This window comes from Liolophura sinensis, chromosome 1 (genome assembly GCF_032854445.1).
Source record: "Liolophura sinensis isolate JHLJ2023 chromosome 1, CUHK_Ljap_v2, whole genome shotgun sequence".
NCBI lineage: Eukaryota > Metazoa > Mollusca > Polyplacophora > Chitonida > Chitonidae > Liolophura > Liolophura sinensis.
Window position 1 is genome coordinate 26,284,286 of NC_088295.1, and position 121,896 is coordinate 26,406,181.

At 39.1% G+C, this 121,896-nt stretch overlaps 4 protein-coding genes and 1 long non-coding RNA gene across 8 annotated transcripts; 4 read left to right on the forward strand and 1 right to left on the reverse strand.

Moving 5' to 3' along the window:
• The first annotated feature begins 50,965 nt into the window (after positions 1 to 50,965).
• Positions 50,966 to 52,894, forward strand: LOC135466616 (uncharacterized). Its single transcript, XR_010444142.1, has 4 exons — positions 50,966 to 51,012; positions 51,218 to 51,347; positions 51,835 to 51,975; positions 52,805 to 52,894. It is a non-coding gene; the product is annotated as an uncharacterized LOC135466616 (long non-coding RNA).
• Positions 52,895 to 52,906: 12 nt separating this feature from the next.
• LOC135473799 (uncharacterized) lies at positions 52,907 to 56,388 on the forward strand. Its single transcript, XM_064753734.1, has 4 exons — positions 52,907 to 52,981; positions 53,919 to 54,156; positions 54,999 to 55,094; positions 56,072 to 56,388. Exons 1-4 carry the CDS (start codon positions 52,913 to 52,915, stop codon positions 56,386 to 56,388), a joined length of 720 nt encoding a protein of 239 aa, XP_064609804.1. The 5' UTR covers positions 52,907 to 52,912.
• Positions 56,389 to 58,230: 1,842 nt separating this feature from the next.
• LOC135467800 (lysosomal alpha-glucosidase-like) lies at positions 58,231 to 78,347 on the forward strand. Of its 2 annotated transcripts, none has more exons than XM_064745660.1 (19): positions 58,231 to 59,380; positions 59,727 to 59,878; positions 60,271 to 60,439; positions 60,911 to 61,007; positions 61,653 to 61,891; positions 62,564 to 62,695; positions 65,580 to 65,693; positions 66,402 to 66,515; positions 67,331 to 67,418; positions 67,828 to 67,945; positions 69,018 to 69,151; positions 70,090 to 70,241; positions 71,444 to 71,592; positions 72,387 to 72,468; positions 73,097 to 73,278; positions 74,118 to 74,206; positions 76,026 to 76,075; positions 76,621 to 76,773; positions 77,211 to 78,347. In XM_064745660.1, the coding sequence occupies exons 1-19, from the start codon at positions 58,646 to 58,648 to the stop codon at positions 77,268 to 77,270; spliced, it is 3,009 nt and encodes a 1,002-aa protein (XP_064601730.1). In that variant the 5' UTR covers positions 58,231 to 58,645; the 3' UTR covers positions 77,271 to 78,347. The 2 variants fall into 2 exon arrangements, with proteins under 2 accessions (XP_064601730.1, XP_064601739.1); XM_064745669.1 differs by lacking the exon at positions 70,090 to 70,241 and adding an exon at positions 70,293 to 70,441.
• Positions 78,348 to 86,330: 7,983 nt separating this feature from the next.
• Positions 86,331 to 97,710, reverse strand: LOC135470591 (endonuclease III-like protein 1). The gene is made up of 5 exons (XM_064749628.1): positions 97,688 to 97,710; positions 93,376 to 93,973; positions 92,291 to 92,461; positions 88,210 to 88,475; positions 86,331 to 86,970 (listed from the first exon to the last, which is right to left on the reverse strand). The coding sequence occupies exons 2-5, from the start codon at positions 93,823 to 93,825 to the stop codon at positions 86,820 to 86,822; spliced, it is 1,038 nt and encodes a 345-aa protein (XP_064605698.1). The 5' UTR covers positions 93,826 to 93,973; positions 97,688 to 97,710; the 3' UTR covers positions 86,331 to 86,819.
• Positions 94,342 to 119,333, forward strand: LOC135470574 (uncharacterized). Of its 3 annotated transcripts, none has more exons than XM_064749598.1 (8): positions 94,342 to 94,734; positions 100,958 to 100,991; positions 108,549 to 108,827; positions 109,577 to 109,801; positions 112,549 to 113,200; positions 114,267 to 114,327; positions 116,856 to 117,012; positions 117,631 to 119,333. In XM_064749598.1, exons 1-8 carry the CDS (start codon positions 94,630 to 94,632, stop codon positions 117,867 to 117,869), a joined length of 1,752 nt encoding a protein of 583 aa, XP_064605668.1. In that variant the 5' UTR covers positions 94,342 to 94,629; the 3' UTR covers positions 117,870 to 119,333. The 3 variants fall into 3 exon arrangements, with proteins under 3 accessions (XP_064605668.1, XP_064605685.1, XP_064605677.1); XM_064749607.1 differs by lacking the exon at positions 94,342 to 94,734 and adding an exon at positions 104,494 to 104,598 and having other exon boundaries at positions 100,975 to 100,991; XM_064749615.1 differs by lacking the exon at positions 100,958 to 100,991 and having other exon boundaries at positions 94,667 to 94,734.
• Positions 119,334 to 121,896: the final 2,563 nt, after the last annotated feature.

Here is a 121,896-nt window from a genome sequence, read left to right on the forward strand (position 1 = left end):
GGTGCTGCCGTTTACAGTGTTCTTTCAGAACATCCTTGCACGAAGTTTAGTTGTTCTCTTGGCTAGTGGGTGAGCGGGGTTGTAAATAGAGTTAGTCCTTGGCTGGCCGTGGAACTAGCCTTTGTGCTCTCAGCTTTTGTTTAGTGGTCACCCAGTCTGAGGGTGGTGCGACATTACGTTCTGTCGCTCTTAGCGGCAGGACGTATTCACTAGCCTCTCTGTAAATAGCCTGTACATAGTTTAGTGCATTTCCACTTTGTAATATCGTATCTAGCATCTACACTGTTCCAAACGCATAGTTGTGGTCCTCTCTTTAGGGTGGCAGTTCTCGCCCTGGCCCACAATGTTGTGGGCAGGGCGAGTAAATAGACCCTTAAGCCTTAAGCTTGTAATACAGGGAGGCGTACAACCGGTTGAAGTATACAATCGGCTAAAGGAGTTAGTGGGGAGTGGGCCTAATGTCTTAAAGGGACTAATCAATGTCTCTAGAGATGTCTCTAGAGTGGCTACGCAAACTGTGAAGGAACAGCTGTTGGCTAGCGGTTTCACATTCAAAGGGGTAGATTGTCCAATATATGATGTTGAGGAGCAAAGGCTCCTGGTTAGATCTCGATGTCCGATCGAGGTGCCCGATGACACTATTCGAGGTTTGATGTCCCGGTCCATCACGTCAGCCGGGAACATTACCTTTTTGATAGGTCACTTGAGAATGGTATGCGCCGTATTTACATGAGTGGTGTGACCGAGATCATTTAACAATCAATTTCGGTTGGAAATTTTAGAATTCCTTTGTGGTACACAAGTCAGGTCCGTGCCTGTCACATCTGTGATAGCAAAGAACATTTCAAGGCCGACTGTCCTTTAAAGGATAAATGCCTCAAGTGTAAACAGGCAGGCCACTTTCAAAAGGACTGCCCGTTGAGCGATGAAAATGACAATGGCGATAATGACGATAACGATTGCAATGATAATGATGATGATGATAAAGATAGTAATGTTTATGAAGTTGAAGGTGACAATAAAGAAGAGAATGAAGGTCGAGGAGATGATGATGGTAATTATAGTGAGGGACATGGGGATGATATGGAAATTGGGGTTTCTGGCGAGTCTGTTCCTTCCAGTCAACAAAATAAGGGGACTTTGGATAACTCTGCTGCTGACAACGAGGAAGCTGGAGAGTGGCAAGTTGTCACTAACTCCATGTCCTCCAGCAAAAAGATTCGAAATAAGCGCATTGATGCTACAAATAAGGTCAGGAAGTTAAGCGAATCGCCAGTAGTAGGTGGGCCCCAGACGTAAAATGGCGCTGAGTGGGCTGTCCGTATCAGTCAAATCTCGAATACCTCCTCACCACCTAGATCGTCAGAAATTTCGAATACTACGCCATCCTGCATTAAGGAGACGCAATCCAGTGGCGTGACGCTCTCCAAAGGTGCACTTGGTAAGATCCCGTCCTTATGGGGTAGCACGTTCAGCCCTGACACATCTACAATGTCACAGTTAGGCACTAGAGATATAGCAGATTGTCTTGATCCTCAGGGAAGCTCTCAGCAATCTGATATGTCTAGGGTTGGTGGAGAATCCAATATGGAGGAATCTCTTTGCACCCGAAGACTTGCCTGCATATACTAATGGCAAGGGTGAGGTCTTGGTACCTATCTCAACATCCCTGGGGTCGTATTATCGCACATTGTGACGTGATTCTAAAGTTGACAAGGTTAAAAAGCAGAGGAAATTGATAACGTTGTCACAGGAGGATTTTGCTGAGCGTAGGGCAGCGATGTATAAAAAGTCCAGAAAAAAGAAAAAGAACAAATAAATATTAATAATGGCTACTACAAAGATCTTACAGTGGAACTGTAGAGGATTGAGGTGTAACCTCGCAGAGCTCCAGATGTTAGCTCAAGACCTCAATCCTATAGCTTTTAGTTTGCAGAAGCCCTGATGACTGATACTAGTTATCAATGTCGACGTTATGTATCTCATCACGCTGTTGCCACGTCTATGAATGGAAAGGCATCAGGGGGTTCTTCTCTTTTGATTAGGCAGGGTGTAATACACAATAGACTGGCACTGAACACCGATTTGCAGGCGGTGGCGGTGTGTATCACCCTGGGTATAGTATTAACAATCTGTTCTATTTATATACCACCTTCTTCTACTCTTCACCAACAAGAGCTGCAAAATTTACAAGATCAATTGCCTAAACCGTGTCTTCTTTTGGGTGACTTTAATGCCCACAGTGTTCTCTGGGGTGATTCTAAACGTAACCAGAAGGGCTCTGTATTGGAGGATTTTATATCTAATAACTCTCTATGCGTCTTAAATGATGGCACACATACTTACCTTCATCTTGCAAAGGGCACTTATTTGGTCCTTGATTTAGCTCTGGCTGATGCAGGGCTAAGGTTGGAATTCAGCTGGAGCGTCCATGATGATCTGTGCGGAAGCGATCACTTCCCTACCATTCTTACCTTTGAGGAGCTGGTATCTTCCTCCCTTCCACGCTTTAATTATGATAAGGCTGACTGGCCCCGCTTTGCTGTTCTGTGTGGTGAAACACTTACTAACGACCTTTTTCTCGATGCAGTTGATCCTATCCAGTTATTCTCGGATCAGCTAATCGATGTAGCGGTTCCCCGTATTAAGAAACCCTGGTTCACGGAGGACTGTAAACGAGCTAGGCGTTTCAGGAAAAGTGCTGAGCGCGTGTACCGATGTAGACCATCTCCCGGTAATTTAGACGATGTTAGGCGTACTCGAGCTAAAGCCCGTAGGACTATTAAACAGTCCAAACGTGACTCTTGGAAACGTTATTTTTCTAAGATTAATCATCGTACCCCTATGTCAAAAGTCTGGAATATGATCCAACGCATCAAAGGCAAGGAATCCAATGTCAATGTCAATCATCTTAAAGACGGGAATAATTCTTTGACAGAAAAACTTGACATAGCCAATAGGTTGGGCGCTTCTTTTGCGCATCATTCGTCTTCAGATAATTACTTGCCTCAGTTCCAGCGTAGCAAGGAACGGACCGAGGCAAGTCCTCTTGATTTTACATCCTCAAATGAAGAATCTACATTTTCTCTACATGAACTATCCGCATCCCTGAGCAAGGCCCATGACTCAACTCCAGGGCCAGATGATATCCACTATCAGCTTTTACAACACCTTCCTAGAATCTTCCTTGAGGGTGCTTCTTGGAATTTTTAATACCATTTGGATTTCCGGGAATTTTCCTGCCTCATGGCAAAACGCTATTATTGTCCCCATCCCAAAGCCCGGAAAGGATTCTACAGATCCAAATAACTACCGTCCTATTTCCTTAACCAGTTGTGTATGCAAGACTATGGAGAGGATGATTAACGATCGCTTAGTCTGGTTTTTGGAGACTAATAAGTTGATAAGCGACATTCAATGTGGATTTCTAAAGAATCGCAGTATTGTTGATCACCTTGTTCGTCTAGAATCCTTTATTAAGAACGGTATCGTTAATCCTGACCATGTCGTATCTGTCTTTTTTGATCTGGAAAAGGCATATGACACTACTTCGAAATATGGCATTATGAAAGATATGCATGGATTTGGACATAGAGGTCGGCTTCCTGACTTTATTCGTAAATTCTTAGACCATCGTTACTTCCAAGTTCGGGTTGGGGCTACCCTACCTGACTACTTTGAACAAGATCAGGTTGTTCCTCAAGGCAGCATTTTATCAGTTACTCTCTTTAGCATTAAGATTAATAGCCTTGCCAGAGTTTTATCTCCTAGTATGAATATGACCCTTTTTGTGGACGATCTTGGTATCTCTTGTCGAGGGAAAGGTATGCACACTATTGAGAGACAGTTGCAGATTTGCCTTAACAAAATCCATGCCTGGGCACTGGAGAACGGATTTAAGTTTTCCAAGTCGAAGACTAACTGTGTACACTTTTGTCGGAAGTACTTCCCCCATGAAGACCCCAAGGTATTTTTACATGGGTCCCCCATCAAGGTTGTGCCGGAGGCAAAATTTCTCGGGGTGATCTTCGATAAGCACCTTACATTTAAATCTCACATTAATTATCTTAGAGCCAGATGCCTAAAGGCGCTTGATATTTTGAAGGTTGTCTCTAGTGCTCGATGGGGAGGGGATCATGAAACCCTACTTCAGCTCTATCGATTCGTTCTAAGCTAGACTATGCCTGCAGTGTTTATGGAGGTGCGTCACGCTCCCAGTTGAAGAAACTCAATACTGTACATCACCAAGCCCTACGGTTGTGCTTAGGTGCTTTCCGTACCTCTCCTGTGGAGAGTCTGTATGTTGAGGCAAACGAGCCTCCCCTGGAGCTTCGAAGAACTACTGTAACTATCCTTACAGTATATCACCAAGCTTAGAGCCAATCCATCCAACCCAGCCTTTGACTGTGTCTTCCATCCGGAATTTGAAGACTTATATGCTCAGAAGCCATCCATTGTTCCTCCACTAGGTGTCCGCATCCAGGAACATGTGCAAGCAGCTGGACTTGGGCTGGATACTATCACCCCCATCCAGGAAGATCCACCGTGGTTATGTACTGAGCCTCAGGTTCCTCCCTGAAGAAATCTTCCACCAACCCTTTGGTATACCAACAGGAGTTTAGTAATATGTGTTCAAAGTATCCATTTTATCACCGTATATTCACTGACGGTTCCAAGAATGATGATGGGGTGGCTTCTGCCGCTGTCCTTGAGCCCAGAACCATTTCAACTCGGTTCCAAATTCCTGTTCTGTATTTACTGCGGAAGCCAAGGCAATTTTGTGCGCACTTCGGTCCATTAGAGAGCTAGGAGGTAGCAGATTTCTCATCTGCTCTGACTCCCTTTCCTGCCTCCAGGCAATTCGGGCTAGTTTGCCTGTACATCCAGACATTCTGTCTATCAGGGAGATGTTTAAACGACTTAATGAAGATTTTATCATTGTCTTTTGTTAGGTGCCCGGGCATATGGGTGTCCCAAGGGGCATATGGGTGTACTGCTGCAGATGAAGCCGCGAAGGCGGCTCTGCATTCCGTTATTACCCAAACTGACGTTCCATATTCGGACTTGCGTTCACTTATTTGCTCCTATATCAAGCGCTTGTTTCAGGCTCAGTGGGATGACCAGACAACCAACAAGCTGCACGATATAGACAGTTTGTTGGTCCAGCACCTTCCCTTTCACGGCATCGTCTCCGCTCTTCCATTTTGAGGAGGTGTCGTATCGGTCACACACGTGCTACGCATGGGTATTTGTTGAAAGGAGAAAATGCTCCTCATTGCTTTGCTTGTGATCAACGGTTCACAGTCAAACACATATTGCTTGACTGTGGCGACTTTGCTCCTGTACGAGATTCCTTTTATTACGTGAGCTCTCTTTCAGAACTTTTCAATTCTGTAAAAAGTGATACTATTTTTGATTTTCTCTCTACCATTGGTATGGCAGGAAAGCTGTGATTTTAAACTACCGTCTGTGTTTGTTATGTGACTTCTGGTGTTCTTTTTTGACTGAATAGTAAATGAATTATCCGTAGAAGATCGAGTACTTGACGTTTTATTGTCGCGATAAAACTGAAATACTGTTGAAAGCGACGTTAAAACTTTCACTCACTTACTCACTCTGTTCTTTCAGAGATTGGTGGCGCTGGTTGCTTACAGTGTTCCTACAAAGTATCCCTGCACTATGTACTGTGCAATGCTGTATATTCAGTGTTCTTACAAACCAAGGTGATTCCCATCCTCTGCTGTGGGAGAACAACGGTACTCAGAAATATTTTGCATATATGACGGTGGTCAGCTTTATTTTTATATTTTATATTTATATAGGCCTATGCTTGGGGTTTTACTTCGTACTTAGCAATATTTCAGTAATATGACGACGATGAGACATAAGGTGTGTGTACATATAATGTTTCTTTTGGCAGGGCGAGTCCATGCCGAAACTGAAGTATCATGCCCAAGACACCAGCAATGACACCCCACCCAGTCACACTATACGGACACTTGGCCGACCAGTCCTATTCCTTTGCTCTGAAGCACTCAGTACTGAGCACATCTCGATTGTTTAGAACTAACAGAACGACTCATTCAAAACTTACAGGTCGACTGCGATCAGTTTATAATGTAAACTGAGCAAGGAAAAAGTAAATTTCCCAAGTTTACAGTGATGGCATCAAACAGGACTCGTTACAGGTGACCCGCTTTCTTGTAATTATTAGGTGGGGGCGTTTTGATTTACAATTGCGATCAGAGATTCGTGACTTCAGGCAGACTACTTGGATAATTAGAGTAATAAATAAGCAATACCAGGTAAACAGGTATAGTACAATGACGTAGTGATATTAATCCCCAGCCGTGGGCCTTCTCGTCCAGAACAAAAATCCTAACTCAGAAATCACACCAAATCAGACATTCAGTCTCAAGAGTAGATCTAAATTACAACAGAAACGTCGTGCTTACCGTATTATATGCGTGTAACCAAGATAATCACTAGTAGACAGGACTAATAATCATGAACTCGACTCTGTAATGGCTACCGGTTGAACATTTGAAGGGAGTCTTAACCATTATCAAGATATAAATATATAGACAGACATACGCTAGGGGAAGAGGATGGGTTTGTCAGTCTGAGCTGTGACGAGAGTTTAGGGGTTAGTGTGGTGAGTTACTGAAACCTTGAGAACCCATGACAGCATTTACAGACTAATCCGATTATGCTATCACGGTTACCTTGACCCTTATCACACATGCCGCGATTGGCTAAAGTCAGACTACACACGCCTTCTGACGGCCAACTTAGAGACAGGGTAAGAGGTAAATCCACTCAAATAACACCGTACTTACTTAGTTTACAGAGAAGACAATATGTCATCGCCAGGCCATGTTAATATCAAAGAACCCCTCCAGGTGCATGAGCTCTAGCTCTGTGACGTCAGACACCAACCAACTAACCAAATCATCGAATTTCTATCTACTGCCGGAACTAAAATACCTTGAACTAAGTTAACCGACGGAATAATTGACACGATGTCTGACTCATTAACTGGACTTATTTATCTATTGATTCGAGTTGAAAGAAATCGCTCAGTCGTAATAACACTGTGTAACTCGTTCGGGTTTCGAAAAGAATATTCGTTTATTTTATCAGGGTGACATTCTATTTCATCAGAAGTACTTGAATACAGAGAAGTAAACCATGCCTTACTCCGCTGTGTGTTACTTCTATTTCTTTAAATTCAGCTGTTTGTAAAATCAGTCATACACGCTACAAAAATTGCCTTTAGTCAGTGTCACCTAACAACGCAAGCTCCACACATTTAGACGTTGGGCGTCTATGTTATTACAAAGCAAATTCACTTAGAATACTTTTTCTAATTCATAATATTAAAGCTCATAGGCTTAGTTTCGACACCAAGAGCTCAACGCCTCGGATGACGCCATAATTATAAAAAATAAGTTGCTTACTGGACAATGGACATGAAGAGTAATTTGTTTTACCATAGCAGTACCAACCAGCGGTTTGAACAAACTCCATGCAAAAACATAGCCTACACCTCTGTCTCTGGGGATAACTACATCGCTTTAATTTCCTAATATCCATATCTGAAACTATACTACCGTGAGATCATATGCTACAAGAGATAAAGTAAAATTCATTCATTGAGGTTATTGTATTTAAACGTGCGAACGATTTCAAATATGACAGTGTCAGAAACAGGATTTACAGTAAAGTCGACAGCAGTTCAGGTAACTGTTGTCACCCTCTTTCAAAACATGTTGAACTATGCCTAATACAAGCGAGCTTATAGCCTTTAACATTATGAATTAGTTAATGTGTTCTAACCTCATTTTCCTAGCAAGAATATGAACTTCAAACATATCAATGTGTAGAGCTTGTTACGTGTCACTGACTAAAGACAAGATTAGTAGCTAGTATGAGTGGTTTCACAGACAGCTGAATATAGGCGACCTCTAAAACAAATAGGCTACAATGTATGTGCTCAATCCAGTGTGACTAACCACTATTGTGTTGTTACTGAAATTACACAACGCTACGCAATTATGGGAAATCATTTTACTTGTTGTGGAACCTGATCCTCGAGCACCTGCACAAAGGGATGTCTTGGGCATCCGATGAGATTCAGATTATAATTAAAATGTATCTTTTGAAATAAACAGGTAGAATAAAAAGCTAGCTGAGGTAAACTGACCAGAGGACGTATTTTACGGATTAACATCACGTGGTCGCTGCTGCTCTAGTTTTAATCTCCACGCTGTTGTATTTTTATTGAGGCGCAAAGACCCAGGATCTTCTCACCAATCCAACCGCTGAGAGTTCAAGTCCAGAGCATGCTGATTTCCTCTCCAACCGTACGTGAAGTCTTCAAGCAGCCTGCGGAAAGTCGGTAGTTTCCCCGGGGCTGTGCCCGGTTTCCTCCCATAATAATCCTGGTCGCCGTTGTGTAAGTGAAATATTCTTGAGTATGGTGTATAACACCAATGAAATAAATAAATCCTAGTTCACGAAGCGTGCTCTCTTTGCACTGTTTTCTTGTAAATGTTTATTATTATGTGATATAAAGCGACATAGCATTTTGAGTAATTCTAAACCAGTAGCATCTAACAAATGGTAATAACATTTCCGCAGATTTTTAACTCAGTTCTTCTAAAACCATGGCGCAACGAGAGTATAAGTCGCTTCTTGTAAGGAATTTACATGAAGCGTTACAGTAAATTCTAACTAAGGTAAACTGGCAAGAAGCTTGATTTCAGCGGTCACGTGCGACCATTTGCCAACTATAACTTATCTGGCCCTGCTTTGGTCAGGCTTCATGCACTTTTGAAATTATCCTTAAATAAATTATCCTTATCTGGATAGTAATATACCAATGCGCACTACATATGGCGTATCTTGCCTTGTTGCACATGTGGATTTTGTGTTAAATGTGAAGATTTCAATCTGCTTCACAAGTCTTTAATTAAAAAACTAATGTATCAAGGTTACTCCATCAAACGCATTCACACAAGTTTCTCATATTCCATTAAAACAGTCTGCCTAGCAAATGTATGAACACCTTTATGGTCCACGAGTGGTAAGCGAATGTCGAACTCAACATTTGGACTGTTTATATTCACCTTTCAGTACTTTACATAGGTTTTCAGAATATCCTTCGTGGTCGCCTTTTTATATTTATCTTTCTTTAAGCAATTCTTGATCATATTCTTCAATACGGTGTAAAGCATGAATCAAATAAATAAAAAGCAATTCTTGATGCTTAATTCGATATCTGCATTGTGTTCCCTGTCGTCGTTTAGTGGTACCCAAAAGTGAATATGTGATATCATGGCAGCTGTTACAAATGCGTCACTGTAATATGAGTAATAGATAGGGTTGTTCCGTCTGAAATATAACATCCTGTTTCGTGAATATACAAAGTACCACTGGTAGAATGCTAAAGGATTCCAATGTAACAACAACAACATGAGCCTTGTTTAGTTTTCACCTTTCTTATAAATAGTTTGCTTTCTAAGTATAATAATTTTCATTTCCAAGACGTCAGTAAGATGCCGGCTGTTATACCTTAAAGTGAGAACAAATAAAAGTCTTATTTTACAAAGGAGCATGCGCTGAACATTCTTGGATGACGTAGGGTCTTCAAAGTCTATGCCTTGGAGAGGACATCACAAGTTTAAAGTAATCAACTTAAATTGCTGTGGAAACGTGAACAACTTTTTGTCGTCTTCCTAAAAGTATGTTTTGCTTTCAACTGAGTCTGATAAATTCTGGCAAGCATGTCATACGGGAGCAAGAAGACTGCCAAAGGTTACACACATTTGGCAGGTGATGATTGCTACGTGTAACGAACCTTATTTTTGCCGGTCGTAAATCTGGCGTAGACAAACAGCCAGTGACTTTGAAGAGTATCTCATCTCAAAGGATTTCCGTTCCTTTGCTGTGAAGGTGTTTTATTTTCGGAGTTGACATGTCATGCAAGATCCACTGTTTTAGCGTTCGTTTAATTGATCCCCAAATTTCTGACGTGTCCGTTTCATAGCGGTGATAAATTCACCCGTATTGTCCGCCGTGTTAAATCAGTTTTCTGTAAACAGCACGTAACCATGTGTATGATTTGTCTGATTATTCAGTTTTCTTTCACCGTCCAAGCATAACACTATAGAAAACGTCCTTTATTACTTCGATTTACTTGAAAGCTGATAGGGGTAATTGTTGTTACTCAAGATGGAGCTGGCCGCTAAGAAAAACAGCAATATTTCAATGATAAAGTCAATTAAGTGGCACAAATTGGTAAGTTCCGGAATGCCTCAGTGTTCCACACTTACTTCCTGACACCCAGAGCAAAGAACCTGGTATGGTAAGGCGGGAAATCGGCCCCAGTGTAAGAAACTGTGCACGTCAACAAGAGAAACTGACTAAAGCCGTGAGTGACAGCTATTGACACACTCGTAAGGCCACTTCTTTTCCTGTTATATGACAAGCATGCGATTTATAAAGCTCCAGTCTGCTTCGGGAGAAGTAGATCCAGGGTCAGTCTTGAGTCGTGTCACACCTAAAACCTGAAAAGAGGAAGTTGTAACTTCCTTGCTTGGCGTTAAGCGTTAAGGGCATAGTACAACGACTGGTTAACCTGTATCGGTATGATGTCTCGGGGTGGGGTGGGGGCTGCTTACTTGCCTTAGGTAAGTCGTCTCAGTGAAGCAGCACTAGGTACAAGAGCGATCGAAATCCGTCCTTCAACAAGGAGGCACATTACACAAACATGCACTCTAAGGACTCCTTCGTCGTCATTTGACTGAAAAATGGTTAAGTACGGCGTTAAATCCCAAGCACTCACTCACTCACTATAAAGCTCCAAACAATCACAGAAGCTGTGCTTTGGTCGAAAAATCGAAAAATGGTATCCTACTCCAGTGACACTGAAAAGATCTTTTTTGCGTTAGACTATGAAAGCCGGATGAGAGCATCGTGAGCGATTTGCTCCGTCCTCGTGCAGTGGGCCACAACAACGTGATGGAGACCAGTAGTAGTCTGGAGCTCAGCCCGCTTAAAGAAATTTAAACGTTTGTGTTTGGGACATTCTTAAACCTTGCACTACACTCATGAGACAAACTTCCTCTCCCATAGTATATACGTGGGCAGACATGGCAGCAGCCTGAGGATGGTGGTGGGTTTCCCCAGGGCTCTGGTCAGTTTTCTCCCAGCGTAATGATGACCATGCACAGTCGATTAAGTAAAATATTCTTAAGTACGATGTAAAACACCAACAAAATAAACAAATAAATAATAAATCGACGAGGATGGCCACTGAGCTACAGCTATGATGTATCTGTGTGTGTACATGCGTGCATTGTTCACATGAGATTCGTGGTCAGTATTTTTCATCTAAGGTCTGACAGTTCCGAAGTAAATATATTGATCACGTGATGTTTGTCGTCTGGCGACGTTCATTCAGTTTCATTGACGAGGAACATTAGTTCAGGGTTTACTGAAACTGCGTATACTTTGCAGTTCTAATGGTGGCATCTAATGACCATCCTTCTCAGCACTGATTCCCCTCTTGATATAGTGTTTTTCCTGCATCTTTCAATATCCTCCTATATCTATGTAATATCTACTCATCCATGTTTATGTGATATCTTTCCATCAGCACCTACAATGTATGTTAATAATAAGACAAACCTAGAATCATAATGTTTACAAACAAGTTGTAAATTTTTTTTGTCTCTCTCTGTTTCCTAACATGAAATTAAATATGACCAATATTGTGTTCATTTCATTGTCCTAAGGATGTACATTGCACATCACAGGCCCCACTTCCAAGCTCTACGGGAGATGAGCAAATCTAATTTTAGACTGGTTCGCAGACACTCCGCACATCGTGTGTAACTTACAGCTAACATGATGGAGACACAGGAAACGCCTGGCTGCACGACTTACTGGCTTGAGGCGGCTCGAAGTCTTGCTTCCAACTGGTTCAACACTAAGGGATTTGAAAAGAAACACTTCCCCCCACCTTCCCCCCACCTTGCGCGCACACAACCTGCATGGAATTAAAGTCAGTATAATAAAACACTTATTAAGTTAGTTGGGTTAATAAAATGAATCCTGAGGACCTAACACACACATACAGTGTGCACTCGTGCACCAATTTAAATGCGCACATGCAAAGTATTCTTGTTTGCGTGTATATTTTTCTTTCTTTATTTTGATTGCGTGGCTTTTTTTACGCCATACTGAAAAATATTTCAACGTTACACGACGGCATCCAGCATTATGGTGGGAGGAAACCCATGGCCATTCGTATGTTTAAGGCAGATCTTCCCACGTATACGACCGGAGGGGATGCCAGCATGGGCTGGATTTTAACTCGTAATATCCGCATAAGTCTGAGGGCGTATCAGTCATATCCTTCATGTTATTTCAAATTACACTTTAGAGCGCGATATTGAGGTAATCGGTTCACGTGTTCAGGTGTTCACGTGTCAGTCCTATCATTTTGAATTAAATTCACGCTGAGAAGCGGGATTTCGTATTACATGAACTATATCCCCGCCCTGCATGGGTCATTGTGCCGCTAATTATTCTGCTTGTCTCATCGAGAACTGTAGTAATATATCATGAAGATAAAATCTGAGAGAATAACTGGATACAGATGAAAAATTCAGAGAAAAAGACAGGAAATAGAATCTTTGATACAACTAATATAAATGCAGTTCTCTAGAAATATAGGTTTTAGCCTAGCCAAAACATGACAAAACTTATCACATTATAAAGTTTACGTTTACATATGAAGACAAAGATTAACCAAAACGAAACTTTTACAGCAACTACTATGACCTACTATGACTATGACTACTATAAGTTTCATGGGTGCTTCGACCAAATTTTATACTTCTGATTCGCAAATTTACAAAATTGTACTAGAGCTCTTGAAATTTGCTCTTTCTTACCGTATCTCTCTAGGGCCGATTCTTCGCCTTATTGTACCTCTCTGGGGCAGATTCTCCACCTTATCGTACCTCTTTGGCGCCGATTGTCCGCCTTATCGTACCTCTCTGGGGCCGATTCTCCGCCTCATTATACTTCTATAGGACCGATTCTGCCTTACCGTATCAGGTTCTTTGTTTTCCCAGCGGATAAAGCTCGTGACAATCGATGCGACAAAACAAGCATCAACCTTCAAACAAAATGGACGTTCCAGGTCAAAAGTCACAAGGCCAGTTTCCAAAAACGACGTTTACACAGACCTCCAAAGCGCAGAAAAAGTATTCGAAGTACGAAATAAGAAACTGTGCCATTTAATTAATTCTTTGAACAGTTGAACTCTAACGATTTCTTTAAATTGGCTGATTGAACAGGTGAACATCAATGTTAGTATAATTGTAAGGTTCGTTACTGAAATGCCAGACAACTTCAGTGGCCTAATGGTTAGAGCGTCCGCCTCGAAGTTGGGAGACCTGGCAGTTTAAATGTTTGCATGGATAACAATACATAGAATAATACACATGTCATTCAAAAGGCGTTATAGATCTCGCAATGTACAATTTGTTAAATTTCGTAGATTGTCTGCCGATTTCAATTTATTTATACTAAAATTTATGATACTAAAATTATAAAATGGACGATTATCACCGGGAACTGCCTTCTCTTGTACGTGTCTGGCACAGTTACGAGTACACACTAAAACAAAGACAGCAAATGACAAAAAACTTCTGTACATATCTAATTTGTAAAGGTTATTTTTCTTTCAAGCTATAACAAATAAGATCATAAAATAATACACGTGTCACATAATATCGTTCATGTTCCAGTTATGAAATTAACTTAACAAAGACGAATGTCTTTATTACCAGAATGCAGACGCCATCAAACAAGATTACAGTTTCCTTTTGTGGCTGCCTTTGTCCATTTTAGTGCCACCAGACTTTCGCCCAGTCTAGTACACATTTCATTTAATCTAAAAGTGCACATTGGCTAATGTGGTTCTTTACACGTAGCACATAATTTATGGCTCATACAAACCCAATTACATCACTGAGTGTGGATGCTTCAGAATGCCAGTGCCCGTTGCGTCAAACGGTTTGCGGCAGCCTTACAAATTTGGAGAGTCACCTTTTCAACCCTATCAGGTCTAATCGGTCCTTAAGATTTTATAATGTTTCTCACGAACCCTGCAGTGATCGGTTAAGCGGTTCTGTCTCTCTTTAGGGACCAAAATACCGCCCAAAACACCGACTCTCTACAGGATCAATGCCTGTGGTTAAAGGTTTTCTTCTTCTCTTTGATTTGATTTAAATGTAATGCGAAACCCTAAGTCCATGTTTTTGATGAAAATCAAATTGATTGAAAATCGAGATTCTCTATCATCTAGCTGTATTGAAGGCTATCCAGAGGCCAGTGGTTTATTCAGAAAACACCTCAGGTCCATTGGGAACATTGGTGATTTGGTGATGAGAACTGGAACAAACAGCCCACAGCAGGCTCTTTCGTAACAAACCTCGCTACTGAACAGGACGGAAAAACGACTACAGTCTGATGACATGTTTACCGTTATAGTAGTATCAAGCTTTCCAAACAGGTGGCTACTTTTTGTGGTGAAGACTGTTGCCAAAATTAATTAATTTATTTGTTTGGTGCAGGTTTATGGGAGAAGGCGGGTGATGGGAGTAAACCACCAAATTTCGCTGGGTAGACGACAAACCTTCTGACTTACAGGCGACTGTCGAAACAGCGGGAGCTAGATATGAACACGCGACCACACTGGTCGATTGCTTGAATCCTTATATTGTACACTTCATTTTTTATTTTCACTGAGGATGGCAATTTGTCATATATTCGTTGGCATGTCAAACGAAAAACACTGGCTGTCTTAACCTAAATGGCAACTATAACGAACATTGTCGACATCTTGAACCTTTGCACTGAAATCGTGCCACGCTATACCACAGTTTATTGGCTATTATCACCTCGTGCAACCACCTGGTGCAGATGTCTTGGACTCCCCCACACTAACACACGATTGACAGTAGCTTAACCTATTATTAAAACTGAGGTAATCATTTTCGCCCACAAACCTCCACCTGTTATGTGGATTGGTTTTAATGTACACATACATGTAAATATCAGGTTTAAGCGTGGCTGTTCGTCATTGTGCATAATTGTTATCATTTAGTTTAATAACGGTAAAACTCGCATTGGATTATAACTAAATGAAATTGGGACGTTTTCCACGAAGATGGTGGTTGTTATCATGGAAATATTCCTTTCGGTATTCAAATATATGGTATTTAAGTGAATATTGTATTTTCATTGTCCGTATTCTCTTAGTTGCTCTCGCCGATTTGCGAGAAGGAATTTCCTGTAGACACTGCAATCAGCTGCCATTCCTTACTGCATGAAACGGCGGCTGGCGGTTTCTTTTTTCGACGGTCCAGAAGTTTATTGACAACTTCTTTATAGCCTGTTCACACTGATTGAATTGAGATTTCACCAACAATTTGTCGAAAAGTAATTGAATACGAACTTTAGTTCTGCGTCAACAGCTCTTCTGCCTTCTATTCTTGGCGTAAAGAACGTAGAGCTGTTCCACATCCTTCTGTCGTCGCTGAACAGGTCAGTGAACTTAGTGAGATGCGTTGGGATCCTTTTATGCCGGAACATGTTTTTGAATTTGTGTACCTTAATCAAGTTTGCCCCTTTGCTCCGGTTTCAACATCAGTCTTCAGTGAGCACAAAAAACTACATTGATTACTGTCGACAAAAGGGTTGATGAAAAATCCAGTTGCAAACATAAAAGGGTAACATGAAGTTAAATGAGAATGAAAAGGTTAACATTGCAGTCACATGCATATCTTTTGTACCTTAATGATATTTGTAAGCCGCTATTGATGAACTCCTCATGACAGCAAATTTTTATGTATAAAGGATTACAGAGAAGTAATTTCGAAATTCACAACATTCGAAATATTTTATGAATTGTCAAATAATCAACCGTGAAGTGTGAGAACACAATCACAAAGCTTCCAAACGCCGATGGAAACGTGCGGTGAAAAGAAAAGTGCTGATATGATAATTCAAATGGCACTGATCACACCACGCTCTCGCTGGACATAGGTCACACGATTTCACCAGCTATATCGTACGTTATCGTAGCTGAAAACGCTGAAGCCCTTCTGACCAAGATAATTATCGCTACACTGACGTGTCGAAGATAAAGAAATATATTTATTGCTAAATTTATTTACCCGTTTATTTGACTAACATATTATTGTGTAATAATATTGTTTGTGCGTGGTTTATATTGAAATAGTATTGCATGTATTTGGTTTAGAGTTTGAGAAAACCGGATAACCCTGAAGGAAACCTCCGCTCTCACCAAGTACGTGACAAATCCCCGGAGTTAAAGCGGCAGTCTAACAACCAGGACCTGTATATTCGAGTATATGACCTCACTGGTCAGGGTGTATAGTCGTATTTCAAGAAAATTAATTTGACACCTTGGCGCTTTAATGTTTATGTAAGAACGTCTGTTAATTTGTATCCGAGGATTTCCTGCTGAAAATAGGACATCATGAAAAACAAGAATATTTTAGCCTACAGGGATTGGAACCTCATGGGCTGTATGGATTCAAAGGTTCGCTGGGGATGCCATGTACTCTTATACAAGGTGCTGATAGAATAATGACAGGAATAAGCTCAGTTTTTACTTTTATTTGATTAGTGTATTAAACTGTAGTCAATGGCTGGAGGTTTGTGGGCATGTACACTACATGGTTTACGATTTGGGGTCTTACATGCACTATACATTAGTCTCGTCCTCGTCAGGTACTGGACAAACCTCTTCACTTAAAGCTGCAGCTGCAGCTGGGCTCGAACACGTGAACTTATGGGTGAAAGGCTAGTCGTATTTCAAAGCAACAATTTTTAAAAGTTACACTAGAAATGACCCTTAGTTTAACGTCTTTTACGTATAAAGAGCTCGGTAAATTCGATTTAATGTTCCATGACTGTGAACTCCTATTCCAGAGCAGTTCTCAAACAGACTTCAGCAGAAATGGAAGACGAGCTTGCCCGTGCTTACCAAATTAAATTTTAAGCTTCAAAGAAGTACATAGTGCTCTATATCGAGTGTTAATATTATGGCGTTGCGGCCCATGGAGGGTGAAATATAGGTTGTCTTGAGTTCACGCTTGCGTCCTTTATTCCATTTTAGATATGGTAAATACCATACTATAGCCAGATGTTTCTGACAACGTACAGGCCATGGCATTATCAGCAGAGCCAGACGGGTATCGACAAAACTGCAGTAGTGGGTAAATTCCGGCAAGACAGTAACTTCCACGACTAAAGACTAATCAATGAAGACCCGTTAATAGTAAGATTGTGTATGAATGTATAGGCGCCAAAATTACATACTACGTTTGGGTAAGAGCAATAAACCATGTGCATCTGAAGCATAATCTATATTAAATGATTTATGGACCGGTGTATATACGCTTTTCCTCTACTCTGACCACTCTATAAATGACGGTAATTGCTGTTTCTGACATGGAAATCTGCTTTACAGTTTCTACCTTGCATGGTGTGAGAGGAATTTTGCGATTCATTATCGTTTTACAGCTCGCTGCAGACTTTCTGTACCCGTTCGGTGGATCCAGGATGGCTATTAAGATATATCTTTGGTCAGTGATGACTGTAAATGAGACACTCAAAACTAAAAAGTAAGATTCTTTCTTTCTGTGGACTGTATTCGGCCATTAGTTTTTGTTGTTGGTGGTGGTTTAGGTTGTTATTATAATCTTACTTGAAGTTGGTTTTTGTTGTTATTATACATCTTACTTGTCAATGTATAATTTGGGCCATTCATAAGTAAGACTCTTTCCGTTTTGCGTTGTGTTATAGTACATGCATGTTAATGATGTTAACGATAATGCTCTGTTTTTAATATAGGATTTAATCAACAAGTTTTCATAGGAAATAATAAACCGATTTGGACTACATGGTGGCGTCTGTCAAATACATACGGATATCACATCTCGCCAATCTCACACACAACTACGAGATGTTTTTTCTTCAAGTGACTCCTTCGGGGTTTTGATTTGTGAATATACATACATCTTGTCTTCTTAAGAAGGGGTGATCCGGTGTAAGTGACTGCGAGCTGTGTCTGTGAAAAGTACATAAGAGGCGGGTGACTATCTCTTGTCCCTACCGCTCGAGGGAAGGACTTAACGCGTCTGGAGATATGTCACGTTTACTTCCGCTAATTCCCGCGGATCTTCCAATCATATTAATTTCTCCGGGACTGACAAGTTTCTAATCGACCGAGGATCATATGAGAATTACTGTGCATTATCCTTAAATGCATGACTCCGTACGAAACACGGACTTTTCTGGGCAATCCAATTACGTCAACTAATAGAGTAGAAATATTTCAAAACTAGTAATTTTCCCCACTTTTTTCACTAATGGCTCTCATCGAAAAGGAGAAAATGTTGTTAATAACCTATCTACTTTCTCTCCTAGCGACTATGATTTGGAGAATGAAGAATGGTCTTCTTGTAAGGAAACTCAGTTTAATACCCATTATGAATCCAGTCGAGATTAAACTCCTAATCCTTAAAGGAAACGACGCCTGAAAATAAAACAACGTGCGCCTATAATTTTTTTTTTTAAATAGAGAAAAGAGAGACTTTTGTTATTACTTTTTCACGAATTTCCATGTTTCAATGCAGAGTATAAACGAAAAAAAAACAAGTACACTGTAAAACTTTCAATATCGACTGTGTATTGAATTGGGAATTAGTAAAAGTATGTGTTACAGAAGTAGCCCGAGGAAGTTCAAAATGTTGAGGAATTATTGCTATCAAACTTAAAAGGAGTGAAGGATTCTGGTTAAAGCCGTATTTCAGCTCCATTGTGGGGACATCCAAACTTAATAAAACTATTCAACAAATCGTTTTCATCTTTTAGGCTATAATCAAATGTTCATTTTTTCAATGAAGTTTGCAGCATCAAGTTAAAACAATAAATGTTATAAAACAAAAGGCAACTTAATCATTTCTGCATGTATGCGGTCACATTTGATGTCTATGAAATTCCTGCCCTAGCTGAACCTAAATTCCATATATGGTATACTTCACTTGTTGTTTGATCGGTTTTTCACTAAAACAGCATTCAACACAAATATTCTTAAATTGAAGGATCTTTAGTTATTCTCATCAAATTATTAGCGCGGGAAGTCCATGCGCGAAAGCGACGATGTTAGCAACCATTTGTTTCAAAACATAGTGTGACAAATTATGACAAATATTCAAATCTTTTTTTTGCCACGCCACATATTCTGAGGGTTTTTGATTTTCACATCTGACAGATAACTTATGTATTGATACTAAAACTGGCCTGTGTACGCAGTTATTCAAACTTCCGCTTTTGCCCATGTTGTTCAGTATTGCTTTAATTCGTATAGTTTTACATTGCCATTTTATATACACTATGGTTTTAAAATTTTTAATTACAACCTCGACCTTACTGGCAGGAAATTATCATCACATTATAATTTAAGGCGTACAGTAAACACAGTAAAGTCAGAACAGCGAAGACAATCACACGTAAATTGTGAAATAAGGCCTCTTGTCAATTTACTCCAGTTAGGGTTTTATTCTAGCTGTTCATGTAAATGCTGAAAAAGTAGCTCTTAGCACCATGACTTAAGTAGAATTAGGTAAAAAAATATACAATGATGTTAACTGCAACATATTAGACGTCACTGGTTTAGAATTACTCAAAATGCTGTGTTCTCATCACATTTAACATACAATCACATTAAAACAGTGCAAAGGAAATGGTAGTTATGAGCCACCAGCTAAGACTTAGAGACATTAGTAGCTAAAGGACCTGCCATGTCAAGCCGCTACTCCTGGAAATTCGACTGGAACGGTACTGGTGATATTGTTTTCGCTCTGCACCAAATCGATTCGTGTTGGATGGAATTAAGGAAACACGGTCAATGGCCGATTCGATGGTAGTTTATGTAGTATAAAGTAAGTGAAGCCTGTGAGCGTATGATCAGGCCTTGGTCAGAGTCTGTCAGCGATAAGAGTTATGGATTTCGAGGTTAATATCAGCTGACATATCTTGGCAGCTTTATTATACCAGCTCAACGATGGACTCATTCAAACGTCTACCAGTATATGTGAAGTAAGACAATTCATTAAGACAGAACACTCTCTTAAACGTAATACCTGAAGTCAGATTGAATTTAACTTTCACATCGTTTCACAAAACGAGAAGAAACATTTCACTTCAGGTTTATAACAATAATGTAACAACTCTTTTTCCAGTATTTCAAAAAAGTCCCCTTTTCCGAGGCAACAATCATGAAAGAAACACTACCTGATCCGGAAAACTTCGGATATAGCAGATTATCAAAATTCAGCATTCATCTAAGCGTTGCAAACAACTATGATATCGAAATTTTTCCTCAACAACTTTTGTCACTTATGCAGAGGCAATATTTGAAATTTATTTATTTTAAATCAATAAATGGAAGAGGCAGACATGCAGACGACGTGGTAATGTACAATTACAGGCAGTAGATACAATGATGGTATGATACAGTAAGACAACAAAATAATGAAGGACATTTGCATTTTGGACTGTTTTTTTATGTATATAGCTTACATTAATTTTAGCTTTCCTATTCTAATTCAAAGGTCATAAAGAGAAATTATGGGATTACCATAGTTGGTTATCTGCAGTTGTGAGCAAGCCGTCAGTATAACGCTGTACATGGTACCAGTTGTGAGCAAGTCGTCAGTATAACGCTGTACGTGGTACCAGTTGTGAGCAAGTCGTCAGCATAACGCTGTACGTGGTACCTGTTGTGAGCAAGTCATCAATATAACGCTGTACATGGCACCAGTTGTGAGCAAATCATCAATATAACGCTGTACATGGTACCAGTTGTGAGCAAGTCATCAATATAACGCTGTACATGGTGCCAGTTGTGAGCAAGTCGTCAGTATAACGCTGTACGTGGTACCAGCTGTGAGCAAATCGTCAGTATAACGCTGTACATGGTACCAGTTGTGAGCAAGTCGTCAGCATAACGCTGTACGTGGTACCAGTTGTGAGCAAGTCATCAATATAACGCTGTACATGGCACCAGTTGTGAGCAAATCATCAATATAACGCTGTACATGGTACCAGTTGTGAGCAAGTCATCAATATAACGCTGTACATGGTGCCAGTTGTGAGCAAGTCGTCAGTATAACGCTGTACGTGGTACCAGCTGTGAGCAAATCGTCAGTATAACGCTGTACATGGTACCAGTTGTGAGCAAATCGTTAGTATAACGCTGTACATGGTACCAGTTGTGAGCAAGTCGTCAGTATAACGCTGTACTTGGTACCAGTTGTGAGCAAGTCGTCAGTATAACGCTGTACGTGGTACCAGTTGTGAGCAAGTCATCAATATAACGCTGTACATGGCACCAGTTGTGAGCAAGTCGTCAGTAAAACGCTCTACGAGGTACCAGTTGTAAGCAAGTCGTCAGTAAAAAACTGTACGTGGTACCAGTTGTGAGCAAGTTGGTGTGATCTGGTGTAAGGTATAAGTAACAACTGATGGGTTCCTTTCCTCCATGATCTAACCCTTGTCACATGTGAACCATTTTTATTACCATATATATATAGGTCTAAGGACTCTGGTGTGGATCAGCTGTCAAGACCAACAGGCTTTATAGGTGTTAGGAATTGTCGACCAGATACAGTGCAGCCTGTATGTATATCCCTGAGACTGACAGCCACTCTAACAATGATCCACATATGTCTCTGTTCATTATTCCTCATGTTCATGCCGGATAACTATATTTGCATGAATCAAAATCAAATGCACTTTTATAGGTGACATTTCGGGTAAATACGTTCCGGGCGTTAATGAGGCATTCAGCGTGCATGTCTCTGAATTCATCTATACTTAGTTATACATCAATATTGTTTGCAAGAATAGCTCGGCTACTTCAGTGCACAATAAAAGCTACAGGGCAGTTACTGTCTGAGCGGTCGAGAAATCTTCACTTGAGATCATAAGTGACATGGACTAATGAGGCCGCCTGATGTATGTGTCACGTGACTGTGTCAACCGGTATGGATCCATACTCCTAAACAGCACATGTTTTTCCTGGTGAGACGTGCTTTTGGTGGTATACGTGTTTACCAACATGTGTTTTGGTTGTGTACTTGTTCACAAACACATGTTTTATTGAAATAGATGTTTACCAAAAACTTGTTTTTGTGCGAGTCTTTATCTGTCTCTCAGATCTTTTGCAATCTTCTCATCTTTACTTCCACATTAACTGCTCTGAATCCTTATCATTATATAAGTGTTTAATGAAATATTTCTTCTTCTTTCTTCTTTCTTATAAATGTTTCTTGGTCTTTCTTATTCACGAATATCTATGTATATTTAGTCTTACTTCATCATTAAAGAAAACCTTGTGTTTGCAGCATAAAGATTTGACACGTACAGAACACACCACACGACCGAATTCGAGTTTAAAGAATGGAAAAGTAGGTTTACGGTTCTGTTTTTATGAAAGATAAGCCGAGAAGAAAAAATAAAGACCTAAGATATACCCTGAAACATGGAGACTACTCCTCGTAGCTAGGGGTCTGCCAGGTTAAGTATAAGTGAATTATTCTCCAACATGGCGTAAAAGTCAATTAATTAAGTAAATATAAACGAATCAGTATGTCCGCAAACCCAAAACAGTTTGATTTAGATAATATGAATCAGTTTTGTAGCTGTATTCTCGTGTTGAGTGGTTCTACACATGAGAAATTCGGCCATGCAACGTGGGATGAAATATTTTCAAGATAATGCGCAAAACGGACAACAGGACGCGCCGTTGCGCGCTTTGATGTATGTCATCAACTTGTTCACCGGCAGTATCAACCGTTTGTGGGGCAAAATCGATGGAACTGACCTACATTAAATAATTATATGTATTTGGACAATATAATCTTGTTAGACGCATTAAGCCGCTCTTCTACGTTCGGATAATGATTACCAAAGCAAATCAGATATCCACTGCAAGTTCACATTACTGAAGAGTGTCCTTCAGTGAATAGAAAACATTGCTATATACACCGGATGAATTGGATTTGATAATATGCACGTTCGAAAGATCGTTCATAAAATAATGACGTCATCTGCTCCACTTGTCTACATTACGTCCTCACTGTTTCGACCTAGTGGTTAGAGCTCTAAGTCCATAGACCTGGGATCAAACCCAGGTTGAGTCATACCAAAAACTTTTAAACTGGAACTCGCTAGTGCTCAGCTCCGAAAGGTTAGGGGCTGGTAACATGACTGGTTGGTCCGGTGTCAGTATGATTCGTCACTGGGTGTCACTTCTGGTGTCTTCGTCGTGATAATTCAGCAGGGGTAGCACTTTGCATTGGCCTCATGGACTCGTCCTGTCACAGCGTATTCATACAGGTTGAAACGAGCTTGTACGAGCCCGGAAAAAGAGTGTGGGCCATTTTACCTCATTAATAGTACGGAAAGTTCCGGTCACAACAAACATATCGACCGAGGTGCGCGTGGGAGACAGAAATAGTGACAATGTGATCTTGCTATCCCTCCTACTCAATTGATCTAGGTATTATTTCAAAGATATACATATTGTACCATAACTGACATGAAATAAAAAGAGGAAGCTTGGCTAAAATGCTACGTATAATGAAGTTTTAAGGCCGAACTCGGTTGTCCAAGAAGTAAGCTGCAGGTAAGCAGCAAGTTCAACAAGCACTAACTAAGCGACATCTTTGTGCTCCCTGAGACCCCTTTCTTTCTTCATTGCACTCCACCGTTCAAAGTGACCACCAATTACAACTCTAAACTTGCTTGTCAACCTGTCGAGCTCTTTTTATGCCTCTTTTCGGCCGATCTTGTCACGAGCGAGCTGTAAGTTTGTTTACATATGAAGTCTATCGAGCGCTGTGCGCATGTTCCCCACTGAATTAAACGCGCCTCATTTAAGTAATATGGCAGACTCTTCAGTTTTCAGTTGTTTTTGTTTTTTGATTTTGTTATTTTTAAACATTCTCTAAGTGTATAATGCTGGGGTGGGATTAATGGGATTATTCATTCTGTAATAACGCAAAAATACCTAATATCTTCGGGTGTTTTTTTATAGAAATAGCGTTTGCATATATCATATGAGTTGAACACAGGTTATCTTCTTTGTCGTTTTGTATCTCCTGTGTCATAAATCTGTTATTTGGAGTCATTTTATGTTCATAAATCTAATTTGGTAATCCACCCTAACACAGCAACGGATTATCAAGACATGATGTGTGAGGAGTGCGTATGAAGCAAGGACTGTATTGAACTATTCATATAGGCCTATAACTAGGCCTATAGTGTAAAGAAGTGAAAATAAAAGCTTTAATTCGTTCAGAGTGCTATCTGAATTACGGTGCTCAGGAAAATTTGGACGGTGGTTATGTCTGTGGTGTTACCAATCACACTATAACAGTCGAGTGGTTCGGAAGAGCTTTAACCTAGACTTCATTTAAGTCCTGAGTCGGGTCAGGCCTAAAATCAGTAATCGTATTAATAATTTTAAAGCCTGAGTGCCTTCGGCCGGGCTTTCGAGTGAAGCGCACAACAAGAAATATGCTGGTACAGGAACTTCGCTGCTACATGCAGCTAATATAATTGAAACAATGTTGAAAGTGACGTAAAATCGCCCAACAAACACACAGGCGCATGTGACTCTCTGCCGTGAGAGTCACACCGTCGTTTCAAGTGCCCGAAATACGATATGCAATGTAAAGTTGCGCTAGCTTTAACTTCAAATATAACATACGACATAGATTACTAACAGGGATTTGCGTGCGTAGGGATGGAGGGCATGGAGTAGGGCGTATCATAGCACCATGTTTTCAATGATTGGCTGAGGTCAAGTGCATGAGGAAGAACTATGCTATTGACACCATACCTGTATTTATTTGACTGCGGCTTTACGCCGTACTCAAGAATATTTCAGTTCTACGACGGCGGCCAGTCTTATGGTGGGAGGAAACCAGGCAGAACCTGGGGGAAAACCACAGCCATCCGGAGGTTGTGCCAGACCTTCTTACTTACGACCGGACATGAATTCACAGCGACCGAATTGGTGAGAGGCCCATGGGTCATTGCGCCGTGCTGCGTGCTAACCCCCTTGGCCACAGAGGCCCACCTTGATACCATATACATCAGCTATGCAAAAAAGCATATCATAAAGAAGACCAGTGACTGACCTATATGCGTTGAGGAAGGCCTTACATTTATGTTGATGACAACAAATGTCAGTCTTTCATTAACAGTGTACTACAAAGAGGACCATTGATAAGACCTATACGCTGTGTCACACATGTATGCTGATGACAGCATACCATTGAAGACAAATGATTGACCCATGCGCTGTGTCACACATGTATGCTGATGACAGCATACCATAGAGGACAATTGATTGACCTATGCGCTGTGTCACACATGTATGCAGATGACAGCATACCATAGAGGACAATTGATTGACCTATGCGCTGTGTCACACATGTATGCTGATGACAGCATACCATAGAGGACAATTGATTGACCTATGCGCTGTGTCACACATGTATGCTGATGAGATCATATCATAGAAAGGGCTATGGATTGACCTATATGTTAATGGTGAAGTGAGTAATGTCATACTGATGACACCAGATATCACACAATAACAGCATTTAACAGTATTGGTCTATATGTTGAGGCCAGGTTTGGAACAACCATTTTAAGGTATTTTGATTGGAATTAAACCCTAGTCTGCCACTTTAAACGCAGACGCTGTAATCACTAGTCCACCATATCGCTGAGACAGTGTCAAAGTTGGTTATAGTGTGGATTTCCATGTATTCTCATCTGTCTTAAAACTTACTTCATTTATTCTTTTGATTTCCGTTTGCGTAGTTGTCAGGAGTGTTTCGCTGTTTAAACAAGATGGCGTGTCGGTTGATGGGTAAAGAATAATGAGCCCACATCTCTACCATGTGTCTGACAAATTTCACCTATACAAACTGCAGAGCGTCACTTCAAATCAGAAATATTGGCAATGTAGCCACGATGCGGCATTTCTGCACAGTTCAAGGAAAAATCCCAAATAGTGGTCGGCTTGCATTATACCGTACCTGGTGGTGACATCTAGCTGTCTTCGCCATGGCCTTACATTACGGATGAACCATAAATTACACAAACGCGCTGTTTTTCTTCACTTTTTATGTAGCAAATTTGTCGTCCTCCACCTGTAAAACAGATATCCATTAACTTTCGCGAGTTATTTTGCCATATTACCACACGCAACCTGTTTTATTCTCTTCAACAAATCAAAAAATCAACCTAGCATGACCTTCATTTTCTTGAACTGTGGCTGCTAGAAGTGAAGTGATAGCATTTTGCTACCCTCCAGGAGGGTGAATAGTAACAATGGGAAAAAACATTTCAGTTCTTCTATACTGACATCTAAGAACTTTTGATTTATTTTAATTAGGTGTAGCAGTGCACAAATTTATGGTGTATCAACTGGCTGTATTATCCAATCAGCTGGCCGTCGATGTATAAGTGAAATATTCTTGAGTGCAGCGTAAAACACCTATCAAATAAGGCAAATAACTATACACACAGTATGTCGATATCTAGACAGGCCTTCTCCTCAGCCTAGAACGTTCCATTAAGGAAGAGCAATATATGAGTGGGCATCGCGTTCCACTAAGGAAGAACTATGCATGTATTGGCGTCGTGCACAGCGTTCGTTGGAAATGGCGTTCCACTGGGGAAAAGCTATGCATATTTCGGTATCTTGACCGGCGTTCCCTTGAGATGGCGTTCCACTGAGGAAGAACTATAACCGATCTGCTACAAGATCATTGTGACATGTTATGAAAGTGACTTTTAACCGCAAGCTAGCAAACAAACTTGCTAACGTAAAGTTTTTTTCGATCCACTGGGAATTCCTTGCAATCACGAGACGTCATTTGCAAAGGGGCCAGCGATCTCTTGCCTCATTTAGGCATATGGGCTATTTATTTAGTTTGTGGAAGGCTTGCCAAGTCCCTGTAGTCGTATGAGATCATTTTTATTTTCGTCTTGCATATTCAAGAAAGCTACCAACGGTATAGCTCAAAACATTTACCAAAAACAGCAAGACCATCATACCAGAACATCAGGCCAAGTTACAACTGAAGAGAACTCCCAAGCTGACGACCCGATTGGCCTTTTGGGGGTCATTTTCTTAGAACAATGAAGCATGCTCTGCCCCCGACCGCACTTGACAAATCTGGCATATAACAGACACCGACAAGGAAATTCACTTCGCTATATACTCAACCTAAGCGATTAGGTCGATAAGTAGGCTTGTGGCCAACACTAGCCTTTTCACCATCTTAAGAGGAAATAAATGCGTAATTTGCCGAGGTTCTTCCTGTGGTACAGTGTTTTGTTGTATCGGACTGGGTCCTTCTGTGTACATTGAACAGTCTGGTGCTCATGCCTAGTACACGTACATATATCCCCAGACTAAAGACGCAGTATTTGGACCGATACATATGGGCATATTTTTGGTCAAAAATTTTATAGCATTATTTTAAATCTATCATTATCAAAGACATAAAACCAGTCTTTGTTTATTATTAAATTGCTGTGATTATGTGATGTGTTAGACAGATTAAGGTTAAAACAGATACCAGAGTGGGTTTATCGTGCAGAAAAAATAGGGAGAGATATTACATGTAGCAGAACATTGATGAACATAGTTTATTTGATTATCCAAAATTAGGCCACAATTCTGTCTTTCTAAACCACCATTTTCTGGTAAGTGGAAACGACACATTTAATCCGGGAGCAAGCAGAGGTCTATCCGTCCGGTGGAGTACGGAGCCTTTGACACATTGAATGTACAAAACCATGTATGAAAACTCCGAAAAGGTGATTCTTGAGTACGACATGCGCGCACAGGTCTCTAGTGATGCGGTTGAAAGAGCCCAAAACAAATTTTATCGGTCAAGATTGAGTGCCAGGATGAATCTCGTTCTCAGTCGTGACCGATACCTTTGCTTTTAAGTAATTGAGCCCAAATATTTACCTTTGATCCCTTCTTAAATTGTTTTGAGAATGGAGGTAGAACTGGTACGCGGCATGATAAATAGGCAGTTCTTTTTTGGCTTTAGTGCTTGGGTTGGAAACTTAACAATTGAATTTTAGTGATCATGTTGTCAAGAGCAAAGATCAAAATGAGTTTCATCCTCCTATTCAAACGTGACAGATAAAACTGGTCTTAGTCAAGGTCAAATCAGCACTGGGAAACGAGACATCGGTGTTGTGTAGCCTACTGCCTACACTGAGAAAACAAGACATTGTTCTCATATATGTGTAGTCTATGCTACGAAGAGAATATCAGCGCTGAGAAAAGAGATATTGTTGCCATATTATCTATTTCACATTTTGTTGGCCAAGAAATAAGTGTATTACATAACCAAGAAAATGTAACAATACGCGTGTGGACCTTGCTGTCCCTGACAAAACTGATAAGAAGAGATAAAAATGGTAGTATAAGCGTCATATCCGACATTCGTATACCATTCGTAGACCGTAAAGGGTTTTCCAAGTCGATCATCGCAAGATCCATTTCCAAAACAACGTTAAACACTACCTCCCGGAGACAAAGGTATGTAAGAAATTATATAAATAGGCAATAAAGCCAAGGGAGAACCTGATATCAGTTTTCAGTGATGCCGTGCAGATAGTGGATATTCCGGGCATGAATTCCATATCAAAGTTCAAATTCGTAGTTCATGAATGAGTTCCAGGTCAAATAACAATTAAACAAGGTATCTCAGTCGCGCTTTGATTGCAACTGTTCATAATGCAGATGTAATGAGCATGGCTGCCTTTACGGCCCCTAGCCCCAGGTTAAGCGGTATTACATACAGTTCGAACAAACACAAACCTCTTCTGTAAGAAAAAAAATCACGTCTTTGCTATCCTCCACCAGGCCAAAATGTATAAGATCTACAGTTTTAAGCGCAGACGTTCAATTATTAACCAGAGAAAGGTTTGGGTCCGCGAGACTTGTAGTTATGATGGTGTATTTTAATGTTGGGTATAAAAACAGACATTGCAAAGGCTTTTGTTAAAACCTTTTAGCTGAAGGTATTTGTCTGACCATTTTCCAGGTAACGTGGAAACGTTTGTTCCTTGAAAGAATGGTCGGCCTACCAGGCTTATCGCAACGTTTAATTTGTATTGAAGTAAGGCGTTGTCCCTTGGTGCTCTGTCTGTGTACAATTGTGTGAATGAACCGACCATTTTCCAGGTAAAGTGGCCAACAACAAAGCTAGTTCATGTACCTTTGGTCGACCTAACAGTTTTATCACAGCGTATAATTTTTACTGAATTAAGGCCTTGTCTTGGCGTTATGTCTGAGTGTGTACGACTGTGTGAAAGAACTGATACATGAGTGAACGGAGTTTAACCAAACATGGTGGCTCTCTTGACACAAGTTATTTTCTAAAGATTTCAGGGTAAAGGTAAGCAATGACTGTGACAACCTCGCACACGACAGAAAGTGGCCGTCCTGAGAGGGGCGCAGCAAACGCGACTGTAACAATCTCACACACGGCAGAAAGTGACCATCCTGACATGTACGCAGCAAGTATAACCGTGAAAACCTCGCACACGACGGAAAGTGACCATTCTGACATGTACGCAGCAAACATGACCGTGACAACTTCGCACGCAACGGAAAGTGACCATCCTGACATGTACGCAGCAAGAAAGACGTTGACAACCTTGCACACGACAAAAAGTGGCCGTCCTGAGAGGGATGCAGCAAACACGACTGTGAAGACAAAAAGTGGCCGTCTTGAGAGGGACGCAGGAAAGCATGAAAATGACAGCGGAAACCTCGCACACGACAGATAGTGCATGCTCAATTTAACATTGCTATCAGTTCATCCACTGACTTAAACTTTGAACCCTGATTTTGAAAACTCTTCACTCTCAATTCCTCTTCAAGTACCAATGTACGCATGTACTGTGACCGACTTCTCTTAAAACTGTTGTTCGAGGCTGCAATGACTTAAAGACCTTGGCAGCTTAGAATTTTATATCAGCCGGCCACATGAAACGAGTTTCGTACTACAGTGTGATGAACTAAAAGTCGTACTTATGTATCTGACGACGTCGTAGCCAATGTATCTAAATGTATATGCGTCATTTTTGAAGCACAAAGTTCATGTTGTGTTATGTCTTGTTAAATGTTTCTACTGGTTCCGCGTCTGTCCTCAGGTTACAAGATAATGTTAGTTAGTGGTCTGTTTTTGATGGACCGGTGCGAAATCCATTGGAACGTACGCTTAAAGATGGGTCTATTATCTTGTCTTTGGAGAAACATCCGGCATGGCGCTGCTTTGTCCTTCAGCCTGGGATCTTCTGTCAGTCCTGTGAAAACCAGTACAGATGTGTTTACACTGAACTCTACAGGATGGGAGATAATTTGAGGAAGCCGATTTAACTCGGAAGTTTCACTGCTCGGGGCTTAGGGCCCGAATTTTATCGCATACTTCAAAAGGGTGACTATCACATTTTCAAAAGACTAAAACAGGACTGTTTATTTCATAAAACACATGCACCAAAGCATCTTCTGAAATACCGTGGAAAACATATTTTTTGTCAACCTACATTTACATGCTACTGAGGTCACCTGCTGCGACTCACAGGAAAGCCTTTCTCCACAGTAATACCACTTTCTGATTTGCATGAACATTTTTCAGATCGATTCAAGTTTTATTGCATAATTAGACATTGAAATGCACTTAACTTGATTGGTGTTCGATACCTCAGATATTCAACTGCTATTCCTGGGATAGGCCAGCAATTACGGCAATGCACTCCACATTTGCAGAGAGGGCTGTGGACAATGCATAACTGATGATTAATTGCTTGATTCGTTGACTGTCACATGGACTGGTTTATTCTTCGTTACTTGGGTTAAGGAATGTCCGCGCATTCACAGGAAAAATCCGCGCATGTGGGTGTCCTAGTTTTTATGAACATACAGTGGCGTCCTAGCCAACCACGGTGTAAATAGTTATATGTGGGATGATCTATATTACTCTCTTCGTTTTTCTCTTTCTCCAGCATGACACCGAATCTAACATCTTACATCCGTACATCTCTCAACTGCCGTTAACTAGATTAATTTTAAAAAAACGTCAATCCTTGGATTATCTCACTTCAGTGCTTTGCGAAGGGTTGTCGTAACGGAATATCACCGCACTGGAGAGGAAAGCTTCAGGCACTTGACGTGACACGATAAAATATAAAAGATTGCATCACATAGAATAAAACCAGAGCAGCGACGACATTATGATAGTTGATAAATGGTATGACCCGTAAAATGAGGTCTTTTGTCGATTTACCTCAGTTAGGGTTCATGTAAATGCTTAAACAGTACTAAATTACCAGCACCATAGTAGAAATAGATGTCAAAACCTACAGTAAAGACCCACCGACCCGACAATGACACCATCAAGTAAAGCTCATGCTGGTGGCCGTCGTATAAGGCGTAAATCACCAATAAAATAAATAAATAATTAGTTAAACACGGTGACACCGGTTCATATATTCTACAAACCTGTACTCTCACGAAGCGTCAATATATATATATATATATATATATATATATATATATATATATATATATATATATATATATATATATATATATATATATATATATATATATATATATATATGACAATATACGCCAGCGACATTACCTGGGATAAATGGAGTAAGGACGAGGGACACTGCACGTTAAACAACCACCCGCCTCAGATTGGCAGGGGTTGAGCTGGCAAGGTGCCCTAGCCACATTATCACGTCAATAAATCACCAGGCATGAAAACATATCCAGTCACATTTCCACTAAACGGTTTACTGGATGGTTTGCTCATCTAGTTCTATCATAGTACTCTAGCACAGAACGAGGCTTCGTGCTCTGTCAAAAGCTGGTATTTTTTGATAGACCGATATTATGAGATATTACTTTACCGTATTAAGAACGTGACTATATACATCTGATATGATTGCATAAAAGCTACATAACCATTCATTGCCTACGCTAAGGAGGTTACGCTTTACGGGCGTTTATTTATCTTTATGCCCTGTCAAATATGTCGTCAGTAACTGTATGGAAGTTATGCAAAGATTGAGATAAAATTTATACACAGGTTGACCTAGGGCCAAGGGCAAACCCGTTCATTTTTGGTGGTGATCCCGAGGCTGATAAGGATCCAAATTTTTTTTTAACAATTCTCTACCATTGAAATATAGGATAGAAATGTATAGCATTTTCCTTTGTCTCTGCTTCTGAAATCCTGAAATGTGGTTTTGGCGCAAGTTTGCGCTCTCAGAGTGCCGTCTAGACCAGTAGCGTATAGTAAATTAGTTGATGTCCTTTATGTTCTAGCTGAGCATGCTATTAAGTAAAATACATATTCGGAAGTGTCAACTATAATCGCCATCACTATAACACAGGATATGAACCTAACTCCTTAACCTTGGATTGCTTTTTTCGCACCAAAGTCTGACTGACTGCCATTTTGTTTTGTTTATAATATCTCTGACAATGTACAGAAATTTATCCAAATGTCACAGAGAAATAAGACACATCACACATCCGCCCAAAAAGTTGTAGGTCCCAGTCCGCTTACACGAAGCCATCTTACTTGCGCATAACTACCATGTCCACGAGCATGGTAGGCATCACGCGGCCCTTGGCAGACACATGTATACGCGTTCGTAACGCCAAGAGGGGCTTGGTGCAGGTGGAACCGGGCCTCTGTCCTAGTGATTCCAAGCTTGTAATCAGTTAACATGCTTTTGAGTGCCTGCTTTGAGCCATGACGTGTGTCCCAGGGGACATATGGATCGCAAGTACCTTACCTCTTCAGGAGGCGCTTCAACTCAAGAGGCAATCTAAACAAATTCAATTTCTGCTACATATTGGAAGTGTTCTAACCGTATTACAGTGCAGCGGTTAAGGGTATTTGTCTCGAAATCCATTATTTTTTCACCAAGCTTTCCGCAAACCAGTCGGTACTAATAAGTGTTAAAGCATAGCGTGTTACCCAATCGTAATTTTGAAAACCGTGTCAAACACAGTTTCGCTCCACGTCTTATAAATGTTTCTAGGGCATAAAAACGTGTATTATGTGCCAAGCCTAGCTATTACTCCTGAGTTGATAAGACCTCAAGTCAATTATGGGGCGTTGCTTTCTCAGATGATTAAAGCACTATCTTGCTGTGATTATCAGAACCAAAAAGGTCCCAGGTTCGAATCCAGTTCTCGCTGTTTCAACAGTTGCTTATGATCTGAGGGTTTGTCAGGTTCCTGGAAGAGGTCGGTGGTTTATAACGGGCACTGTCCAGATTTCGACCACAAACACACTGTGACGAGGACAAAGTAAATCAATATGAGTTAATTTTGGAGAGTTGTTGAATTTAGATTAACAGCGCTTCAATATACTGATGTGTATAATATGACGTTTTACACGATGTAATATTTCATTCTGTTCATTTGAACTGCTCACCGACCTACATAATTTGATCATCTTATTCAAGATGCAATAACATAACATGTGTCCAGCAGATATGACGGATATGTGAATTCCCAATGCAGAAATCTTACTTGTTTGTAGCATCCATGAATAGGATTCTGTCACGTACAAAACGCAATACTGCAGATGGAGAATTTTTCAAGTCAAATCTGACAGGCATCAGCAAGTTGGTTACTCTCCTTAGGCAGAGGCCGTAGCCTTACAGTATGCCAACCTCTACTGAAACACCCCGCAAATCCTTGTACGGGGAATCTGGAGACCAGTAGTACACTGACCAATGGAAACGAACCTACTTACCGAAAAAGATTGTTGTTGTTTTATTTCAAAAGTCGGTTTGACCATGGGAGTAGAATCCATTCTACCTCCATGGTGTGACTTAGTTGAAAAGTTTGAACCAGTATACAATATGTTAGAAGAGGGTTTTCCAGTGCCGGTTGGGTATAATTTTTTGCATGAGTTTGGGATTCTGAGGATGGGATCTGCGTGGAGGTCTGAGATTGCTGTGTTAACACTACCGTGCTCTGCAGCAACGTGAAGAAGGGGTGGGGGGCTTCCCTGTTTCTGTCTTCAGAGGTAGGCTAAACTCATTCATAAAATATCTTTTCAGAGAAGATTATCCCTGGAAGACTTTATCTTCGATGTATGCACAGAGCTGTTTGACCTTGAATTTCTCACAAACAATTACGTTACGAATATATTTAATTTACCAGTGGAAATTTGTAGTCGTTCGCAAAGGCTTTCAGCTCGTAGTGAGTGCTCATTGGCTAACACTGATTGTGTCAATCACCACTTGTATTAGAAAAGCGTATGTCTCGACAGATCCTGAAACCATAAGTTTGTAAGGGTCTGTCGTAGAGATAGTACAAGTTGGTGAGCTCAGCTACACGAGCATCTACCACAGAATAGCTTCTCGATACCAGCAGCGACGTGTGGATTTAATCATCGCATTTGACAATTAATAGCCGTTCCTGATCGTGACGATATAACTAATGCTAGTTCCGTGTTCCCTGTTCAACAACCTGGAGCGTATGGTAGATAGGTCTTATATCAAGCTTAGTGTAGATCAAAACTCCATATATTCCAGGCATTAAGAAGTTATTAGATGAATCACACTCAGCACTTTGTCAATCTTGCATCCAGTTGAAACCTAACATGTTGTAAGTGTCAAATAATGTTTAGCCGCCAAGTAATTCGAGGGTTGCGCAGTCAATTGAAGATTAAAAGGATTTCGACTACTAAAAAAAACAAAACATTGAGCAATACAACATGAAAACGGGAAATGTTTTCCTCGTTTACTACAAAAGCCTACCAGGACCAGGACCTACATTCCATCATTTTTAGTTATAAACCTTAATAGCCAAATATACTATGGATGTCAAACAGTAATGACGCAGTCCAACTGATCGCTTAGACATGGGAGGACAGTCTGTTGTGTCCTGAATTCTACAGTAGAACAAGTCACAAAATGAACAGAAAAATAACACTGTTATCAACGCTGAGTTGCCTAATACAGCTTATAACAGTGAAAATGGCGAGTGTTTTCTAGAAAATAGCAAAAAAAAAAACATGCTTGTTTTAGCACAGCAGCACAGTTAACAATATTTTTTATAGCATAACAAGGAAATGCACCTGCCCTGTTAGAACATAACAGCATATATACCACCTTGAGTGTGCAAAGAAAGGACAATCCACAATCCCCTTACAGCATAACAACACTATCCTCCATATTTGTTTGAACATAATTCGTAATCTATAATGACACAATCCCCGATACTTACTAGAACAAAAGGAACACTATCGCCACATTTGTTAGTGCACCGCAGCACAGTTTGCACATTATAATACCAGCATTGCATGTCACGAAATAAAAGAAAAGTGAAAAGTTAGTGGGTGTGTGTTAATTCTTTCTTCCCTTTATCTGAAGGGGTTTTCAAAGTCAGCTTAGGTTTGCTCATGTACATGGCGTTGAGGAAAGCATAGATTCGGAATAAAGCTTAGGTGTAATTTCTAGTGTTATCAAATTATGTTTTACTAATGCAGAACATCACGATGAAAACCGATACAGTTAATCAAGCAATATATGTTTAGCAGATAAATATAGCTTCTACTCTTCCCTAGAACGATAAATGCCCTGTGGTAGGCCTACACAATTTTCCCCTGCACTATCCAGGAAGTCGTAATGGATAACGTCATTACATTATTTTTCATATTTAGACACTGGCTGAGCTTCCACGTGACATTTAGACGCACTAAATGTGTATAAGAACTGCTTATACAGTGAACGTGTGTGTTTTGTTTATGTGGCCTCTAAGTCGTTCTTCCTTTCCTTTCTATTTGAAGGACAAATCATCTGATTTATTCTCAGTGAGAACAGAGCGATAAGTTGCACTTTTAAAGTTTGAACAAATGGCTAAATGGAAGTGATGGCAATTGAGCTTCACAGTGGGTTCCTCGGACGACTCTGGTCATTGCTACCTGCTAAGTGGCTTACATGGTTAGGAGCCACTGCATTATTCACTGTCTCATGAGCGCTTTTATGCACTAAAGAGGCTCCGTCTAGACACAGCATAGAACGATTTATCAGGCCAGTCACGTAATTGGAATCGGTAATTCATTCCTGTAATGAGCCTGAAAAGACGCCCCCTTGTCTTTTCAGCTAGGAATTGCTAATTGAACTGTGGGATAAATACGTCTGTCTTTGCGGACGAGTAGAAATGTCGCGGCCTTTGTTTCACATAGCAAGATACAGTCTCGAAGATGACTGAAACTGAAACTACCCCTTCGGTAAAAACCACAAAGACATTTCTGCCATTTCATGACTTTTAACAGGTGGCTTTTCTTCAGTGAATGGGAAGACAGTGCAAGATTGATGTTCTTGACCTTTGTGCGTTAAAAACAACAGTGTGTTCCCTTTTCATTTGGAAGTAGGAATTTTATTTTCGATTAAAAACTATCAAGAATGATTTACATATGATTTCAGATATAGCAAATGTAAACAGAACCAACTGATCAAGGGGCAATATTGTTAATAATATTGGATAATATTGGCCAAACAGAAATTCAGTCAATTAGCAGGCCTACAACATAAATAACAGTCCATAGAGTTAAATAGAGTGCCTTTGTCTGCCCGACAGGCGTTTTCAAGATCACGAGATTCCATCTAACGACTTTCTTCGAGGGTTTTTTTTTTCTTTTTTTTTTATCGCGTTAATGACTCTATTCGATTGAACCTTAGCGCCGTTTGTCTTCTGGGTTTCTAGAAGAAGAGGTTTTACAATCCTTTCTAAAGCTCTGTTCGACTTGAAAATCACATCGACATCTCGCTTGTTCGTTACAAACGGTGGATTTGAACAGATGTGTGATAGAAAAAAAAATACACAGATGTCCCAGTTACATTCCAAGATGTCATTCTGGTCTCGTAAAACCTTCCGATAGCAAGGCTGAGTTCTCATCTAGTCAGGCTTCCTTTCCTAAGAACTTTGTCGGACATCCTCGCCTCGGCTAACTTGTCGTATAACAGAGGTTATGTCGTTTGCCTCCTATGTGGCAGTTATTTATACTAGAGATGACACTTTGCACAGAACTGGCATCTGTCGGCCTGAGAGGGCTCCTCATAGATGCTATTACATTTTACAGGCTGCGTAAACAGGCCACTTTGCTCTCAGATTTACAGAGAAGGATGGGGGGTTGCCGTGCTGTAAAGTGCTAAGACCTTAATATTACTCAGGAGGTCCTACCAATGAATGAATGGGTGTCTGCTGAGCTCTCCTTAGGTCATTTTTTTTTTCAGCTGAAAAACTTGCACAATTTAGACTGATCTTTTGGCCGGGAATTTTGTCAGCTCACAACCTGACGTGTTAACAAGAGAGTGCTGTGTCTCTCAAGTCATTATAAGCACTGGCCTACAGTCACGCTAACTTTAAGTGGATAACTTAAAAACAGACCGCCTTCGACAAAAATAGTAGGTGTTCCTCGCAACTAATCACAGCAGATATTCCTGATCACGATAGATCAACTTTAACAGGAATGATTAAGATAATGTAAACAACTTCTTAATTTGTCCATGTCCATTTCGGTGGAAAACCTAACTCCGTTTTCAAGTATAAAGATCACCAAGTTAGGACAAAATGTTTCCAACCAGCCCTGTTTCCTTGCTCTGACCTCTCAGTGCTGAGCGCTAACAGAGGCAACAACAAGTACAAAGTCTTTTGTGCGAAGCTGACTGTGCTGACTGAGGCAATGTCTGTATAATTAATCCGAGACCTGTTTTTGAGGTGGGATCCAGACTGACAGCTAGACAGAAGATACTAGTAAACCATAGGAAGACGCAAATGGCGTAGCTGTCTTCTGATTGTTCCCCATAAGAGCTTTCAAGCTTTCCCAAGGCATAAACAGTGTAAAACAAAAAAGGTCTTTTGGAGCCACACGTAATTAAAAACATGAGTTCTTTTGGAGTAAAACATAAATGCCATGACTTCATACAATTTTTTGGAGCCACACGTAAATGATTTGACATTCTCAGCGGCAAATATATATATTTGTGAAATATTTGCGATTTCTGAAATTTTCGTTTTATAATTGCCTCTCTTAACATAGGAATCTTTAGAAAAACCTAATTGTTATTGCCTCTCCTAACCTAGGGAACTTTAGAAAAACCTAATTGTTTATAGATATAATCAACATCGTGTTGGTAGACTACGAACATTTGCGACTGAGATTTGAACCGTTTTAACCACGTTTCATCAAAATGACGCAAATGTGCACAAAGTGGTTTTCAATGTTGTTCACGATTATTGAAGGAGTGTGTGTCTTCCTTATGCTCTCTTATTTCCATATTCGATGTGTAGCATTAACCGATAATAACTCAACTATAACTCAACTTAGCCGATGGCCAGTATATAGGGTTTAGTATGCGGTTGGTGTTTAATAATTTGATGTACAGGTATAACTCAAGCCGATGACCAGTATAACTCAAGCTGATGATAGAAAAAGACTCAATCCAATCTATATGTTTCTATTCGCTAAGGTTCATCTTAAACTGGTTTTTGCGTCGTCTCCTGGGTAGCCGTTCTTAAACTTGCAAAAAAGGGTGATATATCCATCATTTCTCATTTGGGGAGTCTACATACATAAGAAAAGCATGTTATTTTCGAGAGCACGTGTTATTGATTGGCCTAAAAACGCCAGTAGATTTCTGCCTTTCTTCGTACTTAGGCTCATTGAATCAGGAAGGCATTCGCTCTACCTTCAGCGACAGTTGTGCCTATATTAAGATATATAGGAAAGATAAAAACACAATTTTTTCTTGGCTTCCGTGTAATAATTGAAATCTGTATCACTGGTTCACATCCCGCGTTTTTGTCCCAGCTGTACATTATCACTTAGGAAGGATTTCTTATCTAACGTATGCATTGTTGAATTAAACAACTACTGTGTAAACAAGTTAATTGAGTTTAACACTGTAATACGTCTACCGTGTAAAGCTTACGTGCCTGAACAACATTGAAGGGTCAGTGATCGGGAACTATGAAGAATGGCCAGAGGTATATAATGTTTGTGATTTATTATTCGTAATTGTTTAGACATAACTAAAGTTCTGGGGTTTCAGTGTGAATTAAGTTTAATAAAGTCTGACATAAGGGTATCACGCTAGATTGTGAAGGATAAAAACACACGATTTAGATACGTTGCTGGTTAGAGCGTATATAGTGTCCGTCTCTCATCCACACTGTCTGGCTTGGCGCTGCGGAGACAAGGCCTCGAGACCATTGGATGAGGCGCTTAAATCAGCTTATTACCTCGTTGTCGGACGAAGGGAGGCCACAGTCGGAGAACACTTGAACAGTTACCAGCAGGAGTTGTGCCCCATGATACATTTGCTGCTCTTCTGTGGCAAGCCGTTGTGATTTATTTATTTATTTATTTATTTGATTGGTGTTTTACGCAAGTCGTTTTGATCTTCATTCTATAATTATACATAAATGTAAAATAAGTGTACACGTGCACAATTCTTTTTACATAAGTACACTTCCTTTTTATCATATCTGCATGTATTTGTACATATGTCTAAAAGCGTCGGTTTATTTGTACATACGTAAAATTGTTTTTAGTCATTTTTGCCAATATATCTGTAACTGTAGCAATAATATAGAGTTTCTTTTTCTCATATGGTTAGACCACCTAATGAACAACATGTTCGTACCTTTACTTTTCCGAACGGCTGGTAAAAAATGTAATATTCTACTTTCAACACTACTAATATCTGACAAAAAAAACCAGAAGAATTAGGGTGTGTAAAATAAATATTTATATGTACATATGTCCAAAAGATTTGTCCATATGTCTAAAACAATTTTACATATGTCCAAAACAATTTTACATATGTATAATGAATGTTCATTTTACATATGTACAATTCTTTCGCACATATGCACAATTCTTTCATATGCATTTTTGCAAAAGAATTGTACAGATGTGCAATTGATTTGCACATATGTATTACTATTGCATGGATATTAAAACGGCTCAAACCCAATTCACACCAAAGGCTTTAAAACGATACTTTTACTCGCTTGGCGCTGCTTGGGTTAGAGAGCAAGGAAACAGGACTGGTCATGTCTGCATGGTGTCTTCGGCATGTGTCTCAATGGCGGCAGAGCTTTGGCGGCATGGACTAGTCCTACCACAAGAAGACACTCGCTCTGTCACAAGAAGAAACAGTATATGTGCACACACCTAATGATTTCTCGTCATCGTATGACTTAAAAATTGCAAAGTGTGGCGTAAAACCTCAAGCATGCATACATACATTCTGACATGAATCACCCGGCAATGCCCATTTTATCACCCAGATGAAGGCATTATATTACCATTCGTACATGAACGGTTGAATTTATGAGTATTGATGGTATTGGCCGGGTTTAAATGCAACATAATGAACAAGCCTGTTTTAAAGATGGAGAGGGGATTCTGGCATACTGGGCCTGCTTGTTTTGGATCTCATTTTAGGCCATCGTCTGTTAAATAGCATTATCAGACACGAAATTTTCAAGATTCTCTTGCTTTCATTATTGCCGGAGCCGTGGTGACTCCAACAATACATCGCATGTCAGAGAGTTCGCCAGTAATTTGCTAAGGCATTCTGGTATTCTTCACTAATAACACAGCGGCCGCCACCGTATAAATGAAGAAACCTTCTGTATGGACTCAAAAAACTATCAAAATGCATAAATGAATATATCTTGCGAAAACAATTGATTGTTTATACGTAATACTATAGTAAGGAGCATCATGAACGTATCTATATCCATCTACGAAGTCGGGAGACCCCGGGATCAAAACCGGGTCGGATCCAACCGAAAACTTTAAAAATGGTACTTGCTACTACCTCGATTGGGGCTCAGCAATGAGAAGATAGAGCAAGGAAACAGAACTGGTTGGCCCGGTGTCAGTATAATGTGACTGGGTGGGGTGTCATGTCTGGTGTCCTATGAATGATGCATCAGTGGCGGCCACACTTTGGCGGCATTGACTCGCCCTGCCACAAGAAGACAATATATATACACATACCTAGTGACTCCTTACGACGTTAAATTTCGAACATACATACATACATACATATATATCCATTTACCACACAGATAGTGGGTAGGTCGTGACCGAGTGGTTAAGGCACTGGCCTTTCAATGGCTGGGTCACACGAAACATGAGTGCAGTACTATTGTCCCTTTCCAAGATTCCCGTGTGTCCATTGTTTATAGGGCAATAGGCTGTCTTGTGTAATTTTACATGAAATTCAGTGGATATTACCTGCCTTCCACCAATCGGACCCATGTGACACATAGAAAAGTTCGCCAGTGTAACTCCGGGCAATCCAATTTCCTTCACCCATATAATATACTGGCCGCCAGTATATGAGTATATGATGTTAAACAAGAAAGAAAGAAAATCCGACAGCGTGAAGCCCTGTTCATACAAATGCTTAGTTAAGCTCTAAAGTTTCTCTCATGACTCCCATCCAGGTATAGATTTGCTCTCATGATTTTTTTTTGTTAACTCCGAGATTTTCCAGAACTTTGTGTTAAGCAGTTTCATCTGTGAGTTTTAACCTAAATATAGACATGTATCGAACAGTGAAGTGTTCTGAAGAAGTTCGTTATGTTTAAGTCAATACATCTACTGACTGGTCGTCTGTACGAAACATCTTTCCCCAAAGGCTGTTGTGTTTTACTTTGTGTATAACACGTGTACGGTCAACTCTATACGACTGAGTCTGGGAGAAATCCTATCACAGATCGTCAGTCTGAGAGGAAATGGATTTCTACCGCGTGCGGCTGTCTGTCGTCTGCTTACTTCTCAAGTTAAGCTCTGAAGCGGCCTATTCTGTTGTGGGGCCTGGAAACAGAGCACTATTGACAGCCATGTGTATCAATAACCGCCGGTAGAGAAAAGTCGATGAAACATATGTTTCTTTCCCATTTCGATCGAAGTAAGACCATACAGGTTGAGCAAGTATGTGAGAGGAGTAGTTTAACCATGAACTGCTCGCCGTAACAAGTCGTGGAGGCTTGAAGAAAGGGGTTGGCGGCCGCTAGACATCTCGGCAGGTACACAGGAAAAGTCATCGGCGACAGTTGTGACATCCTGGTGTCAAAGAGGTGACTTTCTTTTAACTACTAAGCACTCGTCAAAACTTTGGTAAACCATCCTCAAATACGTCATGATAAGGAGTTGAAGTGTTCGTCAGTCAAGACCGAAATCGTCACTGGTTAAGGCCCGCTAGTTGTGTATCGCATTGGTAAGTTCTGGCTTATTCATTTCACATTTATACATTTTCTTCTTTGCAGGTACTTAAGGAAAATAATGCGGTCTGTCATTAAATAGACAAGTCACTGGTAAAGTACTATAAATTGCCGGTCGAGATATTGCTGCAAGATATGGCATGAAGCCATGGCCATTTATTTATTCATTTATGTGGAGCTCTATTGACATAGGCCTGTCTTCTCCTTCATAAATATTACAGTATATATGTAATACAGGCATATTTTCATACTCTAAAATCAACTCAAAAACTACACATAAATTCGATCATACAATTGCTTGCATGTGTCAGTTATAATTCCCTGATTTAAGATGTAAATTCGCCTAATAAAATGGAAAATGAGAATATGCAAAACATAACGATCGTTCGATGTACACAGGTCTATATTCTTTGGGTCTAATTGTTTCCTGACTGAAGGTTACTCAAAGTGATAATTAGCCGTTCATTGCCAAGATATTCAGGTACAGAAATGTGCATTATTGTCTTCATACACGCAGGTGGACTTTCTATTCCTTTCCCTTTGTACCGCAAACCATAAAGTTCAGTTAACAGATTACTGTTTCTTAAAGGCATGTGATATCACGGAACAAACTGCTGCACCTCACCTGGTACCCCACAAAGTGCACTGCTTAAAATCGCAGAAACTTATTCTGCATTCATAATTTTAATGACGAAACATTAGATGTCATATGTTACGAAGTAACGAAGACCTAATCAGTTGGTGTGTGCCATCTTTCTGATTGTTGGTCCACACTTGCTCATGAAGATGGCTGAACCTTGGTTAGCTGTCAGTACCAGACCCTTGACTAATGAAGTCGAGAATTCGAATCTCGAGTCCATCTAGCGCTGCTGCGAGTGCCACTCTAACTCTAACGGATTCGTCGGGCACCTAATGATGGGCGATAGTTTACTCGTGGCACTGGTTTCCGACAACCACAAACCACACCGCCGGGATTTTTAAGAGAAAATTCTTGAGTGTGGCGCTTAACACCAATCAAGTAAATAAATAAATAAAACGTTTTGCTTGTAGATATAACCGTGACACTTTATATCCGAATCACCCACGTTGCACTTTCGTAAACTAAATTACGTGGCATAATACATGAAAGAACTGCATGTGTAAGGATCGCATGGTGTTCTGCAATTCAATGACTAACATACTAATTATGCATTAATTTCTTATTAAAGGCTTTTGTAATGTTTATAAATTTAAACTAATGACAAACCAACTAATTTCTATATCCATCAATGTTTTTTATTAAATTCAATATTCATTACAGATTTAAAGTCGTCATAAATAAGCATGAATACAATTAAACAATCATTGTATATACAGATGCCACTATATATACATAGCAAAAATGATATAGGACACAGTTATCACAGCAAAATATGTAAAAAAAATTCTATAAATTTTTGAAAGCCGAGAAAGCTCAGCATTTCACTCCGAGTGGCCATAATGTAGAAGCCCTTATGAACATGGCCAATAACTAGCGCTGAAAGCGTCCCCTGATAATTGACTGTCACGTCAAGAAACCTGTTAGCTCTCGATTGTCAGTGTGGTTTCTTATAGTGGATAGACAGATATCAGCTGTCGGATATCGGATATTTTTTGTTTTTGTTTGTATTTTCTCATTGTCATATTGTTTAATACCGATGGAACGGAGAGCTCCTAGATTTTTTGACGTCACTTTTTGACGATACCTATAACATCGCAGAATGACGTCACCAAATGAGTAGTTAGGTACTGATTATTGTTTGCTATGTATTTTGTTGATAAATAGTGAAGAAATTTTAAAATATTTTTGGAACATTTCTGAAACACTACTTTATTAATTAATTCAGCTTTAGTGGCTGATTTTATGTTCACTTTCAACATAATACAAGAGAACAGTGGCATATCCGAATTTAAAATGGATTTGATGACATCATTGTTGCTTATTTTTAACCTCGTCTTCAAATTAACGAATACAGGGGTTTTCTGACATCATGTCCGTCAAACATCCTAATAGCGCATCTAACTGACATGCAATTTATTGCATATATACATGGTACAATGTGTTGCTGGCAGACCTTACCATCGTGTACGACCTGAGCTGAAGTCACAGTGATCGCATTGGAGAGAGGCTTCAAGGCCATTGTGCTGAGGTATCATGCTAACTACTTGATCACAGATGTCCCTACAAGATATTGTGTTGTGCCTATAACATTGCATATACTTGTTACGAACTAAACTGTCTGTATTATAAAGAGATGGCTTGTTCGAAATACACGACAGTTTAGCCGCACAAAAAAGTAACCAAAACCAGCAGATTTTATTTTACAACAATTTATTACGTTTAACAAGAACAGATAACAAGACTTATACAAATGCTAAAGTATTTAAGTTTAACAAGAAAGGATAGCAGTATCTATTCAAATACTAAAGTACTTACATGTACAACGGTGTCAAGTCCAAACGGACGCATATATTCCACAATGCGGAAAACCATACAGGCCTAAATGCACAAATAAGAGGGAAAATCCACAGTATAACTGGGTGTATGACGAAATATACACAAAATTCCACAGACAGGGTCCGTGTACTAATAAGCACTGTGTACACAAGAGCACAAATTAAATATACAAATTCAGACTGAACAAGTGCTCGGTGGAGACATGATATAACAAAGCCAGAGGCTATAAAGACACCAAAATTCAGCACAAAAGGCCTACTAAAGTAATACACAGCGAAAGCATCCTAAACTCTCAATAATTCTCCTTTCTCCCCTTTGGCCTGCTTTCATAGGTCTTATATAGACTGGTGGAGTTTTCTAGAATAAGAAAATTCTTGAACACTTGTTGTAAACAAACAGGGCCCGAACTGAGGGTATTCTGGAACATTCTAAGGCAGAGGCAGACAGCAGGCCCTGAACTCAGAATATGTAAACAGTGGCAAGCTAAATTTAGAAGCTGACGGCAGTTGCTCACATAACAATACTGTACTGTAGTCAGTTTACTATAAGGTGAATTGGGCGAACACTTCCTAGCTGGTAAGGTTGATCTAATATTTTATCAGCCCACTAATCATGTACTTCCATTGCGCTTGCAACCTGCGGATGGTCGTGGGTTTCCTCCCACCTTAACGCTGGCCGCCGTCGTATAAGAGAAATATTTTTGAGTACAACGTAAAACACCAATAAAATAAATAAATAATTCCTTTGCTATATTGCATCAACGAGTTTCAGTCGTGATTTAAACCAAGTGAGAAAACAATATACACCCCTAGCTGATTCCGCAAAGTTCTGAAATAAGCCAAAATTTAAAATGTAATGAAAACGCTTATTTTGTTACAATATAGAAGTTAAAAATGGAAACACCTAGCAATATGCTGAGGCAAACTTTGGAAAATAGGTTTCAGATTTAACTTATGTCAAAAATCGCTTTGTGGAATAAACTGATGCATGACAAAAGGCAGTGTTACCTTTATCATGTAGGCTTGAACACGTTAAAGTGTGACTGCACAGATTTGCTTCATTTAAGCGTTTGTTTCCTTTCCTCTCTGTGATGCTCCAGAACCATGTACCATGCAGAAAGACGTTCCGATACACAGCTGCTGGCCCGTGTACAAAAGAATTTATCCCGTGATATGTGCCTATACATACCTTTATGAGAGAAGAAAGAAACAGACTAGAGTTGGGATGTAATATAATCGATTATAATTGTAATTGTACAGCCGTAAAGAGTTTATTACAATCATTTCAGATGTATATAATGTATGGCTTATGTACATTACATACCATTTATGGCCAAATTGTTCTTTCAAAAAACCTTAAAACCGCCGCGTTTCGGCAAGTTACTGGTGGCATTTCCCACGTATAATAATGCAGGAAATGTTTAGACGTCGATTTAAATGCACTCGTTGTTGATTGAATTCCTAACCAAGTCCGTCCATTGGTAAAACTTGGAGTTCAGCTCGCACCTGCCATGTTCCCATGCTCCCTTCAACATCCGCTTTGTGTACCACTCCGGCCCCGGGCACTGTTGTGTGGATCGTTTGTTTGCACAACTCCTTTGTATTAAATCCTTATCCATTGTGCAAGATATCTGATTTTTCCCTTGGGCTGTCCTGAGCGGTTTCGGGAGGACATGACCCGTGTTCAGGGGCAGGGGTCTCCTGTATGCAACTGGCTGTGGAGGGCGCGGCCTCGCCAACTGTATTGACACCCTTCCAGTTCACACAACATCTCCTTAAATATCGATTAAAACGCTGTTCAATATCGCTCTATTCCACTTGTGGCTAACAATTTCCCCCAGCATTGTGGTGAGGTAAACCGGTTTAGAACACAAATGTACTTTAGCCTTTTCTCCAGATTCTGCCCAGCGTATAATTCAAACCGCAAACATTGTCAGCATGTTTGCAGAAAATATAATTAACGCAAGGATTTGACTGTTACTGGCTTTAAATATTAATAGATGTATGTTTGGTGTGCAAGTTATAATTATCAGCTGTTTTTCTTTTGAATAAACTGTAAACTGAGCAAATGTGACTTACATGTTCAAACCGTATACGTATACCAATGGCATAATTGAGGGGCCTCCGTGGCCGACGGGGTTAGCACACGAGAACGGCGCAATGACCCAAGAGCCTCTCACCAATGCGATCGTTGTGAGTTCAAGTCCAGCCCATGCTGGCTTCCCCTCTGATCGTGCGTTGGAAGGTCTTCCAGCAACCTGTGGATGGTCGTGAGTTTCCAACGGGCTCTGCCGGGTTTCCTCCCACAATAATGCTGGCCGCCGTCGTATAAGTGAAATATTCTTGAGTATGGCGTAAAACACCAATCAAATAAGTAAATAATTGTTTACACGGCATATATAAATTCCACGGATCATTATTGATTTCATAATTTGTTTAATTAGTGTTTTATCTATTATGACCTAATTGCACGAATTTAGATAGATGTGTGATTAAAACCAGGAACAGAACCAGAACTAGAGCCTACGTAGCCTGGTGATCAGTGTGCTTTAGCGCAGGGCAGTGCCCCAAGAGCCTCTCACCAATGCCTGCGCTGTGAGTTCAAGTACAGCTCATGCAGACTTCCTCTCCAGTCGTATGTGCGAAGGTCTTGCAGTAACTTGCGAATGGTCGTTGGTTTCCATTGGACTCTGTCTGGTTTCCTCTAATCATAATGCTACGCGTATAAGTGAAATATTCTTGAGCATGGCGTAACTTTCCAGTCGGATCAAATCTTTTAGAACCAGATAACTTTTGTAACATGCGACCACCTTTCGGCCAACGTTGTTCCATCGTGCGATCTATCGTCCATTTGCTCAGTGATGAGGGCCTTGGTTTATTGATTTGCTAATCGTACAGAGGGCACGTTCACATGCTTAGGAATCCGACCGCGTGAAACACAACTCATCAAACCACAGAAGTACAACTGCACAGCACCTGACTGGCTGGCGAAGCTGGATGCGAAATCGTCACACCATTGGTCACTGCATGAGTTTGCGTTTGTATATTAATGCGGCACCGCATGATGTCCGAATACACGACTATGATGACCGGGTACACGACTATGATGACCGGATACACGACTATGATGACCGGATACACGACTATGATGACCGGAAACACGACTATGATGACCGGATACACGATCTCAACTTAATACGCTGAGAAATCTCCATGCGACTATGTTTAACAGGGTCCAACGACATTGGAGTTTTGGGGCAAAGAAGACCTTGATGGAAATAGAGCTATGCTACAGACGTAGATATGAAAGCCATGAAAAAGTGTGTGTATAAAAACCATGAAAGTTCATAACAACAATCAAATACCTTAAATTCATATACTTGAAATGAAACTATTCCAAACACACAATAAAAATTTCTCTGTTTATTTATTTGAAGGCTTACAGGTTTATGGGTGCATCGAACTTTTTCTTTTATGTACATACGTGCAGCGTTGGTATATCAAATATAGTGAAACACTATGTGCATAATTCACAGATTGTATCGGACACACGGACTTAGACAATGACTGACCTTAGATTTCCGGGGATGAACGCCGGGATACTGGCCAGTTTTCAAGCTGTCATGGAAAACATCGCCAAAACCAGGTAAGCGGCACAGGCAAAAGTTAGAATGGGACACGTATAACTATAACAAGAGGATAATTTGTAACTATTGTTTCACGAATGGATTTTGAAAAAAAATTATAATCTGCATGCATTTTCCATGAATTTACCATAAGTTCTTATCACCGTAATTTGGACGTATTTCGTGCATGTATTTATTTATCTGTAGAAAGTATATCGGGTATTGTACACATCAGCAAACAATAGTGTTCGATCACGTTTTTGTTCGTGTTTTTCTTTTTTCAGACTGAGGGACACATTTGCAAGTGCTCAGCTGAATCCAGAAACCATGTTGAAGGTATGACTTCATACAACTGATGGACATGTTCATATATGTCACTTCTTTATTGGAATAGGTCTATATTGGAAATATGGAACACGTTCAGGTGAGACAAATTTTAGAAAACAAGAAGCTGTGTGTGTTTTACAAATGGAATTGTAGAATATAAGTGAATATATATTTATTTTATTTATTTCACTGGTGTTTTTCACGCGTTTGACGACCGCATCAGTATGGGTCGGGGAAACCGGAGTGCCCTTGAGTAATCTCACGTGAACCTAACAAACCACTTTATTTAAAGCCGCCAATGCAAACGCACCCACAGCAGCGAGAGCTGGATCCGAACGCGCGAACTCATTAGGCAAGGTCACATTATCGGATACGAACAGATGATCCTGTGAGGCTTACATAGCACATATTCTAAACAGCTTTCCTAGATAACATTCATCTGACTGTTCATTGCTTTGTTTTTGCGCAGACTAAAGACACAGGAGACCGCTACCCTTGTTCCGGCGACCATCTAACAGCGCTGTCCGTTCGTCCGTCCTATACTTCACATAATAGGCTCAGTATGGGCATTGTCGGCTGCCTGCCGGACAATGTCCAGAGGGTATGTAGGTAAACGTCTGTATAGCTGAGTAATGTCCCTGATTTGAAAATTTGAGACCCACTTCTTTAGTAATTCAGATGGTTTAGAAAAGAAGGAGAAATGTCGGTTGTAGAAACTGGTTAGAAACTAGATATTTGGTAGCCTGACCAGGAAACATTAAGATATGTACAGGATTAAGTAGAAAATGCCGAGATGTTTGGGGGATTAAGTAGAAAATGTCGAGATGTCTGAGGGATTAAGTAGAAAATGTCGAGGTGTCCGGTAGATTAAACTGAAAATGTCGAGGTGTCTGGGGGCTTAAGTAGAAAATTTTGATGTGCCTGGCGAATTAAGTAGAAAATGTCAGGTATCTCGGGAATTAAGTAGAAAACGTTGAAATGTCTGGAGGATGAAATAGAAAATGAGGAGGTGTTTGGTGCATTAAAAATGTTCGAACGTTTGAACAGGATGCATCAACATGAGTGGTCATTTGAGCAAATTTATTTGTTATTTATTTATTTGATTGGTGTTTTACGCCGTACTCAAGAATATTTCACTTAGCTCTGCGCTCAGCCCGGGCGAAACCCACGATCATCCTGGAAAGGAAGCCTGCTTGAACTCACAGCGACCGTATTGGTGAGAGGCTCCTGGGTCATTACGCTGTTCTATCGCGCTCACCAACTGAGCCACGGAGGCCTCCATTTGAGCAAATCAGTATCTGTCTAGAGATTAGAGCAGGATATATAAAGATGTCTGGAAGCTTTGATATAAACAGATCGAGATATCTGGACATTTAAACATGATACACCAGTCTATCTGTGTGGCAATTGCGTTGATGCGCCAACATGTCCGGAAGCCTTGCCGGTTCATCTGGAAGTAGGGTGTGTTAGGACAAGTTATCTCTGATGCTTTGATGCAGGTACATCAAAATATTTGAACTTTTGAGCAGGATACACCAGACTCTCTGGAAATTGTTTAGTATACGTTAAGGTATTAACATATTTTCGAACAAGATACATCACGATATCTTCATTAAGGCCTATGTCACGTTTTCTTTACTTTTAGGTAGGATACAGCTCGATATCCATGTTATGATACGTGGAAGTTATTTGCCTTTATAGACAATTTGCATCTATAATCTGCTAAAAATGTTAAACGCTTAAATTCTGGATGTAAGAGTAATGAAGGAATCAAGGGAGAACAATTTAAGTATCAATGTTTTCTGATTGATAATCTAACGTGCCATGTTTTGGTTATTTTCTTTCAAAGGCTACGTGGAGTTTTTCTATAAAGCCTGGTAAGCAACATTTCACCATATCCTTTCCCTTCATGGCGGACATGATTCGTTCATGCCCAACAGACAGCGATTTCCAAGCCTCTGATCCAACCAATCAGCTCACAGAAGCTTTATATATCGACATGGGGCCAGAGGTCATTTCCGGCTTTCGATCTATATCAACATTGATGTTGAACAAGCAAAGGTATATATTTTTCAATTTATGCACCTGCTCTAAGTCTCCATTGCTTTGCTGTAGGTTAAACAAACGACTATATTTTCATCACTGAAAAAAATATAAAACAATAAGTAAAAGTTTTTTTCAGATACAGTTTTTAATGGTATTTCTAGTTATGCATGCTTATTTTAATTTTTTCTTTCGCTATAGGTATGTATTTTTGTCTCAACAGGACTTCAGTCGTTGTGGTTCTACTCACATTATTCGAAGTCAATTCCACGGATGGAATCCTGCGACATTTTGAAAGTATGATCAGAATGCTTGTCCACTCCAACACACCAATAACGCTGTGGAGACACCCGGTAATATCTCTCCCCAAATCTCGGTATTATCTATGAACAAATTTAAAAATAAGGATTCGTCTCTCTTTTCTCACACCGCGTTATTGTCTTAAGTGAGTTACACTGGACATGTAGAGAAATGTAGATGTGTTTACAGATTTCCTCACAATCACATGGATGGCAAACCTGTAATATATTACAGAGTTTACAAAATACAATATTCTTATTTTGAACTCAAAAGTGCAAAGTTAATTATTTGGTGTTCGTAAACTTTCTAATATGTCCTCTGTAATATATTGCATCTGTAACAAAAGAATAACAAAAGTGCCTAATTTTATACTTTAGGGCGTTTTACGATAACATAAATTATTACTTCTAAATCTCACTCTGAAAACAATCGCCATATGCTCTTTGAGTATCAGTGAAAGTACGGGTCCTGCTATGGTTCAAAACGGGTATACAGCTATGTCTTGTTGTTGTTGTTGAATTGTATTTAACATGATTTCAGCTCTGTGTTATGGATCTCGACTCAATCGTACAGGAAGCAATTTGCAGCGCAAGCGCGGAGACCATTCTGGAAATCCAGCATGAAAATATACAGAATTCGTTTCCGGGAAAGAGTAGACATGAACTCCATCAATATCTCAAAGTAATTGGTTTTCTTGGTTATTTTCGTGGAGTGTTGTATTTAATTACAATTGAATTTCAATTGAATGTCCAAAACTATATTAGTAAAAACATGTTTTTGCCAGAAAAGTTCTTCAGTACTTTGAATCAAACATAAGCGGACTGCATCTCGCTTATCAGCAAGTGGGCGCTATATGTGGACTTCAGACATTGTCATAATGCTTTAAAAGATAGCTTGCTCTGATATAAGCAATATGCTTCGAAAGCTTTTCGCTCTTTGGAAACGAAACCTTGCTGAACCGCCTTATCACACCATGTAACCAAACCCACTGTGAATCTTCATCCTTGTCGACTCAGATGAATTTATGGATAGAGTTACTATGAAAATGACGTTAAAACGATATGTTTTGTCACTAAAGATGTAAGCTTCATAAAGCTGTACAAATTATTCTCTTCCCCCATCGTTTTCTCAGAATGTTTCAAAATATTTGTCGGAGAGGCGGTTGAAAGGCTTGAAGTCGTGTGCTTGTCTGTAAAACAGTGTAGAAGAACAGGCTAGAATATTAAATCCCAACTGAGACCAGATAAGCTTGAGGTAGGGTAGGCCTATATTGATAATTTTTTCCCCTGTCAGAGCAGATATATATGCATGGTAGTCTGATTTAATTCTACTTAAACTGCAATGAAGGATCGCTGTGCACGGAACCAATCATGCAAGAGGTGTGTGTTTGAATCCAGTTAAAACTGCCTTTACGTCGGAAAGCTTGACAGGTAATTGTTCAGGTGTGACAACTCCTTACTACTGGTATAGTTTTCTTTACTATATAATATGATTTTATTCACAATTGTAGGATCAGGTGATAGCTTCAAGGTTTCGCTCCTACAGCCAGCACTTTTACAGGACATCAAAAATTCTTTCTGACCCCACAGTGACGTCCCAGAATGGTAATATCAGCACGATGTTAGAGCATCTCAGGTGGGGACACTGTTCACCGGCAGACTTCAGCAAAGTGGATACGTACATCAAGGTGAGATCAGTATAGGAAATGCTTCTTTGTGGTGAGGACCACAATAAGGATCAGTCACTCCATGCATAATTTCAGTTTTCCAGTCATTCAAATTGTGTTCAGTATTAAATAGTTGTTAAATAATGTAATCTGGTGATTCATGATAGCCAAGGAGAATGAATACTCAAACTCAGCAACTGCCATATTAATAGTCATGTTCAGTCAAGTTAACATGTAAGTTTTGGACGTAAGAAACGTTATATCAGGATTTTATATATTTTAACTGCATCTTACGTTAAAATTATATATAATAATTATGTTGAAATTTTATATAATTTTAAAAGATTTTGTGTAGCTATTGGGGTTTCATTTCATGCTTAATGACGACTCTGGTTCAAAGTGTGATAACCATTGTTCTATTGCAATAGTTAAGTTGTACGTTACTGCTGTAATTCTTCAACTTTTTCGCATGTGTGCAAGGTGTTTATTCAGGCATATTCTGAGAACATTATTCTGCTTAGTCCTGAAATTTGTCAACCAACCAATATAGTGTGGTCTCACAAATTAAAATTAGGTTGACTGATACATTAAAAAGGTGCGTAAATCTCATTGAAAGTTGACCTTTCATATGTGAAAAGGTTGGGGAATTAGGGTAGTCAATAGTAAGATGTAGCTGATAAGATAATCACAAAGGCAGGAATGAACAATAGGCTTCACAGCTTAGGCCCGAATTACTTTAGACGAGTAAGGTTCCCCATTTTATTGACTGTTCCAAGCGTTACTGACGATGTAATATTATTCTTTCAAAAATTAAAGCGTCTAAGATGTAATTATGAAAATATATAGACACTACTTCATGATTAGTTATCCTGATTTATGACGATTTAGTGTAACGAACTTTGGTTTGGATAAGGTTGGTGTTCCAGCTTAACGTTTACTCCTGTTGCTATCTTGACAGTCTTCACCCTCCTCCTTAGTCAAAAACTTCTGGCTGGTCTGGGGACATGAACAACTGGCCCTGAAAATATTTCCTGTTGCTAAAGTTGCACGTGAGCCTCGATGTTTCCAGTTGTCCAATCACAACTCAACGGCAGTTCTCAGCGACAGCAGGGTGTCTGTTGCACATGTATCAATAAAGGAAGGTCTGAAAAACATAATAGATAGCCTTAAGCAACAGGAGCCTCATGGTCAAACAGGTAACTGGACACACATTTATACTTATTTATTTATTTATTTATTTTATTGCTTTAATTAACGCCACAGTCGAGAATGTTTTACTTATTCGAAGACAGCCTTTTCTGTAAATTGGCGGAGGAAACCGGAGTGTCCGAGTAATGAACCACCGGTCTGTGGTAAGTTACTGGCAAACATTTGCACTTGTGACATACGTCATACTGGTGGACGATAAGCGCGTTCCGGCGAAATAGATGTAAGATCGCATAATCTTACTAATGTATAAGTGATTGTAATCTATAATTTATGTATATATATCACCGTATACTCAACTTTCACTTGTACACTTAAAAATTAACCTCTTAATTTAAAGGAAAGTTTGTCGCCTGAGTGATGCCAGAATGTATTCTGTTATTGTTACACAATATTCTGTCATATTCAACAGAATATTCTGTTAGTCTGACAGAATCTTTATGTTGAAATAATAGAACATTGGTGTTCTATTTAACAGAATAATCTGCTGCAGTAGCAGAACACATTTTAGCATCACAGATTTTCTGTTAAATTTACAGATTGTGTTTTTTTTTTTTTGAGTGTACAGTGGTGGAACGGGTTATGGGTGAAGGCATTAGACCGAGTCCGAGCACCTCTTCCCTATAGACAAAGGTCTTGCAGCAACCTGCGGATGGTCGTGGGTTTCCTCTCACCGTAATGTTGGCCGTCGTCGTAATGAAATATTCTTGAGTACGGCGTAAAACACCAATCAAATAAATAAGTAAATAAATATAGACACAGGCTTTGCAGAGGGTCATATGAAAAACCACTGAAATGGCTCTGTCTTGCATGAAAGATATTATCTTTTTAGGTATGAATGAGGGTGATGAGAAATGTGCGCAATGTTCCTGCTGCGCTTATGTACATTCTACATCTTCGCCGTCAGCGACATCACCATCACAAAACAGTAAGTCATTGGATGATCACCGGGGAAAACCTTCACAAACACGTTAATGCTGATTCGGATCCAAGCTAATGCACGTGCATTAAGGGTTCCCTTTCGAGTTACTGCATCATGTGTTCATCTGCTAACGTCTATTTTGAAAGACTGATTATGGCCACCTATATTCTGCCACTTTTTAAGCACTTACATGAACAGATGGAATTACACCTTAACAGAGATAAATTGACAAAAGGGCATATTTCACGGGTTAGGTGTGACCACTTACCAATTATCACACTGTTGTCTTCACTCTGGATTTACACTTTATGCTTTAAGTCTTCGTTATCTTAGACATAAGGAAAAGGGACAAGACACATGAGGTGAACAATGAATTTATAGATTCTTCCGCTCATTGGCTTTAGTGACGATAAACAGCAGGACGCTCAAATGGCCGCTTAATTGAGCAATTCGTTGCAGGACATTTTTCCTTTGCCAATATGGCAATCAAGTCTGTATCTTAAACGAGGGAAAGTGTGTCAGTAACTTGCCATAGGTTTACCTCGATCACTACAATTTCCTCCACCCATAAAATTGAACACCTACGTACCAAAACTAACAATTCTTCTAATGTTGTGTTAAAAACAATAAAATAGAATAAATATGTACCAATCGAGATCGACGTTTGCCACACAAGACAATCAGTGGCCACAGAAACGAAATACTTCCCATCACTCCCTTCCTGTTGCGTCGGAATAACGCACCAGTGATTATTACGAGTCCATGTTGGCTCCCTCTTCAGTCGTCAGTGGTAAGGCCTGACAGCAACCTGCGGATGGTCGTGGGTTGTGCTCGAGCTCTGCCCGGTTTCCTCCCACCGTATAACGCTGACGTCGTATAAGTGAAACAGTCTTGAGTGAGGCATGAAAAACCCATTAAATAAAAACCTTACGTTTAATCTGATGGGGTCATTCTCAAAGTAACTCAGCCTTTTATTCTTCTAGAGTCAGAGCGGGGAAATTCGGCATTTCACCGACCGCGTGCTACAAGGAAAGTCCGACAGTCCACTACCCCATACAGCGATGCCTTGAAAGCTGTGGCTGTTTCACCCTACAGACAGGAAAGCTGCAAAAAGTTCATAGCTTACGAGCAAAAAGAGTCTGTTTTCGGCAGCATGAATAGAGGGAACTCGGTGTTGGACAGAAGGTCCTGTTATCCACAGAAAATGCCACACCTTCACAGTCTGTATTGTGATTTCTTCGGAACTAAAGTTAACACAGCCTCCTCTTCCGCAGAGCCATCAAGTACAACTTCACTCTGACCTTTTGACTTGATCTGGAATAAAACCTGCAGATAACCTTAGATCTTTTGGTGTTTATTTGATCATTGTTCTCTTTCGATTGAATGGTTTGGGCAGTTTGGGTTGAATTTTGGCTGTCTAGGAACAGGCCTTTGCTGGCGCGTCGCAGTAGATTAACCTATGACCAGTGAGGTGGCATACTCCAATCCAGCATTATAGTTCAAGCCGTTTGCCAATGAAGTGACTGCCTGCACGGAGCGGGCCATGATCTACTCTTATCAGCGCTTGCATTAGTTCCCTCTACCATACTCCTGGCTGTCGTCGTACGAGTGAAATATTCTTCATTCCGGCGTACAACATCAAACAAAAAAAATAAAACAGATAACCAAACAGATAAAAATCTAAATGAGACACACGAGGTGCGGGTTCAAAACCACCCTTGGACAGAGAATTTCCAGTTTGCCTTGATCTCGTTGTTTATGGGGCCTTAGTCGACGAAGCTCGTGTGGCTGTTTCCGCAGTCTGACGTTCGTTGAAGACAACTTGTCTTCATTATAGGTGTGTCGTGTGTTAGTTTCCTCCACTCACAAAACTGACCGTCATCTTATAAGTGAAAAATAATTGAGTATGGAGTTAAACCACTACAAAGCTTATCCAAGGGCAATGCATTTCTCCTGATTTTCTTGATTCCTACACCAGTAAACGGCTAACTGTTACACTACATGTCGTCGCTGCCCAGGTTTTCTCCTTTAGGCTGTGATATTTTATATTTATGCATAAACCATGATTCTCCTGGTGGACTAAACATCTCCCAGGCTTGCATGTTCCCTTTACATCTTGCTACTATATAATGGCCCTGTTAAGTTTATGATAATTTCCTGTCTCATAAATGATAATGTTCTAGTTATAATACAGTAACACATGACTTACGAGTAAAACAAGCTCAAATTCACAATAGCTGTGACGTCCCGTCGAAGTAGTCTTGATCTAAATTAAAAGACAGGCCGTCGAAAACTGTCTTTACAAAGTTTTATGAATGTGGAGCTGATCAACTAGAACCAGTTTAACGCAGGCGATCAGAGCGGCGCGTAAACAAGTGGTCATATTGTGATTGCACGACTCTTCATCGCTAAGTTACAGGAGACGTGGGCTCCATGCCATTTCCCTATGGCTGTTTCCACGATGGGCTATCGTTCTCGAGGCCTTTTGGCAATAAGCGGTCAATGGTGTTCCCTTTTGTAGACTGACAAAGTGTTTACTAAATACAACTTTTCTTCCACAAATATGATTTGGGATAAACGTAGAAGTTCTTCAAGATAACTGGCGAAAGAAAGGTGTTTTTGTTATCCCTTGCACTAAAACAAAATCAATTTAAAAAAGAGGATGACGGATGGAGTTGAAATTTATCAATTTTACACGAGTTTTTATGTTTGTGTGCATTTACTAGTGATGACACATGGGAGCACCTACCTGAAATGGATAGCTGAGGTGACTATCGGAGTAGGCCTACGTACGGACACACGTTACTTGGCGAAAAGTAACGTGTATTGTGAACAGGACGGGAAGTAAGACTGCAGAGGTGTTCAATGTAAGCTTGTGGAACAAGACAAGGTTCATTTAATATCAGGCCTACACTGAATTCCCTCTTTATCGTATTGTTGGGTAGAAACACAAACCAACAGAAAAAAAGAGAGAGAGAGAGACAAAAACGGGCAACATGGTCGGCACGGTAGTAGCCTACATTGTTACAGCTGCTGTCAGCTTCGCACGTGGAAACTAGGGCTAGCCTAGTTACCGCCGGCATCATCTGAATATCTTATGAACACGTGACTGAACGTGATTGTCATGTGATACAAAGATGGCGGGAGGACAAGGCTTCGAATTCATGCGACGAACTCGGTTCTCCTAAGTCATGGAGAGTTTATTTGACTGGTTTCGATTTACTTTTTGTAATGTAACTAGCACAATACAATCAACTCTTTCAAAGGAGCGATAAAATGTAGTGGTGGCGTGGTTATCAGATGATATAGAGGAATGAGAACATTTTATCGGTGGATTATCAGCAGGCCCTACTTTGTATCATAGATCTGTCAAATCAGCTGACAGTGGTTGTCTGTGTGTGCATGTGTAGATATGGATTGATTTGAAGCCCTGAACAACACTATTGTTATAGTGGGTTGGCTTTGCACTCTGTACGAATCAAACTGAAGCTTAGGGTTAGAGAGCTGAGGGGAGTGTCACTCGGCCTGGCTATACTGAATCTAATTCTGTTTTGATCATGGGTAGGCCTAATGATCAGAGATCGTCGGATCAGGATAATTATGTGGTGTTTCTACAGCCAAAGTCAGTTGCGAATGCCAAAGCTAATGAGGAGTTCGGTGCCTTTCTGAGGAAGCAACAACAAAAACAGAGATGGCTGTTAGCAGCTGGTGTTCTCATGGCTCTCTTCATGGCAGGGTTAACTGCCACAGCCATATACACTCTGATCCAATCCTCCTGTCCGAATTTACATAAGGAATTAACAACTTCATCAACAGACCAAGATATGTATTCGCCGATATACCAACAACTTGACAGGCATCAGTTGAAACATGATTTTGAAGTGGATGTAATAGAAGTTGTCGTAGACCCAGAACTCAGCTTGGATTTGCCATTTGAAAGGCCTGACAGCAAACAGAAAACTTCCGGCATACAAAAACAAAAACAGACTGTAGGAGCCAGCTGTAGTATTAGTGAAGTCGGCTCCCGTTTTGACTGTATGCCTGGTGCAGTAGACCTGACAGAGGCTGAGTGTGTAGACCAAGGCTGTTGCTGGGATTCCTCAGTTCCCTCTATTGTTCCACACTGTTACTACCCATCAGATTTCCCTTCCTACAAAGTGACCAGTAATCAGCCGTCTGGATTAGGCTACAGCTTAAAGGTCTCCAGGGATACACCAACCAAATGGCCGAACGAAGTCAAAACTCTGGCTGTAGATGTTATGTATGAAACAGACGAGAGATTACGACTACGAGCAAGTATTTTTCTTTGTCATTAAATAATGTTTTACTCATTCTTTTGTGCATTATGGATACATATGCGGTTGTCACCAGTATAAATAATGGCCCTTAAAGTTAGTAATGAACATTCTGTGTGAGAACTAGGTTTGATCTCTAAACTAAAACAGACCATAAGCAGAATATATTAACATTTTTTTTATAAATTTTGCGTTTGAATGTCATATATGATATCAGTGACATGTTGTGTAACTGTGTAAGCTCGTACCTGACAATTTATATCGTGCTGAAATTTGGGTATATATATATCTATAGCAGAGGTAAATTCAGTTGCTGTTAAATTTTTCATGTTCTATTTCTCAGGTCTATGACCCAGCTACTGCACGCTATGAGGTGCCTCTTGTTGTACCCAATGTTGACACACCTGCTCGGAACCCAGCTTACCAGGTGAAACTGCCAGACCCAGGGATGACCTTTTCTATACGTGTAACCAGACCAGGATCTCAAAACCTTCTGTATGTTGTGCATGATTGTTATGTACAAATAATCATCCAAACTATCTATGCATTGCCAATTGTTTTACGTGCAAATAATCATCAAAACCTTCTGTAAATAGTGCTTGATAAGTACACACAAATAATTATCTTCAAACCTGTGCCTGATTATTACACACAAATAATTCTCAGACCTTTCTGTATTTAGTGTTTGATTGTTACAAAAGATAATCCTTAAAACCTTCTGTATGCTGTGCTTGGTTGTTACAGATAATCCTCAAAACCTTCTGTATGCAGTGCTTGGTTGTTACAGACAATCCTTAAAACCTTTTGTATGTAGTGCTTGGTTGTTACAGATAATCCTCAAGAACATACGTGTCTATATTTGCATATCCTTTTGTGTCCTTCTTAAGGTTTGATACCTCCAGAGGTGCTCCCCTCATCTTTGCTGACCAGTTCATACAACTTAGCACACAACTTGGATCTGACTATTTATTCGGCCTGGGGGAGCACAGAGGTACATTTTTGCACAGCCTGAATTGGACTAAGCTGGCTTTCTGGACCAGAGATCAGCCTCCTGAAGTAAGATGTATTTCTGCAGTGATTGATCTAGCTTCAATGGCAGCTCATCACTTAGGGTTTTTCAACAGAGTGTCATTGTTTTCACCCATGCTTATGTCTGTACATGACCAGGGCTAATGAAACAGTTTCGTTAAATTGAGTTATTGCTCTATATAAGAAACGGGAAAATATGTTTTGAAAACATGTGTTTCTGTTGATGTGTTCATATATTCTGATTTACTTGCTCCACTGTCATGAATACATGTATTGCTGCGGTTAGTATGTCATTCATATTCACTGTATACATGTAAATGTCATTTTATTAAGAGACTGAAATTTCCTTGTAAATGTTTTTATTGCTATATTTTTTCAGTATATAAATGACATCACAATTATTTGTATGATTGTAAACACAGTTATCTCTGAAGTACATTGTAATATACATATTAATAGATATTCAATATCTTAATGATTTTTTCCATTTAAACTCAGCCTAATCTGAATTTGTACGGAGACCACCCTTTCTTCCTCGGCCTGGATAGCCAGGGCAGTGCTTATGGTGTATTCCTCCTCAATAGCAATGCTATGCGTAAGTTATACACTAACTTCAGTGCTGAAAATTGGCTGGGACAACAGTGGGTTTTGAACCGGTGATCTGTGAGTCATCTAATCACCAGCACTGAATTCATCTCAGCTATTTGGACACTGCAGCCAAGAGAACTCCACCGAAAAACAAGGAGGTTACTTTGATGATCAGAGATGACAGCTCCTATACCTGAAGATATCAGATTTCTAGATATCATTTGGGCAGTTCAAAACCTGGGGCAGTCTAATTTTCTAGAATCAGAATAACATTACACTGTTTTATGTGGAACTTCAAACCATCTTCTTTGTTTTAACCAATATGTTTGCTTTTCTGACATGGCAGAGATCTTATTTATAACTGCAAAGACCATTAACTGATTCATGTTTTTCAAGCTTGCTTACCATGACATTGCATTCTGGCATACATGTGTGAATATAAATTATATCTTAAATGTTGAAAAAGCAGAATAAATATTAGATAACGTATTTTGAAATTGTACCAATCAATCTACAAAAGGTGTATTAACTGTTTTTGGATATAGACCATTAAAGTGTAACTATTTGTTGGCATTGTAAGGCTGAAATATTAACCATGTAGCAATAAACCTGAATCCTTCATGCATGCTTCTTTACACTGTGTTTATGACAGAGGTGGATCTACAACCAATGCCAGCATTAACATACAGGACAATTGGAGGAATACTTGACTTCTACATCTTCACTGGGCCCAAACCTGATGACGTGCTCAGACAATACACTGATGTGATTGGTCGACCTACTTTGCCTCCCTACTGGGGATTGGGTTTTCACCTGTGTAAATTTGGTTATGGAAGTGCGGATGAGCTGAAGAAAATTATCGCGAGAAATAGAGCTTCTAAGATACCTTATGTAAGTGCTCATACATGCATCTGTCTGAATATGTGGTTGAAGTTATGTTAATTTATGTATAACTATGAATAAGTGGTGCAAACTTTAATAACCTTTTTTTGATACCTTTTCGCTCAAAAAATGATTTGGTTGTCCATTAATAAGCAAACGATTTAACGGCGTTGACAAAATCATGCTGCTCTGAACTATCAAAGCATGCTATTGCCGTTTTGGCTACCACCATGTCTGTCATTCTGCTCATTCATGAACTTATTGGAGGATGAATTTGGTTGCCCAAGAAATTAAACAATCAATAATTTTGCACCCATTATGTATCGTGATTTTTAAGGCCTATTTATTTTTATCGCCAGAAACAGGTAGGAACTTTAAGGATTGTGTCATAGCTTTGTACATGCATATACAGAAGAACACAGGAGACATAGAAACACGGACTTCATTTTTTCCATTCAATGTCCATGTATGACAAACTTTTGTTACAAATTCCTCATTAGTGTGCTCATGATACCTTTAAAAGATGGTATTTACATGTCTTTTTTTCTCTGTGTTGGTAAATTCTTTTTTTTTCTCAATAGTATATATGAAAATGTCGCAGATTAACATAGGTAATTATGAAATTATGAAATGCTGAAAAAAAAAAACATCTTTTATTCCATTAGTTATTTCTTTTTTTAGGATACACAGTGGAATGACATAGATTATGCCAGAGCAGATTTAGACTGGACTTATAGCAAAGCAACTTATGCTGACCTGCCAGACATTGTGCAGGACTTACATGATAATGGCCAGCATTACATCATGATTGTGGTAAGTGGTTGTAGTGGGGTGTAACATGGCAGTTGTAAAGTGTAACATGGCACTTGTAAAGAGTAATGTGACCGTTGTAAAGTGTAAAACATGGCTTTTGTATATTGTAACATGGCAGTTGTAAAGTGTAAAACATGGCTATTGTATATTATAACATGGCAGTTGCAAAGTGTAAAACATGGCTGTTGTATATTGTAACATGGCAGTTGTAAAGTGTAAAACATGGCAGTCGTACATTGTAACATGGCAGTTGTAAAGTGTAAAACATGGCTGTTGTATATTGTAACTTGGCAGGTGTAAAGTGTAACATGGTAAGCAAGTACAGGGATTATGGTAATCAAATGGATATGGTGGGGTAGATGCACGCAATGGTTTTATATATCACAATACTCTGTTATTGTAATGTGAAACAAAATCCTATTTGTAACTAAAGGTAATTTTTTTTAAAAATTATTTGTAACTAAAGGTAATTCATACCCAGAGCGTTGTCTGCGACGGTATGAGTAGCCAGCAACAGGGAAAACAATGCTAAACAAAATGTTAGCAGTGGTATCTTAAAAAGTACTGGGTGTATTGAACTCGAGTTTTGCATACATGTAGAGCACAATAACACAAGGGGGGGTATTCAGAGGGGTTCATAGAAGTCATATTTCAATGTACTGACCACCACTTTGTGGGCAAAATTGAGTTTTTTTCTTCAACTGAAATTGATTTTTTGGGGTTTTGAGAAACTATTTGAAATTGACTATTTTTGTACGTTACTATACTTCATTGATTGAAGTAATTGGCACTGTTTGTATGTGAACTCAAACTGGACTCCTACAGATAGTTGATACTGCAAGCTGATAATCGGCACACTTTGTAGTTTAATATTGTTACATGTATTTCAGGATACCAGTCCAGTGAAGTGTGGAGATCTGCCCAGAAATCTTACAACCTAGAGCATCAGCCTAGATTAACTTGAGCAATTGGCCTTTATATCACTTGTAAAAAAATATTTAGTAGTCATGAATCAAGACGGAATGGCCATGCACTAATGCCTTATGGAATATGTGTTTATCGCTCTCAGTCTGTAAAAGAAAATGTCAAAAATGATGAAAAGAAACAAAAGCATTTAAGAAACTTAATGACTGGGTAGTAATCATGTGAAATTTACTGTGAAAATCCGCCATCAGTAATGAGAAAACTAAGAGATCCACAAATAGTGATTTACGTCATGGAATATTAACTATGATGATATTTAAATAGTTATAGAGAGGCTACATCTTTAGAGAGATAAATTACACTGTTTTGTTATGTGTCAATGAATTGTCATGTTTTCCATGACAAATACGGCTTGATCTTAATGGCCTGAAGTCCTGTCAGCTACTCATCTCCATGTTCAGTCTTTGAACAAAAAACATGTTTTTATATCAAGTTGATGCCGCTGGTAAACATTCATATCTGGCAAAGAAGGTTTTAATTTCACTGCTATAAGCCATTTATCAAACTTCAGACTCCCGAAAAGGAAAACTGGCGGCAACCTGCGTGCTTGCCTTGAAAGGAGCTGAAGATAGTAGCGCTACCAGATGCCAAGGGGAGGAAACCAATCAGACCGCATGAGCTCACATGCAGTCACTCGCGCAACATTAATGTCAAAAACAGAACGGTCAAAGCCGATGTAGGACAAATTATTCATGAGATTTGTCAGAGATCAAAGAAGGTTAAAACGTCTCGTATTTCATTTCATACACTTATACGCTTCCATAAATTGCCTTCTTGAAGATTTTTGTAAAAGGGAGATAACTCGTAATGCAGATTGTTTCGCAGAGCTTTGGATACGTTCAGTTGAGTTTATGTAAAATTTTGAATATTTCTTTCAAAAAACACCTGCAGATTGAATAAATATAACCAGTTATTGAGTTTTCTATTCAATCAACAGACCAACTATTGGCTCATCCAGACAACCTCTGTCAACCCCTGATTCCAACATTGATCCACTTTGTGCATATTAAATAGCTTAAATTACTAAATTCATGTCTTAGTATATTGTGTATTAGAATATGTGTTTAACAAAATGTTAGGAGCGTTATCTTAAAACATACTGCATGTTTTCAGCTCAGGTTTTGAACACATGTGGAGCACAGTAACAGGGAGAGGAGCATTTTAAAGATAAAGATGTAACCTAATGTGGAAGAGCATGTAAGGAGACACTGCATGTATAATGAAAGGAGATGTAAGGAGACACCGCATGTATAATGAAAGGAGATGTTAGGAGACACTGCATGTATAATGAAAAGAAATGTAAGGAGACACCGCATGTATAATGAAAGGAGATGTTAGGAGACACTGCATGTATAATGAAAGGAAATGTAAGGAGACACTGCATGTATAATGAAAGGAGATGTTAGGAGACACTGCATGTATAATGAAAGGAGATGTTAGGAGACACTGCATGTATAATGAAAGGAGATGTTAGGAGACACTGCATATATAATGAAAGGAGATGTGAGGAGACCCTGCATGTATAATGAAAGGAGATGTTAGGAGACACTGCATGTATAATGAAAGGAAATGTAAGGAGACACCGCATGTATAATGAAAGGAGATGTTAGGAGACACTGCATGTATAATGAAAGGAGATGTTAGGAGACACTGCATGTATAATGAAAGGAGATGTAAGGAGACACTGCATGTATAATGAAAGGAGATGTTAGGAGACCCTGCATGTATAATGGAAGGAGATGTTAGGAGGCACTGCATGTATAATGAAGAACTATTTGCTATCTGTGAGTTTTGGAAACTAATCAGTGGCCTTGGGCCCAGGTAGTCATACCCAAAGTCAGTTGCTAAGCAGTGTTGGTGTAGGCTACATCATATACAAACTGTTATTTTCTTTCACCAGGACCCAGGGATCAGCTCCACACAGCCTACTGGGAGTTACCCACCTTACGATGAGGGTCTACAGGAGGAGCTGTTTGTGAAAAAGGCAGATGGATCCGGTCCTCTAATGGGCAAGGTCTGTGTATCATTTGAAAGAGTTCATTTTTTTCTGTGCACTGTTGCTAAAATTTATGCACAATATGTTTGTGTACAGTACAGTTAGCATGAGAGTAATGAGATCATAATTTGATGACGTAATTGAAACACACGCAGGTGAAAGTATGTGGGGTGTTTATAGCAAAATGCTGCTACAGGTTGTTGCATCTACAGGTACATGTACTTTCTTATTGACACTAACCTTTTTTCATTAATATATCAGTACTTGGACCAGTGTTAATTTCCATGAGTAGAGTTATCTTTTATATTTGTCTGATTCCTAAGCTATGTTGGATCCATCGGACAGCCAAGTTATCACATAACAACTTCAGTAAACTATTTCTGCATGTTGCGACCTAAGTGTTTTCTGCAAATCTTAAAGGCAATCGTTTTTTTATTGACCCTCAAAAGACAATTTTCTTTTCCGGTCATACATGGGACAGCCTGCCAACAACATGCAGATGGTCATTGGTTCCCCTCTCTGCCTGGTTTCTGGTTTCCTTCCACCATAATGCTGTCTGCCATTGTAAAAGACAAATATTCTTATCAAATAAATAAAACAAACAATTGTCAGCTGACAACAAACAACTTTCTCATCCATAAAGTATCTCCGATGTTTTTTATCTGAAAGATTAAGTGCACTCTACTGATAGTGGAATTTAAACTCTTTATTTGTCTTCCGTGTCAGGTTTGGCCTGGACCCACAGCATGGCCTGATTTCTTTCATCCGTCTGCACAAGACTGGTGGTACAGACAAGCTCAGAGTTACCATTCACAAATACCTTTTGATGGAATGTGGATCGTAAGTTATTGATTTTTTGTGCCGTTTGCCACCGACATCAGAGAGCAGTTATACCAGATTAATCCTGGGTCGAGTGACACCTAATACCTTACAACAGGAAGTTGTAACTCCCTCGCTTGGTGTTCAGCTTGAAGGGGATAGTGCAACAGCTGGCTGATCCGTATCACTATAATGGCTCGGGCTGGGAGGCTTACTTGCCTTCGGTAAGCTGTCTCAGTGAAGCGGCACTAGATAAAAGAGCGGTGGAAATCCGTCCTGCAACAAGGAGGCACATTACATGCACTCTAAGGATTCCTTCTTCATCATATGACTGAAAAATTGTTAAGTACGGCATTAAACCCCAAGCACTCACTCACTCAGAGAGCACTTACTGGTAGCTGACTTTGAAGATGGTGTAAAACGCATGGGTTTATGTATATTTTTTATTTCATTTAGGAACAGTGTTAATTTTTGTCTTTTAAGTCATACTGTTAGATAGGAAGAAATTTCTTCTTTAAAATGTGTCTTATTAAAATAAAGACAATGTTTATGATAATGTCTTTGGAACAGGTTTACAACTGAAAGAGTAGTGTAAAGGTGTAGTAAGGGCATTTACAAATTATTTATTATTCAAATAATATAGCGAATAGCCCTGAAAATTTTAACAGTGAATCTGTTGGACTTCGCAGTCATGGTAGTTGGCCATCTGTAGAAATTAGAATAGCTGATTTTTTAAATATATTTTGTATTTAAATGTATTACCTAATCTGTCCATATCATTAACCTATTTTTGTCTCTTAAGCTTATGTGCATTTTTTTTCCAATCTTTCCTTTAGGACATGAATGAACCATCCAATTTTGTTGATGGTTCTGTAGAGGGTTGCCCTGGAAATAGCAGTTTAGACCACCCTCCCTGGATGCCAGGTATTGTCATTGCACTCTTCATTGTAATATATATTATTGTTTATTTGCCCCATAGACTCAGTTCTCTTGTTTCACCTATGTTTCATATGCTGCAGTGAAATATTTAAATATTGACAGGCAAAAAGTTGTGATGAAAAAGTCTTTTGAGTGATCGTCATAGACAATTGCACAATATATTTGAAAATAAAGGTGCACATGGAGAACATGTGAATGCAGTCATCTGCTGTATGATGTGCTGTATGATGCAACATGAACCTTGGCTTTCATATTTACTCAGATTGGGCTTAAACAATCTCAGGGAAATGAGTAATGAAAAAAATCTCTTGAAAAAATAAAACTTAACAAAGTGTATTGAAAGAGTATCCTGTTTTCTTATGTATGTTTTTTTATATATATATTTGAATGACAGGAGTTGCACAAAATAGTCTGATGGCCAAAACAGTGTGTCCCTCAGCTGTCCAGTTTGTCTCATCGCATTACAACCTGCACAACATGTATGGCTTCAGTGAGGCACGGGCTTCACACAGGTATGGTTTGCTTGTGTGGTGGGACTAAACAAGTTATCAATGTCCATTTATTTTTTCCTTCCAAAAATGGCAAGAAGGAATTATTTATTTTAGAACATTGATTTGTTTTATTTTATGTTTAATCTTTGGGAGGTACACGGAGAAAAGAGGGAGGCGTGTGTCGAGAGGAATGTTTAATGTCATTCACAAATACGAATAGTAGTCATCTTATTATAAGAGTTGCAATTTAAATGAAATAAACTGTATCATCTGTACAAGTATACACTGTACTTTAACTTTATATGAAATCATAGAATATACTTTAATGGGCATGTTCAGTATGGTTAGATAAGGGAGACATTTTTGTTTGTGTATTGACTTTCCTAAACTTCCTGACTTTGACTGAGGCACTTTAAAGCTTTTAAAGGATACATGAAACGCCTTTTATTTCTTAATATAGAGGCCATAGGATGTGGCCGAATGTGTGAAAGTATAAAAAACCTTCTCAGCTTTCTTCTTGGGGCCTAAAAAAGGCTTTAAATCAAGTAGCATGTTGGTTGGTGTCAAAAGTGATACTGTAATTCTTCAACCTTTTCGCATGTTTGGAGGGCGTTTATTTAACTATATTCTTAAGTTATTTCTCTGCGTAGACTGATAAAATTATACTTATTGTGAAGCCCTGAAATTGGGCAATCCAACCAATGTAGTTTTGTCTCCAAAATCAATATCAGAATTTCCATAAATTGCACTGAAAGTTGCTCTTTTATATGTGAAAAGGTGGAGGATTTAGGGTAGCTGTCAAAAAAAACTTTGTTGAGGTGGAGAGTCAGAATTGGGGGCCCAAAGCTGGTCCCACGTTTTAAGTATGTTCATTATTGGTGTCATTTCAGAATATACCCATAGATTGACGGAAATTATGCTTAAAATAGAGAGATTATTAAGAAATATATAATATGACTCAAGAATGAAAGTTTTTTTTCCTCATTGTTTTGGCATATCTTCCTTCATTTTGCGTAAAACCGTATTCTTTGTTTTGTAGTACCTTTTCATGTACCCTTAAAGGTGATTCAAGTTTACACATGTTTGTTGTTAGGGTGTTGGAGAAGCTGAGGGGAGAGAGGAGTGTGGTGATCACACGGTCCACATTCCCTGGAACTGGGAGATATGCTGGCCACTGGCTGGGAGATAACCTCTCCTCCTGGCTAGATCTGTACTACTCCATTCCAGGTATGTTCTCATGGCTATATCTCTTCTACTCCATACCAGGTAAGTTCACATTGCTTGATCTGTACTACTCCACTCCAGGTAAGTTCTCATGGCTAGATCTGTACAAATCTATTCCAGGTAAGTCCACTTTGCTAGATCTGTACAAATCTATTCCAGGTAAGTTCACATGGCTAGATCTGTACAAATCCATTCCAGGTAAGTTCACATGGCTAGATCTGTACAAATCCATTCCATGTAAGTTCACATGGCTAGATCTGTACTACTCCACTCCAGGTTAGTCCATATGGCCAGATTTGTTTTACTCCATTCCAGGTAAGTTCATGTGAACGGATCTGTACTAATCCATTCTATGTATGTTCACATGGCTAGATCTGTACTACTCCATTCCAGGTAAGTTCACATGGCCAGATTTGTTTTACTCCATTCCAGGTAAGTTCATGTGAACGGATCTGTACTAATCCATTCTATGTATGTTCACATGGCTAGATCTGTACTACCCTGTTCCAGGTAAGTTCACATGGCTAGATCTGTACTACTCCATTCCAGGTAAGTTCACATGGCCAGATTTGTTTTACTCCATTCCAGGTAAGTTCATGTGAATGGATCTGTACTAATCCATTCTATGTATGTTCACATGGCTAGATCTGTACTACCCTGTTCCAGGTAAGTTCACATGGCTAGATCTGTACTACTCCATTCCAGGTAAGTTCACATGGCCAGATTTGTACTTTTTCATTTAACATGATTCTGATGACTTCTTGAAGATCGGCCATGTCTTTAAACACAATAACTGCCTGTAGCCTTTTTTGACTTTTCCAAGCTATGGTCTTACCAATAAGCAGTCACTCTTGTGGACCATGGAGCTGTCTTGAAGCCATGAAAATGTACAGTAAACTAGAGGTACATGTACATACAGCAAGTGTATTATTTTATTTCAGGTATTCTGAATTTCCAGCTGTTTGGTATCCCTTTAGCAGGCGTAGATATTTGTGGGTTTAGAGGGAAGACAAACCCTGAGCTTTGCACGCGCTGGATGCAGCTTGGGGCCTTCTATCCTTTCATGCGAAACCACAATGACCATGGCATGCAGGTAACGCGTAAAGCACACTTTTATATTTTCTTTTCTTTTTTTTCCTCACAGGTATTCTTAATTTCCAGTTGTTTGGAATACCACTGGTAGGTGCTGATATATGTGGCTTCAGAGGGATCACAAACCCTGAGCTGTGCACACGCTGGATGCAGCTGGGAGCATTCTACCCATTCATGAGAAACCATAATGCTCACACACAGGTGACTACTCTCAGTCCCCAAACCTCATCATGACTTCTACTGTCTCTACTGAGGCAATTGGTACATTGTACATGAGCGAGTAGTTCAGTAGATAGAGGATATTGCACAGTGAAAGTTGAATACCATAAATATTGCTCTCATGAAAGTTGGAAATGATAACCCATGAGGTGCCAAGAGTTGATTGGGTTGTCATTTCCAGTTTCTACAATAGTAATACTTATGGTATTCAACCTTCAGTGCAATTTTCTATTTATTATTTATATTTTGACAATATGATGCTATCGTGCATTTGACTGCATTTATGTTGGATGCTTCTAGCTGTAGGCCTTTACATATTTGTGTGTAGCGAGACGGTGTAAGTGATCTTGTAGGACACTGTGTCTTGTTGCGTGATGTAAGAATGACTAAACTTGTTTATGAAGTCATTTTGCTGATCTCAGATTGGTACGTCATATAACAAAATGTTTCTTTCTTTGACATTTAACATGTGAAGTAACACTTTTCTTAGTGAAGGAAATCATGACATTTCACTCATATATAAACAATGAACGTGTTTCACTTGATAAGGGACAGGATACGGCCTTGGTTTATCAGCCTCAGGCTGGTGCGTTGGTGTCAATAAGCTAATGTGGCCATCAGCTTTGCCTTAAATGAAGCTCATTAGAGCTCACTTTCCTGCCCCCTTGAAGCCACATTCGCGTTGCAGACGGACGCCATTTTGTTAAGAGAAATATCACAAGATTATCTGTTACGTTGAAATTCTGCATTGGGAATCATGTCTTCATTCGCAGTAACTTATAGTAAAAACGATGGAGAATCTGAAAATGCCAAGTAGAAAGTGTTACTTTTATGTGTTGCCATTTTCTTTTTTCTGGCCATAAAAAGCAGTTGCAACCTTAAGCTTCAAATGCCACAGTTGCTCTGTTGGGACGAGTGAGGTCCTAACAGAGCCCTCACCCTAAATTAGGCAAATTCTGACAATGTTGCTACATTTGCCTGCAGGACCAGGATCCCGGTGTGTTTGACAAGACAACCCAGGATAACATGAGACCTGCTGTCAATGCTCGCTACAACATGCTGCCCTATCTTTATACCTTGTTCTTCTACAGTAGTATGAATGGTTCATCAGTAGCCAGGCCATTGATGTTTGAGTAAGATATATTTATGGTACTCATGATTTATTTACACATTCATTCATCTATATGGATGTATGTAACCTAAAAGTAAAACTAAAGAATCGTGAAATGATGTATATAAGCTAAAAGTAAAAATGAAGAATCATGAAATGATGTATGTAAGCTAAAAGCAAAAATAAATAATCATGAAATGACATATGTAAGCTAAAAGTAAAACTAAAGAATCGTGAAATGATGTACATAAGCTAAAAGTAAAAATGAAGAATCATGAAATGATGTATGTAAGCTAAAAGCAAAAATATTGAATCATGAAATGATGTATGTAAGCTAAAAGTAAAACTAAAGAATCATGAAACGATGTATGTGAGCTAAAAGCAAAAATAACGAATCATGGAATGATATATGTAAGCTAAAAGCAAAAATATAGAATCATGAAATGATGTATGTAAGCTAAAAGTAAAACTAAAGAATCATGAAATGATGTATATAAGCTAAAAGCAAAAATGAAGAATCATGAAATGATGTATGTAAGCTAAAAGTAAAAATAAACAATCATGAAATGACCTGTAAGCTAAAAGTAAAACTAAACAATCATGAAATGATATATGTAAGCTAAATGCAAAAATAAAGAATCATGAAATGATGTATGTGAGCTAAAAGCAAAAATATAGAATCATGAAATCAAGACATAAAATGGCAAATCAAACAATCATTGGAGGGTTTTCATCATGAGATTAAAATTTCTTTCTGGACCAAGCAACATTTTAAGGTTGAAGAATTACAATACCTTACTCTACTTGTATTTGTAGGTTCCCTTCTCTACAGACATATTACATAGACAAACAGTTCATGTGGGGGGACAAACTTCTTATATCTCCAGTATTAACACAGGTAGGTTATAGAATCATCCAGTATTAACACAGGTTATAGAAATATCCATTATTAACACAGACAGGTTATAGAATCATCCACTATTAACACAGATAGGTTATAGAATCATCCAGTATTAACACAGATAGGTTATAGAATCATCCAGTATTAACACAGGTAGGTTATAGAATCATCCAGTATTAACACAGGTTAAAGAATTATCCAGTATTAACACAGATAGGTTATAGAATCATCCAGTATGCGATCGCTGTGAGATCCTGCTGGTTTCCACTCTGGCTGTACATGGGAAGGTCTGCCAGCAACCTGCGGAGGATGTTGGGTTTCCCCTGGGCTCTGCCCAGTTTCCCCCCACCATGATGCTGGCCACCATCGTATAAGTGAAATATTCTTGATTACTGTGTAAAACACCAATTTCCAGATCAAATAAATAAATAAATATGTAGCACTCTGGTACTCTGGTTTTCTCCATCCTCAAGAATATTGGCCATTCTATAAATGGAAAATTCTTGAAAAAGGCTTTGTCAGTATGTCAATTGAATAAGATGCTAAAATATTTTATGAGATAAAACTGTTTTTTTATTTTGGTCGTGTGTGTAATAATATTTGTGATTTCTTGTCTAATGTACAGGGAGCTACATCAGTGTATGCCTACATTCCTGCTGGAATTTGGTACGATTACTACACTGGGGCTGAGGTCAGAGGTCAAGATACATTTGTCACTTTGGATGCTCCAATAGATATGATAAACCTTCACATCCGAGAGGGAGCCATTATACCCACGCAGCCCCCTAATGTCACCACTACACTGGCGTAAGTACAGTATCCTGGGGGGTCATCCCTGATTGTCTGTGAACCATTCAGTGGTCAACCAAAATACAAACCAAATGTTAAGAGCCTACATTAAGTCCTTAACAAATTCAACCAAAAGTGTATAACTTCATACACAATTTGAAAACATGAGTCATGAGATGTTGAACACTGAAGTGTATTGTTCTAAGCACAACTCAAATAAACAAATAAATGAATAAAATGTATTGTTCACAGTGGGGCACGTGAACCTGAGAAAACATTTAACAAAAACTTGAATTGTGCTCACTTTGTCTGTGGTCAAAGTTGTTGAGGATTTGGGGCATTTAAATTATTAAGTTTAAATTATTAAAATGTGGTGGCGAGACTGTACTGGAATAGTGTTCAAATGGTTAGAATCATTGGTGAGGGCCATTGAGCAGAACCCACGGGGAATTAACTTTTGCCAGCAAAATGTACATAACTGATCATACTGTGTATGTACAAGTATGCATACATGTGACTTCCTGATTTAAAGCTCTACTGAAGTGAACGGTAAACATATTTGTTGGCATTATCAAGATTCATGGAATACCAATTAATAAAATTCCTGTTTTTCTGTATTCTTTCTCAGAACTTAAATTGTAAAATGTCAGTCAGTCTGAAGTGTTTGTTCGTGAATGTAACCCTAGAAAAAGGTACTGTTTCAAGGACAGATAGTTTTTCAATTTAATTTCTCAACTAGGTCAAACATAACAAATTTTCCAGGCAAACTTAAAATTTTACTAAGGGGTTATGAACTCAGAGTAACAGTATTTTCTATTTGGTATGGACTGTTAAACTTGAAACGTTTACCAATTCAGGAGGAAGGGAAAGTATGGTTTACTGGTGGCCCTGTCCGACTCCGGAGAGGCTGATGGGGAACTGTTTGTGGATGATGGAGTATCTCTAGGTATGTCTGCACACAGGATATTTCAGATCACAGATAAATACAGTTTTATATTGGAATTCATCAGTGTTGATACGTGTATGTTATGTGTAATTTAGAGATTCTCTCTGGCATAGTGGTTATTGTGCTTGACCAGCATAGTGCCCCACGAGCCTCCCACCAGTGCTGTCGCTGTTAGTTCAAGTCCGGCTCATGTTGGCTTCCTCTCCTGGCTCTGTCTGGCTTCCTCCCACCATAAATCTGACCGTCATGCTATAAGTGAAATATTCTTGAGCAAGGCGTAAAACACCATTGAAATAAATAAAATGTAATTTGGCTTCTGATTTTTGGACATCAGTATCATTTTCGAGAATTTTTTATAAAATTTTTAGAAAAATCATGGCCTTTGCTCCAGTTGTATTGATGTACCTTGAATGTTTCTTGAAACCCTGGGCTTTGAGGCCGTAAGTAAATTGTGCATTGTGTGTCTTTTAAAGTTTGGGGTTTTATGACCATTGTCTAATTGGTGTCCAAAAAAATTTCACTCTGATGGCAGTCCGGTTTATGGACATAGGATAAACAGAGCTATCACTAAATCTTGTACTTCAAACTGTCTTGGAGCAAACACAGGTATCTGCATTTGAACATCATACATGCTTGATGAAGGGGCATGTAGTCAGAAGTACAATTACAACACACTAAGTTAGTACTGAGCCAGCAAGGCTTATCTTGAGTTTTTTTAACATCATTCATTATTTACAAAAAGACGTGTTTTATTTGCTGGGTAAATCAGGTATTGCCCTAAATTTTAAAATAGTATTTACGACATGTTTGCTGATGGAAGTTCAGAGCTTCACATTCAAAGAGAAGACCTTACACCTGATCATATATAAGGTGACTAAGTGAGGTGTCACTTTGGGCATTTCAGGTATAATGCCTCAACAAGGCACAATAAAAAATATGTTATTTGACTTGGGTCGCTTCTGTAAATGTAAGGTTTTAATTTTCATCGCAAACCACAAGCCCTTGACCCAGTAAACTTTGGACAAGATGGATTTTTGTAGGTTACTTTCACTTTACTGCTCTCAGAGACTAAATTGGAAGCATTAAGCAGTCAACAAAGGTCATAGCATTTTTCAAGCGGGTTTGTGTGAAGTTTGTCGGGGAGCCTTCTGACAATAATGCATACACAATACACAAGTTCTCGGTTTTGCGTATTGAACATAAATAAAGCCACCTGATGCTGCTTGACCATTGTATACCTGAGGTGAGAGCCTCCGTGGCCAAGGGGGTCAGCACTCAAGCATGGCACAATGACTCGGGAGTCTCCCACCAAGGCGGTCGCTCCGTGCTGGCTTCCTCTCCAGCTGTACTTGGGACATGCAGATGATTGTGGGTTTCCCCCAGGCTCCGTCCGATTTCCTCCCACCATAATGCTGGCTTCTGTTCTATAAGTAAAATATTCTTGAGTATGGCGTAAAACACCAATCAAATAAATAAATAAATATATGCGAGGTTCATTTGCTGGACATTTACTTAGCCAGTTCTAGCTTTTTTCAGCATGCTGAGTTTCAAAGAGTATCCTACCTGACCTTATAAGGCTACAAGGTGAACTCCTGGATAAACTGATTTGCTGCTAAAATCCTGTCACATGTGGGAAAGTGCACCATTTACTTAATGCTTAAACATTGGAGTGCTCAAAGTTTCTTCCTTCCTCGAAACGATCGCCATCATACAAGTGGAATATTTCTGAGTAGAGCATTTGTAAATAAACAAACCAATCAATAAATCAAAACCAAGTTTCATAAATGATTAAATCCGAGTTCTGTCTTACTTTCTGCAGAAACAATAGAGTCTGGAAGCTATTCCTTCTTTACCTTCAGTGTCAGGAATGTAAGTACAGTATAAACAATTTAGCATAGAAATTCAAACACCTGTTTGATATTCTATTAAGTTATGCATGATTGTCTAAGCATGTATCTGCTGCTTATTGGACCAGATGAAAAATGAATTACCTGTAATGACATAAGATTTTGCCCATAAAAGTGCATTTTTAGAGGCAAATAAATGTCACAAAATATTATTTTTGGTGCTGAGGCTTACAATTTTCTCGTAGAATATCATCCCATGTTCCAAGCAAACTTCAAGACATGTTTCTGACATCAATAGAACTCACATAATGAGGAAAAATGGATGAGTCAGTCATGAGCAACATTAATGGTCATTTAGGGTATTTGTTAGTGTTCTATTTGCATATAAAATACCCATGTAATGATGAGATTGGAATGTCGCCAGCAGGGCATTTTGTTTGAAGAATGGCATGTACCGCTTTGCAGAGAAGTAGCTCTGTGCACTGGACAATAAAAGTACGTTTTAAGTGTGTTGTCACTTGACACATCCTGCATCAGTATCTGTACCCCCCTTACATCCTGTTTCAGAACCAGCTGACATCTTCCGTCAAACAATCTAAATATCACCCGGACACTGGAATCCTCCTGGGAAGATGCAGACTCATGGGCCTCAAGTCTAAACCAGACACAGTCATGGCTAATGGAGCCTCTGTGCCATTTTCATTTAATGCCACTATCAGTGTAAGTATTTGCATGAAATATCCACAAGAAGAAACAGTGCAACATGACAGAAGTATGCTGTAACAATTTATACAGTCTCATCATGCGTGAAATTTACAAAACCCTACGAATAAGTCACAAGTTTATTGTACATATCTGTGGCTCTAAAAGTGTAAAACTAACACTGTCTACAAATTACGATTCTTTTCATCTTCCCAAGAACAAGCGGATTCACTTCAATTTAATTCTTTTATCATCTGAAGGCGTTGTGAAACTCACAACGGACGATTAATTCTATCACATTGGCATGTTGAAACTGCAGTATAATAGTATGAAGCCTGAAAGTCATATGAACACGGAATGGCCAGAGCCTTTTGTGTTTTAGTCATATGTCTATAAACATGAACAGGTTTCATTAGAATTCAGCAAGTAATGCTTTTTTCTTTCTTTCTGCTTAGGTCCTTAATTTGGAGAACCTATCCCTTGACTTGATGTCAAGTATCACTATACAGTGGTAGAGTTCTGAAGAGTTGGAGAAGATGGTTTATCAAGCCAGGCTTTGAGTTTGATCCCCATTCTAGTCAGGGTTTGGAATCATACTGACTGTTAAGCCCAGCGTACACGGACAACATTTGTTGTCGAAAACTGGATTTTTTTATCCAGACAACTAAAATTCTTCGCAATTAACTCATGCGCGGGTAACCACAACTGCGTCTGGAACACTTGATCCAAAGATTCATCTTGTTTAATTTTGAGCATCAAAAAATCCAGAAACAAATAAGCCGGGAACATAACTTCGCTTTTCTGCGGGCAGTCTGGATCTTGTGAGGTCGTTGCCATTGACATCGACCAGTCAGCCTCTATGGAAATGTCATTACATTACAAACAAAATGGAAACTGTAACCACTTTTTGGGGTAACATGACCTGGGCCGTATAATGTGACAGTCTTTCGCCGCTGGAAATGTTGCTCATGTGCGGATAACCAATATCCCGGATCATTCGACATCGAGATCTGAAAGTCCGATTTCGAACAAATGTCCGTGTGGGCTGGGCATTAGGATGTTGACTTCGTGTATATTATAGGCTTTGAATTATAGAAATTTTAACGTGTATGTCTACGATTAATTGAAATTTGCGTGTACCAAATAGAAATTGCTGATGACTTTGCCAATGTTCTGTGATCTAAAAATCTATGGGCAGCTTGTGTAAGTGACAGGACTGGATGTCATAAGCAATCAGCATAATTGTATTGCTCATAATGGTACAGAATTTCAAATGTTATTTTGTATTGTTTTTTGTATTGTTCTAGTTTTAAATGTTTAAATGCTTTTGTCAGTGCTATTTTTTTTTTTTTTGAAATCGTACACATACTTTACTTCTCCAAGCATTCCATAAATTAACTGGGTTAACCTTTTTACGAAACTCTAAATTTGGACAATCCAATGGAAGAGTTAAGACGAGCATGTGTGCGAGTGTTTTCATGGGAGTTGTTAAAGATATTGCTTGACTCCAATGGTGCTGACAATTATTACCTGTCTGACGCTATTGTTTCAATTATAATGGCTTTTATCAAGTATTATAATAAATTTGCTTCAGAGTTAAACTGTCTGTTTCTTTCTTGTGGAATTATTTAATTTTTACCATTCAAATCCACTATAGCAGTGTGCTCAGGGTTACAGTGACCCAGTTGTTGTCAGCGTCATATGCAAAGATGAGAAGCTCAGTCCAGTCACTATGACTATCACCAAGACTATGTTTGTTGCCCAGCAAACAGCGATGCAGTGTCTTATCTTGTGTCAGGGCAAACTGTGCCACAGTCATCATTCAATGGGGCAGCATTTTAATTACATCTCCTTGAAGTTTTATTCAATACTCTGTAATTTTTCACTTATATGTGTATGAAGAAAATCAGCATTCTTGCCCGATAGAAGCAGAGCCTTAAGGCTCGATGCTTATGCAAACTGACATTGTTGATAGTATGGAGATAGATAACCATGGAATTTCAAAATTAAAACAGAAAGTTGCAGAAAGTCGGCTGGAGAATAAAAAACTTAATGAACGTGTGTCGTTTCTGGAACAAGGCAACGGCCTACTGAACAGTAGGATTCTACACCAAGAACGCTACAGTAGATCGCATAATCTTCGTTTTGGGGAAATCGCGGAAACAGACGGTGAAAATGTAAATTACATTATTCAGAAAATTTGAATCTCCCCCGAACTTTTATTCAGAATGCACACACAGTTGTCCCTCATAAACCGGACCGCACGCGCCACATACTTGTTAAGGTTGTGCACAAACCTGAACGTCAGCAAATACTAATCACTTGCCGTAAAGTGCTATTAAATGACCCAACATTTGTCATGGAAGATCTTATTCCGAAAGACAGAAAAAGCAAGACTTTCTTTAGGGTCTACATTAATAAATGCTACCATGAGGGTAAAAAAGTCCGATTTGTGAACGGCAAGTTATATGTGAACGATAGGGAAGAGAAACAGTGTGATGTGTGAATTTTTTCAGTGCAACCAGTTAAAGTATCTCTCCTACAAGATCTTTGAACAGATGTGTGCATGCACACAAACTTAATTCATTCACAGTGGTGAATACTTAAAATGTGTACTCATGCCTAACCGGGATGCACTGGCCGGCCCGTGTAAATATCATGCTTTGTAAACCCAGCCCTAATTGTGTTGAATGTGTTTTCTTGTTTTCATGCACCTTACGCACGAAACATATTGCAGGCTTGCTACAGTTATGTAACTGTTTTGCCCCAACGTTATGCACCGAACTATGCACTGAATTGTTGTTTATTGTTTGCTCTGAATGCTCTCAAACTGTGTTATATAACCTCCTGGCTTCCGCTGCCTCAAAACACTACGTACTTCTCATGCCATGAATATCCCTGCCGATTTGCTGGATATCAAGCTTGTGTACTTATTTTGATTCTGCGGTGCCTCATTGGCGCATGTTTTCGGTGTACTATTCTATCTGGGCAGCTAATGGTAATATCTTCTTGGACTTGCAATGATAGATGATGAAATAAGTGATCCTGAGGCTAGCTTCACATTTACCTTTCTATTTACATGAATGTGTTAGTACTTATCTCAGGGAAGACTTGAGTAGTATCGATGAAAATGGTAATTTTGAATGTCTGTTTATTCAGTGTGTCACAGGTGGAATTAGTTATCTGGTTGGAAATATATATAGGGCCTCCGGTACAGATGTCAATATTTTTAATGAACATTTATTGTCTGTTCTCAAAATATGTGGAAATGAAAGGAAAAAATGTATTATCATGGGTCACTATAATTTAGACCTTTTTAAAGGTGATATGCATCACCCAACTAAATCCTTTCTTGAAATAATGAAATCGTTAATAATTATAATTATAATTGACAATTTTTTTTCTTCATGATTCAAGTCTTCTATGAGGAATTTTACTAACGGATGTTACAGATCACTTTCAACTTTTTTATATAATAAAAGCTGGCCAGCATAAAATGATGCCAGCACAGCAAAACGTCAGCTATGGTAAGTTTACGCCAATGGAAAAGGAACGCTTTTGCCAACAAATTAGAGCCACAAACTGGGATAATATGACTGACTAATCAAGATACAAATTCGGCACTCTGTAACTTTTCGGACCAGTTTACTTCACTATATGACGGATGTTTTCCAGTAACAACCATGACTTCCAAAAAAATTAACATAATTATACCTTGGATTTCCCGTGCCTTACTGGTATCCATCCACGAGAAAAACAGGCTAAGCAGACAACAACTTAAACTTAGGACAAGTGATAGTCGTCAGCAATTTAGAACTTATCGTAACAAAGTCAACAATCTGCTCTGTCTTACAAGGAAACAATATTTTGAACGTCAGTTCAACAAAGTAAATCAAGAAAATCAAGTTTTCAATATAAAAGGAAGTGACATTTGTGATGACACCAGGATTGCTAACAACTTTAATGAGTACTTCAGTACAATAGCGGACAAACTAGTGAGCAACATGGACTCCACAAATGAACAATTTACAGATTTTCTTGGACAAAAAGTTGGATCAGAGTTCAACTTATATTTTATCCAATTTGTGACAGGTAAACTGAAAGGTAATTCCTCCCCTGGGTTAGATGGAAGACGTACATCCCTCGTAAAGTTAGTGTCAGATGTAATATCTACACCTCTAGCACACATTATCAATTTATCTCTTACTTCTGGAACTGTTCCGAACTGTCTAAAAATTATAGACCTATTACTGTCCTGCCTTGTTTCAGCAAAATCCTTGACAAAAATGAATCAATAATGTTGCTCAAATATCTAGAAGAGGAATCTGTCATTAATCCAAATCAGTTTGGTATCAGGGCCAATCATTCTACCATTCATGCTGCCTAGTCTTCACGAAAAACTAGTTCATGCGAAAGAGAATAAACAGTACAGTGCCATAACATTCTTGGACCTGTCAAAGGCATTTGACACTGTAAACCACGATATCATTCTTCTTAAACTTTCTCATTATGGTATTCGCAACTGTCCAAATAAATGGTTTAAAAACTATCTGTCTGACAGACAACAATATGTAAAGATTAATAACGCCCAATCTAACCCAGCTACCGTCACTTGTGGTGTCCCAAAGGGATCTATTCTCGGCCCGACCTTATTTCTACTCTATATTAACAACATTATTAGAGCATCAAACCTCCTGGATCTTACTCTGTTTGCAGATGACACAAGTTGCATTTACTCCAACGATGACGCAACTCAAGTGATTTCTGTCATAAATGTCGAGTTGGAAGAATTTATACATGGCTTCTGGCCAACCGGTTATCTCTGAATATCTCAAAAACCAAATATATGTTACTAAAACCCGATAACAAGAAACTAACTGCAATTCCCGGTTTGGGTATCTCTGGTAGCGAAATTGAAAAAGTTGAATTCAAATTTCTTAGTATATTTTTCAATGAGAAACTGACCTGGCCTGTTCATGTAAGCTACTTATGTTCCAAACTGTCAAGAAATATACGCCTTATTTCACACATTAAACACTCTGTAAATAAAAAGACCCTCCTAATCCTTTATTTCTTATTTATTTATCCATATATACTATACGGCAATATATTATGGGGAAACGCATATCAGACACAGCCCATGTTTTTGTACATTGTTCCAAAAAGCGCAATTAGAACAATTACTTTATCAGGTTGACTTTGCCACACCCAACCGCTTTTTTGCAGTCTGAAAATCTTACCCCTTGCCGAACTATCTCTATGTTCTACTCTGTTGCAAACATATATTTACTTTTATTTCATAGCCACTATTCCTGTAAGTTTAAAGTCCTGTTTAATCAAATAGGATATTTTAAATCCGTATCACATGCTAGATAGACATCTAGCCTTCCACAAACCATTGTATAAAACGAATCTATCATATTATTTATTCAGAACTTCCGGTCCTACGAAATGGAATAAGCTACCATTAACACTAAGATCAGTTTCTTCTAAATCGCACTTTCAATCTTTATTAAAATCTTTTCTACTTTCTAAGCTGCAATCTTCAGTCTAACATTACACAATTAGGGCATAGTTCGGGTAAAATAAATTCATATATATTTTTAGAAAGAAAAGAAATAGTTTAGACACAATCTAAAATATCAGCCTCACCTCTCCAGTGCTGTTATTACTTATACATGGGATAGAACAAGCTCAACCTGTGCTTTATTCCCACTATGTATTATATCTTCCTAGACTTTATTGTTATCACATTGTGTCTTTGTTGATGTCTTAAAATCCAACGGGGGCCTCCGTGGCTCAGTTGGTTAGGGCGCTAGCGCAGCGTAATGACCCAGGAGCCTCTCACCAATGCGGTCGCTGTGATTTCAAGTCCAGGTCATGCTGGTTTCCTCTCCGGCCGTAAGTGGGAAGGTCTGGCAGCAACCTGCGGATAGTCGTGGGTTTCCCCCGGGCTGTGCCCGGTATCCACCCACCATAATGCTGGCCGCCTTCGTATAAGTGAAATTATTATTCTTGAGTACGGCGTAAAACACCAATAAAATAAATAAATAAAATCCAATGTATATATTTATTATTGCATGGCTAATAAAATCAATCAATCAATCTGTTGGTACAATCTGTCAGACGTTCTGAAAACCACTAATCTTCCACCAGTATGATGTGCATATTTTTGGAAAAGCAATTTACCCCAGGCACTCTCGATTTTTCCACTCTTGAAACCAAGTGCCATGATATAAACGAATAGTGATTGAGAATGGCACAACAGCAATGAAGGAAATAAATGATAATATCCTGAATTTCAACTAACAGTGTTTAAAATGTGCAATTGTTGAATTTTGAAAGATGTAGACATAACTGACCATTACATGTTATGGATGACAATACGAGGCAAATGTTTGTACCTCTTTACCTGTAAATCCAAAATGGAAGGATGTAGCCTACGGTAAATGACCTGAAGATTCACCTTGGGACTCGGAAAGTGTATCCCAGGATTCATTGCGTTAGTTGTGATTGTTAATGACTGAGCATCAGGGCTGGTCAAGGGATTACACGGACAGTCCATGTATGTAATAAACAACCTCTCGCTTCACTAAGCAGTTAGTCCAACCTTCTACCACCAACAGTTTATGTTCAACCATAACGACTTTAGTACATGCACTTCGCAACAGGTTGATTATGATTATCAAGTTTTATTATCGGTATTCTGTGACAAATAGGAATTAGGGAGAGAACTCTGTGGAGATTAAGTATCACTACCCAGTACCTTTACGCATGTGGAGTGTACTGTGAAATATTCGTTTTTATACTGCAGGGCTCTCCGTATACAAAGCTGTGGCAGAATTCAGCATTGTGCGAATCTATACATGCCGACTAGACCCTCCAGCAGACGAGCTGAAGATGTCAAATTGCCATCAAAGCGACGTGCGTTTGCACTGCTGCAACTAAACATTTCTTGTTCATTCTGGCGTAATTTGAAAGACTGTCAACTTCCGCCCATATTTCTTAAACATCAATACTTAATTTACTTAGTCCCCTCACACTGCTTTGAGAGTGTTTGGAATTTACAGGATTGTAACAGACATCGCCTTTCTTAATACTTTCTTCAATTTCATTCATGGGTACAATTAGAGATGTACAGATCGCCATAACATAATATGATCCACTCATTAAGCAGGTTAAAAGAAGAAAACAGAAAACATTTAATCAAACTGCTAATCTATGTTTTATATAAGCATATCTGTAACAGAAATATCTAATGATTTACAAATATATCCATGAAACATGGAAGTTAAGGAATGCTTTCCATTTTTCCATTCAGTTTTTGGCAGATTTTGCTTTTCTCAGGATAAAACAGTTAGGCTGCAGGTGACATACTTAGTGAAAATGTGTTCTTGCAACATCATAAACTCTAAACACAGCATATGTGAAATGGACATTGCCCTTCACTACATCTATATGCTGGCTATACCTGTAACTCAGGTGCTCGATTTACAAAGTCATGTTAACGTGATGGACCCCTGACTGCTAGGATAGTTACCTGTATCTTACGCTACAAGTGCTCCGTGAATCCCAACCCTGATCTTTACCTACTTTGCCCAATCACTACTTTACCTGTTGCCCAATCACTACTTTACCTGTTGCCCTCTCATTACCTAACATGGCAAACTGCAACTCATTCGGCTGCAGATTTCCTCAACACTCACAACAGAAAACTCACAACTATTTCCTCTATACTCACAACAGAATTTCATATTTTAACCTACCCTGCAAGAAAACAGTGACGTGATGATAAATTAAAAGTAGTTAAATTTATCATCACAGAACCATCTTTTTAAAACTTTTACAATGGGGTTAGTTTAAAATCAATTCCAAGCTGCAAAACAAAACAGAAACAATGTGCATTTTACGAAAACAGATGCAGAGATCACTGACAACTACGGACATGCACTAATACTCGTATCTTGAAGCAAAAGAAAGCCAAAATTTGAAGTAAGGTTCATCGGACATACAACTGAAAACTATACGTAAATATACTTTCATATATTTTTTGAAGAGTAATGAAAGGCATATAAATATTTGAATTTCATGGTAGGCTTTGTGTGTCATTCTGACAGTGTTTAGGAACTCTGGTGTCACATCACCTTTTATTCCTGATGTTCACCAGAGGGAGGACATTTTTGAGAACAGTACTTATATATTTGACTGCTGTTTTACGCCGTACTCAAGAATATTTCACTTATACGACAGTGGCCAGCATTATGGTGGGAGGATACTCGGCACAGCCAGGGGAAAAGAATATTAATTCAGTAACTGTCTATTCATTGGTATAAAGAGTTATTTCAACACTCAGTGTACTGATCAGAGTTCTTAAAGTCTGATTGTTTGTTCCATAAGGACCACTTTAGTATGTCCCATAAAGCCCACCTTAGAATTCAAATGTTTGAATGCTTTAAACTCTCTTCACAAAAATCTTTAAAAATAAATGAAAGTATCTTAATGCATACCTCTTTTCCTTTAATATTCACAAAAGTCATACTACGCTTTGTAATATCAGGTTAATGCAGAACCCTTTGAACCTGAAGTTGTTTGTGCCTGAGCAACGATACCTAGATTGTTCATCCCTTTGCAACAACATTCTGCGAGAAAGCTGGAAATGCAGTAGGCCTCATCATGCATTTCAAGAGAACAGATGTCAAAGTGGACCTGAGGAAATGGTACTTCATTCACAGGTAACTACAGTATTAACATATTCACTGTACCGCGCTAAGGAATTAAAACAAAGAGATGAAGAAATTTTTACAACTTGTCACTTGAATGGTGAGCAGATCAATTACATATATTCAGCAAACACATGATGTAATATAATGCATATCTCCCGCCCCCACCCCCACCCCCACCCCCCCTCATAAGGCCACACCAACTTAAACTGTTGTTTTATGGGCAGAATAAATCATTCTTTCGATGCTGAAGCAGAGTATAAGATAAAACTAAAACCTGAAAATCATCTAATTTGTGGAAAATGTGGATAATCTGAGCACGTTTTCCTGTTGAACACATAATTACATGATTGAAACGTCTTCAGAAACAGAAAAATCACAAAAAAAAACCATTTGCATGATTAAGTGTTACTACTCTGTTTCAGTTTGTGAACAGTTGTGGTAAGATAAAGCTAACTGGACGACAGACAATGTAAAACAATTCAGGGTCTACTTGTACCAGATTACAGATTGTGAGAAAATCTATGTTAATAGGGCAACTGAGTAACATGACAACCTAAAATTCACAAGAGCTGCATATCCTACAAAATGCTGATATCGCTTTGGTGGCCTAATGGTTAGAGCATCTGCCTCCGTGTCAGGGGAGAGCAAGGAAACCGGTCTGGTTGGCCCTGTGTCAGTATAATGTGACTAGGTGTGGTGTCATGCCTGATGTCCTCAGCATGATATTTCAGTGGCAGCAGCACTTTGGCGTCATGGACTCCCCCTGCCTCAAGAAGACATAGTATATGTACACACACTTAATAATGCCATATGACGTTAAACCCCAAGCATACATACATACACAACGTTGCTCTTGTCTTTCTCTCAATCTCCTGGTTATGTGAATGGTCCTTGTTAAAAGTTAGGACGTGTAAAATTTCACCGAATGGTCCAAGTTTCAGGTTGTGACAATTAAAATTTCACCGAATGGTTCTTGTTAAAAGTTAGGACGTATAAAATTTCACTGAATGGTACATGTTATAAAATCAGATGTCTATAACTTAACTGACTTGTCCATGTTAACAGGTGGGATGTCAAATATGGGACTAAACAACAGATTCTTTTTTAAAATACATGTCAATGCTGCAATGTAACTGAATCAATTAATTTACTATGGCTTAATGCCAATTTAGCAGAAGGCCTAATGCACCCATATTGTGGAGATGACACAGTTGAGACCAGCCTTTAGATTTCTGAACCCACTTTATGCAGCATCAGCAGTATTTTAGACGTATTTACCTCTGGACACTGTTTAAGTTTTGCAATACACTGCAGCCTACACTGACTAACAGTCTTTCACAGCTACAGTTCTGTTTTCACTTTGGTTTTGGCTGCTGATCTCCCAACTGGACATATGTTGTTGTTGATGCACTCACTACAGTTTGGTTTCACTGGCAGACAAATCTGTTGCCCAAATCCAACCAAGAGCCAGTTGACTTCAGCCCACTTTTCTCTGAAAACACAAAATTAACCGTACATGTAAGTAACAGCTGATGACAATGAAACAGAAACTGAAATAAGTATCTTCTGACTAGTATAAATGAATCACAAACTTAGTGTCCAGGTTCATCATTTATGCACAATTAGCTACACCTGTATGTAGCGTTAAACTGAGTGCCAAAAAATATTGAAAAAGGGTACAATAAGCTGAGTAATATGGCACTTAAAATCACCAGATAATGAGGTTAGTTTTATGCATTTTTTCCGCCAACACTTGATACTCTGAGCTGAATTATGTCACGTCTTTACGAGCTGTCAGAGATTTGCCATTCAGTTCAGTGTTAAACAGCAAGAGTGACAACAAACAGAAGTTTTCTGCTGGAGAAGGTAATTTATAAATACAATAACTACAGTGCTTTCAAGTGCAGGGCAGCTCATAATCAAACAAACTCTAACCCATAAATTTGGTCTACTTGTACCCAACTTTTTAATTGATCCAAATGTCACCTGACATCATAAGCTGACAACCATTTCCAATTTTCTCTCCATTTCGTCTTAAATTTTGTAACATTTCATGACCATGGTACTTCTTTGCTCAGTTTGAAGTGTAATTCCTCCTTTGTTTAATTGGTGCATTAGTAATTGTTTATTTATTTATTTGATTGGTGTTTTATGCCTACCTCAGGAATATTTCACTTAATATTACATGACAGCGGGCAGTATTATAGTGGGAGGAAACAAGGCATAGCCCAGGGGTAACCCACGACCATCCACACGTCGCTGAAAAACTTACCACATAAGGGGCCCGCTTATTAAATGAGGTGATAGATCCATTTTCACAATGATACACTTTTGCCTAGAGGGCCTAACTGCTTTTGTTTTTGGTGGAAATCTGGTGCACACTTAAAGGAACTCTAGTTTTCACAAATAAAAAATGTTCCACTTCTCAATGAACTGACGCACCTATTTGGTGTTTCTTTTCATTCTGTCTGGTAATCCTTAAATGAATACCAGTTCTCTTGATATTCAGATGCAAAAATAAGAAACTGAAAACAACAACATTTACCATTGAAGTGCAGGTGAAATATAACAAAATAGTCTTGAGCATAATGTAAGCAACAATCAAATAACATACAGAGGAGTGTAGTAAATTATCACTGGGTAGTAAACTGACTGAAGTCGGGTATTATTTGGTCACGGTATGAGTTTGTATTGGTATGAGTTAACCTGATACCGTGCTATCGCCATTTACCTTGGCAACCAGTCTTCTAGAGCCTTCCTGGTCTGTTCGGGGTCTTTGGTGGGTTTTCTCACCCAGCCCAGCCTGTTGGAGATCCTGTGAACATGAGTATCTACTCCAATGCCAGTCAACTTTCCCCAGGCACACCTTGTTATGATGTGCGCCATCTTTGGACCAACCCCAGGTAATTTACACAAGTCTTCTGCAGTGGAAGGAATGTCGCTGTCAAACTGATCTCTCAGGATTTGACTGGTCTTTTTGATGTACTCAACCTTCCTCTGTAGACAGGAAGAACAGCTGTTTTTATATACGAGTACACCCATATCAATCTATTGTGATCTGACTGATCTTTTTCTAGTACCCAACCTTCCTCCATAGACAAGAAGAAAAGATGTTTTTATATATTTCAGGATCTGACTTCTTCTTGATGTACTCAATCTTCCTCTGCTGACAAAAAGAATAGGTGTTTTTACATATACTTATACTGCTCTCTTTCGTTATCTGACTGATCTTATCAATGCACTCAATCTTACTCTGCTGACAAAAAGAATAGGTGTTTTTACATATACTGCTCTCTTTCGTTATCTGACTGATCTTATCAATGCACTCAATCTTACTCTGCTGACAAAAAGAATAGGTGTTTTTACATATACTTATACTGCTCTCTTTCGTTATCTGACTGATCTTATCAATGCACTCAATCTTACTCTGCTGACACAAAGAATAGGTGTTTTTACATATACTTATACTGCTCTCTTTCGTTATCTGACTGATCTTATCAATGCACTCAATCTTACTCTGCTGACAAAAAGAATAGGTGCTTTTACATATACTTATACTGCTCTCTTTCGTTATCTGACTGATCTTATCAATGCACTCAATCTTACTCTGCTGACAAAAAGAATAGGTGTTTTTACATATATTTATACTGCTCTCTTTCGTTATCTGACTGATCTTATCAATGCACTCAATCTTACTCTGCTGACAAAAAGAATAGGTGTTTTTACATATACTTATACAGCTCTCTTTCGTTATCTGACTGATCTTATCAATGCACTCAATCTTACTCTGCTGACAAAAAGAATAGGTGTTTTTACATATACTTATACTGCTCTCTTTCGTTATCTGACTGATCTTATCAATGTGCTCAATCTTACTCTGCTGACAAAAAGAATAGGTGTTTTCACATATACTTATACTGCTCTCTTTCGTTATCTGACTGATCTTATCAATGCAATCAATCTTACTCTGCTGACAAAAAGAATAGGTGTTTTTACATATACTGTTCTCTCTCATCATCTGACTGATCTTATGGATGCACTCAATCTTCCTCTGAGGACACAGACTTCACTTCAATGACTGAGCCACTTCCTGCCCCGATCCCCTCCCCCCCAACACACCCACCAATCCCCAGAGAGGACAAGGTGTTTCAAATACACTCATACTGATCCTCAAGAATCTGACAGACTATTATTTTTTGTGCACACTACCTTCCCCTATAGAAAGAAACAGAATGCATACACATCTCCACAGACCCTCTCTGGTATTTGTCCTTTGGTAAACCTTAGATATATATTTTATACACCATACACCTGCTCCTTTTTTTGTGAAATGAATAGCTGTGGAAGCACAATTTACTTCCACAGCTGTTTCATGGAGCAACATGGAACGATGATCTTGGAGGCCTGCAATCTCCTAAGGAATAAAGGTGAGGCCTCCCAAATTGTAGCGTGCATATTTGTGTTGGTCTGTACTTTTGCAGGAGACATGAGAAAAGTGCCTAGGGTGCGACTGGCAGAACTCCGGCACTACTCCAAGAAAATCAAATCAAACTTTACCTACACATGTAGCTCTACCCTTTTGTGGAGTGGTACATGGAACTAAGGATCTGACTAGTTATTTTGGTACAAACACAGACAGAAGGGTTCATTTTCACTTGTCACATACAGCAGCAAATGGAAAAGTGAGAAATGAACTCCAGCTTAGAACACTAACCCTTACCACACAGTATCAATGATGTAATGAATACAAAGCACCCAAACATGTGTATCATTGTTTCAGGGGTACATAGAAGTTGTCTGGGCACCCAGCATTTGGTTCATCAATTGAATAAAGAACTCAATATCTGGTCATATTTATCAAGTTTGAGGGGTTTTTTTGTTTTTTTTTTTTGGAAAGAAATAGGCTAAATTATGCATAAACTCAGTTTGAACACATACTCAGTTCCACAAATCAAGTTATCTCCCTTGTACGAAAATGTTCACCACCCCATGTGTTGACCACATTTTAGAAGGCAATGTTTGGAAGTGGAGTGGAATATAAAATCAAACATGACACACAGTTCTTTGCTCTCCTCCAAACCAGTCCTCAGAAATAATCTCACCTACTTCTGTGTCGTCTGCTCATTTTGACAATAGTGTAGCACGAGGTTCGTTTTTAGGAGTCTGAAGTGGGATAAATGGCTTACAGCAGTAAAATTAACATCTTCTATGCCAGATATGAACAATTAACAGTGAGATTGGTTCGTTATAAAAGCATGTTTTATGTTTAAAGACAGAATATGGAGATGGGTGACAGTCTGCCACGCAGCACTTCACGCCACTGCGATCTAGCCTGAATCATTTTGTGAACAGTGACAAGCCATTTTCATTTATATACAATGTAGCAGTTTATTTTATCTCTCTAAATATGTAGCCTTTCTATTTAAACATCATTGTACTTAATATTTCATTGGGTAATTCACTATCTGTGGGTCTTCATTTTCTCATGAGAGTATTTTAACAGTAAATTTTATTTGACTAGTATGTTGTATATAAGTCAAATCAGGCTTGTCATCGTCTTGAACTGCTTTTCTGCACTGAAATATTGGTTTTCAACAAGTAAGGATAATATTTCAAGAGAATTTAAGTAATGCACAGAACATTCATCTTAGATGCACCAATAGTTTCCAGTATACTTGTGAGGTGTTTCATAATTTTTAATTGTCATTTTTTTTCTTTACATTGCCACTACATTTTTGATATGTCCTTTGAGAGACTGAGAGTGACTGCCACATATTTCCGAAGCCATAAACACATGACCATTGTATCTTCATTCACAGCTGTGATATGAAGATAAATTGCACATGTTTTGAGTGTCAGTCAGTCAGTCTATTTATTCATTTATTAGTTTCATGCTTTATGCTGTATACAAGAGTATTTCTCTTATACGACAAGGGTCAGCATTATAGTGGGAGGAAGGGTTGCTTGCGGACGGCGGGAGAGGAAGCCAGCATGAGGGGCACTGTAACTCACAGCTATCGCCTGGGTGAAAGGCTCCTAGGTCATTGCCCTGTGCTGGCGTGCTAACACCCTAGGCCACGGAAGCCCCCATCAATCAATCTAGACTGATGCTCTAAGTTGTATGCTTTTTAGGCTGGTCTTCACACTACACTGGAGTCGCAGCTTGAAATATGTTGAACAATAACTGCAATTTGTGCTGATTATCAGTTTCACCGACGCGTGGTCGCTGTGAGTTCAAGTCCAGTTCATGCTGGCTTCCTCTCCTTCTGTACGTTGTCTGCCAGGAGCCTGCCCATGGCCATGGGTTTCCCCCAGGCTCCAGAATGACTAATGACAAGTTTCACACAAATAATTATGCGTATGAAAAAATACATAAAAAATCTTGAAATACATAATTCAAGTGTGGAATACATCTACATGTAATACCATAATGCAAAATTCCAAAATGAAAGTCAATTTCAAGTTCTTTCATAAATGAACCAAAAAAATATGGGCTAAATGAATTTATTCCGACAAGACAAAATTCTGTCTTTCACCAATAGTTTGGTATGTAAGAAATGCACTTTTGGAAGAACCTACAGCCCTTACAAGGATATATTTAATGACAATACTTATTTTTTGCTATTAAGAAACTATTCAAACTTCATGAAAAGAAACTTTATGTTGACCTATAAAGTGGATGAATCAAAAAGAATCGAAGAAAATGTGTTGCCTAAAAAATGCTAAACTTAAGGTGATATAGAGTAAATGAATAATATAAGAGAAATAAATGTGAGAAAATAGACAGACTAGCACATGGCTGCAGTGATTACCTTCCAGAATCCTACAGGATAGATCAGCTCCCCAAGTGTCTTATCTGACGTCTGCAGTATATTGTCCACATTACAACCATGTGCCCTGAGCTTTAGCATGGCTGCAGATGTCACCTGATCTCGTGTTTGACTAGACAGCATGAGAGAGAGAAGCACCTGGTACCTATATACCTGAAAAAACATGTACTGTAGATGTACAGAAATCTGACACGTCCAAATGTGCATCAAATATTAGGCAGACTTGTTTTGAGATTTCATTTTTGTGATTCTGTGATTAGAAATCTGAGAAAAACAGTTTTAGTTCATGAATGAACCAAAATCACTCCAATTCAGTTTCAAAAAATCAACTTTCCCTTTCAAGTCTATTGTTATGAAAACCATAAATTTGATCATAACTGACCAAGATTAAACATGAACCTAGCTCACATCAGTTATGTACCTACAGTACATACTAAAAATGAAATCATTATCCAAAGTCCTTTGATCACATTGGGACCACAGAGGTGAGACTGACAGACAGACAGGTCATTTGGCTATTTTCAGTCAACTGCCATGGAAAGCAGAAGTTTGACTGAAAAAATAGGAACCTACATGTAGTTCACTTCAATGTCAACCTACATACAAAATTTGAAATCTTTATCTTCAAACATTCAACTTTATCACTATCACCCTCTTGGGACTTGCTATTTCCAGTCAGTTGCCATGGACACCAGACATTTGATCCAAATCGGCCAGAGTTTAAATAGGAACTAAGTTACACTTGATGCATATACCAAAAATGAAATCCTTATACAAGGCTGTTTTACTTCAACTGTAATCACACTGTTGCTATTTTCGGTGTCTTGCCATATGGAATTCAGAAATTTGATCAAAACAGCCCCAGTTCAAATAGCAACCTAGTTCACCTTAACATAAAGCTGCATATCACATATGAAATCTTTATCTGCAGCAGTTTAACATCTATGACAATGACCTGAAACTGTAAATCTTCTGTTTTTGCCTTAGAAAGTATAAATTTGGTCGTTAATGAGTTAGCTGGTTTGCAGATTTTCACACCAGAAACGTTATTATATTATTTATATTACTTTTGGCTCTGCCTTCTCATCGCTGATTCTGTCACATCCCATGGAATCCACTGGCGCATCGTGGTGTTTACGCATTTCCAATATGTTATCATACTGCTCTTTCCAGTACGGTGGTTCCCATCTCTCATTTTTTATATTCGTGCAAGCAACGCCTTCCTTTTCTTCTGTTTCTACTTCACATTTTATCTCCACATGACGTTTTTTGCTTTCAGAAGCGTTGGCCTTTACATTCGTGTCAGGATTACTTTTCGTCTTCGGTTTCGTCGACTTCACGCTCACAGCTGACACTGACGCACGGCCTGACTTCGCACGGATTGCCGTCGAACATAACTTCTGGGCACTTCGTTTTGTAGGCATACTTTTTAAGCCTTTTGCAAGGAAATACGGTGATTCTGACATTGTTGTGAGGAAATTAGATCCTGCAAATAATTTTGGATAACTATACAACATGAAACACGGCCATCACTTTGTCTGTACACTATTCCGGGTTTTAACTCCGGTCATTTCGCCGTCCCCCTGTACTGTTACGAAACCTTTCCCGCGGTTTGCTTTACATTTCTTCCTCCACATGGAACGAGTCAAGATCGACTGGGTGTATCTAAAAGCAGAAATAATATCAACGTGTGTACTTTGAACAACATAATTTACAGTCGACAAAATTAACGGCATCATTCATAGAATGCCTCACTTTATATAAATAAATCCACTCTAGAGTGGTAAACATCTTCACGTTGGATGAAATCATGAAATAAATATATGCATTTTCCGATAGTAATGCTGATTTTTTATTTTTGTGCACCACTGGTACCCAATCGGAGGGTGAGTTTGTAGAGCAGAAGACTGTCCCAAATGACCTATTTTGAAATGTTTAAAGACGATCATCATAAACTAGAGCAGACACTTCCTTGTCTGTCCGCTTAGCCAGGACACGATGTTGCTTTTCACCTTCTGACTTGAGACCGGATGTCAGTGTATACCTGCTGGTGGCCAATCCTGTACTTATTAAGGGATTATTAGACACACATTGGCAACTGTGACACCTGACAAAGTTGGTGTAGTTGGGAAGTTTACGTGTTCTCCAACCGGTCTATTTACGTGTTCTCCAACTGGTCTATTTGCATGCATATGTTGGTTTAAGCAGGTTGGATGAACACAAGTGACAGATCAGTTAGGTGACGCTGGCAAAGTCGGTAGTAGTAATTGGAAATGATCTCTCGTCGTGCTGTGGATACATCTCTCTGACATGGATTTACCATGGGGACCGAAAACGTTATCTTACAGGGGGATTTTATGATCTTTGATACAAAAGTGTCCTGTGGAAATGTTGAAGAGTGCTGCCGTGAAAAAAGTCCCAGAGCGGTATGTAATAAATATTTGGTTTGTTTGAATTGTCACACACTACATGTACACCAAACTTTTATTTATTTATTTATTTGATTAGTGTTTTGTGCTGTGCTCAGGAATATATTTCAGCATCATAGTGAGAGGAAACCTGGGGGAAATCACGACCATCCGCAGGTTGCTGATCATGTCAGTGACATTCACAATTAATGCTCTCATGTAGGCATACATGTACATTTTGAAGACATATTCATAAATATTTGGCATCTTTCTGTTGCTGAAATATGGATGGATATTTACCATTGGGATGACTGACAACTCAAGGCAACTCAGTCTTGCGGTCTTTGGCAATAAGCATTATAAATGAGTAACTGGACAGGCCGGAGCGGTTAATAATCTACCGATCCCAGAGATGTACATGTATGTTGACCCTGTGGGTTAACCTCAAGATGTCTGTATATCTGACACACCGAGGTGAAGTGCTGTGGTTTATGCCTCAATTGTAACAACGTTTATAAACATTCCAGAAGCACATTAAGTGAAATACTGAACATATTCTTGGGAGTGGCACTAACTACCCATATTTGGTACCAGTCACAAATATTCATATACATGTATACATGTAGCTTTCAGTTTACTTTAGCCTCTGGACTGTGTATGTAGATCTATTAAGTAGTGGTGTTCATGATAGCATGACATGACATAATTTGAGGTGGGATGATATAGGCAGAATGAGATTTATGGTAAATTAAGTAGAATAATAATAATAATGCAGTGTATGTAATTACAAATTCTCAGGGACACAAGGAATAGGAGCACATTCTGTTATAACCTGCGTACTTATCTATGAATCCTGTGGCAGAGAATTACTGTACATGTAGATGTAAACTGTTTCTGTGAAATAGAGGGAAGACATTTATGTAAGCGTGCTTATCAGTTGAAAAACATTAATTAGCGTAATATATTTAAAGAATAGCTTGTGTATGTTAAGGTTAATTAAGTACTTCACCTTTTGAAATTTGTATCCTACTGAGCTCATCATTTGCAACTTGCCATACATGCATCAAGTTGTATGTTAGATTTGAGTGACAAGCTTATCATCTGTAAATTTGCATTAGGTGTGTTTAGAGAGACACATGGCCTTGCCTTTGTTCACATTTGCAGCAGAACATTTACCTTTGAATTAAGGTTTATTTTACTTCATAAGTACTCATAACTTTACTTCTCCAAAGAATATAATATTCTGAATTCAGTCCAATACTAATCCAAATCTGTATCCTCATTACCTCTTAAAATATGACCTCTATGGTGAAGAGGGTAATCCCCACATTGGTGCTTTTTGACCAAACAGTGTCATTCCAGTTCAGTTCCTCACCTCTGTCAGCAACCTGTGGGTGGTAGTGGATTTTCCCGGGTCTCCTCCCACCATGATGCTGATATATAAGTGAAATATTCTTGAGTACACTGCAAAACCCCAATCAAATAAATAAATAAATAAGCACCAATCAAATAAATAAATAGATAGGCACCAATCAAATAAGTAAAGAAATTCCTCACCCCTCCCCATCCACAGCTTACCCCTCCAAACTCCAGTGACAGGCAGACATCACCCATTGACCCTCCAAACACTATTCAGTTTCAGTTGCCTTTTAGTTAGCCAGAGAACACTTAACATGGCTGACCCTGTCAGCTTCCTTCATGTACATGTAAATTTACATGACACCCCTCTTTTCTCATCAAACTCATCTAACCACCTCCCCAAGAGGCCTTTATTCATGAATCTGTCCAAGTTAATGGCATATTTGTAAGTAACAATTACCATCAAATACAAACATGACTTACATCACATGTAGTTGTCACATCTCTCCAATCGCTTCCCACCCCTCCCCTCCGATTCCTTCCTATCCAAGACAAACACATGTACGGATCTGTGGCATTATCCCCCTCACCCTCCCCTAGACTGCTTCAGTGGCCTAATGGTTAAACCATCCGCCTCGAAGTCGGGAGACCCAGAATCAAACCAGGATCGGGTCATACCAGAGACTTTAAAAATGGTGCTTGTTGCGGTCTTGTTTGGCACTCGGCACTGAGAGGTTAGAGTAAGTAAACAGAACTGGTTGGCCCGGTGTGAGTGTAATGGGGTATGGGATCATGTCTGGTTTCTTCAGCATGATACTTCAGTTTCGGCAGCACTTTGGCGGCATGGACCCGCACTGCCACAAGAAGACACAATATACACACACCTAATGACTTGTCATCATATGACTGAAAAATTGTTCAGTACGATGTTAAACCCCAAGCATTCATTTATTCCCCCTATGTTTATCACATTAGTCACCACCCAGAGGCCTTGCTACATACATTACTGTACGCCTCCTCCCCCCATCTTTACCCTGCGACATCGATCACAAGCTGGAGCATGGCATTGATATTATCCGTATTAAATTATGATAGTTTATCCCCTCAGCAAAGCATTGCTTTGCTCTTATGCTTCCATGAAGTGAAGTTTTGTATTAACTTTATGATATGATATTCAGATAAATACTTTCAACATGTGTTTGCAGGAGTAAAGCCTGCAGATCGACACATTGGTAAAACAGCAACTGCCAGGTGTCCATGGCCTTGAATAATCAAGCTTTGAAATCACAAACTTAACAGTTTTCTGCTGATTACATTAATTATCAGCAAATTTATCTGCTACAAAGGTCTTCTGGATGCCAAAATGAAAGTATTTTGAAAATTTGAATTTTGTACAAGTTGGCAGATCTGTGGTTGATTTGTATAGTGTTATAGACAAAGGTTTTTGCACAGAAATAAATAAATAAATAAACATATGCATTTTAGTAACATGTCGATGTTAGTATAGATGTTAACACTGGTATTTCCATGTCAAGATCTAGGGCAGTGTGAATAGGATGTGCTCCTTTTTTCATTGCTATGGGGCTTAGAAAATTCTCTTACATATACTTACAATAGTCATGTTGTGCTATTCCTTCTAGCAGGTCACGAATATGTGTACTTCCCTTTATAGTACAATATTACAAACTGTAGATGTCTCTGTTGAAAGATTTCAATTTTGCTTGTGTACTAAAACCCCATAGCAGTGTTTTGTTGTTAACCTACATTTATTTTAAATGGGATTTGATAGTAGACGTAACTGGTGAGCCTGCTCGAGAACGTCCGCCTTGAAGTTGGTAGACCCCAACATCAAACCTAGGTCAGGTCAGACCAAAGCTTAGCACTGAGAGGTTAGAGCACAGAAACATGACAGATTGGCCCGTTGTCAGTATAATGTGACTGTGAGGTGTCATGTTTGGTGTCTTTGGAATGACTTTGGCGGCAGCACTTTGGCGGTTCACACTGCCACAAGAATTAAGACACAATATATGTACACACACCTAATGACTCTTTGTTGTCATGTGACTGAAAATTTTTGAAGTACAACATCAAACCCCAAGAGTTCATTCATTCATTCAATATATAAAATACATGCACTTTTATCAGTGAAATTGATAAGAAAAAAGTGTGAATATTGTCTATATAACTGCAGTGTATTCCATCAGTTATTATAATGGATGGCAACATACACGATTCAAGGGCTAGCACCCTGAAATATATGCTGTCAGTCTTTATTGGGTTAAGTCCACTCATCACAAATCCCACCAAGGCTTCTTGTGACAGCATCACTTTTCATCCTGTCCTTAGTAAAAGGAGTTATGATGCTGAGACATCACAGACAGACTGGCAGTTTGGAAAGGTCAGGGGCATTTGCTTGCTCTGCAGGAAAGATATGTACATGTATTCTAGAAACGAGGCAAATGCATGTCAAGTGATAAATCATCATTACAGATTCTAACCTTCTGGAGCGTCCGCCACCTTGAAGACTGTAATTAGTAATGATCAGGTCACATGTATACTATAAACATTGAATACATTGTATAAAACCAAAAATCATGCATTAAGAATGAAACCGACCTGCAGGAGTAACAGCTGTGTGAGAAAGGTTAACTTCTACTGAATGTTTGCTTACTTATTAAAAACTTTTAAATTTATTTATGTCGACACACTGTTTCTTAATTGGTTAATTCAATATTTGTTTTAAATAATGCATGATATAGCCTTTAATGCCATAGTCTGTGAATGAAGAAGACATAAGTGGGGTAAAGTTATTATATACCTACGCATGTTCTACGAGAAATGCTGTTTGCATCCACTAGTATACACAACATACCTATACTGTACATGTGTTACAGACGGCTTCAGTGGCCTAATGGTTAGCGCCTCCGCCTTGAAGTCAGGAGACACAGGACCAAACCCAGGTTGAGCCCTATCAAAGACATTAAAATGGTACTTGTTGTTGCCTCATGTGGCACTCAGCACTGAGAGGTTAGAGCAAGGAAGCAGGACTGGTTGGCCCTTTGTCAGTATAATCAGGGTTTGCACATGTCCTTGAAAACCTGGAAAGTACTTTTTAGAAATTCCAGACCTTGAAAGTACTTGAAATTGACTGTTTTTCAGTAAACATTTTTGAAAGTGCTTGAATTTCAGGAGGCTCAGTGAAGTAAATGTTATAGATGTGAAAGAGTTGAACAGTATAAAACCGTTTTATCGTATTTGTGTCTTGTTAACTTTCCAAGACATCTGCATTGTCCACTGCAGACGACGACTTATATCTTGCAGCATCTTATTGTTACTGTTTCGGGGGTCGCACACTTGAGTTATGCATGGGGCCCTGTATCATAGAAACTTTATTGGATAGCCACACGTGTTGCCATTGTGACTGATACTTCTGGCAATTTGGCTGCGTAAGACAGGTCGGAAATTGGAGGTCACGTGACCACCCTTTTGTGTCTAAAACAAAATGGTTGCCCATGTTAAACCAATGAGGAAAAGGCCGCTAGCGATAAGAAGCACCTAGTTGTACAAAATAATGTCTTGAAAGCTCTGCAGAAATACTCAGACTATCTGAAAGCTGAAAATTATTCAAAACCAACAGATACAAGATTGCCGACAGCGATTCAAAAACAAGCATTTTCCTATGCAATAACGTTGGGAGGACCGTTTTAGTCTCTAGCTTCCGATCTGTCATACAGAATGTTTATGTGAGACTGGGGGGCTGAGTGTGAGTGTGACATACAACATATATTGCTTTGATTTGGAATTCTGTTGGGGCTTGAATTTAGTCTTTTAAATCCTGGAAAAGCCATGGTGTTTATTTTCTTATCACCTGTGTGAAACCTGTATAATGTGACTGGGTGGGGTGTCTTGTCTGGTCATGATAGTTCAGTGGCGGCAGCAGTTTGGTGGCATTGACTGGCCCTGCCACAAGAAGACATAGTACATGTATATACAACTGAGGACTCCACGTCATCGTATGACTGAAAAATTGTTAAGTAAGACGTTAAACCATTCACTCATGTATTGCAAGCAGTATTATTCATCAACTTCAAGGACCTTGGATGTTGTAGACATCCCTCACTATCCTTATTTAAATATCGCTTAATAGTATCTTAATAGTATAGTAAATGGAGAAATTTATGATACATGTATTATATCATTATCAAATTATATTAACCAGTATGGAACTGTGAAGTGTTGAAGAATAGATTTCCCAATTGTTTCCAGTTTTTTTCACCATGTTATTTTCTTTAAAATCCCTACAATGTACATTCTTGCTTTAGCCAGCAAAAAAAAAAAAAAAATAAATTCCCTAGCAACCCTATTTTTTAGGTTAGGTTAGGTTACACCAAACAAAGAAGTTTTTAAAAATGGCCCTACATACATACTAGTGTATTCTGTGCAAGTAGTTCATATCTGACAGCATTGTCTGACATTGTAGATATTTTGGACCTAGGGTATTTTATATACATGTATAAATATGGGATGATTTTGATTTATTTTGATTGGTGTTTTATTTCATACTCAAGAATATTTCACCTATAAGACCATGTCCAGCATTATGATAGGAGGAAACCGAGTCCAGGTGAAACCCACGATCATTCGCAGATTGCTGGCAGACCTTCCCACTTACGGCCAGTGCGGATGGTCGTGAGTTCCTCTGGGCTCTGCCTGGTTTCCTCCAACCATGACCCTGGCCGTGGTCATAAGTGAAATATTCTTGAGTATGGCGTAAGACACGAATCAAATAAATAAATAAATAAATTCATCTGATGAATTCTATAAACTCAATGTTCATATATCAGTCCCTGTCATATTCAGTGAATATGTGTGCCATTTTCAGGTCAGAGTGTCCTTTGAGAAAAACTTGACAGATGGTAAGTACTTTTTCCTCCATTCACTAACTGCATAATTACTCATACTCATGGCCTCGTAAAAATTTCAGATTAAAATGTGATTTATAGAGCTACCAAGCACATAATAAAAAGAATGCCTACATGTATGTTGGCTGGCTTCCTCTTCAGCCATATGTAGTACGATCTGGCAGAAACCTGTGGATCGTGGTGGTTTCCCCCGGGCCCTGGCCCCTTTCCTCCCACCATAATGATGGCTGCCGCCGTATAAGTGAAGTATTCTTGAGTACGGCGTAAAATACCAATCAAAGAAATAAAAAAACATGTATGTCCTTTAGGTCTGTATGAACCCCTCTTCTGAAATAACTTTGGGTATATTTTTTGTTTTTTTTCTTTCAAGTTTTATGTTCTTCACTCGTTTCCTGCCCAACAGTCTCTCTAGCCAATTTCTGCCAACCCACTCTCCAGGTTCAAGTGTTTCAGCTAATTTCTACCAACCATCTCTCCAGGTTCAAGTGTTTCACTTAGTTTCCTGTTGACCAAAAATGGCAGGCTGGCAGCGAAAAAAGACTTTACACCCTGAATACACAGAATAACCTTTGTCTCCCTCGAGAAACGGAAGTGCTAATAGAGTACTGATTCCATATATAGCCTAGTACTAGATATAGTTCCACAGTTTTAAATTTTAAACATGGCCAAATGAAACATGTTAACAAGCTAAACATGTATTTGACCCTGATGTGTACTTCACATAGGCTTGTCCTCCCACTCTCCAGTAGCTGAAGTAAATGCTCTTACCTCAGTCACGTGTACTTCCTAGCAGAGGCACCTCTCTTTGTGAAAGTACAATACTAGTAATACTTACAGGTACGTGTATATAGTTGTCTTTCGCCATTCATTCAGAAGTGGTATTGTGCAAGTCCCAATTGCCCCTGTTGATGTATTCACTATGGAAGTACTGCAGGAAGTTCCCAGAATTATTTGCTACCGTAATTTTCTCATTAGTTTTGCTCTGCCACCTACACTTTTCTATTCCATCCACACATTTTTTGACATATTTTTTTTGAACATTTTTTGAAAGACCTTCCCCTTCATGACAGTGATGCTTGTGGGATCAGTGAACTTCCTATCTTTTTGTTACATTCTTGTGTTTAAGAAGTCCCCATTCACACACGAAGGCCTGAAGTACATTTCACCTCAGCCTGTCTAACCACAGCAATGACAGTTAGAGCCATTAAAATTCAGCATCTGTATGGTATGTCTAATGTCCTCAAATTTCATTAACCATGTATTTATCTTTAAAGTTACCTTGAATATAATAATGTACATGTGCCAGACTTTCCCCAGAGTCGTGTGCTTGTCTGTAAAACAGTGTAAAAGAACAGGCTAGAATATTAAATCCCAACTGAGACCAGATTTCTCCAGTTTGCGAGATCCCATTTACTAACTATCATTGCAGTGTACTTTAGTTGACGTTCTGTTTTTGCCCACCCTGCTGTAGTCTTTTGTTCTGTGTACTGTATGTAAGACTGACAATGTCATACATGTACAGTTTATGATGAATAAGAAATAATATATTTAATAAATACCATAATTGTAATTAGTCATGTCAGTATGTTTGATGAAATGTACAGCAAGTACTAATTAGTGCTTATACGTACATATACCCTAATTACTCAACTTTTTTTCCATATGAAAGAGTAACTTTCAGTACAATTTATACATATTTATAATTTGATTTTGGGGACCAAACTAAACTACCGGGCAAAAGAAACGTATAACCTTGTTCAGCACCACAAGAAAGAGAAATAAAGACAGACAGTATCAACATGATAAGCATTATATTGCAATAAACCATTTTCCAAGCTCTGTTGAAAAATTCAAAGCCGTATGGATATTACACTTGCTGTCAGGCCGAGTAAAGAAGGCATGGGGTAAATCTAAAAAATTACACAAATGCAAGTAAAGGGATTCCCTTAAAAAAGGTGTACCTAATGTCCTATCATGTCATAAGGCAGATCGTTAGTAGCGTGTGTGAGCACCCATTGCATCAATTAAAGCCAAAATACGTCTCCTCATGGAAGTCGTCAGCCGCCGGATGACGTCATCAGGAATTCTGTCCCACTCCTCAAATAAAGCCTGTTCGAGCCGTTGCCTGTTTTGTGGGGGAGGGACACGTTGTCTCAGACGTCGATCAAGATGATCCCACAGATGCTCTAAGGGATTCATGTCTGGCGATCGTGCTGGCCAAGGCAGTACGTTGACATCAACGGTGTCCAGATAATTTAGTACAACTCTGGCGGTATGAGGTCGTACATTGTCCTGCTGCAAAAGGATACCAATTTGCTGTTGATGCACGAATGGCACCACAACAGGTTCCAATATTTCATCTCGGTATCTTTGGCCAGTCAGATTTCCCTGGATGATGACCAGTCTCGTTCTCACCTGTCCACAAATTCCGCCCCATACAAGCACCCCACCAGCACCAAAAGGGCGGACATTCTGAATGCAGTTTTGTGCCAATCGCTCTCCCCTGCATCGATACACACGAATTCGACCATCATTTCTGATGAGGTTATATCGGCTGTCATCAGTGAACAGCACCCTTTCCCAGTCTCGTCGCTGCCATCGCCGTACAACTCTTGCCCCACGCAGCCTGTTTTGATGGTGTAGAGGAGTCAGTGCCATTCTAAGAAAGGGGCGATAGGCTCTGATACCACTCACGCGGAGTCGTCGTAAGACTGTGCGTCTGCTGATGGGGTGTCCCAGTGCCGTTTCCGCCGTTGACGTCGCCGTCACAAACCGGTTACGCAGGTGGATTGTGCGGATGTACCGGTCTTCGCCAGGCGTTGTAACACTTGGCCTGCCCGATCTTGGACGATCTTGTGTCCTGCCTGTTAGGCGGTAACGACCCAACAGTCTGTTGATAGTGGCTTGACTGCAATTGAATGTTCTGGCAATGTGGTGTTGGCTGGCCCCCATGTCAGCCATACCAGTGGCTCTATCACGTTCTGCTTGTGTGAGTCTCAGCATCTCTTAGATGTTTTTTATGGTATTGCACCCTTACCATGAGCTATATCGGTATTTATACGGCGGTCATTATCGAAAATTTTCAACAGGGCCCGAAACTCTGTTTTTCCGATTTTTCATGATGTCTTACACCAATTTCAATGAATCTCGTTAAAAAGTGACGTGTACACAGGGTGCTTATGTGCAAATGTATTCGCACAACATTCAAACTTATTCAACTTATTTTTCCATAGAAAAAACTGCATTTAAAAGTTATACATTTCTTTTGCCCGGTAGTATATATGGGTTGGTTTGGCCATTTCAGGGCTATACAGAAAATAAAATTGTATCAGTCAGCACAGAACAATGCCTTCAGAATATGCTTGAATAAACACCTAGCAAACATGTTAAATAGTTGAAGAATTTATCCAGTACATGTATCTCCATGATTTCGTTAAACTATGTTCTATGTTCAGTTATTTAAGCTGTGCAATGAAGTGCATGGACATGCTTTCAGAGATATTGTTGTGAGAAGATTGACTGAAGCTTGTTAGACACATCCTTACATTGTCCCAGCACTGGCATGTACATTGTACATTGTACACATATTGAGATTTTACGGGTAAAATTGACTGACATGTACATGTATGTCTAATGAACACATACATCATACTCCTTACTGCGCATGCATTGCTTTCTGCTTTTCACTTTATATCACTGCCAACAATAGATAAGCTTGACCTTTGGAGCCGGTGAGACGCACTTAGGCTTCTATAGACTTAGCTTCATCACTTGTGTCCTATCGCGGAACTATGTAAGCAGCATTCATCAATAAAATTGTTTAAGGTGGTGGTTAGAATCGTGTTGTTCACGCTTTAGATAAAGAGAATGCATTCATATGAATTATTATTAAAGATAAAGATTATTTGTGTTTTCTGACGTCACTTCCTGCCTCATCACCATGACCCTGCTGACCTCGGTGTTGTTCAAGATTTCTGTACAAAATTTGTTATTGTGGCAGTGATGTAAAGTGAAAGGTAGAGAGCGACACATACGGTGTCAGGAGTATGCACATATATGTACATGTAGCTCTTTTAAACACATGCTTGTACGTGTAGCTCTTTTAAACATACATGTACAAGTAGCTCTTTTAAACACATAAATCTACATGTAGCTCTTGTAAACACATACTTGTACATGTAGCTCTTTTAAACACATACTTGTACATTTAGCTCTTTTAAACACATAAATCTGCATGTAGCTCTTGTAAACACATACTTGTACATGTAGCTCTTTTAAACACATACTTGTACATGTATGTCAGCAATCAACAAAGATCATGTATGTCTATCGTACATACCTGACTCATTAGTCCAGAAATAAATCTGTTACACATTAACAGCTCATCTCTCAAAAACTTCATGTGCATTTCTATGTGATATGGCCCTGGTTCTGATTTATATATTTGATTGGGGTTTTTTGCCGTACTTAAGAATATTTCACTCATACAAGCCTTATGGCCAGCATTATAGTAGGAGGAAACTGGGCTGAACCCGGGGCGAACCTATGAGCATCATGGATCTAAAGTCACATTGCAAGATGACATGCGATTTACCTAGAACAACGAAGATTTGTGTTCAGGTACAATTGTACTTTAATAAGAGATGTTGGTCTAGAGATTTGTTATGTAGGACACAGTAGACCTGTGACTGACTGTCAGCTTTCACTGTGTCCATTGCACAATATGTTCACTTCCTGTATCTTGCCAGCAATGCCTGCAATTACAGTATATGATATACATGTATACCTTAAAGTTCATAAAATTACCAGTCGCTGTAAGGAGAGTTGACTTCACCTGACTGTCAGCTGTCTGTGTTTGCATTGTACAATATGTTCACTTCCTGTATCTTATCAGAAATGCCTTTATTTTTGGCACTGGCAGATTTCATTTGAACTGCTGTAACAAGTAGAAGTAGGAAGTTGAACAAATACTCAGTGCATGTACTCAGATACTCACTGAAGACTTTAGAATTTAGGAAAAAGATGATAAGTTCATTGTGATATTTGAGCACAAAAACTTACAATGTGGATGGCTGCCGGAGAGAAATTTAGGCTAAAGTCAACAGTTCAGTCGAAAACATCTGTTCTGATGTGAAATGTCAAAATATAATTAAACATACCAAAACTGGATAACGGTAACCATATCAGAGTAGAAGAAAAAACATGCAGCAGTGGCAGCACACAATAAGTAAGAAAAAAATAAAGTCTTAAATACTTGTGGTGCACTGAAAACAAAAGAGTGCATGTTAATGGTGTGTGTCATCTAGTGATGATGTATGTTATCTTCTGATGATGTGTGTCATCATGTGTGTTGTCTCCTGATGGTATATGCCATCTACAGATGAGGTGCGAATCACCTTTTGATGTGCATCGTCTGCTTATCAGGTATTTCAGGTGTCTTATGTACTGAATGTATATGCCATTTACTGTTTACATGTAGGTATGTTATCCACAGATGGGGTGTGCTACTTGTTGATTTGTGTCATATTTTCAGGTGTGTTATGTGGTGATGGTATATGCCATCAAACTGGTGAGGTATGTCATCTACAGATGGGGTGTGTTACTTGTTGATTTGTGTGATCTTCTTGTCAGGTGTGTTATGTGGTGATGGTATATGCCTTCTACTGGTGAGGTATGTCATCCACATATGGGGTGTGTTACTTCTTGTCAGGTGTGTTGTCTCCTGATGGTATATGCCATCCACAGATAGGGTGTGTCACCTTCTGATGTGCATCATCTGCTTGTAAGGCATCTCAGGTGTGTTACATGCTGATGTTATATGCCATATACTGGTGAGGTATGTCATCCACAGATGGGGTGTGTTACTTGTTGATTTGTGTCATCTTGTCAGGTATGTTATGTGCTGATGGTATACGCCATCTGCAGATGAGGTATGTTATCTACAGATGGGGTGCGTTACTTGTTGATTTGTGTCATCTTTTTGTCAGGTGTATTATGTGCTGATGGTACATGCCAGGCACTGGTGAGATATGTCATCTACAGATGGGGTGTGTTACTTTTTGATTTGTGTCATCTTGTTAGGTATGTTGTCTCCTGATGGTATATGCCATCTACAGATGAGGTATGTCACCTTCTGATGTGCATCATTTGCTTATCAGGCATTTCAGGTGTGTTATGTGTGCTATGTGCTGATATACTGTTATATGGAATATGTCATCTTCAGATGAGGTGTATTACTCATACCTGCTGATGTGTGTCATCTGCTTATCCGAAGTGATATTTGCTGATGATGTATTCCATTTAAATTAGCTAATAATGTTTGTCATGTTCTAATAACATATGCTATCTGCTATGGGTGTATGTCTTCTGCTAATGTATGCCACCTTCTGATGATGTTTCCCATCTACTGATGATGTTTGTCATCTGCTGCTAATGTATGCCATCTGCTGCTGATGTGTGCAACCTGCTGATGATATTTGTGACATGCTGATGATGTATGCCATCTGCTAATGATGTGTGCCATTTTCTGCTAATGTGTGCCATCTGCTGCTGATGTATGAAACCTGCCGATGATGTTTGCCACATGCTGAGGATGTTTGACACATGCAGAGGATGTATGCAACCTGCTGCTGATGTTTGTCACATGCTGATGATGTTTGCCACATGCTGAGGATGTATGCCATCTACTGATGTTTGCCACCTGCTGGTGATGTCTGCCATCTGCTGGTGTTTGCCATCTGACGATGATGTTTGCCACATGCTGATCATGTTTGCCACCTGCTGATAATGTTTGCCACATTTTGATGATGTTTGCCATCTGCCAATGATATTTGCCATCTGCTGATGATGTTCCCATCTGCCAGTCATGTTTGCCATCTGCTGATGATGTATGCCGCCTGCTGCTTATGTATGGTATCTACTGATGATGTTTGCCACCTGCTGATGATGTTTGTCATCTGCTGTTAATGTATGCTATCTGCTGATGATGTATACCATCTGCTGATGTTTGCCACCTGCTGCTAATATATGCCACCTGCTGATGATATTTGCCACATGCCAATGATGTATGCCACCTGTCGACGGTGTTTGCTATCTGCCAATGATGGTTGCCATCTGCTGGTGATCTTTGCCAGCTCATGCTGTCTTCCTCTTTGGTTGTATGTGGGAAGGTCTGCCAGCAACCAGGTTTCCCCTGGGCTGTGCTCGGTTTCCTCCCACCATAATGCTGGCCGCAGTGGTATAAGTGAAATATTCTTGAGTACAGCGTAAAACACCAGTCAAATAAATAAATGATGTTTGCCACATGTTGATGATGTATCTTATCTGCTGATGATGTTTGCCACATGCTGATGATGTTTGCCATCAGCTTGGTGGGGTGAGGTGGAATTCCAAAGTAAAGGGTTTTAGATGTTTTATTTTATGTGTTAGATGCAGTGTGAGTGAAAAGATTCATCAGTTGGGTGAGTCCAGTTAAGAAAAGGAAAAGAAAAGTTGTGCACTATGTGTGTTAAATTTGTGTTTTCAGAAGAAAAAATTTGTTTTGACTTTCAGAATCGTACTGCCTGCGGATGTTGGACCCTAAACGTCGGCATCGCCCTGTTTATTATCACCTGTCCAAGTCAAATTTCTGTGGAACTGATTCAGGAACTGTGTCACTGAAAAAGAGCATTCTGCTGTGTGTAAAGTGGCAGGTCAGTTATAAGTACCTGACCGTGTTCGTGCAAAATGAGGGAGGGGTTGACCAGTCTCCATGTATCCTGCTCCGGTCAGACTGGTCCAAGGAAGACCAAACAAACTGGCAGACTGTGATTGGTCGGCACTTAGGATTCCGTAAGTCTTAATCAGGGTTTAGGTCAATTGCGATCACAGAAGAATTTTTGTGATATGGATCCTCTATTAACAGCAATGCTTTGATATGCCTTAAATATACATGTAGATTCCCGTAATAAAATAGCTCCTCCATTTAACCACATTGAGGTGTGTCACATTGAATATGGCTGAATAGAAACCCTTCCTTAACCATATTAGGCATGATATGGCTAAAACACAAAAATTCTTGTAAGAGAGGCCCAGTTGATCCATCATAAACCATATTACCACACAATAATGGGAATTTTTGTAATAGAAACAGGGCTTTTTCATGAACAACTTTGCCATGATGTGGCAGATTCCTTTAGTATTCACCTGGTTACTTCATTGACAACAGTGCCATGATATGTCTTAAATCTATTCTTGTAATAGAAAAATAACTTCTTAATCACATTGCCAGAATATGGCCGTCATAGAAAACTGACTCCTCCCTTAACTATATTGGCATGGTATAGCTGAAATACAGAAATTCCTGTAATAGAGATCTGGCTCCTCCAATAACAGCATTGCCACATTATGGCTGAAAGAGACCTGACTCCTTCATTAATGTCATTGCCACAATAAGTGAATTCTTGTAACAGAAACAAGAAACATGGCTTTTCCATCAATCATTTTGCCATGTTTTGGCTGATTCCTATGATAGTGACCTGGTTACTTCACTGACAACAGTGCCTCAATTTTTTTTTTTTTGTAATTTTTATTCACAACAGGACGAAAATGGTCTGTGACGAAGGCCAGCAGACATGCGGAACGTGTTCTTCTGTGTTTGACTGAAAACAGCTTAGCCCTGAACAAATCAAGTTTTTCAGGCACGTCTGGTCCACATTGTTTGCAGCACCTCTCTTTTAAAGACTTTGATATCTTTTCTGATTATGACAAGAAAACAAAAAAGCTGCAGATAACCTCCCGAAAAAAAGGACATTGTCTGAATGAAGGTGAGGCTTGTAATTGTGATGTGTGTTATTTATGCAGGTGATAGTACATGTACATGCTTAAACTGAAAAATAGAAATGAAAATTTATCTAAGGACTTATCTCTCTAACCGAGTAGAAAAGAATGCCACATTATTGACTGTGATTGTCAGGCAATTGTCCATTAAAGGTCAGGTATTTAAATCAGCTCTAGCTTCTATGGCCCACAGTGTCGGTATTACCGTTTGCATGGTGTTACATTTGTTGAAGGCAACTTATCCTCACCAGTATTGAGTGTAAGGCTCTACATCACATGTTGCCAAAGGTATGTGGTTTTCACACTGACCCAGGAGCCTCTCACCTTTGCTCTCGCTGTGAGTTCAAGGCCAGTTCATGCTGACCTCCTCACTGGCCATACGTGGGAAGGTCTGCCATCATGCTGATGACTTAATTATGTGAATAACATGTAAAACAGGCAGAAGGTATCAGCAGATCAAGATCACAGGAAATTGTGGTTCAAATAAGATTCTCTTTCTGAGATCTGTTTGAGTGTAAGGTTTTGGAAGTTGTAACATCACACTCTTTAGGCAGGGGAGATAACTCAAACTGATATAAACTTTAGTTTGCCTGGTTCTCTCCCATTTTTTATTCTGTTTCATAGCCTTCAGTTAAGCACCTCAATTAGTCAGAGACAGTTGATACATTTTAGACGAAAATGTTGAGGGATTATGGTCATTTTTACTTTGATAAGTCACACAGCTGTAATTAAATCTTCACACCAGACACCAAAATTTATTTTTGATTGAAATGCCAAGAACGTAAAATTATTAGCAGAAATTGTTGGGAACCACAAACAAAAGTACATGAAACCAAAAAAGTTGTTCCCAACAATTCTGAAGTCCTCATGCCTGAATAAGATGGCCGGACATCACGTAATAGTAATTGAATTTAAATACATGTATTTCAATAATTACCTTACACATAAGGTAACTGTTGTCAACCACTCAACCACACTGTTCAGTACGACTGGTGTTTGCTGTACTGGGAGTGTCCGGTGTAGATAAAACTTTGCCACTATGAAATGTAAATGTACTTGAATTTCATGATTGATTTTGAAACATGTTTTGACCAAACCTATTTGTATAACCCTTGGGTTGTGCAAAAATAATTTGCCTAGCTGATCTAGGTTCTGCAAGGTGAAAATTACATAACCCTTTTGGTGGTTAAGCAGATTTTTCTTTAATTTTGAGGGTTTTTTTTTTGATATGCTGATGTAGCAGTAGCTTACTGAGTAATTAAAGTGACTGTTTGTACTTTAATAGCCTCACTGAGCAGTGTGAAGCAGAGCTGAAGAATGGTCTGGAAGTGAGAAAGTTAGCTGCTGATAAGCTTATGTTTGTATTACATGCATGTCTCAAGAGACACTATGAATTTTAAATCTGTTTAAGTCAGAACTCCTTCACTTTAGTACCTCAAGGAGTCTTATTAGGGTAGCTTATATTGCAGACTTTATTACTGTTTTGATATGATAAATCGTACAGAAACAAGTGTGATTTGCGCTTATCAATTTCTTGAACATGCTATAACATTGTAATTCGTCATGTTGCCTGAGTTTGTCCCAAATCAGTTCACCTGAATGTACATCACTCGACACTTTGTATATATTCATTATGGTGGCTGCGGTAAATGACCTAAAGTTTCGTTGACTAAGTTACTTATTTTGCCAGATTCTGAGAGTTCTCTTGACTTTAAATATGTCTTTCTAGATTGGTTAGGAAGATATGATGATATCATGATATCAGCACTGAAAAAAATATTTTAGGGTCTGGAAATGTCCTTTTTAGCTCGCTTGTACAGAGTACAGACATTGCTAATGTAATATCCCAAGCATTCCATTTTTGATTTGCTGTGTGCATATAAAATACCGTAAATTACAAAATTCATGACTTGGTGTATTGTGCATTAGAATCAAAGTTAAACAAGATGTTAAGGGTGGTATTCTAAAAAGTACTGCAGCGTAGTGACCCAGGAATCTCTAACCAATGTGGTCACCATGAGTTCCTCTCTGGCTGTACGTGGGAAGATCTGCTAGCAACCTTGAGAATGTCATGAGGTTTCCCCAGGCTCTACCTGGTTTCCACGAATGATACCGCTGGAAGCTGTTGTGTGAGTGAAATATTCTTGAGTAAGGCATAAAACACCAATCAAATAAATAAAAATAGGTTAGATAGAGTACATGTTAGATTTACTCTACATGTGCTTCTATGTGAAAGTAGCTTAATCATGAAGTTGAGTTCAAGGGCTGTGTAAGATAAGTACAGTTAAGGTGATTTAATCAGGCAGTGTTAGCCACATCACTCCGGTATGTCTGTATCACTCCTTGTGAGGCCTTAATGACAATAAGCGATCCATGACACTCACGTTGCCGTTTGCACTTGCAGTCTTATGTTTGATAATGACCACTTACCTTCCTCCACTATGGTGTACGTATGTATGCCACATGTAGGAAAGTTCCTCAATAACCTGCCAAAGGTCGGTGGTTTACCCTTCAGTTTCCTCAACTTGTGAAACAGACTGCCAGTGAAAAATAAAACTTGAGTAGCCCATTAAACAAATGTCAGTCATCAGTCTAGGGATTGTGCAAGATGTAAAATGTGTAGGCATATTTAGCTAGGACAGTGTTAGCTGTTCATCACGTTGATCATTATATGAATTGTCTTGTCATTATACAGCTGTTGAAGTCTAACAAGTTTTCATTCTTGACATTGCAGATGTCCATTATGAGGTGACAACTAGCCTGGGGCAGGAGATCATTACAGCATTGCGAGGACCTAACCACACACTTACCCGGCCTCCCCTAGTGCCCAGCTTGTCCCTCCTCATGCCGGATGAGTCAGGTCCTCCCCCTTGTTCATTTGTGCCTCTGTTTGTGCACACACCCACGCCTGGATCCACCCCCATCATGGGCAAATCCTCACCTTTTCCACCTGGTAACTTGCAGGAACCTTTATCATTGCTAAACATGCCCCCTCCACCAAAACCACCAAAACCACATGTAAAGCCTAGGCACAGAAAATTTTGTCCTCCGGAAAATCCACTATGCAATATGAAATCTTTTCGCAGAAGCTATTCCATGGGGGAGAAAGATTTGCTATCTAGGAAAAAAAGCCGAAAGGCCTTAATTCGCAATAAGGTCTCTATTTCGGGCGGGTATGATTCTGATTCAGAAAGCATTGAAAATCTTCCTGCGGCAGTGAGTGAGACTATCCGGAATGCGGATAGAGAGACATTGTACATGCACAAACAGTGGTACAAGAGCTTCAAGTCTCAGATGAGGACTTCAGTGTATGCTGAGCCTGCGCAGTCTGAGAGGGACTCCACTGAACCAAAGCTAAGCATCCCTGCCAAGGCCACAGACAAACGGTATGTGACATACAAATAACCACATCAAATTATATGTTCACAATTTCCTTTTGTTGAATGTCTACATGTAGCCACCTGTTTCAGCGTAGGTTGAATTATACCATGATAGGCTTTCCTGTCTGTTTGTTGCATGGATTGCGCACCCTGTGACAGTGTTCACTTTGGACTGCTTAGCCCTTGATTACAATGTATGTGAATCCTGCTCTTGCTGCTTCAGTTGTGACTTAATTTGTGAGGTAACTAGTGAGGGGTAGTTTCCTTAGAGCTCTCCAGCCATAAACCTGACAGCCGCCATGTAAGGGAAAAATTCCAGAGTATGGAGTTACATGTTAGTCAGATAAATCAAACTAAGGTTATAGTTTACAATACTGAATGGCTATCATAGAAATGAAAGGAGTGGGGCATAATACACCAGCAAAATAAATAAATTAAAATATTTTGTCCCTTCTTGCATATTTATTGGTAGATATTTCTTAGATATTTAGATGCTTGAGAATGTATTTCATTGTTCACTCACACATGTATGATGGAGGTCAATTCTGTCATTAGAGAAAATCAATGTGCTTTGTGTAAACCATCTCATCTTTGGCAAGTTAGTGTTGAGCATGCCCACATGTGAGGTACATGTACCGTATAGTGTGCGTGATATGCACACACTATAATGGTGAAACACGTGTGGTCTTCAACAAGTGTTTACCTGCATAAATATCTAGATGAGTGGCAACAACCACTTATTGTCAGTCAGGCCAAATGAACTGTGATGGATGGGAAATCTACAAACTCTGTGCCAAAGACTAGGTTTGAACCTGTACTACTGTATGTGTGTGTTAATGAATGAAGGCCAAATGCCTTCATTTTATGTGATTTTATGTTGAGGCAATGACATCGAGAACAATTAATGCTGGCAAAAAATTAAGATATAGTATTAAACCTTAAGTATATCACTTTCATTTAAGGTATAGATTGTATAAATGTGTTCTTTTCTTTTAAGTAATTCCTAGATGTCCGACAGTTGCTAAGGATTCACCTGGTTGTATTAAATATGGTATGTTTGTTTTTGCTGTAGAGAAAGTTATTGCAGAAGTATCTTTGTAAGCTCAGACGAAGATGATTACTGGATTGGAGAGGTAAGTACAAGTTACTTTACCATGTTCCTCACACACTGGCTCCTGGCAAGTGCCTGCCTTGTATATATGAATTCCATCCATACATCCATATAGACCATACATTCATGTCAGTGGTACTCATATGTCTGTACAGTGTACCATCCACATATCAGTGCTATCTGTACATGAATGTCTGTACCATCCACATATCAATACCATCTGAATGTCTGTACCATCCATATATTAATGCCATCTGTACATGTATGTCTGTACCATCTACACATCAATGCCATCTGTATGTCTGTAACATCAGTATGTTAATTCCATCTGCACATGTATGTCTGTACAATATTCCATCCACATACCAATGCCATCTGTACATGTATGCCTGTACCATCCACATATCAATGCCATCTGTATGTCTGTACCACCCCATATCAATGCCAACTGTATGTCTGTACCATCAGTATATTAATGCCAGCTGTACATGTATGTCTGTACAAAGTACCATCCACATATCAGTGCCATCTGTGTGCCTGTACCATCCATATCAATGCCATCTGTAGGTCTGTACCATCCACATATCAATGCCATCTGAATGCCTGTACCATCTACATATCAATGCAGTCTGTGTGTCTGTACCATCCACGTATCAATGTCATCTGTATGGCTTTACCATTCACATATCAATGCCATATGTATGTCTGTAGTATCCACATATAAGTGCCATTTGTATGTCAGTACGATCCACATATCAATGCCATGTGTATGTCTGTACCATCCATGTCAATCCCATCTGTATGCCTGTCCAATCCACATATCAGTGCCATCTGTATGTCTGTACCATCCACATATCAGTGCCATCTGTATGTCTGTACCATCCACATATTAATACCATGTGAAAGTCTGCACCACCCACGTATCAATACCATTTGTATGTCTGTACCATCCACATATCAATGTCGTCTGTATGCCTGTACTATTCACATATCAATGCCATATGTATGTCTGTACCATCCACATATCAGTGCCATCTGTGTGTCTGTACCATCCACATATCAATGCCATCCGTATGCCTGTACCATACATATGGGGTTGGATTTAATTGGAAAGTCCGGGCCTCCTTGGCTAGCGCAGCATAATGACACAGTAGCCTCTCACCAGTGTGGTCGCTCTGACTTCAAGCCCAGCTCATGCTGGCTTCCTCTCCGTCCGCCGTCGCATAAGTGAAATGTTCTTGAGTACGGCATAAAACAGCAATCAAATAAAATAAATAAATAAGCTGAAAGTCAAACTAGACACTAGGACCAGAACTCTGTGAGTTGTTCTCGTCAGCCCACAAGTTTACTGGTCCAGACACTAAAATATTTGAGTTGTTCTGATTTTACATGAGATAAAACAGAATCAGCTTGGAACAGCTAATTACGAATGAAGATCGTTTGTCATTTTCAGAGGACGTGAAGTCCTAACTCTGGTCGTAGTATGGATTTCAGCTTAGTAGTGAAGCAATGACCTCTCACGAGTCCTTGGTGTTTAAAAGGTTCACTGCTGATACTGGCAGTCATATTGAAGGTTTCTTTCAAATTTTTGATCATCTGATGAGTTTTACACCCTCATTTCTATAAAAAAATAAAGGATTTTCTGAGAATTTTTTATTTTCTGTACCAGCATCTACCAAAAACAGAAAATCCACTGGCCTCGGACGAGTGCTAATTTCGAGCCCTATCCATGTGTCAGTACAATCCTTACATGTATATGTACAGTACAACATCTGTATACTTAAGCCGTTCACTTCATCCATGACATCCAATAATCCATTCCATTCATATATCCATGTTATCCACTCACTCATGCCATTCATACATTGTACTGTACAACCGGGTCCTATCCTAGAGCCATCCTGGTAAAATCTTTTTGCGGAAAATCGAGCTGCCGTCCACAGACCCTGACCCACTCCCAGTCGCCATCCTGATGCCATCTTATGCCGAAAACCAGCCAACCATGTTGCGTATGCAGGGATTCATAGACATTTTACAAACCGAAACTCGAAAATTTCTTTTTTTAAACAAATGTACCAGCTAATTTGGAGTGCGTATGGAGTTAAATCATATATTACAGCCAGAGCTAAATTTGATGTTGTATTGTGGAGAGGATCTGACCATGGATGACTTACCATGAGGTGATTGTGCATCTATGCCAACCATTCATTTCTTACAATAGGGCCTTACTCATTCAGCAAGTTAGCATCCAGGAACACCCATGGCTGATAAGCTGGACCTCTATCGCTTAGCGACCTTTGTCACACCAATGGTAACCATGGCAGTCCACAGGTATTTCAGGAAGCATTATGCTCACCTCTGCTTCAAGTGAGAACAAATATTTATTATCTGATATAAATTGCTGTTATGATAGTGAACAACACATTGAGGGATTTAAAAATGTAATCGATGCCTTTCTCTTCACACAAAAGATTTCAGTCCGCCACTGTCTTCATTTTGCATTTTAGACAGTATTGACTTACTAAGTACATTTTGTCTTTTTAATTACAGGTTAGCTTTACTCTACAGAACAGGCTAGAGAAGAAACATCCTGATCCTGACACCATGAAGCTGGGATGGAGGCAAATTGTGCGGCTGAACTTTCACCTTTACCCTCCCTTAGGGGGTGGGATATCAGGTGGCTGGCAGGACCTGGCTGATTACATAGGTTAGTCAGCAGGTGTGGTAGTGGTTTACATGTCACGATTCTCTGGTCAAAAGACTGGATACATTATTGTTATTATCTACAATTTTGAAGACACTGTGTTCACAAAACTTAAGTTGACCAAGGGGAAAACATTCTTGAGTACACCATTATAAAGCAATCAGATACACATAAATAAAACACTAAATGAAATCTTTTAAAATACTTAGCAAGTGATAAGCACAACCAGTTTAGTTATCAGTTAGTCTTTGAAGCATAAAAACTTGTTTTTGTTGTCTGATTTCATAACTTCCCATGCTGTTTGAGATTTTATCACACTGTAAATTATAAATACATAAAATACTGTAATTTCTGTAAAAAAATTCTTCCTTAATAGTGCATTTTTAGAGGCAAGTAGAGGTCTTAAAATATTACTTTTGGTGCTGAAACTTGCATTTTGCTGATAGGATATCATCTTATCTTCCAAACAAACCTCAAAACCTTCCTGTAAAGATGAGCAGAACTCTCAGAACTGGACCAGATGAGTAATTTAGTCATGTATGAAGTAGAGTAAGGTAAAACACAGGAAAAGTCTACAGTAGTGAAAATGGAAATAAGCCAGTATGATCTGTGGTTTTGTAGGGTTAACAGGCCAGGAGATAGCAATGGTGGATCACTTCTGTCTGGTACATCAGCAGACACCTGTCAGTGTGCTCCTGGATCACTGGCAGTTCGTGTATAACAAACAAACCAGACAGCAGGTCAGGAATCCAGCATTTGTTCCCGAGTTCACTTGCCCACCCTGTACCAAACAGCAGCTGGCCCAGTTTCTACAGGACATTGGAAGGCTGGATATTCTGGAAATCTGCAATCTGCCATAGTTAAAGAAAGAGGTTCTATGACCCTCAGAATCTGGCAGAATTTCACCCACCAGGGTTTGAAATTAAGGATGCATGGATGTACATATATGTACACAAATATTAGCCTGTGCACTTAAGAGTTTGTGGACCCACAAAATTTTCTTGAATTCAAATTCTGCCTACCTTTCATGTGCAGCTGCGTGACGTCAGTAACGCTTGTTTGAGTGCCGGGTAATTGAGGGCCCTGGCTGGCTGAGTGCGCTAATATGTCCCGAGAAACAGGACTGGCTTTAATTCAGGAGATTTGTACCCTGTTTTCCTCCACCTGTAAACCAGCTGTTGCCGTAATAGAAAAGAAATATTCTTGACTACATGATAAAACCACCAGTCATATTAATAACTATACATTTATATAAGCTAAATGATATGGTTATTTGTGACATATTTGAGCAGATTTGTGTACCGCAAGGGTAAATGTAAGTGCTACGATTCTCCAAGTCATTCTGCTACAGTGTCAGGCTTCTTTAGCTGTTAGCCTGCAGTGCTTTAGGTACATTTACATATCCAACCTTTCTGATGATTATGGCCAGGTGCAGAGTTTACCTCAACATTTTTCACTTTCACACTGTCTGAATAACAAACCTATGTGCTAGAGACCATGAATATTGAATGGCAAGTGGATCATCTACTGCTGAAATGTCTCAGGTATAACTTAACATTTTTTGAACTCTTTATTTGCTTTTAAAAATCACTTTGGAGCCAACTATCTCATTAAACTAGCTTAACATCGTCCCTCACTGATGGGCCTGTGGATGACTGTAGGAAAGTGACAGGATGCAGCCGTCATCCATGCAGGATGGAAGGATGCACAGAAGTCTTGTTACAACCAGCATTGTAAAAACATTCATTGGAATAAGCTTGGTTTACAATTTGATGAGGATCAGGTCACCTTGTAGCTCATACTAATGCATAATAGAAGGTTAAGGTTTTCCTCATCTACATTGATATCTTTTCAGGCCCAGAAATAAACAGTTTTATAGATTTATTTGTTTATTTATTTGATCGGTGTTTTATGCTATACTCAAGAATATTTCACTTATACGATGGCGGCCAGCATTATGGTGAGAGAAAACCAGGCACAGCCCAGTGGAAACCCATGACCATCCACAGGTTGCTAGCAGACCTTCCCACGTACGGCCAGAGAGGAAGCCAGCATGAGCTGAATTTGAACTCACAGTGACCGCATTGGTGAGAGGCTCCCGGGTCATTACGCTGCGCTAGCACGCTAACCAACTGAGCCACAGAGGCCCCCAGTTTTATAGATATAACAATATTTCTGATGTTAGATGAGATGTGCACAACATTAGTCACTGTACTTTGTGAGCACAACAGAAAATGATTTTAGAAATAGTTAAATTACCAGCATAATAATATCAGTTATCTGTAAAAGAAATCCTGATATTTCACTGCTCTAATTATATATATATATATATATATATATATATTATTTTTGAATGCTTAACAGAAGGGCTTTTGAGACTTCATGCCGGCAAGTATTTGAAAGCAACAGCAAGTCTGTAGGTTGAATTGAGTTACATGTGCATACAATCTAATCAAAGTATGATGAGCATTGCAGACAATTTGTACACCTGTGGATCCACGTGTAAATTGGCATTGAGCATTTTACATATAATTTCCTTGGAGAATTTCTGAGAATGGAAGACTAACAAGTGAACAGCAAGAGCATTCAAGATCCAGATACTGTAACTCCATTCAATGAAGCATTAAAGCATTGTTTTCTGAATATGATTGTATATAATAGTATTTATCTCATTCAAATTTACCAGTGATAGTTACTGTTAGTGAAATCCTTTTCTCCAAGGGAAACTAGAAGCAAATGGGTATATACAAGTAAGTATACTGTTTGAGGAAAGCTAAATTTCATTTTTTTAGGACCCCTTCATAATACCCACCTGTGCGAGTGTCCTTGCTGGTCGAGTGAATTGAGTGGCTACCATATACGTGTACATTCTCTTTAGGTCAAACAATTTTAATTTTTTTTTAATTAACCACTTTTTGACTGATTTTATCCTGGAATATAAGTTTTGTCTATGGCTAGTTTTTTTAGTTTTAGATTTTTTGTTTTTCACACGTGTGAATGAAAATTTGGTATCTTTGTGTTACATAATCCTACCATTTCCATTCGATCTGTACATGTAGCAGTTAGATGCACTGTTGTATTAACATTCCAGCCTTTTCGTAGATTGTGAATTTTGTCCGGTGCAACTGTTGTGTGCCATAGATTTAATTACCTCTTCTTTTACTGAAAGACTTTGCAATGGTGTAAACTTAAACTAAACAAAAGGCACTCCTTTTGAGTATGCTGGAGACAGTTGTTCAAAAGGGTATTAAAAGTGTAGTCTTAAATCTTGGCCTAGTAATACAAATTTAATGTGATTTTAGTCCAAGCTTAGCTGCTAATACACTTTTGAACAACTGGGCTATGTAGTTTAAAGGTTACGAATTCAAATAGTGAAGGTTGCCCGTCTCATACAAGTTGGTCCATGTGGCTAACTCATTTGTGATATATCTGTACTTAGGTAACTTTGTGATGGTAAAGTATCATACACGGTAGTTCACAATCACAAATACTGCAGAAAATGTTTTACAGGCTGGAACTGGATTGTTTTGGCAGGAAATGTCCTTCACCAATTTTACACCACTGAAAGGTCGCACGTTGTACACCCATTTTTCTTTTGGTTCTCCACTGCTGTCTATATACATGTAATTACTATTTTCTTTATGTGAAGAACGTTGACTGAGGTTGGAGAGCAAGCCATGTTCCAGTGGTTAGAGACACTTTTATCACTAGGGCACACAATGTCCGGCTTCATTCCGTGAATTTTATTATAGCTTGTCAGGCAGAGAATTTTAATATAGCTCTTCAGGCAGAGAATTTTAATATAGCTCCCCCAGCTCTCACTGCTTTGGGGGCCTTGGTGGATCTGAATATGGTGTAGGCCTACATATCTATATGATTGAAAAGTTTGGCATTAAACAAGAAAGAAAGAATTCCCTTAGGCTGGTGTGGGTAACCCATGCAATGGTTACATTAGTGGTGCTATGTTGTGTGTGTAGGTGCATGTTTGGGGATTCATGTAGTGTCATTCATGTATAGATGCGAAAACTAGATTGCACGTGTTCTCTTATTTTGTGTACAGATATTAAGTTGACTGGGTACTTAAATGGTAATACAGAGTTAAGGAATCTTATTTTTATTTTCATTGGCCAGAGAGAAAGCCAGCATGAGCTGGGCTTGAACTCACAGCGACTACACTGGTGAAAAACACCTGAGTAAGTAATGGTCACACAATATTCTGATGTGCAACAACAGCCCGTAACTAGGTAAAAGCAATGCACCGCTGACAAAATAATAACTTATGATCTTGTGTGCATTTTTTCTACATGTACTACAATTATCTCCCCTTGTTTGCACTGCCACCTGTATTAAATTACCTACCAGGCAGTTTGGTCAGCTATTTTTTTTTAGGTGTGATAAAATATACAGTGCATGCATTAGTGGGATATGTCAGGTATTTTCAGCTGTCTAAAAGTGATCACAGTTGTTGAACATCACTTGTCTCAAGCTGAAAATTCCAAATATACATAGCCATGCTCTGATTAGGCCTACTTACTACCCTTTTCTCAAGATGCATTTTTATGATAACCTTAATATATCATTACTTGTACACATATATGTTGTATTTTGGACATGTTTTTTTTTTAATGTATATATATACACATATATTTTGTGCGAACTTACAAGCTATTGAGTAAAATTTTATTTGAGACAGAATTTTACAGTAATATTAGTTCATATATTAGGAATTAACATAATGCTATTTTATTCTTTTTCTATATATATATATTTATGTATACACACACACACACATTGGTATACAAGCCAATATATGTAAAACATAGGTAGATAATCAGTAAAACTGTGCCTCTTGTGATAGCCTCAAGTCTATCTCTTTTGTCATATTGC

Excerpts from the sequence above, each read along its gene's own strand:
- LOC135473799 (XM_064753734.1), top strand. The coding sequence starts at position 52,913 with ATGTTAGAGCATCTCAGGTGGGGACACTGTTCACCGGCAGACTTCAGC. Across the intron at positions 52,982-53,918 it reads AAGTGGATACGTACATCAAG|TCTTCACCCTCCTCCTTAGT; the intron begins GTGAGATCAGTA and ends CTATCTTGACAG. Across the intron at positions 54,157-54,998 it reads GGAGCCTCATGGTCAAACAG|GTATGAATGAGGGTGATGAG; the intron begins GTAACTGGACAC and ends TTATCTTTTTAG.
- LOC135467800 (XM_064745660.1), top strand. The coding sequence starts at position 58,646 with ATGGGTAGGCCTAATGATCAGAGATCGTCGGATCAGGATAATTATGTG. Across the intron at positions 59,381-59,726 it reads ACGAGAGATTACGACTACGA|GTCTATGACCCAGCTACTGC; the intron begins GCAAGTATTTTT and ends TCTATTTCTCAG. Across the intron at positions 60,440-60,910 it reads CCAGAGATCAGCCTCCTGAA|CCTAATCTGAATTTGTACGG; the intron begins GTAAGATGTATT and ends ATTTAAACTCAG.
- LOC135470591 (XM_064749628.1), bottom strand. The coding sequence starts at position 93,825 with ATGTTGTATAGTTATCCAAAATTATTTGCAGGATCTAATTTCCTCACA. Across the intron at positions 88,476-92,290 it reads ATCCTGTAGGATTCTGGAAG|AGGAAGGTTGAGTACATCAA; the intron begins GTAATCACTGCA and ends TCCTGTCTACAG. Across the intron at positions 86,971-88,209 it reads CTAGAAGACTGGTTGCCAAG|AGAAAAGTGGGCTGAAGTCA; the intron begins GTAAATGGCGAT and ends TTGTGTTTTCAG.
- LOC135470574 (XM_064749598.1), top strand. The coding sequence starts at position 94,630 with ATGGGGACCGAAAACGTTATCTTACAGGGGGATTTTATGATCTTTGAT. Across the intron at positions 108,828-109,576 it reads TGGTCGGCACTTAGGATTCC|GACGAAAATGGTCTGTGACG; the intron begins GTAAGTCTTAAT and ends TATTCACAACAG. Across the intron at positions 114,328-116,855 it reads ATGATTACTGGATTGGAGAG|GTTAGCTTTACTCTACAGAA; the intron begins GTAAGTACAAGT and ends TTTTAATTACAG.